Here is a 138648-nt window from a genome sequence, read left to right on the forward strand (position 1 = left end):
ATCAACATTTGCTGAAGGGTTCCAAGTTTTTGTATTTTTGTTTTAACACTCATTTTGCAAACATGAGCGAGTCACTTTAAAAGCCTAGTTTAATCCATCTATAAGTGACCCCCCCCCTCTAAAGCCGTGTATTTTACACAACCCCTGTGTATTGATCTTAACCTAATTGTCTTATTAAATCTCCGATCTGAATATCCTGCTGTGCAGTTTTGGAGGTTTTATTATAGAAATGGACCCTAAATGGCCCTGAGCCAATAAACAGGAAATTGGCACCTACTGTGACATCAGTGCAATTAGCAGGAGATGCATAGGAGGGGATTGTCATGCCATATATTCCTTAACTTAGGCCTTTAAGGAAAAGTTCAGGTCATGAACAACTAGTGTGCATCATTTGTTAAAGACAGCGAACCAATGATGGAAAATGTCACAGCCGAAATATATGCATTTGGTAAAATATAATGAATGTAAAAAATGACAATAATTATAAAACTGTTCAAAAGGTTTGGTTTATATTCCAAAAAGGTAGATAAAACCTTATAAAAGAGATGTACGGGACAGATATTTCAACTATTTAACTGACAAAAATGCATATTAACCTCAATATGATGACTTATATCAGAATCGTAAATATCTATTATATGAGTTATGTTATTTATTGAGATAAATATTTTTGGTAATATGATATCTTCACTAGATCACCTTAGATGAGTATGATGCTTAAGGAACCATTCAGGCGATTCGCGAAAACATTACACAATCCACATACAATATCTTATTTTAAGTAATAGATGACATGCATTGAAATCTTAATGATTACGAATGGGCGGAGTGCGCGTAGCGAATGTATCATAGTTACAAAAAAAGTAAAACTGAACACATTTTGGCGAAAATTGAAATCTCTTAACTTTGTGTCACTATTTCATTTATTATTATATTAGAAACACATTTCATTTTACCGTATATGACAACATTAATGAATACACACAATGCTTAGCACTGATGTAAGGATTCAAGCAGAAGAACCAGCTCTGCGACTGGTCGCACATAATTTACACACTTCGACCGAGCGAACCTTATCGTCATCTTCACTAGCGTAGATGTTGACAATCACGCATTTCGTCGCAATGGTTACAATTATGGCGTTCATTGGCCTCTTCACTAGCGCAATATCACCATCTGTCAGGTTCTCATTATCGCTTGAACACGTTTTACCGGATGGAAAGTCTGAAGGTATCAACTCTTCCACACCTTCTAGAAAGTGTCCAACATAATTTGATAAACAATTATATCCCCTTCATATTTATGGATGTGTTCAAGCCTGTTAAGGAGCGCACAAGGCACCTATTGTGTCAAATTCTGGGTGTGGGTCTTAAAGCAGCATTGCATATAAATCCTTCTTGCTAAACCAATTATCCTTTCCCACACACCAACCTGATGAGTTGCATTAAAAGGGGTTTAAATCTCAAAGCTATCAAGAGCTGCAATATAATTTGTCCCGCGCTTCGAACGAAATTAATCCAAATGACCGCGCATGGCAAAAAATCGCTTCAAAGCATAACTTCGATGACCAAAATGGGGGCTGCTCGGGTAACAAGACCCTTGAAAATATGGCGCATATTTTGCCCACTGCAATCCGTCTCTCGTCTAAAGAGCCAAATCATTCCGAGATCTGAACTCGTCAAGACCTACTAATGTGAAGGGAGCCCCCGGGGTAACTCTGTCCGAATGAAGGTCAGCAATTTCCGGCTCCAAGTTTTCTGCATACGATACAGCGTCACATATATTAGCATTTCAATTGACATACGTCTCTAATCTCCGACGAACCAGAAACCGCTGTTGCATGTCGAAGCTTCTGTAAGGAACCTTGCTTTGGTGTTCAACTTTATCATTGGGAAATCTGAAGGCTACATGGGACATCTTGGGGAGAATTGCTGGATGTTCCGTGTTGTTTGAAACCTGAGCTTTACTCGTGCGCCAACCAACTTGAAGAATACCATGTTTATATATGAAGGAGTTCAGTTTCATGATACTGAGACTCATTTGTCATTTCTACCGCATAACTGCACAATTCCGATCACAAAATTATCCCTGCCTTTGGAGTGTGTACCATCATTCATGGAATATTTGTCTACATTTTTCCGAGATATACACGATCCCTTTAAGATTGGAGGAGTTCTAAACAATAACTGCAAATTGAAAAAAAACTAGTTCAGATACTGTTTGTTTCAACAGTAATCTTCACTAGATTTCTGGGCGAATCTCGCTGTCTTCATCTCGGTTAAGAAGATCTATGATATCGGAGAACCTCTGAATATCAGGGACCATGTTTACGAGAGTCTAAATCTGAATCTGGACAAGCATTTTTATGAAGGAACAAGACATCTCTTTATACCAGTAATTTTACCGTCCAAATATATATAAATAATAGTAAAACATTCAAATAGTAATATAATTCAGCAAGTACACCATCATTGCATTGCTAGAAGTGAAGTTACAATGAAATGAAGTGAGACTGTTCGTAAACATGGCCTCTGATCATGCCGTCCGTGATGATAGAGCTCTGATGCATACACTGTTACTGATGTACAGAAAAAAAAACTGTGCACACCTGGAATACGATGTCAGCAGGAAGTCTTTTATGAGGTGTGTATCGCCATTACTTTAGTTCATAAAAAAGGCTTTTTTTCGGGTGATATCCGCCAAAGAGCGGTAAGTACCAAGACTGGCCGCGATCTCCTATTGATAAGGAACCTCTATATGACCCTGCTTTGGAAGGTAACAATGTATTGTCATTTCATATCATCTGTTTTCGAGCAAGAAAATTTTGTTTGAAAGTTTTTATCTCTTCCGAATTAAAAGCAGTGGCGCGTCAAAAAGCCTCACTGACCCAATTACATCGTCGCATCCATAAGTCGCACAGATTGGAGGTGACATGTCAGCATTGACTTAAAGATTCAGAATCGTTACGCGTACACCATGCCTTGTACGTATAAGCCGTGTTATGTTCACTGAAACTATGTCTGGTGTATCCATACGGCGTTTAACCACTAATATTCAATTGGTTCAACAATTCGCTGGCTGTTAATGTTCTTTTGCTTTAGCATACGCTTATATGGCTTGTCCATTTGACCTTAGGGGTAGACGTCAGTTGGCACAATCTTGATTCACGGCTTGCCTATGAATTGCACACTTTTATTTCATTTGCTGTTTGGTAACTGACATCTCTCTTGAATTCCATATGACCATGTCCTCCTTGTTAACACAGTATAGAGAGTCAAACTATGAACGCAACGTGGTATATCAGGGATCAGATTTGATATAAAAGGTCTAAAAGTGTATAAAGCTTTGTGACATGTTTGTTGCTTATATGTGGAAAATTGTCCTGTTTCTTTTTCAAAGCTGCTTTAACCATTTCAGTCCGGCTATGCTATTTGCAGGATTGTGTTTATTTGCTGCCCTGATACTATTAACACAGGTAATTAATTCTGACGAAAGGTACTTAACAAGCAAGTATGTTTCCTCTTTCGGTGCCATATTCAGTTTTGATGTTTAATTCCCATGCAGCAAAACATCGACCTGCGACAATCCAGAACTGTGTGTCTCCCAACATATTGTTTGATAAAGTCTTATCGATCTAAACACAATACATTTCAAACTCATTGCTTCATCCAGATCAACCATCTCTTCTTGTATGGTTTCTTTCCTAATTTAGATACGTCAAAGGCGGTATCTAGCGTTGTCTCTTTTCATTCACTTTTCGCATTTATTTTGTTCATTTCTTTCTTCATCATTGCCATCTGCTGTAATTGATAGGCTTCCTTGCTTTTCAATACTACGGTTGCTCTTTGAATTCTCACTTTCATGGAGCCCTTTTCGGAACAAGCTGATCTATTTACATATTCGAGTGCTTTTTACCTGATGTCGCATACGTTTTTATTTTTCATTCCCGTGTCCACAAGCTGTTTCGGCGAGAACATTATTGCGCAATGTATGATTATTCTTCGAGGAAATTCGCGGTGTGCGTTTGTTTTCGGCATTCAATATGACTGCCATTTCTTTCATATGAAACTTGAACACTCTGCTTAAGATTATGTTACAATAAGTTGAACGTGTCAACATTTACTTGCTCTCCGACACATGTTTTAATGTCTGCTATAACTGTTTTAGTTTCACGCAAGATTTCTCTGTCTTTTCGGTTTATTTTCACTCCGTATATTACTGTACCCCGCTTGGTTACCCAATAAAACCTGCTTGGGGAACTTTGTAAAATAGAACTTGGAATTGTTGTTCCGGAACACATATAAACAAACAATTTTAGACGTTTGGACGTAAATTGTTTGGGTCGGTCGTGTGAGGGGAACACTTGTATAAGTGTTAACAGGATTTCTCCGTTTGACCTAGTTTTTCACTTCAGATAACCCAGTTTCAAATGACCTTGATTTTTGGAGACAAGCTTTCTGACCAAGTTTCATTGAATCCGGGCCTAAACTATTGTGTGTATAGTGTGGCTATGATTTTCATTGATTTGACCTAGTATTTTATTTTGGCTTTTTGTGTTAATTAGGGTTTCTTTTATATGGCCTTGACAGCTAAGGGTTCGGTCAATTCAGGGAAACTGGTAGGTATGTCAAGGAAACTCGATTTTTTTATTGAATTCAGAACATATATTCAAGTGGGTATATATCACTCAAAGCTGCAGTTCATGTGAATAAAAAGAATTATCCACCGAGAAAAAAGATTGATTTTATTGATCAAAACGGACTGATTTATACATTACTAAAATTATGTTAATCGTTGTTAAAAACAAAAATCAGTGCAAATTGTGTTGATAGTTCAATGCAAAAGAACAATTGATTAAATAAAAAGAATGAAAGGTGCAGAACACTCCATTCGCAAAATAAATGGTACAATCGCAGTGAAATAATGATAATCATACACACGGAAACAATATGTTGTTTCAAATCATTTCCAGTTGAGATCATTATGAATCCCGTTTTCACACAAGTTCGCGACAATTAACCATTCTAATGAAGAGAACGTTTGGGCAGTTGAACTTTCGCGCCAAAATATCACCTTAATTACTGCCAATCTTAGAGTCGGTAGTTAGTGTTTAATTTTGGCGATCTTCATTCATTCCCCCATTTTCTGTAGATTGCCAAAATTGAACACTAAGTATAGGTTTAATAGGTTTTATTAATTTTTCTTCGTGAATAAGTAAACACGAAGGGCAAATACTACATAATTTATACATTTCTGCCAACCCGGATAATTAGGTCCAGATTTTTGTCATACTGGAATCCTTATCTTACCCACGGGCAAAGATAAAAAAGCAATGAAGGTAAAATGTATAAATAAAATTTTACTCTACTTCGTTTTACGGAGGTGGGAGAAACAGCATCTACCATGGTTGCTCGTGTAAGATAGGTCGATCCCAATCCTCGTGCACCTTACGCTCGGATGGGAATGAACCGATCTTAGACTCTCGGCTATGGAATATACTTATACATTTGTAATATCTCATGTTCCTATAAAGCATTGTAAAACATGTATATCCCGCTATATTTTCTCGGTATAGTTGATTATTGCATGTTCTGTCTTTAAAATAGCCTGTTTCTCTTATTATGTATTCCGTTGTCTCATGTAATCACGCTGTCACCATGAATAGAACTGAGTACATTGCATAAACTGGATAAAAGTACAGCGAAAATCCATGTCCCAGAATAGTTCAAATTATTTCATAATAGTTTATCTCGAAGAAGTACGCTGACATGTAATATAGTACGACCACTCTGGTGTTTACTCTAAATTATAAAGAGTTTCAGTCCGCTACAAACGTTTATGGTCCTCAATCCGCCACACCTTAAATATTCGGCTTGACGCATTGATGCCAGTTAAAGAGAGAGAAAAAACACGATTACGTATTATCGCATGACGTTTGAATCTATAAAAAGACAGTAAAACGGGCAATAACGGCGCAAATATTTCAAAGTTTAATGCAGTTTAGGACATTCTTGCACTGATATTGTTTTCGTTAATTACGAAGGGGCTCCTTATCTTGTGCACTTGATTATGTCGCTGCTATAAATGGAAGTCAAAGACTGAATTCTGTAACAAAGTTTCAACTACTGAACAAAATTTAATAGCGAAAGGATGATGCGATTTTCAGTATTTCTCAGTGTTACCTTGTTTCTCAACATTCATGGAATCGCGACAGCCGACATAAATTCCAGTAAGTGCACTAGTTATAAGAGTTCACTGGTGTTTAAGATGTTTGAATTTAAAAAAGTATTTTATAACATGATATGGTCAAACAGTGAGAAGCATGTATAGGTAAATAGTCTTTATGTATTTCAAAACGATTGTGATATTTTTTTTATTAACATATGCTAAGTTACTGTCATTGGCACAAGCATGCGTGAGAGCGTGGACTTATGTTATGGTCGAAACAGGAGTGCACGAAAAAAAATACATTTTTTCCGGTTTGATTACGACTAACTAACTCATATGCAAACACGAGTTTAGCTGTACTGATTTTTACGTTGTCAACACTAACGTCTAGCAAGTTATGCAAGTTCTAGACGATCAGATATTAAATTTTATTCAGAACTTTTACATTTAGAACAACTCATGGCCATTCCTATGTGGAACTAAATTCTCATTTTTTTAAAATTTACTCGTATAAACCTCTAAAAATGAAAAATAAGAAACCATACTCACTGTTTACATCCATATTCCACTCATTGGCACTATAACGGAAGACGCGTTGGAGCATTTTCAACACATAACAAGATGTTATGGCTCCAATGATTACTCGCCGTGCTGTAAGGCCATTTTTGGATTCTTAGAATGATGTTGTTAATGCGTATTTTTTAAGAAGAAAGAAGAAGGGGACCGTTACATTGAGAGTTGTAACGGCGATCTTATATTTAGGACACAGTCTCAAGAGCACAGAACTTCTGTTGAAAATCTTCGATTCTTGGTATTGCTTCTCCAATGCTTAGACCCATTCAACTTTCAGATGAGAGCTATATTGTAAATAATATTTGAAATAACTGAATCATGGCTGTGAGGTCTGGGGAACACTAACTCGAGGCAGCTTGAAATAATACAACTTAGATTCTGTAAAAGACTAATTGGTAGTACGCCAACCCGGTTTTACCCACCTGGATAGACTACGGTATTTTTGTTTCGTACATGTATATACTTTAAGAACGGTAAATGAACCAATATAAATGTATGTATTTGTATATTAATATCATCGTCAATTACACATATGAATATCCTTTTTCGAAAAATACCCCTGAACATAATACAGAAAATAACCGTGAGAATGTTAAGTTAACTTAAGCATCTATAGGTGCTAAACCATTTCTATATTTTCGAGTAAAACAGAGTAAGTAGACAATTAACTGCCTCATACAAATGTAAAAATGAACGTGTCTCAATGGTAGCCAGCCTATCTGTAGAACTTTTAATATTTCCAGTGCAAAATTAATTTAAAGGTTCTGGTTGTATGACAATCTATGGTGGCATATTTCTGCCACCAGATAACCATATAACTAACTAGTTAATTAAGTGGTTAACTAGTTACGTAACTAGTTAATTTTTTCAATAAATGAAAGATCATAACGGGAAATAAATGCATGTTAGTGCCTACAACTGCTATTCTTGTATTATTTAAGCAGCTTAACTCACATACAATAATTAGATGTAATGAACGACAGCCATACGTTAGCGAGTCAACCAGTTCGTACCGCAAGTACAATATCATGGTACGTCGAAGAAAAAGTACATCAAGCAGATTCAGCAAGTTTTTTTTTAAACCACAAGCCATTCAGCTGCAAACCCTTCCAATATGGAAAGTAGCCAATATAGTCGATCGTGCGTTGATTCACTGTCAAGTGTTAATAAAAAGAAAGTAAAAACATAAAAAAAAACAATACAACACTGAGTAGTCACTTCCGAGTTGGTGTACTTCGCCGTATAGTACAGATGGTAAACGATTTGCCCCACAGCTGTAGTTGGTGACGCTTGGCTTATTTCGACCTGTTTACCTGTTTGATTTTTACAACATCACTGTGTAGGAAAAGGACTGGCTAACACAAAGTTTCAGGTAAACATTTTTTATTATTATAAGATTAGCTCATACGTTTCGAGTAATCCCCGCCGAAAAGAAAACGGTGAAGTGATATAGATTTGGCGTTGTCCGTCCGTTCGTCCATCTATCCGGGGACATGGCTTTATGTACCTACTGTGCAGAAATCAATGAAACTGATATATTGTGCATTGAGTCATGCATGTACATGGTACACGCGTACGATTCGTCTGATCCGGGTCGGCAACACAAAAGGTGTTGCCTTTCCATAAAAGTTAAAAAAAATATTACATTTGTCCACCCGCAGTCATTACTACATGTATGCAACTACTCGACAGAAAATAATGAATCTTAGGCAATACCAAATCGTTTCTATGATTAGCAATATCGCGGATGGATAAGTTTTGGGCTTCCCGATCGAAAAAAAAACTCACATTTTATATGATCATCGATCCTGCCGAACATGTTTAATATCCCTTGACTACAGAACACAACAGTAAACAACATGCTTCATACGCTGTATTGGTATCCTTTGGCTTCGATATCAGAAGATGGTGCATTCTGTGTGGTTCCAATGATCAACACACTTTCAAACAAGTTTTATTTGACCCCATTTTTCTTGGAAATATATCTAAAAATTAATAACTGTCTAAAATGGACTAAGGAGTCTCTCGTGTCTATATTCTACATATAATGTTACTCATTTAGTAATCGTTTTTTTTTTTCGGGGATTCGTTGTTTCGTACTGAGGGTTGATGCTGAACATAAACACATATTGGTATGGCTTAAAGTCAGTTGTGTATATATATATATATATATACATAGTGCGCTGGTTGGTGCTGAACATAAACCCATATTGGTATGGTTTAAAGTCAGTTGTGTATATATACATAGTGCGCTGGTTGGTGCTGAACATAAACACATATTGGTATGGCTTACGCTCTAACAGTCGGCTCATTCTACATCCACTTGGCCATCAGATCTCCAGTAACACGAACGTTGCGATTGCCTTGGGATGGATTTATTTTGTGAAACAGTATTCGAAATATGCAAATATATTGTTTTGGGACATATAAGAGTGGTTACGGTACCCGTCTTGTAAAGGTACGTGTGGACTACTTTTTGTGAAGAACGTCATTCATGTATGTGTACATTGTACAAGCATAAGGACAAGCACGTTAACACGAGGAATGTGGTAACTGCGAGTATAGGCGAGCCTACAACTTCATTTTAAAAGTGAAAACTCGCAAACGACTTTTAAACTCAACAGAAACTTTTACACACATCATGTAACCTTTCCATCGTTAAAAATAACAAAATTTGGAAAACTAGCAGTTGAATATTTGAACATACAATATAAACATTCACATGCTTATAATGAACTGAAATATATCAAATATTCGGAACTCATGCATTTCCGATGTTCCCTGCCACTTTCCCTCGGTAAATTGTATATTAAAGTAATAACAGTACACAGTCGTTTTTGAAAGTATCTTCAAACAGCTTCCATACAGTTATTGTCTTGATGTTGTAGAAATGTCCGGTGAAGTAGTCACGACACAGCCGGCGTCCGTGGCCGATATTGACCTCCAGGATGTCGATGATGATAACGGCGGTAGCAACTGCATATCGTGTGACATCTGCTCGTGTTCGTGTTGCCAATGTGATGACGGCGGCGGCGACTGTAGCTGTGACTGCATAGGTCATTGCATAGGCGACTGTTTATGCGGGTTCTTAAACTGTTTTGACTGTGACATTTGACACTAGTTAACTAGTAACTACACGTGTATCTTCTGCAGCCAAAGGAAACTCGGTGCAAGCATATTGTTTATGAACATCAAGTTGAATGTTTGTTTCAACTATATAACCTTAAAACTGAACTATAGTAGCTACACGTGTATCGTCATGAATATTCAGAATTTCAGGGATGTAATTCGTCTGCGGATTTGCTCAGGGACAAAAAATGGAGATAAAACAGAAACATATAGATACACTTAACGTTATTTTAGATTGTATTCGTATTTGTTTTAGATGGTATTGATTATACGTACGAATGCCCACATTTCACGAACAATCTTAAGCCGCTATTTACAATATAACCATTTTAGTGTGTGTTTTTGTATTAATTGCGTAATATTTTCCTTGATAATTGCCAAGATAACCACGATATTTGTTAGATAAAGTTTATATGTTAATGAGGTTTATGATAATGTTAAAATATTTTAAGAAAATGGGATTGACCATCAACACTAAACACAATCTGTAAACAAAGTCACATTTTACATGCATACATTTGACATACTCACTTTTGAACACAAAAAATATTTTTTCGATGTATTTTTTATGAATTTTTGTATGCTTACATTTATTGTTTATGTACATATAAATAAATTAGAATACCTTCTTGTTTTTCATGCAGTGTTCTTTCTTTCTTGCCTGAACACCATTTCATCAATATTCATTTAATAAACTACACTATTTTGAGCTAAATAAACATCTCTCAACGTCCTTTAAAGGAGTTGTATTTTATCATGTTAATTATGTACCGAGACTTATTAGCTATGTACAGTGGTATAAACTGGTTCCACGCGATCAAGTTCGAAGACAACAGCTATGTATAGTGGTATAAACTGGTTCCACGCGATCAAGTTCGAAGACAACAGCTATGTATAGTGGTATAAACTGGTTCCACGCGATCAAGTTCGAAGACAACAGCTATGTATAGTGGTATAAACTGGTTCCACGCGATCAAGTTCGAAGACAACAGCTATGTATAGTGGTATAAACTGGTTCCACGCGATCAAGTTCGAAGACAACAGCTATGTATAGTGGTATAAACTGGTTCCATGCTATCAAGTTCGAAGACAACAGCTATGTATAGTGGTATAAACTGGTTCCACGCGATCAAGTTCGAAGACAACAGCTATGTATAGTGGTATAAACTGGTTCCACGCTATCAAGTTCGAAGACAACAGCTATGTATAGTGGTATAAACTGGTTCCATGCGATCAAGTTCGAAGACAACAGCTATGTACAGTGGTATAAACTGGTTCCACGCGATCAAGTTCGAAGACAACAGCTATGTATAGTGGTATAAACTGGTTCCACGCGATCAAGTTCGAAGACAACAGCTATGTATAGTGGTATAAACTGGTTCCACGCGATCAAGTTCGAAGACAACAGCTATGTATAGTGGTATAAACTGGTTCCACGCGATCAAGTTCGAAGACAACAGCTATGTATAGTGGTATAAACTGGTTCCACGCGATCAAGTTCGAAGACAACAGCTATGTATAGTGGTATAAACTGGTTCCACGCGATCAAGTTCGAAGACAACAGCTATGTATAGTGGTATAAACTGGTTCCACGCGATCAAGTTCGAAGACAACAGCTATGTATAGTGGTATAAACTGGTTCCACGCGATCAAGTTCGAAGACAACAGCTATGTATAGTGGTATAAACTGGTTCCATGCTATCAAGTTCGAAGACAACAGCTATGTACAGTGGTATAAACTGGTTCCACGCGATCAAGTTCGAAGACAACAGCTATGTATAGTGGTATAAACTGGTTCCACGCGATCAAGTTCGAAGACAACAGCTATGTATAGTGGTATAAACTGGTTCCACGCGATCAAGTTCGAAGACAACAGCTATGTATAGTGGTATAAACTGGTTCCACGCGATCAAGTTCGAAGACAACAGCTATGTATAGTGGTATAAACTGGTTCCACGCGATCAAGTTCGAAGACAACAGCTATGTATAGTGGTATAAACTGGTTCCACGCGATCAAGTTCGAAGACAACAGCTATGTATAGTGGTTTAAACTGGTTCCACGCGATCAAGTTCGAAGACAACAGCTATGTATAGTGGTATAAACTGGTTCCACGCGATCAAGTTCGAAGACAACAGCTATGTATAGTGGTATAAACTGGTTCCACGCGATCAAGTTCGAAGACAACAGCTATGTATAGTGGTATAAACTGGTTCCACGCGATCAAGTTCGAAGACAACAGCTATGTATAGTGGTATAAACTGGTTCCATGCGATCAAGTTCGAAGACAACAGCTATGTATAGTGGTATAAACTGGTTCCATGCTATCAAGTTCGAAGACAACAGCTATGTACAGTGGTATAAACTGGTTCCACGCGATCAAGTTCGAAGACAACAGCTATGTATAGTGGTATAAACTGGTTCCACGCGATCAAGTTCGAAGACAACAGCTATGTATAGTGGTATAAACTGGTTCCACGCGATCAAGTTCGAAGACAACAGCTATGTACAGTGGCGCGCTGGAATCTTGAATCACTAATTTCCAATGTCGTGCTGGAATCTTGAATCACTAATTTCCAATGTCGTGCTGGAATCTTGAATCACTAATTTCCAATGTCGTGCTGGAATCTTGAATCACTAATTTCCAATGTCGTGCTGGAATCTTGAATCACTAATTTCCAATGTCGTGCTGGAATCTTGAATCACTAATTTCCAATATTTTCTAATAGCTGCCTCCTTACCCTACAAGGCTGCATACAACTACACCAAAGGGGTAATATATGTTACTGGCCGTCAAACTTACAAACATTGTTCAAAATGACATAGTATTTTGAATAATTTCGCTATTCCAAAATTGTCAGATTTAGTTTCTTAATATTGAATCGACATTGCCAAAAATGGAACTTGGATATTACGTTAGGTATTGGAGGGTCGGAGAACATGGAACATGTCAGTTCCTATAAGCCCTCAAGTTTTATGTCTAAAACTGCGGGATCGGGGACAACATCGACAATATTCCTGTATTTCTGTTTTTGTCACATTAATAATGTTTATATTTTAAAACTACATATATTGTCATGTGTTTATTCCCGCAGGAGCCATCTTGTACACGACTTTGGACGGCTACTGCCAACAGACCTTCGCCTCCAATGGATCTTACTTTTGCAGGGTAAACGATTTTATTTACCGGGTTGTTCTATATCTATATCTATATAGAAGAAGACGTGACATTTAAGACGTAACTATAAATGATATTTTAATGTGTTTGCTTATGTCCACACTGATCTCTTATGTCGTCACTAGAATGCCACGACCTGGGACTGAACATGCTAATTCGTACTCCTAGAGTTGTGTAATAGATGACATCTTTAGATTGTAATGTATGTGGGTAAGGCCGCCTAGCTAAGTCAACAGAGCCTGTTCTAAAGTTCCGGCGCTTTTTGGTTCTAGACCCACACTGGGCGGATCTTTCCTCTCAGGTCCGTGCTGCAATACATTTCCATGATTGTTATGCAAGTAATGTGTACTACATTTGATAAAAGTATGTTCAAATTCCATCTATGGTTCATTCGCTTCGTATAAGTCGTCGTTCTGCATGTGTACTGGTAAGATAAGATACGCACTTAGTAATTGAGCAGACTGGCCCGACATTTGGCTCATGTAGATATTTTCAAAGCTAGAAAAGAGGTGTGACGGAAGCATTCTGTGTTATCACTTCATCCTATATAACATATTTCCATTTCAAATGAAATGTTTTCTTTACTTATAGTGATGTACTGACACTTGTTCAGAATGGGTTATTCAACATTCATTTCACAATTCCTTGTAAACGTGGCTTTTCCAATTATTATATTGCCGGGGATAGAAGCAAAACGCGTCTAAACGGAAATCAAACGATAGCCGATGTAACAAAACTGTCCCTTTAAAAACATTGTTCGTTTATTAGGGTTGATTAAATGATAGAATCCAATAATCATTGATACAATAGGGCTTTCACCAACATGTGCAATATGTGTGTATATCTCACTTCCTAGGACCAGTATACGACCGGTTACGATTACGCATGCTCCTCCCTGTATTGCTATGACGCCACATTCCTACGTCAGTGCACATTCAGCATCCCACCGCCAGACGCCACTATTTGCGGAAACGGAAAGTGGTGCGATGCCTCACAATGCACGAGGAACTCCAACGCCAAAAATACCTCAGGTAATAAATGGGACAAATAATGAGAAAAATGAAAATGTATATAGTGTATATTTACATACTATGAGCTTTATATCACGTGCAAATATATTTGCTTGTCGTTCATTTCTTGCCATAAGAAACAAAAACCACATGAGATAAGAAGGTTGGAAGGCCCTGTCTGTGTTTAATTAATATTTTTTTATTGACTGAAATGATGGGAGGGCCGGGGTAAGCGGGCTAAAAACGCAAGAGTTAACTGACTATGGAAAGGCTTACATATGTATCGGAGACGGTTAATACATTTTTTTTAATAAACACGAATTATTGATGAGATATAGACTGATTGGTACACTATAGGGGCTTTTTGTTATAACATTAGTTCGATGTCCAATACATACTCTTATACTAATTTCACAGCGAATATGCAAATATTACAGTTCATATGAAACGTTTGATTTCAGATACCTGTCCCCTAGGCGACTCCACAAAGCCGGATGTGATTATGGGAATGGGTTGCAAGGAGATAGTTGCTAAGCGACCGAGTCTGTGTCTTGACAAGCGCGTAGGCCTGTGGTGCTGTGAAAGCTGTGCAGCCGTTACCAAGGCGACGCCAGGTAGGCCGAGTAGGATAGATTAAAATTGTAAATTTGTTTTCATTATATTTTTACAACGGGTGCGACAAAATGGTTATTTTAACATTCTATTCAACATGCTTGATGGCACGAAGAAACGCGAGTGTGGTCGTTCATTATTAAGGGACCCGAGTACCCAGAGGAAACCTTTTTGCACCAACAAACAAATGTTCCTAGGCCGGGACTCTTACCAGCGTAGCGAGTGATCTAACCACTTTGCTACCCGGGCAAGATGCTCTTTGTACACCACTTTCTTACCTAATACTCCTAGCATTCCGGTTAGCGCAGTGGTTGGCACACACTCGCTCATCACCAACGTTCTGATTCTCCGATTGGGCGTATGGTTTGTGACGATTGGGTTTTCTCCTGGAACTCTGGTTTCCAACCAAATACAAGACCACACTCTCCCGTTATATCTTGCCAACACGATTGATTGTTGTAAAATATTTTTTAAACTAAATATTCCCCATGACATGGACATCTTTTTTAACTTTTCGAATATTCAATGTACGTGTATATCGTATAGTACAAATGCATACATGTATATTCCCCAGGCACATTTGCCGGTCCACAATTAAGTGCCCAAAAGGACTGTAAGAGCGTACACGGATCCAATTCTTACTTCTGCCAGGTAAACATGGATATGGTATAAGATATCATGTATTATTTTTGGTCGAAATGTTGTACTTGTATTTTGTGATAGAGATATTGTGGCCTTTCATGAATATGCCAATATTTACTGTGTAGACACGATTGCCGTTTGGTCATCAGTTAGAAGACATGAACACGAAATCTTAATTATTGGAATGGGCGGAGTGAGCACAGCGAAATGTAGGTTGAATTCTTAGGGCACTTCCGGTGAATAATATTCCTCTTCCGGTCTTGTTTCAGACTGAGGCCCATTACAACGGAGATTTCTCAAGCGTCTGTGGCGCCATGTTCTGCCACAACCCTGCCAGTGGCGGATGTGATTCGGTCCCCGCAGCCGACGGTGTGGCGTGTGGCGACGGAAAGGTCAGGGACCGTGACCGTTTGTGTCTAAATGTGGATTAATATCATTCTCGGAACATATATGTGTTTTATATATGAAAGGCATGACATACCTTCAGATGTGTTGTTAATCTCATAATATGTACCCAAAATGATATATATCCACATTGAAGACACAAATTATGAGCCAAAATCCCGTGCATTATACGGATAAATTTTCTATGTAATAGAAATAACATATAAGGTAAAGAAGGGCGGGGCGAGCGAGCCTTTATTATAGTCATTAAGATTAAACCTTATATTCTAAATGTCTTGTAACCTGGTTTCAGCGGGGGTGGGGTGGGATGCATTCGGAACTCGGCCATTTTTCATCGAAAGCAACCTCGGATGTATAAGTATACGGCTTACAGAGTCAGAATTGTTTTAAATATATTTTTAAAACTGCACTGCATGAAGATCGCGTTGTAATTTCAATTTAGTATATAAAGCTGCACTCTCACAGTGTCAGAGTATTGACTTCTTACATTTTTGACTTGGAACGAGCAAATTTTGCGTAAATGTCTGGAAACCAATGATATAACACTGGTAACAAAAGATCAGATCGCAGTTTTTCATATTTACGTTCGAAATGTCATGTTTTATGACTGAAAGCGTTGCTAACGCTTTTAGAAAAAAGAGTTTATCTGCAGTTTTCCAAAAAAAAAATGAGATCTGTTCTTTAGTGAATTATCTCATATGACTGAGTTGAAGGCATTAATGCCAAAATCAGCTGATTCTGAGACAATAAATAAATAAAATTAAAGTCAATACCGTCAATTATGTGAGAGTCCAACTTCAAACTTTATAACTTTACTCTTGTGAGTCTTAATTATTTATGCAATAAAACACTTCACTGGTAATCAAATTAAACATATATATTCAACATACAAGCTAACACTACAATAAATTATTACTATTATTTAAAATTTTACAAACTACTCCTGTTGATGTATGGTTATTTTCGATGGAAAATGGCCGAGGAGTTCCAAATGAAAATGTTGAAGATCAATGCTGTACTTATCGAAAGGCAATTGCATTGGCTGGGAATATAAGTATCTATCATGTGTTTCCGGTACGGATAGAAAAATCCGACCCAAGGGCCAAGCCGGTAACGAGCCTTGCGAGCCCGAGGGTCGGATTTTTCGATCCGGACCGGCAAAAACATGATTGATATTTTTTCTTGCATATCTTAATTTATCAATTTGTGGAAAAAATGACGTTGAAAACAAACTTTTGTACAATTACACAAAAAAGCGCGTGCGACGTTGTTTACCGACGTCATAGAGCGCAGTAATTTTGTATAACTAAAAATAGCGTTTTTTAACGATTATTTGTGTTCAATTTTAATTAAAGGTCTTGCAAACATATATATTTGATTGCGCTTTATTGAAATGGCATAATATATGGTTCATAAACCATACAATAAATGAAATAAAAAGTGGCGCGTTGTTGCGCTTGACTCATCTTACATGGGGTATGTAAGATGGGTTTTTCCAGCACTGGTCACATGACCGGAAACACACGTCCGGTATGCAAGAACGTAGGTTATATCTAAGGTGTTGTGCATAAATAAAAACGTTTTCCTAATTAGAAAGATTTTATGCGCGCATATTTCATTTTCTACTTAACAAACTGTCCATACACACAGTGGGAAGGATTGGGTAACGACCTGTTTAAAAGCTTGATGCGTCTTCAAAATAACTTTTTTCTTCCAAGTTTATAATGTGGAATAGTCCTACAACACTGGTGATACATACGGCACTCGTACATTTGTCACACGACATAATACGACATTATATCAGTGGATTTCATTTAAATTTAAATTATATTGATACTTGAAAGGATAACAGTTACTGAGGTATTTGTTTTATGTTTTAGTGGTGTGTTTCCGGGCAATGCGTGACATCTAGCCGGGCCTCCGCAAACCCAAAAGCAGGTTCGACAACACTTACTTAGTTAAACACACAACAAAAGTCCCTACAATCTTTATTTCATTTTAGCAACAATATACTTTTGAATCGTAAAATTATAAGTCAAATGATGGACTTAACCTTTACTTGTTTTTGTTTGTTTTTTTAACTATGAAAACAAATATTGATGTAGGTCGGTATTGGTTGGGCATAAAATGCATACTCACTCAATCCATTCTTATTTAACGGCTGGGACCAATAACAAACCCTACTCCCAGATAATGGTCAACTGATAAAGCTTGTCCGCTATAAATGCTGAACTCTTACTTAAGAGGCTAAAACAAGTGAGATATGTCTCTTGGTAAATGCGTCCGACTTTCACCCAAGAGATCGTGGGTTCGAGTCGTACAAGGGGAGCATTCACTTGACCTCCTAAAAGATACACTAGTGCTGGCTTTATCCCAGAAAACAGACTCGAAAATAATTCACATCAGATTATAACTGGGTTTACATTCGAACGTATAACCTAATCTGAAAGACTGGTATTCACTTTACAATGTCGACCATTTTTTCCTCTCATTTCAGACTGTCTGTTCGGGAACCAGTACGAGATATTCTGCAGTGGGAAAATCTTGTATCCGAATATTGCACAGTACTGCGCTCAGTATGAGGCTGGATGCTGCGACGCCTGTCTGCCGCACAAGAACGCCTCCAACACAGGTTGACAACTGATGTGGCTTCCGTAAATGGTCATAAATAATTGAGTCTAAACATCCACGGCATTTCCGATGGCAATTGTAACCACAATTTAGTTCCTCATTAGGACACTCTTTACACCATTTTTATATTTTAAAAACTATATCAAGTATACAAATAACACTTACACACAAATAAGTGATAATAGTTCGTCCCTCGTTCTGTCTTTGGTCTAACAAAGGTTGTTTGAACATCTCCTTGGTCGGCCAATACGGACTATTTTCTAATGACCCGTATTACATGTATTTCTGAGGTTAATTCCTGTTGGATACTGGCCGAGGTGTTCCGATTGACACTCATTTGATTAAAAAAATAACCGTAATGACATGGCTAAACATGCATCTACGGGGTGGGCGAATTATTGGTACTGGATGGGGGGAAGGGGTGTGGTCCCTAACTAGTATATTAACGTATGTGTACCAGACACTGGTTAAAATAACAATCGAGTCGTTATTATCAATTTAGTTTTGAGTGTTTGCACGTCCAAACGTTGCGTTTGGGATCCTCAATTCCAATATCATTACATAGATGTATAGAAATTCAGTAATTTACAGTGTTAATTTAACTGACCGTCATATCCCTATTTCACGTGCACCGATCCTTGTCACCACTCTACCTCTATTTCTCGTGCAGGTTGCGAGTACGGGGACCATTCGCCGGTGGTGTGTCAACAGCACGTGACAGACGGTACCATACACGGCTATTGTGGACAAAACGAGGCGGACTGTTGTCAAACCTGCAAACAGTACAAGAAGGGCGGCAGTGCAGGTAACCGTCTCATAGTTCAGATGAGAATTGCATGTTGGAAAAATAATAGTACAACAATCATACCGCGGGGTTAAGGCCTGAAGTTAGCAACGCCTTCTAAAGGTAAATGTCGTTTGGTAGCTTCTGGCATTAGCCCCATTATTCTTGTATTCTGTTATGTATTTCAGCTATGAGTTTGGCGTCTGGGATATAATGTTTTTTTCTATGAAACAGGAAACAAGAAATAATAAAGCAAAGATCCCCCTCCCGAGTACGTTAGCTATTTAGATATAGTTTAACCCTTAATTTTTCCTTTGATAAAACTTCGTTATTTACCCGTGTAAACCATTTAAAAGTCAAGCAAAGTTTGATTTGAAGTTCTATTGCTAAGGCGGAAAAAATGAAACTGTTTTTTACATATTTGCATTCGAAATTCTTAAAATAATTTAGCTTTTAAAGAACTGAAATTGGGAAGAATGTCACCAAAACATTTTACTGTTACTCATTCAATAAAGAACTTTAGTTCATTATGACCCCCATGCCATTCCATAGTTTTTACCGAAAATCTCAAAATCCACTAATTTGCATATTTAAATGCTGGAAATGGTTTTCAATGTCACAATTCTACTGGTGGGAGTCAATGGCGAAACAACATATATTTTGGTAATTTTGGTAAACCATGAGTTTACCTTATAGGTCAGAGAGCCCTAAATAAATTCCCTATATATTCACTTGACCAATTTGCACGCCGAATTACACTCACGGTTTTAAATGATTCACAACCACCAGCATCATATATAGGAAGAAAGTTCCACTTATTTACTTTACATTAAACGTATGTGTGCGTTAGAAAAAAAGTTACGTTTCTTATAAGAAAAATGAAATTGGTCAAACGTAACCCCTGTGTTTTCTATAAAGTGAACAGGTGTAGGAGCACAAACGATCCGGCGAAAATGTAAACAAAAAAATAGATCAGGTAGATCCAGCATGTTAAGGCAGATTTTGAAATCACAAACCATTCAGCTTCTTAGTCTACACAGATGTAAAACAGCCAATGGTCTGAGATGGTATAAACACTCTTTGATTCATTGTCATGTGCTAGTAAAAGAAAACGGACATGAACACTAAGTTGCGCCTTCCGAATTGGTGTATTTTGCCCTATATATCAGATGACCGTCCCGATAGCTCAGTGGAAGAGCGTTCGCTTCGGGTGCGAAATTTTGGAATTTCAAACCCCGGCTGCGTCAAACCGAGAAACGTTAAACTATGGTACGTGTAGTTTCCTTGCCTAGTCATTGAAAAGGCAGAACTGGGAAAGTGGAGTACTCAAGCCAAAACAACGTTGTATCCCGTGTAACGGTACTCTACATCGAGCACGTTAATAAACCAAAACAACGTTGTATCCCGTGTAACGGTACTTTACACCGAGCACGTTAATAAACCAAAACAACGTTGTATCCCGTGTAACGGTACTCTACATCGAGCACGTTAATAAACCAAAACAACGTTGTATCCCGTGTAACGGTACTCTACATCGAGCACGTTAATAAACCAAAACAACGTTGTATCCCGTGTAACGGTACTTTACATCGAGCACGTTAATAAACCAAAACAACGCTGTATCCCGTGTAACGGTACTTTACACCGAGCACGTTAATAAACCAAAACAACGTTGTATCCCGTGTAACGGTACTCTACATCGAGCACGTTAATAAACCAAAACAACGTTGTATCCCGTGTAACGGTACTCTACATCGAGCACGTTAATAAACCAAAACAACGTTGTATCCCGTGTAACGGTACTCTACATCGAGCACGTTAATAAACCAAAACAACGCTGTATCCCGTGTAACGGTACTTTACACCGAGCACGTTAATAAACCAAAACAACGTTGTATCCCGTGTAACGGTACTCTACATCGAGCACGTTAATAAACCAAAACAACGTTGTATCCCGTGTAACGGTACTCTACATCGAGCACGTTAATAAACCAAAACAACGCTGTATCCCGTGTAACGGTACTTTACATCGAGCACGTTAATAAACCAAAACAACGCTGTATCCCGTGTAACGGTACTTTACACCGAGCACGTTAATAAACCAAAACAACGCTGTATCCCGTGTAACGGTACTTTACACCGAGCACGTTAATAAACCAAAACAACGCTGTATCCCGTGTAACGGTACTCTACACCGAGCACGTTAATAAACCAAAACAACGCTGTATCCCGTGTAACGGTACTCTACACCGAGCACGTTAATAAACCAAAACAACGCTGTATCCCGTGTAACGGTACTCTACACCGAGCACGTTAATAAACCAAAACAACGCTGTATCCCGTGTAACGGTACTCTACACCGAGCACGTTAATAAACCAAAACAACGCTGTATCCCGTGTAACGGTACTCTACACCGAGCACGTTAATAAACCCAAACAACGCTGTATCCCGTGTAACGGTACTCTACACCGAGCACGTTAATAAACCAAAACAACGCTGTATCCCGTGTAACGGTACTCTACACCGAGCACGTTAATAAACCAAAACAACGCTGTATCCCGTGTAACGGTACTCTACACCGAGCACGTTAATAAACCAAAACAACGCTGTATCCCGTGTAACGGTACTTTACACCGAGCACGTTAATAAACCAAAACAACGCTGTATCCCGTGTAACGGTACTCTACACCGAGCACGTTAATAAACCAAAACAACGCTGTATCCCGTGTAACGGTACTTTACACCGAGCACGTTAATAAACCAAAACAACGCTGTATCCCGTGTAACGGTACTTTACACCGAGCACGTTAATAAACCAAAACAACGCTGTATCCCGTGTAACGGTACTTTACACCGAGCACGTTAATAAACCAAAACAACGTTGTATCCCGTGTAACGGTACTTTACACCGAGCACGTTAATAAACCAAAACAACGTTGTATCCCGTGTAACGGTACTTTACACCGAGCACGTTAATAAACCAAAACAACGTTGTATCCCGTGTAACGGTACTTTACACCGAGCACGTTAATAAACCAAGAGGTTTATCCGGAAAGAGCTAGGATATTGCACGCGGATCTCTTGTATCTCACTCTGCTTCTTCAAGTCTGCAAATTGCAGTCACTTCTATCCAATGTCACTTATGACACAATGCACATCGTGATGGCGTCACGACGGGTTCACTACACTATGTAGCAATTAGGCGCGGGCAGACCTTGATAAACTCAAGAAACAAACAACTAGTCGCATAGGAAACAATGCAACGTCATAACTTCGTAGCAACTTTTTGCAGTCAATACCGAAACCCGTTACTACAAACTACATGTGACGTTACAGTTACGCATGTTTTCTTCAGATTGCCCTTACGGTGACGTTGACGCGGCGCAATGTGCTACATTCATGAACGACACTATCGGACCGGGCAACTGCTACAGTCAGGACAAGCGGGACCGTTGCTGTGACACATGCAAACAGTACTACAATGCGTCATATTCAGGTATGACCGGGCGTAAAAAGTATTTGAAATATTGTACTGTACGTTTAAATATATATTTACAAAACGGAAGATATCCCATTCAATGTAGTCTTGTCAAAGACAAACGTTTTTGGACGCGGACGAAAGGACCGTGACATCTCAATATCAAAAATGGCTACCTACAAAGGCTTCAAATCTATCTGGTAGAAATAACGAGAACATATTGTTTTTCGCGCAGGTTGTGAGTACGGCGATCACTGGAAGGATTACTGTGCGACCAGCGTGGTTCCCCCGAATGTGGCCTCCCAGTGCAGCAAATATTCCACACAGTGTTGCCAGACTTGCGCTGATTACAGGGCTCAAGGTTTCCCAGGTAGACTTTATCTGATTGTTTTTATAAATAGCTTGTCCATACATCAGTGGTGAACAAATAATAACTTAATTATTTTGCCGAACTAACGCGATCGGATAAAAAAGCGATCTAGTAGTTTTTACCGTGATACAATTTTAAGAAAACTCACAATAACAAAAAGAGACAAACACTAATGATGAAACACCCTAAACTCGTATTTCAATGCTATGTATCCCTCTCTGTTTTGAAACAATTATACATATAAATCTGCTTCTAGGTTGTACGTACGGAGATAGGGACCCTAATGTGTGTGGGGGCATCCGCAACGACACGACAGGGATGAACAACTGTTACAACACGGCCGTCCGTTACCAGTGCTGCCTCACATGTCATAACCTGAAAAACGACGCCACTCCTGGTAAACTAGGAGAGCACATAAAACATTATTACCATAATGTGTCTATAAACATGTGAAAGAACATCTGGTGTAAGCAGTCAGTTCCATTCATGTAGGTCCGACCCAATCCCAGAATTCATGAAAGTGATTCGTTTGTAACCGATTTTATTGTTGCATGAAACTATATACAATGTATAACCCATTAAGGGCCAACAAAAAGGCTTACCAGTCTTCTGTTTTGAACATCGACATTTTTGTCTACCTGTGGACACTATTTTCCTTACATTTTATATCTGGAATGCCAAATCAACATATAAATACTGACATATTTAGGACGTCTTCAAATTACATGGTACACCATCAAATCAATTGAAGAGATCTTTAAATCAATGAGGCGTTCATTTAAATTGGACAGGTCACCGAGGCTCTTCAATTCAATTAAATATCTCTAATTCATTTGATAATAATTTCGGGCTTAATTGGAGTCAGTCGAATACAAATTGAATTGAACAATTAATTAATGGAATTTTAGATGTATCCAAATCAATTACGGATAAGTACGAATTTGTTGGAGGTTAACAGAGCAGATAATTTGTAGCTATTTTCAAATCAGCTACAGAAATAATGTAGTCATAGCAACAAGTTATTCGGAGACCTCTCAAATTTAATTGAAAAACTGTTTGAAACGTCTTTAATCATTTGGGGAGGTCTAATATTATTTGAGTTTATGTATATTTGGCGTTGCATATTTACAGGTACATAGAAAAAAGGGAACATACATTTTTCAAACCTATATAAGCTTCATCCCTAATATCTCCTCTTTACCTTTCCCCAGGGTGTCTGTACGGGGATAAGAACCCCAACAAGTGTGAGCAGATGTTCAACTCCTCCCGCGGGCTGGGCTCCTGTTACAGCCTGCAGGCCCAGATTGACTGCTGTCGCTCATGTGAACAGGCTAAGGACGCCACTAATATAGGTAATACTCAGTAAGGACATAGACAGGGTTGAGGAAGTAAAGGTTTCTTGAAATGGCTGGGCCCCAGTAACCGTTTGAAAGCCCAGATTGACTGCTGCCTCTCTAGCGGCCAGGCTAGGAACGCCACTAACATAGGTAGTACTCAGTAAGGGCATAGTCCGGGCTAGGGAAGTAAGGAGGTCTTGAAATGGCTCGGCCCCTGTTACAGTTTGAAGACCGGGCTATACACAAAGGACACACTACTCATAAGGAAATAAAGGGGCAGGTTCCTTCAGGGGGGAGGGGCTCCTATGACAATCGTTTTGCCCAGATCAACTTTAGCCGCTCTTGTGACCAGGCAACGAGTTTAACATTTAGTTACAGCAGTACGAAACACCATTTAGGTAACGAGTACGCAACAACATTTAGGTAATGAGGACGCAACAACATTTAGGTAACGAGTACGAAACACCATTTAGGTAACGAGGACGAAACACCATTTAGGTAACGAGTACGAAACACCATTTAGGTAACGAGTACGCAACAACATTTAGGTAACGAGTACGCAACAATATTTAGGTAACGAGGACGAAACACCATTTAGGTAACGAGTACGCAACAACATTTAGGTAACGAGGACGCAACAACATTTAGGTAACGAGTACGCAACAACATTTAGGTAACGAGTACGAAACACCATTTAGGTAACGAGTACGCAACAACATTTAGGTAACGAGGACGCAACAACATTTAGGTAACGAGGACGAAACACCATTTAGGTAACGAGGACGAAACACCATTTAGGTAACGAGTACGAAACACCATTTAGGTAACGAGTACGCAACAACATTTAGGTAACAATTAAGTAACGAGTACGCAACAACATTTAGGTAACGAGGACGAAACACCATTTAGGTAACGAGGACGAAACACCATTTAGGTAACGAGGACGAAACACCATTTAGGTAACGAGAACGCAACAACATTAAGGTAACGAGGACGAAACACCATTTAGGTAACAAGGACGAAACACCATTTAGGTAACGAGTACGCAACAACATTTAGGTAACGAGTACGCAACAACATTTAGGTAACGAGGACGAAACACCATTTAGGTAACGAGTACGCAACAACATTTAGGTAATGAGTACGCAACAACATTAAGGTAACGAGGACGAAACACCATTTAGGTAACGAGTACGCAACACCATTTAGGTAACAGCAATACGAAACACCATTTAGGTAACAGTAGTTCGAAATAACATTTAGGTAACAGCAATACGAAACACCATTTAGGTAACAGCAGTACGAAACAACATTTAGGTAATGAGTACGCAACAACATTAAGGTAACGAGGACGAAACACCATTTAGGTAACGAGGACGAAACACCATTTAGGTAACGAGTACGAAACACCATTTAGGTAACAGTAGTACGAAACAACATTTACGTAACAGTAGTACGAAACACCATTAAGGTAACAGCAATACGAAACACCATTAAGGTAACAGTAGTACGAAACACCATTTAGGTAACAGTAGTACGAAACACCATTTAGGTAACAGCAATACGAAACACCATTTAGGTAACAGTAGTACGAAACACCATTTAGGTAACAGCAATACGAAACACCATTTAGGTTACGGTAGTACGAAACAACATTTAGGTAACAGTAGTACGAAACACCATTTAGGTAACAGTAGTACGAAACACCATTTAGGTAACAGTAGTACGAAACACCATTTAGGTAACAGTAGTACGAAACACCATTTAGGTAACAGTAGTACGAAACACCATTTAGGTAACAGTAGTACGAAACAACATTTAGGTAACAGCAGTACGAAACAACATTTAGGTAACAGTAGTACGAAACAACATTTAGGTAACAGTAGTACGAAACACCATTTAGGTAACAGTAGTACGAAACAACATTTAGGTAACAGTAGTACGAAACACCATTTAGGTAACAGTAGTTCGAAATAACATTTAGGTAACAGTAGTACGAAATAACATTTAGGTAACAGCAATACGAAACACCATTTAGGTAACAGCAATACGAAACACCATTTAGGTAACAGCAATACGAAACACCATTTAGGTAACAGTAGTACGAAACACCATTTAGGTAACAGTAGTACGAAACAACATTTAGGTAACAGTAGTACGAAACAACATTTAGGTAACAGTAGTACGAAACACCATTTAGGTAACAGCAATACGAAACACCATTTAGGTAACAGCAATACGAAACACCATTAAGGTAACAGTAGTACGAAACAACATTTAGGTAACAGTAGTACGAAACACCATTTAGGTAACAGCAATACGAAACACCATTTAGGTAACAGCAATACGAAACACCATTTAGGTAACAGTAGTACGAAACACCATTTAGGTAACAGCAATACGAAACACCATTTAGGTAACAGCAATACGAAACACCATTTAGGTAACAGTAGTTCGAAATAACATTTAGGTAACAGCAATACGAAACACCATTTAGGTAACAGTAGTACGAAACACCATTTAGGTAACAGCAATACGAAACACCATTAAGGTAACAGTAGTACGAAATAACATTTAGGTAACAGTAGTACGAAACACCATTTAGGTAACAGCAATACGAAACACCATTTAGGTAACAGTAGTACGAAACAACATTTAGGTAACAGTAGTACGAAACACCATTTAGGTAACAGTAGTACGAAACACCATTTAGGTAACAGCAATACGAAACACCATTTAGGTAACAGTAGTACGAAACAACATTTAGGTAACAGTAATACGAAACACCATTTAGGTAACAGTAGTACGAAACACCATTTAGGTAACAGTAGTACGAAATAACATTTAGGTAACAGTAGTACGAAATAACATTTAGGTAACAGTAGTACGAAATAACATTTAGGTAACAGTAGTACGAAACACCATTTAGGTAACAGCAATACGAAACACCATCAAGGTAACAGTAGTACGAAACAACATTTAGGTAACAGTAGTACGAAACACCATTTAGGTAACAGCAGTACGAAACACCATTTAGGTAACAGCAGTACGAAACACCATTTAGGTAACAGCAGTACGAAACACCATTTAGGTAACAGCAGTACGAAACACCATTTAGGTAACAGCAGTACGAAACACCATTTAGGTAACAGTAGTACGAAACAACATTTAGGTAACAGCAGTACGAAACACCATTAAGGTAACAGTAGTACGAAACACCATTTAGGTAACAGTAGTACGAAACACCATTTAGGTAACAGCAATACGAAACACCATTTAGGTAACAGTAGTACGAAACAACATTTAGGTAACAGTAGTACGAAACAACATTTAGGTAACAGTAGTACGAAACACCATTAAGGTAACAGCAGTACGAAACACCATTAAGGTAACAGCAGTACGAAACACCATTTAGGTAACAGTAGTACGAAACACCATTAAGGTAACAGTAGTACGAAACACCATTTAGGTAACAGCAGTACGAAACACCATTAAGGTAACAGCAGTACGAAACACCATTTAGGTAACAGCAGTACGAAACACCATTTAGGTAACAGCAGTACGAAACAACATTTAGGTAACAGCAGTACGAAACACCATTAAGGTAACAGCAGTACGAAACACCATTAAGGTAACAGCAGTACGAAACACCATTTAGGTAACAGCAGTACGAAACACCATTTAGGTAACAGCAGTACGAAACACCATTTAGGTAACAGTAGTACGAAACAACATTTAGGTAACAGTAGTACGAAACACCATTAAGGTAACAGTAGTACGAAACACCATTTAGGTAACAGCAATACGAAACACCATTTAGGTAACAGTAGTACGAAACAACATTTAGGTAACAGTAGTACGAAACACCATTAAGGTAACAGTAGTACGAAACACCATTAAGGTAACAGTAGTACGAAACAACATTTAGGTAACAGTAGTACGAAACAACATTTAGGTAACAGCAATACGAAACACCATTTAGGTTACGGTAGTACGAAACAACATTTAGGTAACAGCAATACGAAACACCATTAAGGTAACAGTAGTTCGAAACAACATTTAGGTAACAGTAGTACGAAACAACATTTAGGTAACAGTAGTACGAAACAACATTTAGGTAACAGCAATACGAAACACCATTTAGGTAACAGTAGTACGAAACACCATTTAGGTAACGAGTACGAAACACCATTTAGGTAACAGTAGTACGAAACAACATTTAGGTAACAGGTAGTACGAAACAACATTTAGGTAACAGTAGTACGAAACACCATTTAGGTAACAGCAGTACGAAACACCATTAAGGTAACAGTAGTACGAAACACCATTTAGGTAACGAGTACGAAACACCATTTAGGTAACAGTAGTACGAAACAACATTTAGGTAACAGTAGTACGAAACAACATTTAGGTAACAGTAGTTCGAAACACCATTTAGGTAACAGTAGTACGAAACACCATTAAGGTAACAGTAGTACGAAACAACATTTAGGTAACAGTAGTACGAAACACCATTAAGGTAACAGTAGTACGAAACAACATTTAGGTAACAGTAGTACGAAACACCATTTAGGTAACAGTAGTACGAAACAACATTTAGGTAACAGTAGTACGAAACACCATTTAGGTAACAGTAGTACGAAACAACATTTAGGTAACAGTAGTACGAAACACCATTTAGGTAACAGCAATACGAAACACCATTTAGGTAACAGTAGTACGAAACAACATTTAGGTAACAGTAGTACGAAACACCATTTAGGTAACAGTAGTACGAAACAACATTTAGGTAACAGTAGTACGAAACACCATTTAGGTAACAGTAGTACGAAACAACATTTAGGTAACAGGTAGTACGAAACACCATTTAGGTAACAGTAGTACGAAACAACATTTAGGTAACAGTAGTACGAAACACCATTTAGGTAACAGTAGTACGAAACAACATTTAGGTAACAGTAGTACGAAACACCATTTAGGTAACAGCAGTACGAAACACCATTTAGGTAACAGTAGTACGAAACAACATTTAGGTAACAGTAGTACGAAACAACATTTAGGTAACAGGTAGTACGAAACACCATTTAGGTAACAGTAGTACGAAACAACATTTAGGTAAAGGTAGTACGAAACACCATTTAGGTAACAGTAGTACGAAACAACATTTAGGTAAAGGTAGTACGAAACACCATTTAGGTAACAGCAATACGAAACACCATTTAGGTAACAGTAGTACGAAACAACATTTAGGTAACAGCAATACGAAACAACATTTAGGTAACAGTAGTACGAAACAACATTTAGGTAACAGCAGTACGAAACAACATTTAGGTAACAGTAGTACGAAACACCATTTAGGTAACAGGTAGTACGAAACAACATTTAGGTAACAGTAGTACGAAACACCATTTAGGTAACAGTAGTACGAAACAACATTTAGGTAACAGCAATACGAAACACCATTTAGGTAACAGTAGTACGAAACACCATTTAGGTAACAGCAATACGAAACACCATTTAGGTAACAGTAGTACGAAACACCATTTAGGTAACAGTAGTACGAAACAACATTTAGGTAACAGCAATACGAAACAACATTTAGGTAACAGTAGTACGAAACAACATTTAGGTAACAGTAGTACGAAACAACATTTAGGTAACAGTAGTACGAAACAACATTTAGGTAACAGTAGTACGAAACAACATTTAGGTAACAGTAGTACGAAACACCATTAAGGTAACAGTAGTACGAAACACCATTTAGGTAACAGTAGTACGAAACAACATTTAGGTAACAGTAGTACGAAACACCATTTAGGTAACAGTAGTACGAAACAACATTTAGGTAACAGTAGTACGAAACAACATTTAGGTAACAGTAGTACGAAACACCATTTAGGTAACAGCAATACGAAACAACATTTAGGTAACAGTAGTACGAAACAACATTTAGGTAACAGCAATACGAAACACCATTTAGGTAACAGCAGTACGAAACACCATTTAGGTAACAGTAGTTCGAAACAACATTTAGGTAACAGTAGTTCGAAACAACATTTAGGTAACAGTAGTACGAAACACCATTTAGGTAACAGTAGTACGAAACAACATTTAGGTAACAGTAGTACGAAACAACATTTAGGTAACAGTAGTACGAAACAACATTTAGGTAACAGGTAGTTCGAAACAACATTTAGGTAACAGTAGTACGAAACACCATTTAGGTAACAGTAGTACGAAACACCATTTAGGTAACAGTAGTACGAAACACCATTTAGGTAACAGTAGTACGAAACACCATTTAGGTAACAGTAGTACGAAACACCATTTAGGTAACAGCAATACGAAACACCATTTAGGTAACAGTAGTACGAAACAACATTTAGGTAACAGTAGTACGAAACAACATTTAGGTAACAGCAATACGAAACACCATTTAGGTAACAGTAGTACGAAACAACATTTAGGTAACAGTAGTACGAAACAGCATTTAGGTAACAGCAATACGAAACACCATTAAGGTAACAGTAGTACGAAACAACATTTAGGTAACAGTAGTACGAAACAGCATTTAGGTAACAGCAATACGAAACACCATTTAGGTAACAGTAGTACGAAACAACATTTAGGTAACAGTAGTACGAAACAGCATTTAGGTAACAGCAATACGAAACACCATTTAGGTAACAGTAGTACGAAACAACATTTAGGTAACAGTAGTACGAAACAACATTTAGGTAACAGCAATAAGAAACACCATTTAGGTAACAGTAGTTCGAAACAACATTTAGGTAACAGCAATACGAAACACCATTTAGGTAACAGTAGTACGAAACAACATTTAGGTAACAGCAATACGAAACAACATTTAGGTAACAGTAGTACGAAACACCATTTAGGTAACAGTAGTACGAAACAACATTTAGGTAACAGCAATACGAAACACCATTTAGGTAACAGTAGTACGAAACAACATTTAGGTAACAGTAGTACGAAACAACATTTAGGTAACAGTAGTACGAAACAACATTTAGGTAACAGTAGTACGAAACACCATTTAGGTAACAGTAGTACGAAACACCATTTAGGTAACAGTAGTACGAAACAACATTTAGGTAACAGTAGTACGAAACAACATTTAGGTAACAGTAGTACGAAACACCATTAAGGTAACAGTAGTACGAAACAACATTTAGGTAACAGTAGTACGAAACACCATTTAGGTAACAGTAGTACGAAACAACATTTAGGTAACAGTAGTACGAAACAACATTTAGGTAACAGTAGTACGAAACACCATTAAGGTAACAGCAGTACGAAACAACATTTAGGTAACAGTAGTACGAAACAACATTTAGGTAACAGTAGTTCGAAACAACATTTAGGTAACAGCAATACGAAACACCATTTAGGTAACGGTAGTACGAAACAACATTTAGGTAACAGTAGTTCGAAACACCATTTAGGTAACAGCAGTACGAAACAACATTTAGGTAACAGTAGTTCGAAACAACATTAAGGTAACAGTAGTACGAAACACCATTTAGGTAACAGTAGTACGAAACAACATTAAGGTAACAGTAGTTCGAAACAACATTTAGGTAACAGTAGTACGAAACACCATTAAGGTAACAGCAATACGAAACACCATTTAGGTAACAGTAGTACGAAACAACATTTAGGTAACAGTAGTACGAAACAACATTTAGGTAACAGTAGTACGAAACACCATTAAGGTAACAGTAGTACGAAACAACATTAAGGTAACAGTAGTTCGAAACAACATTTAGGTAACGGTAGTACGAAACAACATTTAGGTAACAGTAGTACGAAACAACATTTAGGTAACAGTAGTACGAAACACCATTAAGGTAACAGTAGTACGAAACACCATTTAGGTAACGGTAGTACGAAACAACATTTAGGTAACAGTAGTACGAAACAACATTAAGGTAACAGTAGTTCGAAACAACATTAAGGTAACAGTAGTACGAAACACCATTAAGGTAACAGTAGTACGAAACAACATTTAGGTAACAGTAGTACGAAACACCATTTAGGTAACGGTAGTACGAAACAACATTTAGGTAACAGTAGTACGAAACACCATTTAGGTAACAGTAGTACGAAACAACATTAAGGTAACAGTAGTACGAAACACCATTTAGGTAACGGTAGTACGAAACAACATTTAGGTAACGGTAGTTCGAAACACCATTTAGGTAACAGTAGTACGAAACACCATTTAGGTAACAGTAGTACGAAACAACATTAAGGTAACAGTAGTACGAAACAACATTAAGGTAACAGTAGTTCGAAACACCATTTAGGTAACAGTAGTACGAAACAACATTAAGGTAACAGCAGTACGAAACACCATTAAGGTAACAGCAGTACGAAACAACATTTAGGTAACAGCAGTACGAAACACCATTAAGGTAACAGCAGTACGAAACACCATTTAGGTAACAGTAGTACGAAACAACATTTAGGTAACAGTAGTACGAAACAACGTTAAGGTAACAGCAATACGAAACACCATTAAGGTAACAGCAGTACGAAACAACATTTAGGTAACAGCAGTACGAAACACCATTAAGGTAACAGCAGTACGAAACACCATTAAGGTAACAGCAGTACGAAACAACATTTAGGTAACAGTAGTACGAAACACCATTTAGGTAACAGTAGTACGAAACAACATTTAGGTAACAGTAGTACGAAACAACATTTAGGTAACAGTAGTACGAAACACCATTAAGGTAACAGCAGTACGGAACACCATTTAGGTAACAGCAATACGAAACAACATTTAGGTAACAGCAATACGAAACACCATTTAGGTAACAGCAATACGAAACAACATTTAGGTAACAGCAGTACGAAACAGCATTTAGGTAAAGGTAGTACGAAACAACATTGAGGTAACAGTAGTTCGAAACAACATTTAGGTAACAGCAGTACGAAACACCATTTAGGTAACAGCAATACGAAACAACATTTAGGTAACAGTAGTACGAAACAACATTTAGGTAACAGCAATACGAAACAACATTTAGGTAACAGCAATACGAAACACCATTTAGGTAACAGTAGTACGAAACAACATTTAGGTAACAGTAGTACGAAACACCATTTAGGTAACAGCAGTACGAAACACCATTTAGGTAACAGCAGTACGAAACAACATTTAGGTAACAGCAGTACGAAACAACATTTAGGTAACAGCAGTACGAAACACCATTTAGGTAACAGCAGTACGAAACACCATTTAGGTAACAGCAATACGAAACAACATTTAGGTAACAGTAGTACGAAACAACATTTAGGTAACAGCAATACGAAACAACATTTAGGTAACAGCAATACGAAACACCATTTAGGTAACAGTAGTACGAAACAACATTTAGGTAACAGTAGTACGAAACACCATTTAGGTAACAGCAGTACGAAACACCATTTAGGTAACAGCAATACGAAACAACATTTAGGTAACAGTAGTACGAAACAACATTTAGGTAACAGCAATACGAAACAACATTTAGGTAACAGCAGTACGAAACACCATTTAGGTAACAGCAATACGAAACAACATTTAGGTAACAGTAGTACGAAACAACATTTAGGTAACAGCAATACGAAACACCATTTAGGTAACAGCAGTACGAAACAACATTTAGGTAACAGTAGTACGAAACAACATTGAGGTAACAGTAGTACGAAACAACATTTAGGTAACAGCAGTACGAATTCCTTGAAGGGGCTGGTTTCACTTTCCACTTGCAGACAAATATTGGCTGCTGCAGGTCATGCAACCAGTGAAGAATAACGCTAACACATTCGGAACTCCTCGGCCATTTTCTATCGAAAAAACCTAGGATGTATATGGAAGGTTTACAATGTCAAAAATCTATACAGTTTAACTACGCTGCAAGTAGTTCGCGTAGTAATTTCAATTCAGCAGATAAACATTATGACTTTTCCTGTGAGCATCTTAATTATTCATACAATTATACACTTCACTGGCAATCAATTTAAACTTAGTAATTCAAAATACACGATTAATCAATACTAGTATTTAACATTTTCGTACTACTTCAACTAATGTACCGGCATAGATCCGAGGTTGTTTTCGATAGGACATGGAACGAAGAGTTCCGAATGACACTAACAAATGTGACAACACTCAAATCTGAAAGGCTGGGGGAATGTAGTTTTGTGTTGTTAAAGGGGCTGGTCTCCTCATATTGACGACTGCCAATCCTGCGACAATAAATAACTCATATAAGGCTAATGATACGTAAAGTACTGGAGCTTGAACATTGTTTTTATTTCCATAAGCATTTGCCTTGGTTCTGCAATGTTTATATGCACAAGAAGACGTAAATATTTGAAGAAAAAAAACTGAAAGTTATATATTGGAACTTTGGGTTATGCTTTTTCCAATAAAAATGAATCAGAAATCCAAAAGCTATTATGGAAGAGTACTACCCGACAACAAAGAATTGTATTGCCAACGTCATTTTGTTTAAATGTTTGTACTAACATTGCTGTACATGTAACAGTGCTTGATTCCCGTCACAGGTTGCGAGTATGGTGACCGGGAGGCAGACTATTGCCAGACGAACATCATATCCAATGAGACGGCCTTCCTCTGCTTCCAGTACGAGACTCAATGTTGTGAGAGTTGTGCCCCTTATAAAGTATCGGACATTGCAGGTAAGACCGCGACATTTAAAGGAGCGTCTATTTTACAAGCATTCAATTTTATTTATGACTTATTCAATTGATTCTTATTTATTAATATTAGGTACAACCATGAAAAAAAGATGTAATAGATCACGTATGTCGTATAACGAACAGTGACAAATATACTACTCTATCAAATACCAAAAAATAAAATATTGTGAATTTGAAATATAATCCTGTCGAATGTATGACTGGAAGTCGGGGCCGGGGGCATCAAATGATGCGCATTCTAGTCTTTTTAACAATCGGAGATTGTATATCTGATATCGAGGTATTATGGGTGAAGAAAAGCTGAGTACACGACTTAAGTTGAACCAATGATGTTATTTCAGACTGCAAGTATGGTGACAAGAATCCAACCAACTGTAGGTTCCAGATTCCGGATGAGCCGTCGGCACAGCGCCTCTGCCCCACCCTGGGTACGGTCATGGAGTTTGTTATTTCCGACTTTATAACATTGCGGAATACATATTTCACGGTCATTCTACTAATTTCAAAGTAACATCGCCTTTGATTTATGTCATAGAGAACTCTTTCGGGAACTTCAAAGTTGTAAATGACATTGAAAATGTGCTGATAGAACACTTCCGATCGGATTGAACATTCAAATACATTCAACAATAGTTCCTCAATGTTACAACTATGATATACATGCAATACTATTCCTTCTCACTCACAGGACTGGACTGTTGCGAGACGTGCAGTAGACTGGGTCACCCTGGTCCGGCCGGTGCGATCAGTTTAGCTGTCCTTGGCTAAATAGTCTCCACCTCCACACGCGCGCGCACGCTGTGACGTCACACACGACATCTTACACTATAACATGACCCTATTCCCAGATCGCTAATAAAATTACCAACCTTAATTCATTTTCATTCATGACCATATTGCTTTTTAATTAGAATTTCGCGAGCCGCCGTTACCAACTGTCGAATACCTCCACGCGCCGATACAGGAATGGTAAACTATCTTTTTGAAAAGGGGCCATAACTCCGTCAAACATTTGTGGATTGAACTTCACTTGTATTTAATGCTGTTAAATATGCGTGCCAAATATTATTAAAACCCGTCAAATGTCCAATGAGTTATCGTCCAGACACGGTATCTTTAGCGCATTCTGAGTTGAACAAGTGCCAACTGTCGCAAAATACGCCCGTCCTATTTAAAGGACACGAAGTTTGGCAATAATCGGTTGAACGTTGGCAAAATGAAGAGAGCGAACACTTGCCCATTTGAGGGTCATAACTATTGAGTGACTTTTACAACGCGGCTGATTTTTCAACCCGGGCAAGTTATTCTGCCCATAAACATTTTGTTTAAATTTGGTGATCATCGGATAAAAGTATCTTAAATCATTGATCACATGCGACACAACATGGGTGATTCTATAATTTATTGGCGATAACTTTCGAGTGACTCTTAATCTTGATTGTAGTACGGAGTCACGTCTCTTCGCCACGTTAGCATCTTAGTGTGACTCGTTAATGTATTTGTCAAAGACATAATGCCCATACACATACTGACCCAAATTGGTGATGACTGGACAAAGGGTTCTAGGTTATGTGATTGGACACGACCGAGTTTAGGTATTGTCTATACTTAAAGGGCGATAACTTTCGAATGATTCTTAATCTTGATTTTAGTGCGGCTTTCTTCACCACGCTAGATTCAACGTGTTTATGACTATTTATCTGATTTCTTATATGGACAATGAATCTCCGAGATAATGCAGCCAGTGTAGGCCTGGATTAGGCTGCGGGGTCGCGAATCCCTTATTACATTTGGAATCAAATTTAAACACCGCAGTCCGAGCATATATTTTAAGGTTGGAATGTTCTTCGTGGATGTTTTAGTGACAAGAGCTGGTCTAACAAGATGGTTAACACTGGAACTGATGCGGTGCCGTTGAGTCCTTGGCAGAAAAGGATAAGACGACGCTCTGTTAGTCTGTCCGTGTGGATCTCTAATTCTAGTCGTTGTTTTAATTTCTATCATACTTCTTCGGTCATAGTTGTTGTTTGATGTTATATATCTAGCTGACCTTTTTGCACATATTCGAGTTTATCTTTGAGGTATAGCTGGTTTTAAACTCAAACTGTACTTGCGTTTCTAGGACGGGTCTAATTAAGCATTTTTATGCTTGTAGTTAAACAAATGTCGGCATGCGTGTATATTTTATTTGAGTTATCAAAGGCTTCTGTATATAGATCCTTCGCTATGTGTATTTCGAGATATTCAATTCATTTTAACAGTTATAACGTTACGCAGTTGATTGTACAGTTGAGTGTATAGTTGTATTGCGTATTGATTTTCTGTATATATTTATGTTACACTTGACGTCCCAACTGTATGGCCACCTCGCCTCGTCATCGTCCGCGAACAGTCTTATATTTGATGCAATCGCTTCTGATATGTCAGTTATTTTATGGACAAAACATAAAATCGGACCGAGAACTCATGCGATATGTATAGGATAGATCACGAGTAGCCGTTTGATATGGAATTTATCAGCGAGCGTAGCGAGTTGATAAAGTCGTGATCTATCCGACTTAGACTTAGACAACAGAAAGTGTATTGCTTGTTTCTCAGTCCGATACTATACGTTTGTATGAGAAAAATGTCAGGAAAGCACAGGAAACAAACATTTCTGTAGTATTAAGAACGTCCTTGTAACATAAGTAGGTGCACGATTTGCACAAGATTTACCAGTTGAAATATCCGACAGAAAAACAGTTGTGTGTGAGATTTATCAAACACTTTTGCAGGCCTATGATTGGCCGGCTGGAGGTAGCTGTTGTCTAAGGCTGGTTATCAACTTGTTCGAGGTATTAAGCTGAATCACAACCAGGCTAAATTTGATGATTGCTAAAATGCTTCTAGTTATATATCGGACAACATACTGAACGCGCCCACTCGTACACGTACCATACTATAAATAGGCGTATAAAAGGGCCTTAACTCCCTTCAAAAATAAGAGTATTGTGACCAAAGTCAAACTTGATTTGTATTTTATGGCGTTAAAAATGTCTTATAAAATCAACTCTTTTATGAGTTATTGCCCAGACATATTTTTTAACAAATTTCTAAGTCGAAAAGGCGCAATAACTTCGTCAAAATTATTTATTGAAACGAATGTCGTACTCGGCCTTTATTTTCATGGTGCTCCAAATATTATTTAAACTCATCGGCCTTTTCAGGAGTAGCCGACTGGACAAAACCGCACGTCCGACTGGCCGACAAGCTCGCTCTTATAATATGATCCCCCTCCCCCAACACTTGTGAGAGAATGACAAGATCACTTGAGATTTTGAATAAAAAGACAAAAGAAAATGACATTTGTATCTTCAATTTTATTGTTATAGTATAAGTACAGAATATAATTTGAAGCAATAACATATTGGTTTTGAACGATTTCATTTGCAAGCAAAGTTAAAAACAACATATAATTTCATTTGCAAATTTCAGAAACATAGTTACAAAATATGAATAATACCCCTTTTTCCAGATCTGTGAATGGGTGTAAATACATTAATTGAAACATTAAATAATGCACATTTTAAACGTATTATATCAGATTTATGGCATTTTACATAAATAATGTGAAGAAGTTAATAAATAGATACAGAAACATAACTCAACAAGAACAATGGTGATGTTAGCATGGAAGTCTGCACCCAGTTGTATACAATTGGTTATTTCTTTGGTTTGACAAAACATAGCCAAAATATGTATTGGTTGGTCAATATGTATCCAATAGTTACTGTGGACCAATCAATTTGCTTTGTGCAAGCTAGCCAAAAGATAACCAGTGGATAAATTATCCAGTTTTATACAATTGACTGCAGGCTATTAATGTTCAGAATATTGTATAGACACTTCTTTGGCCTAGTTTAGGGGTGCTACCATGATCTAGCAGGTCTATTTTCACAGAATACATATTTCTGAATTGCTTTCTTCTAATGAAGTACATGTATCTTGATTACATTTTACATTGTTTCACAATTTGGATGAAGAAAAAAGACAATTAGCTAGTTCAGCAACACAATTCTGTTTAAAAAGTGGTAAAGTTTGTACTGATAAAACTGCAACACAATTCTGTTTAAAAAGAGGTAATAGCACAAAACATGTTGGAATAATGACAACAACAATTTCAACAATGTGAAAAGCAATGTTTAAATTGTGTTTTAGGGAAAGTGCAAATGAATTTGAATCAGTAAAAATTGGTTTTCTGTTTTCTGAAATTAAATAGAATACCATTTTTTTAATAGATACCAAACATTTATAGTATACCAATTATTTACATAATATACCAGTTATTTATAAAGTATACCAGTTATTTTAAGTATACCAGATATTTGTACAGTATACCAGTTATTTATATAGTATACCACTTACTTATATAGTATACCTGTTATTTATAGTATACCAGTTATCTATATAGTATACCAGTTATTTATATAATATACCATTTATTTACAGTGCACCAGTTTTTAAGGTATACAAGTAATTATGGTAAGGGACGCATTGATCTAATCTAAATATTCTATATTTGAAAACTTTTCATTCAAAATACATTCACACTAATTTTTAAACATATTCAAGTAGAGAGTAAAACACTTCTAGAATAAAACAATACACAAAACAAAACAAAAATAAGCAACAACTTAAAAACAAGCGTAAATTTCTGACCTCTGCAGATTGGTAATCCTCTATCACAATGTCATGTATATAGCAGCGAGACAAGCAGGTAAAGACAAGAGCACCACACTCCGGTGCCAACACTCATCTGTTTTTGTTTATTAAACTATTCAATCCAGAGTTACGGACCCTGACACATGTGTACATTTTCTCACTGGTAACAATGTCGAGCTTTCATGTTTTTGAGGTATGGGCAAGGTTGAAGTTTTTGCAGACCGACCACTTTGCAGATTGTATGAAACCAAGGCTGTGACAATACCTCGACATGTTTTCTTTGAAAAACAGTCAAGTTAACAATGAAATAACAAATACCGGAATCAAAACTTCATCATTTTAAGTCAATATTTCTTGATATACGGACAACTATCATAGACAAAATGTTACACTTTTAAGTCATATAGCCAAAAGCTGACACAATCAATACAGTTATATCTGTAACACTCATAAGCTTGAGTCCTCAAATGTACCAACATAATAATTCATATAATAATTATATTATGATTATACTGTATGTGATTTGAGTGCAAAATTAGACTGTCGGAATACAATATACTATTTCTATACATCAATACATTTACCTGTGTAATGACTAAATTGTATGTTCAAATGAGAAATGATGCAGACTCAGGACAAATAAATAGACACTCATCACAGAATATAACCATACTAAGGCCATCCTTAAACAATTGTTAGTTTGCATGGCCTGACTCACACAAAAAATGCTCATATTAAAACAAAAACCGCGGAGTGAATGTTAAAAATCGTCTGTTGTTTTTCAGTTGATAAAGGGGCATAACTAAAAAAACTGCTGCAGCTAGAGTTATGTGCCTTGTTGTATATGTGCATATTGTCTCTGGCAACATATGTTCTATTTCAATATCTTAAACATTTTCTAGTTATGGTCAAAGACAATGTTAAAGCACGTCTCAATTCTATGAGAATACCTTAACTTTTTCTTTGAAAAACAGACGAGCTAAAAAACATTGAGGCAAAATCATTGTTACAGCATGTTTTTCTTGTTCCCTTTTAAGTTCTTACTCTGGTTTTGTTTCTCACAAAGTAAAAAAATTAAATCCCAACCATAAGAATCACTGATCAAAAGTTTGGCCACTGCAGACGAACTATTTTTAAGCTTGGCCTAGTATAATAATGGAGATATCGAATTGCCGGAGAATGGATGTGGCTGATGGCTATAATAAGACTGTGGGGGATGATGTCTGAACACAATAAAGGTGTTGTAGTTACGTCTTGAGGAGGATTTTTGAAGAACTGCATTGCTAACAAGAGAAATTGTCCTTTAGAATGAAAAGTGTGCAAGTATGGGTCACACATGATTTATTAAATATATCCAAACATTAGTGTTCAAAATTATATTTTGTCCAATCCAATAATTTTAAAATCGGCTGAACATTTATATAGGTAAAATGAGCAGTCAGTTATTCAAAATATAATGTCAAACACTAAGCTTGATAAAGGATTATTAGTATGCCTTTTATCAAATAATTGAGCTGAGGGACTGGGTTACACCGGACCCATTTACAGCAATTTGGTATGCGCATACTAATAACGTTCTGCCATTTTAACAACTATGCTTGATTCGACCATGGTTCCAGGGTTTACAATATTGAACAGTTATTAATAAAAAATGAAAAGAAAATGTACACATTATGGTCATTTAACTGTGGACAAAGTTGTTCAATAAATTTCATCCCATTTCAAGGGATTTCCCTAAAAAGTTATACTTATATTGTTGAATGTGTATCAGTCAGGTACCAAAAATATATCAAATTCCTACATAGCGTTCATTTTACATGAATTTGTGCCAAATTATAGGTATTAATTTCAAAAGAAATATATACATCAGCAGCTTTTATAATAAAACATATCTGTTTTAATTGAAATGATGGCTTAGATCTCACCAATGGATAAATGTTTTCTATTTAAAAGTGAATACATTTATTATATTTCTTCTCTTAATTCTTGGCAAGTATTGAACATGAAAACTAAAATGATATTACTGATAGCTGATGAATACAACACACTGTAAAAAAACAAAATTTTGCAACTTAAATTTCAATAATTTCTTGACATCAGTCTGTCAGCTGTTATCACATTTGGCCATAAAACATACTTAGATATCATTGCTATAAGTCTCTAATCCGCACTGTGATGTGTGTGGTTGTCATGGTAACTGTTGAAGGTCAAAATCCTCTTGTGAAGGTCACAAGTCCTTATGAAGAACATGATGCTCTGATAAATTTCATGACCTTTTGTAAAGGAAATATCACTCTGTGGAAGGTCAGGACCCCTTGTGAAAGGTCACATCATCTTGTTAGTCCCCGACCTTGGCAATTAACTCATCACAAATGGCTGTCAACTCAGCATTCTCTTGAATCTGTGGGATAAACAAGACAGATTGTAAATGATTGTTAAATATTTAATAGCTTGTGTCCAAATACTTGATTTTGTACATCTTTAAGATTATTTTGTACTTTAAGGGTCATAACAACAACAACAACATTATTTTGTAGTATAAGACATGTGTATAACACAAACATGATACATGTACATTTATGTGAGAATGCTGACAAGAATCTAACAGAGCCAACAAAACAATCATTATTTTCATCACAACTTAATGATCTAAGCATTTAAGTATTAATATTTACACCTCAACTTCCATTCCTTAAATGAACTGCCTTTTGTGTTTATCGATCGATGAACGCAACATCTTCGGACATGTTCGGATCGCAATTAATCGCATAACATTATACATGAAAACTATTGATCTTGTTATTGTTTGAATTGTGTCAGCAGGTCCCATAAAATATAAATCAACATGTTAGAAAGTGTTAATTTATTATATTTTAAATGTATTGTTGTCATAAGTGTTTCAATTTTACGTTTAATAGTGATTTCAAGTAGTTCATCTTTTCCCGCGTTATTGTGACATCATTTGAAAAAATGTTTCCGGTTACAGTCGGGTTGTTCTATTTACAGAATGGGTAAGAAAGGATTACTGAAAGGTTTTCTTAAATGAAATTAAGTATTTATTTAACAATTCGTGAATAAAATAATAAACTATTGGTGTAAATATAAGTAATGAATTGCAGGGTTGATGTCATTATTGGGGATATAAACGCAATCGGGCAGGTCAAAGTACGCATGGAGTCCTACACTTTGACCAGCCCAATTGCGTTCATACCCCGATAATGACATCAACCTCGCAATTCCTTCCTTAACACACATCATCATAAAGTAGTCTGCCTTTAGGTACTTTACCTGCATAACCTATATTATCCTTATCAAAATGAACTGTCCCCCCACCAGCCCAACTCTATGCCAAAATCTGAAGCTTGGCCTTCATGTATGCAGCCTTTACTTTGACCCCCTCCCCCTGCACCACCCACCTTCTGTTCAAGACTCTTCTGTAGTCCAGCAATCTTGAGCTCAGCTTTCTTGTGACCAGCCTCTAGCCGCGCCACCTCTGTAGTGGTAGACCTGCGCAACTTCTCCATATCATCACTTGCTCTGCAAATATTTAGATAAATGAACAATAGAGAGACACAATAGAGCAATGCACATCTGAAATATGCCCTATAGAAGCTTAAACACGGCATTTTGTATGTAAATGTTTATTTTATGAAACCATTAATAAGCTCTCTTTAAAAGTCAACACAGTAACCCACTTGTTCTTACCTAGCGAGTTTATCCTCGGCCTGTTGTATAACGGCTTCTGTTTTCTCCTCTGCGGTTTTTAACTTGCTCTGGTAGTCCTGTACACACTTCTTAAGGATATCTTCATTCTACAAAGCAGTTTCAATTTACTCGTTTTACAATGATAATGAAGCAAGTTATTACAATAATTGTTAATCATGATGTTACACAAGAGTGTATACGGTCTTGTTTTGAGGCAAAGATGGAATGACCGGAGGAACCTACTTGTCCAGCTTGGCGACCATAAACAAAACTCAAAGACTCACTGACAGTGGAACCCTGATCATCTAGGTGAGGAGCAATTATTCTAACAACTGCCCTAACCAGACTACCTTTTTTAACATGGGATATTTTAAAACACAAATTACACTATAGCCTTAGTAAATGTATCAGATTGAACATAGTCAATGCTTGTAGAATGTTCACAGTAAATCAAACGGCTTGATTTCAACACTTTAATATTAAAATCAGTCAGAATCAAACATCGGAATTAATCGGTCAAGCCATTTGGATAAATTTTCAATTATGTAATCAAAATCAAAAGTTCGCCATTTTTTTTAAACATTTTAAACTTAAGTGTCATAAAAGAATAAAAAGCTGCATTTAAAGCTGCACTCTCACAGATTAACCATTTTAACAACTTTTTTATTTTTTGTCTTGGAAAGTACAAATTTTTGTGTTAATATCTGCAAACCAATGATAAAAGGTTACTAACAGTTTAAGAAAAATGCATAAAACATCATTTTTTGTACTTAAATATAAAAATCTGCGATCTGATTCTTTGTCAGCTGTCTTTTATAACTGGTTTCAATGGATTTTCGCAAAAATTAGCTCGTTCCAAGACAAAAAATAAAAAAGTTGTCAAAACGTTCAATCTGTGAGAGTGCAGCTTTAAATGTGAATAGGTGTAATAACAAAGCAAATTAGTTTGCTGTATGATTGCTATTTGGAAGCAAATTTTAAAGATAAGCTTGATGGTTTTAGATGAACAGACTTTAATAAAATAATATATATCGTTGTTCTACAATTGTTTTTCTACTGTTGTATTAACAGTCACAAAGCAATAATAAAATCAAATAATGGGAACCTAATCGTTAACTATCGATTTCTGACAATACTGGATCATCATTTTACCCTAATAGTCAGAGCAATGGGACGGGCAACATTAAAGGGGCTAGACACCAGATAGTCCCAAAATTGGCAAATATATTATTCCGACAAAACAAGCCTAGAATCGTCAATATGAGCTGGTGTGAGGCCAATAATACATCACTTTACATGATTAAAAAAACAACATCGTTGTCACAGCTGAGTTAAAAATAGCACATAATGATATCACAGTTTATAGTGTGTATATTTATTATTTAGCATGTGAAAATCACGTTATCAGTACAGATACATACACCAATGCTCTTTCAAAATTTACTGAGATGTACGTGGTAGACAAACCCAGTAAATTTTGAATTGGAAAAATACGCGAAACACAATTTTATTCAAACAAAAATTATTGTAAATGTATCATCTAGTCCCTTAAACATGCATATACTAATTAGTTGTTATTTCAAAATGTGCATGATTTTAATGACATTTTCTTAAACAGTTTCAGAGTTACAATCAACAGAATTGTTTATTTACAAATTTGCAAAAAGAGCACAACATTTACATAGAGGATGACATCCACCCATGATAAACACACAACACAAAATTAAGCTTAGTCAAATGATAATAATAGTAAGTTATTTGCATTGATACAGATGTGTGAATTGAAACTGGTAGCATGTGTACCAAGTTTCAGTTGAATATTTTAAACCATTTTTGAGTTCTGGCGGAAGTTAAAGTTTTTACTACAACAGAAACAACGCCGGCGACAACAAGTCCACAACAAGACCTCATCCCCTCTTCTTTGAAAAAGGACAAGCATAAAATAAAAGAATAAACAACATGATCAATATTTTGATTGGCAGCAAGATGTACCTTTTTAAACCCCTCAACAACGCCCTTCGTTCTCTCATATCGCTGATGGAGCTCAGAGAAAGCTGTCTCCACTGACTGCAGGTCATCCAGAGCCTGTAAAATGGAACTGTTTTATAAAGGGGGTTTCAAGAATATGTTATACTAAAATAATAAAGTATATTGCTCAGGTAGGAAGACCATTCACAATGATGAAAAGGCTTAATAAAACAACCAAGTCACATTGGCCATAGATGAAATAGAGGACGTGTTACAGGGTTGACTTGCTTGATAGCAAGTACTGAACAGTAAAACATTTCTAAATATCTTAAATACCATGGAAGCAGTGTGTATTATTATTATTATTAAACCTCATGAAGTTAAGAGAATATATGAAGTTCAGAGTTGTTTAAACCGTTCATTAAACCACAATTGATAGTTTGTTTGGCTTTTCCTGATAAGACTCCAAAAACTAACCTCAACCCTAAAAACCCCTCAAGTTAAAGTATTTTTTTTATTTATTTTTTTCATTTTTGAGTTGGGACCTGTCAGGGTGTCTACGTTCATAGTAGGCTTATCAGCCTTCACTACTACGTAAAACAGTAAAGAGGTCAAAATACTTCACTCTTTATAATGCTTAAATACACATGAAAACTAAAAGTTTCTCCATAACTTTAACTGATGTATTGCACTATTTTTATTATGGAGTTCAGGGGTTTAAGGAAATAAAAAATGTACCTACCTTACTTCTAGAAATGAGGGTAGGGAATGCCAAACAAATTATTAATTGTGGACTTACACTTAAATCTTTTTCAGTAATAATTTTTACAAAAACAAAATTATCATTTAATAAATCAACATGAACAACTACACCAATTACTGTAGTTGGATTTATTTGTTTTACGACCTTTTTTAAGTTTAGGCCAATTTTGGGATGTTTAAATTTACAAGGCGATTAATATAATTCACTTAAACTGACCTGGTCTCTCTCTTTCACCACTTCTTCAAATGTCTGCTGAGATTCTGTGGTCTTCTTCAACTTGTCAGCTGAAAAAAGTTTATGTACATAATTATTAGGGATTAAAAGATCATTAAGTATGGTCAAAAGTTGATTATGTCCGAGGTTAAAAATCAATCATACAAATCCTTACTCAATGGTTCCTTTGTACAGCAAAGGGAGGTAACAGCTGTATAATGTTCAGACATGTTCAGACAATTCTATAAAACAGTAAGCAGAACGGACAAATACTTTTGATTTTGATAAAACTGTTTTTTGGTAAAAAGTTTTGAACATTTAAAGCTGCACTCTCACAGATTGACTGTTTTGACAACTTTTTTTATATTTTTGTTATAGAATGAGCCAATCTTTGTAGAAATATTAGGAAACCAGTGATATAAGACTAGAAACAAAATATCTTACCACAGTTTTTCAAATTTACCTTAGAAAATCAATGTTTAATGCTGAAAAACTAATTTTTCTGAAAGTGTTAGTTTTAGTAAAAAAACTTCAATTTCAGAACAGCAATATTAACAAGAGGCCCATGACGGCCTATGCTCTACTGGCATGGCTCTTGTGGTCATTTTCAATCCAGAGCATATATGTATGGGTAAAAGGCCACAATCATATAGTTCACTTGAAACGTTTTGTGTTTGTATTAGCTGAAAACGTTGCATGATGTAAGCAGATTCGATTTTATCATTATTTTACTCAATGATACCAAAATTGCAGAAAAAAATATGACTGAAGTATAAAAAATATTTTGTTTTAGTGGGTTGCGAACCCACACTGGTTAAGTCAAGGAAATATTTTGAAAGTTTTTCTTATACTAGTCTCTAGGAAACTTGTGACCCCCATGGCAGGGCCAGTTTTAACCACACAGGCCGAATTTCAACTCTCTTGATGGAGGACTACTAAATGATGCCTTATTCAAAATAGCAAGGGTCAAACATTCCCCAATACAAGTATACCAAACCCGTGATATGATATTCTGCCATTTTGTATATCATAAAGAACTATTTTGACTACCTTGAAGTTGAGCTATAGTCTTTTCAAATTCTGTCACAACACATCTGAAACAGGAATACAGCATTGTAACGTCAGTGTTAATATTAAAGACAAAACTACACTCCATCATGATCGTCAATTCCTAAAGGTAATTCTTTTTTAAGGTTTTTAATATCAGGGATGTGATTGACCGGGCAGCTGGGGGGCTGAAACCATTTCGCCCATGGGTTCTTAGGGTGCTCTTGGGGTCAAAAGCACACTGCCATATAAGAAAAACTGGCCTTTTAGAAGCTCTTGTGAGGGTTCTCCTGACTTCAAACTGGAACATCACTTAAAAAAAAAAAAATTATCAGCTAAAAGATCCGCAGAATTCCGCAAATCTGCGGACAAATCACATCCCTGAATATAATTTGTTTTATTATTATATTTCCTTTAAAAATACTGTCATCTTTGATCTTTTTATGGAAAATACAGTGTTTTATTTTTTATTCTAACATGTAAAACCTACTAGCCGGAAGAAGCGTTACATTCGATTCAGAATAGCCTAAGGTTAAGTCAGAAATGGTGAAGAAAAATGCAGTGAAGTGAGCAATTTTACAACTGGCTCCACACCACACACTTACTTCATATCTTCATTTGCAGACCTCAATAGGAGAACCTGCTCATCAAGGTAGGCGATCTTCTTGTCACGATCTGCAAGTTTCTTGCTCCACTCGCGCTCTTTGTTAAGCAGGCGTGTGTTGAACTCCAGCTCCAAGTCCTGCCTCATCTTGTTCCAGTCGGACTGGGAGTACTTCAATACCTGGGGCAGGTGATTTACAGGCGTGAACATAATTGTGAACGCAGCTTACACAGGTGATTTATAGGTGTTAATGTAAATGTGAATGCAGGTGATTCAAACAAGTGAGTTAAAAAAATTGGGGCTTTGAAACATATGACAACATACATGTATGTTAGGCAAATACAAACAGCCGTTCAAAGTTTACAAGACCTTTAAAATAAAAGTAGAATACAATTCCTTAATCATTGCCACTTACTTTGAATAATAAAAATATACTCTGTCTCTTCAAAGGCATGAAAGTTTTGTGTTTTTAATAGTTCGTCTATAGTGTGTACTCCCTGTAATAAGTCATACCTGGCAACATCAATTATCAAACCGGCAATTATTTCATCTTATTTGGCAACATCAATTAACAAACTGGTAATTCTTTCAGCCTACATGGCAACATCACTTTCAAACAAGAGCCGTCGTAAGACAGCGCACTCGACTACGCCACTTTGACTTAGAATACAATAACGATGTAATAATACCAAGTTTGGTCTCTTTATGTCAAACCTAACTAAAATTATTCGATACATAAGGTGACTTTGATGCGGCCCTCCCACCAGCCCGCCCGAACAATGACGCAAGTCATTCAAATAACTTGATTTCCCATTATGAAAATGTGGTTAAGAATATACAAATATGCCTTTCAAAGGAAAAAAAAAAATAAAAAAAAATTCTAGGGCCATAATTTGTATTTAGGCTTAAAACAGAGTTATGTTTCTTGTTGTAAGATGGTCGTAAATAATTTTGAATTTTATTAAGTGCATTTAAAGAACGGTATAGAAGTTTTTTATTAAAATCCCAACTTGCCCTTAACTTTTACTTGCCTAAAACTTAAACCTAAGTCAATCAGGGGCCATGACTTGTATTAAGGATATGGAGTTATGTAACCTCATTAGGTGATGGTCCTGAACAATTATGTGAAGTTTTAAGTCAATTGAATGGAGGGTATAGAAGTTATTAAAAAATATCCAAACCTGCCCTTAAACTTTAACCTAAGTTCCATCGTCAATCAGGGGCCATAATTTGTATAAAAGATAATATTGAGTTATCTAACCTAATTATGTGATGGCTCTGAATATCTGTGTGAAGTATTAAGTCAATTGAATGAATGGTATTGGAGTTTTAAGTGAAAATCCCAACTTGCCCTAAAACTTTAACCTGCTCTAAAACTTTAACCTAAGTCAATCAGGGGCCATAACTTGTATATAGGATAATATGGAGTTATGCAACCTCATTGTGTGATGGTCCTGAACAACTGTGTGAAGTATTAAATCAATTGAATGAATGGTATTGGAGTTTTAAGTGAAAATCCCAACTTGCCCTAAAACTTTAACCTGCTCTCAAACTTTAACCTAAGTCAATCAGGGGCCATAACTTGTATATAGAATAATATGGAGTTATGCAACCTCATTGTGTGATGGTCCTGAACAACTGTGTGAAGTATTAAGTCAATTGAACAAAGGATATAGAAGTTATTAATAAATATTCCAGCTTGCCCTAAAACTTTTACCTAAGTTCCATAGTCAAGCAGGGGCCATAATCTGTGTAAAGAATAATATGGAGTTATCTAACCTCATCATGTGATGGCCCTGAACAACTGCGTGAAGTATTAAGTCAATTGAATGTAGGGTATTGGACTTATAAGTGAAAATCGCAACTTGCCCTAAAACTTTAACCGGACTCCGAAGCTGACGCTGGGGTGAGTAGTATAGCCCACCTATTCTTCGAATAGTCGAGCTAAATAGGGCAATGTCTATTTATCTAGCATGTGGAAAAGCATATTTAAAAAGTTTGCAGCTAAGCAATCGCCAATGCTAGCATAGTATTGTCAGTTAAACAAGGGGAATAACTAGGCACTTATTAAAGCCATAACGGGCCTTGCTGCGTATGTTCATATTCAATTTATTGGTCACAAGTGAACAAAGATAAGTTAAAATGTCTTAAGACAGTTTACTACGCCGACTACGCCAAGGCTATGGCAATACTTGAACATTTTTGTTCTAAAAATAGACAAGATAAAAAATTCTTCGTGTGATTTATGGAACACAGAACAAAAACATCTAACATATAAGAGTCACAAAATCAAATAAGAACCTACCATTTATAAATCGTAGTCAACTAATTTAAAAGTGAATCTAAAACGGCTGAAGTAATTTTCATGGAAGTATATTTCTTCATTAGTTAGTGTTTAAACCTACAAGTACCGAACCCCTTCCACCATCTTGTTCTGCAACTATTTAAGCCTATTTCTATCCAATTACAGTTAGGCCACAACAAATTGATCATTTGTTCGTCGGATTTGCCGCACCTAAAATTCGAAAAACGAAAAAAAAATAACAAAAACTTTTTTTTTGCGCCCGCACATACTATTTGGCCGCGCATATTTATATTTTTTGTTGACTTCTAAATTTCCTCTATTTTCTGAAATTCTTTTACTTAGAATTTAAACCTGCAACGTCGACCTCGCCTTTTTGAAGGTAATTCCATGCTTTACATTCTTCGTGAGCAAACTTTCCTCGTGTCAGGACAAAATAAGGTCCGGGTAACCGCAAAATAGCCGATATTTGTTGACAGTCTTTTTTGTCGGGAATATTTAGCAGGACGCACCGTTGTTATTCATTTCCGGTATTAAGTTTCAGGTTACTTTCAGTATTTGTAATGTAAAATACACGTTTTAAGTGAAAATCAGTGTCATAGTCAATGGATTATAGTCTTCAGTAAACAACAAGAGTTTCACAGCGTCGAAGGCAATAATTATTTATGTGTGTTTTAAGTAATTTATTGTTTTGTACTCAAAATTTAGTGTTAAATAATAACTAAATCGGATTTTGAGTGCAAAACTTATATTAAAATACACGAACACACGACTTACGGTACAACCATTGAACATGTTTTCGTGAGTTATTTTTTTAAATTCTTAAATGTCTCAGTTTTCATATAATCATAATTGTTTAAAACAGATAAAAATATTAGGACTTGTAAATGTTTTAGAAAAATTCTGTATTTATGCACCAGTCAATTGTAACCACGCCCCCCCCCCCCAACCCCCTTCCCTCAGGTTCGAGGATAGCCGGGTAAATGAACCGTGTTTTAACCTTCCAGGTGGCCCCGCAGTGCCGGGTGAATGCGGTGGATTTGCCCGGCGGGGTTGGCTGGACCGAAAGTCCCCGCTATTCCCCAGACCGGGAGGGGGGGGCTGGTGGTTACAATTGACTAGTGCATAACACATACAGTTTGAAAATAACATCAGTTAAATCAGAAAATAAAACCTTTTATAAGTAAAATGACTGTTTTAATTTTCTCAATTCTTTGTGCTTATCCAATTTTTTCGTTGACCGAGTTGTAGTAAAGTGGCCTGTTTCTTACGGTCATTGAAGCTATGGGGCCATCATGTTATTCTTTTTAAGGCACGGACCTATACAGCATAGGTTCTTGGTCAAGGCGAGGTCTTGAAAGGGAAACACCACCTGCTTTAAAATAATAACCGGTGCCACATTTGCAGAATTCTTTGATCCTGCTTCAAGTATGTTGTCCCGCAATTCAATCCACAGTGTTTCTTTTTTTTAGAAATGTTCTCTGTCTTATTTACTTTTTCAATCTTCTGCAATGTCAATGTCACTACAATTTTATCATGTGCTTCAAGAGGTTCAAATTTAGACCTGACCCAATATTTGGAAATGCTCAAATGATGAATTACTCTTACTAGTCTAAAATGTTTTTTTTGTGATAGTAAGTTACGGAATGAATACAATAGTTTTCTTTTTGGTCCTCGAATAATTGCACGTTACTATGAGAAATGTTGTCTTTACAATATACCCATGTTTAAATTTAAGTTAATAGTAAAGCACTGGATCTCATTGCCATTTGTTAATATTGAGACAGATTTTCATGTGATACAATCAAAACCTTTTCATTTATAACTGAGAACCTTTGTTTGTAATTGAAAAGCATTTCTTGACATAATTGTATAATAAATTTGGTAAGAAATAAACTTTTTTATTTTTTTTTTATTTTTCGCTCTTCGCTCGCCTCTGATTTGCCTTAAATTTAAAAAAAAGTATTTTTATTTTTTTTTTCGCTCGCTCGCTCCTACCTTTTTTTGGCAAAATCCGTAGAACAAATGTTCAATTTGTTGTGGCCTTACTGTTTCATTAGTATAATGTAAAGACTTCCTTCTAAAACTGTTTCTTCTTCATAAGCTAAGCTGATTTAGGGGAAATTTAGGGGGAAAACAATTCAGGAATCTCTCACCATTTATTGTATTTTTATGTATAATCATTATTATTACTATAAGGGTTCATTTACAACGGCTACTTTGGCATAGGTTTGCTTAGCGCAGGAAAAGTAATGGGTTTTGGCTGATTTCCTGTTTGCAATGCTACTGGAAATGCCCATATGAGATTACAAAATAGATTTAGGTATGTTTATTCATTCTTATACTTTGATATTAAATAGGGGCAGATTAATAAGTATAAACGTATAATCTTTTACATGCACAGTTTTTACAACTGTATCCAAACTGTTAAATTGCATTTCATATGTTTTTCATGCAAAAGTTTAAACGACACACAAGATAATTGTAAGATTATTACTGAACAGGCTTTTAATACCATATTTGTCCCAATAGACCACACAGTGAGAGTCATTTTTCACACTCTCTGGCATTAAAAATCTTCTCCAAATTTGTAAGTCAAACTTGGTTGTGTGTAACCTGAGAGTAGTATGCTTTGATAAAGGTTTAAAGTAATGGAGTAAGCAGGTGAACTTTGACAAAATGGTAAGTGATGGGTTGTTATTCAGGGAAACAAGCTCAATTTGATGGTTTTCAAACAGAATAGCTGTATTAAGGTCCTGGCATCTGTGAAAATGTCCAGAAAAAAGAACGCTGTGTATCTTGTATCGGATGCATGTCTACTAGGATAAATATGTGATGGTATGAAAATTGAAGTTATTTTAACAAGCCACAGTTTTATTTCCATTGATATATTCATTCTGTTCTGACCTCCATGTATCATAGCTACAATAACTTCCTACTATGACATCAATTACATTTTATTTCAACATTATTATAGAATTGAGCTTATGAATAACATAGAATTACATGTGCCATCTAACATCAACTGAAAAAGGGTTTCATTTTTGGTAAAAAAATTAGACAGTGCCATATGGAATAACCTTATCACAGCCACCATGCCCAAACATACAACAGAACACTAGGTACAAGTAAATGGATTGGATCTTGAAATAATGCATTAACGCTATATAAATGTTGCGTTTTTTATACTCTTTTAAATGCAATTTTGATAGAAAAAAAACATAATATTATGTGTGCAACATATATCAGGTTTTATCTGTAATTAAAGGGAGATAATTTACCAATAATTAAGCCAGTGTAAGAGTAAAGATTTCGCATGATACTGACAACAGCACCAAGGAAATGACAATAACTCCACTATTTTTTTTCAAAACACAGAAAAGATTACAATCATTGAATTAATTCAATCCAATCAATTTACTTTTATAAAGACTGATTGGCTGATAAGTTTTGCGAAAAGCCACATAACCAATTGTGATACCTATTTTTTTATTTTATTAATGCAAAAAAATATTTCCCATTTAATTTGTAAATTGCATTAAAGTTCATATTCCACCCTACTCAGTTCTCTTTCCAAAAAATATGCAAAGATTTACTACGCTATAACCAAATACCCAGTATTTCCTACACTAGCACCAGTTCTATATCAGCCAACCAATCAGAAGGAAGAACAGCAGTGTGTGCAGACTGCAAGGTCACATTCAACTATACAATACCTGGTCACTGGTATAATCATCACAGTTGACGTCCTACACATAACATAAGCCCACATGTATCATACAAGCAATACAAAAACATAAAACAAAAAGAAATATGATGAAATGGACACTATCTATATGGTATAATGTATGAAACAGTTTAAAAAGATGCAGCCAAAAGGCAAAAATGTGAACTTCATATCATGAACAAGAATCTGCATTAATGTTAGCTTATATAAAATAGATCATTAGCTAGATGAGCTGTAGGAAATTTCCCCTTAGCTTTGTGATATATATAAACCAATGTGGTCAAATTTACCTTGGACATTTAAAATGTCTAAAACATTACTGCCAGTGCATATCATGCCTTAAAAACACAAAGGAACTATGAAATAAGTATAATCAAATGTAACATCAATCATACTTAGAATGTAATAGCCTCAATAAAATAAAGAATCTTTGAAAATACTGCACCAGATGCATAGCAAAAGGACAGTTGTAATTCATAAAAGAAGAACAGAAACACTATAATTGTGCTATAATTTCAATGCATAGCTTAACTGAGGGTGCAATAAAACAGTGCATTCGAGTCAGCCATGCTCCTGTTTTATTTTATATTGATAGGAAGCAAATCAGGATCTTCCTAAAGCCATTTACATGTAATTCATATTTATTAGTCAAAATGTTTCATTAATTGTATGGAAATGGCATTCTTAAGACAGGGGTATTATAATTATTTACAGACATATTTAGTATGAATTTGATGTAATATTTATCGGCAATCAGGGACAAAATGTAGAGTCCTTTATGTTCAAACATGGTAATATGAAGATGCCTCAGCTTTTTAAACAAGAAATGAGAACAAGTAGACCCAATAATGGCACGCCCATTTAGAGCACATGGAGTTGAAAACAGCTTGATGGTTTTCTCCCACCAGAAAAGACATGTTAACCAGCATTAACTTATTAACCACAAAAGTAGTCCCGCAAGCCTGTTAACAGCTCAGTGGCCAGCCCTACCTGTACTAGCTGGACTATGTTGTCACTCTCTCCACCCACTTTCCTTGTCCCCGACATCCGCTCACCCGCCCCATCAGCCTGCAATGTACCAGAGAACAAGCTGTTTGATTGGTGAATTGGTGGAGGAAAACATAACAATAATACAATGAACACTGCAGGGCCAAGCCCAGAAGCTCAAACTAGCTTAGAGGCAAAGTCCTGTAATTGGACCATAATGGTAAAAAATGTTGTTTTTTTCTTATTTGTCTAGAATGATGCAAAATTAAATACTATCATTATGTTTATTAAAAGAGAATGCATCAAAACTCTTGTCATTAAACCTATGATTTGCTTATTGCAATTAAACATTGCAATTAAAAATCTATCTGGCTTTATCTTACAAGATATTTGTTAAATAAAATACAAAGATATATAGTGCAAATAAGACACAAAGAAGCAAACTTACTGCTTTGTTTTCAACAGGATGTAAATGTTTGCTCTTAAAAAGAAGTGCTTCTTTTTTAAACAAAGAGTTTTAAGTTGAAATATTATCCCAAATTACAATACAAATTAATAAACCCTGAAATCTAGCAGTGCAATCTCAAATTATTGCATTCATCTAAAAAATACAAAAGTATACTTATCTTAATAATCATATTTCTTAAATATTTTTTTCAATTCAAAAGGATAATACATGTCATACAGAACTTGTAACATATCACAGTATTTTTATTGAACTATTATAGAGAGCAAATAACTAATTTTCAAATAAGAAATGAACAACTATGGGCAAAAACATCCTGTGATGTGACACTCTGAATACATGATAACCATTATAACAACCCAGACTGAGTGAACCTCACTGTAGACCTTGTAGCAGTCCTGATATGGCAGCCATTGATTTCCAGAAGGAAAGGAAACCACTGGGACAAATATGGCTAAATGGGAATATTGAAATACAGGAAAGCTAAGCTGCATGCAAGAAAGCTTATACACCAGTGAGCTGCTACCGACAGTGTTGTGACGAGCAAAAATCTACAGCATAATCGTAAAGACAAGCTCTCTTTACTCTGACAAGCACTAATCTAAAGCATGCACATTTTTACAAATAGAAAACATTACAAAATATAAGGCAAAGAACAAGATATAGAACTCTGAAAAGGAAATAAGGTTTCATTCATCTAAAATGTTTATTTTGTTGAAGAAAGTAAACCCTCTGAGATCTGGGAGAAAGATGAATATTGTGCACACAACAAACATGGTACCTTATTGGAATCCATGGTATGTTTCCATGCTGTGTCTCAATACCATTAATGAATATTGCTTGCATTTTACATGAAGGTCATAATATCTATCAGGCACCAGGAAAGGTGATTACTATATGTGGCCTAGTTCGGAGATAAAAATGCTCCGAATATCAATTCCCCAACAGTCTAGAGAATAGAAAAATAACAACACTTTTTATGAAAAATTACTTGCAAATGGTTTGTGTAGATTCCTTAAAATCTGACATTAAGATTTCAGTATTTTAGTATTTGTGTGATAAAGAGGATCATAAGATTGGCACACAAATGTATCATCAATATCATCTTTAAAACACATTAAATTACTGCATTTAACTGTGTATTTTTAGATATACCAATATTCTTTCCAACCTCATAAGCACATACCAAGCAACTCAGTTTAAATTTAGCTTGATCATCTGCATTATTTTCACATGATAGTACTGATAAGTATAAGAGTAAATGTCAACTGCGCATGCGCCGCCTTCTATTTTTAGGCCAATCATTACAAACACAGTTCAATGACAGGTTTTTACATTAATATGCATTTTTTTGCATGTTGTAAGCTTTCAGAATTTAGATTTAGTATTACTTATTATGAAAAAAATACAATAAATGCATTTTGCCCGGGAAAACTTTTCAACAAAAAGTTTTTGCCAAGCTATGGAGACAGTCCATTTAGATAAAAAAATATTACTAATGCCCTATAATTACTTTATATAATTAAAATTTGGACATGAATACATATCACCATTTTCAGCCTTGTGCTCAAGAAAAGTGAAAAAAAGCAAACAAGACGGCCATAACAATAAACTAAGCCACAAGCAATCACCAACAATATCACATGATCAATGATCACATGACCAATGTTCACATCACATGACAACATCACATGACCATATCCCTTGATATTCATACTTTGCCCCTCATCCTGGCCTATAGAAAGCAAGTAAAATAGCAAAGAGAATTTACTTGAAAATGATGAATATAACAAAGACATGATTGTATAGCAAAAATATAAATAATTATATGTACTGCATGAAGATTTGTTTTTGTTTTTCTAAGGTGTAAGAGAAAAAACAGACAAGGTTGTGTTGTTTTTTTAAATTTCCCAATGATTTTTTTTAAGCCAGATCAAATATATTTGTATCATTTCATAGGAGACAGAATAAGACTTTAAAAAGTTATATCCATTGTCCTTTATTTAAAATGTAGATGCATGGCTATTTGTTATAATGTGCAGCTAGCAAACTGCTTTAATAGTGAACATATATAATTAATGCAAAAATAACTGCCAATTTTGTTAGTATTAAACCTACAACATTCTCATGAAATGAAAAAAAAAGATATTTCCCACAAATACAAAGTTTCAAGTTCAATTCATCTAAACATCTGTTACCATAGTAACTATGTACATTGGTCTTATTGTATCTGGTGTACAACTATGTGAATTTCGAACGCCAAGTTACCCCCTTATCATATAGGTAGCATTTGAAAGGGTTTTATGGGAAGAAAAAATATATGTAGAAATGATACCGAACAAGAGCTGTCACAGCATGTGACAAATGCCCCAGAATGTGACATTGACCTTAGAACAAGGGAGCATAAGATATATATATACTACGAACACCCTTTTTTGGCCTTGAAAGACAGTAAAATATGATATTCTATGTCCAGTTTTAGTTTAAATAAATAACAAAAATACAAATTGCAATAACTTTCTTTACAATGTCTTATTGCACTTTGAATTTACACACATGTTATCTGAGTAAGCAATACTCTTTGAAATGATACCAAAATAACATGGGGTCACCAGGCAGGCTTATTTTTGCATCAAATACCATAATAGCCATTGTTTGTAAAACAAGTTTTTTTACATTTAATAACCTTATAACTATGGGTAATAGCAAACTAATAAAAGAGCCAAACTTGAAACTTGGTACATAATATAATATATATGAACATTAGCCACAGTGAAAAAGGGAAAAGAAAGATGAAAAATTCTGATTATTTGTCATACACTCTTTTCTACAGCAAAGATTTTGAATTGACAACAATTCTCCTTTGTTTAGTAATGGAACAAAACATTGAACACACACCAATAACGATTAATTAACAACTTAAGACAAATATATATAACTGATTAAAATGACAGAAGGTGTTATTGTAAAAAATATATAACAAGAAACGTTAAATTTGTGTTCCTTTTTTATCAAATGTAATAAAATATATTGGGATAAAAATTAACGACATCCATTCTTAGAAGTTCACCATTAGAAAAACGGAATATAACAGTATTATTCAGGAGAACTGTTTAGAGGCAGCCATACGCACAAAATGCACGTGTTGTAAGTCCCGTTTACCTGTGCAGCTTTACGGCCCGCCTGCGGGAATTCGGGTGCGTCGAAGTACCGCTCCTCTCCGACGACATACGGCTACAAGTATTGCACACCGACACACGTTAATAGCTCAGTCAATCAAACCACAGCATTGTGATTTACGTACAAGCATCAGTATTCCACACGATATATTCAAAACAAAAAATGTTAGCCAAAAAGAATCTCTTCCTCTTAATAATCACTTGAAACCAATCTTAGTAAATTACCATTAAAACTTAAATTACCATTTTAACTCTGCATCATTTTTTCATGAGTAATGCAAAACAATATTAAGTTTAAGATAAGGCAAATATGGATAATCATATTCTTAAGCTTTAGTTATAAGTTATAAGTAAGAAGTTGGAACAGGCAGGAAGCAAGGAAATGCCTAGAATTATGACAAACACGCCAAATCTGCACAGAAACTAACTTAAAGAAAAGAAACAATCTACACAGGATGAAGAAAATTTGTTGCAAAATAAATTGTCTAGAAAAAGCTGTTTGAAAGCCATTGTCAGAGGGAACACAAATTATTTTTATATATATATATATATATATATATATATATATATAAAGGCGAAATGAAAAAACTAAAAAAACTATGAAACACAAACATTAGTCCACTGTTATTTCTGTAATTTTCTAGAAAAGAGTAACTCAAAATTAAACAGAGCATTGAGATCAGGGGTAAGCTAGCTGCTGAAGCTTTCTACAAAGCATGCATTGTTTGCGGGATCAGGGAGCATGGCTTATCAGGTTTAACCAAACACATGGCATAGTATGTTCATTCCAAAACAGTATCATTTTGAGGAATGAAAGAATAAGGAAGCATATTGTGATAATAGGATACTTTAGAAGAGCAGAAAGAATAATCGTAATTAAGTAGGAAAATATATTTTATCCTTTTTGATACATTTTGTGTAATTTTGTTAATTATAGTTATACATGACCTTGTAAAATAGTATTTAATTTACAAAAAAGTAATCATTAATGAACCATTCAATGTGACTCAACAAATAAAATGGTGCATTAGGGCATCTTTTAAAAATTATTTCTCACAAAACAAAAAAAGCTCAATTCACAAAGCCATACCTTTATAGTCTCCCCTTTGCCTGGCATGAAGAGTGGTTTTTCATTGAGAGTAGCCTCCCTTGTGCTCATTCCTTCCTCACTCAGCTGTTGCTGTAGGGCCCGGGATGCTGGGTGTCGGGCTACGCTACGACCTGCAGGCTTCTGAGGGGGTGGGGAAGTCATCGACGTTTCATCATCGTCCCCCTCACTGGAATAAAAAAGGAAAGTTTCTATAGATGTACAAGTACATGTGTTTAAATTAATTAAGGGTCAGGTTCACAAAGGCTCATTTTCATCACTTTAAAGTCGCAAACAATAATGATGAATGTTTAAAATCTATATGTGGTGCTGAAAATGGGCCTTTGTGAATCTACTCCTTTAGTCAAACTTATTTCAATAATTTATGAAGAAGTTTTTAAGTCTAAATGACTTATGTTTTATACATGGACTAGCAAAATATCTGCGTTCATCAAATAAAAAAAACTTTCAAAGGTTGTACAGTACACATTCATCAAAGTAATCAAAACTAGTGTTTGAAAATATGCTAACAGTAAATCGTCCCAAGGCATTTTGTTTAGGGATATCGGTTGGAGAGTAGATCTCACTTTTGAACTGCGTTCATACCTTCCTGTTCTGTTGAGATATCCAACAAGTTTTTTTTAAATAGTAAATATTAGGTCTTTTAATTATATTAGAAGTATACAAAATTAGCTGAATTTAAATAAAATATCTTTGTTTTCTATGGCTCTGAATTAGGTGTACATCTGGGGTCAATTTCTAGTTCGTCATTCTTGGTCTCAAGATATTTCTTAGAAAATGATATCATCGTTTTTGTTTCTTATTTTTCTGTTTATACCGGATGTTTCATAGTAAATTGTTCTTCAGAATATATGGTTTCTCATAACTGTGTCCTCATTTGTTGTTCAACGTTGTCCGAAGTACCTTGTTTGTTGCATATAAACAACAATGCTAGAAAAAAACACAACAAAGGTGTGATTTAAAAAATAAATAAATGAAAAACCAGCACTTAATATGCTTCTTTCAAAACAAAGACCAATTTGTGACTGTCTGACATAGCTTCTGTCAAAGATTTATGTACCAACTGTTATGACTTACAGATCATACTAGCAATTGAGGCTTCTGTTATCTCATGAGTTTCAGAATAATTGTGTTATGTTGACTCACTCTCACTACTGTTAACAACAACAAATAATGTCCAAATGGGTCCTAATCAAAATAGCACAACAAAGAGAGAACATCAATGAATATTAAAATAAATGACAAATTTTAGTCAGACTGTTACCTTTGACCTTGAATGGCTGCTTCCGAGACCCGTCTTGGTGTGACCTTGTCCGGAACTGAAAATATACCAAACAATCAGAATGAAGACTTGCAGAAGACTGACAACATCATTTGGGAAACAAGAAAATTCATTACATGTGTTGTTTTTTTTTATCAATTATCATAAATAGAGGTGCTTCCCAGTTTAATGGCACTAAATGCTATTGTTTTTTCCCCTGTATTGTTGTGACATGGAAGTCTAGAATTTCTTCCCACAGAGAATAGGGTTATGGGTTTGATCCCCACCAGATGTGCATAGCATTTTTTGCAGTCATGTACATAAACATTTGAAGGAAAAAAAATTGTTCTCATAGTGATAACAGCAGTTAGCTTTAATTATTACAATATTGAACTTGCCATTCAGATGTTATGAACATAATAATGTTTTATGCAAAATTGATCACAATGGAAATCTTACAGAGTAAATACCTCATTTCAAGGTACAATATTGATGTGCTACAGTCACTGGAAAGTGTTATTAATCTTTAATAACATACAGCATTCCTGTTGTCAGAATTTCAATATTTGTTCAGACCGATGGAGCAAACAACTGTTCAATATATTAGATGGCTTGCAGAATTATACCTTTAATACTCCAGGCTAATGATTTATTATTTGATCAGGAATTCCACAATATCTGTATTTTGCAACCATTTAATTAACAGCTTTCCTTGCATATGAATAATAATATGTAAGAAGTAAAATCACAACATCGATACCAATCCATTACAGTTGCATACACTTTCCCCAATAAGCTTCCTGTGAGTCAGATCTCAACTAAGCAAGCAGTTAGAAGCTTCAGATCAATACTAGAAATGCTTTACTGCAGCAGACCACTGACACATCTGTTTTATCCCAGAAAAAAACAAACTACAAATTTCTTGACACCTTGACATTAATATTTTCTTATAATCCTTTGAGTTCCATGTGCTCCTTTTTGGTATTATTTTATACCATACACATTGGTGATACATGTATACCTCAGAATCTTTGGATCATATTCTATGAAAAGCTTCAGCATCTTAATTTGTGTAGACTATTAAGTATTATACGAAAATTAAACCTGTTTATTTGCCTAATATTGGAAAGAAAAAAATGTGTTTTATTAATACACTTTACAGCTTTGTAATGTTATAAATGCTCTTTGAAATACATAAGACTATGATTATCACACTACCACAAGTAGAAACTCTTAAGTATAACTTACAAGTGTGTTGATTTTAAGTTCCTGCTGAATAGTGCAAATATAACAACCTTCAGTGTATAAATATTCCACATTCATGTACCTAATGCTCCGTTTTAAACGTTAAACCAAAATTTACATTTATAACTATTAATTTTCTCATAAGACAAAGCCAGAAATATGTTCAATTATTCATAATTAAACACTTTAAACACATAAAACAGATCCTATTCCATGTCAATTTGTAAACATTGAGACTTTAAACGCTTATTACAGTGAAACTTACACCAGATACATAGGATTTCCAATAGGCAAGAACAATACTGTACAGTAGATTGTGCTCCCGGTCAGTTAAGTATCTTCAAATATAGACGTATATATCGATATTGATTTTGAACGTGAGTCCAACAATCTGTTAACTCAACGTTTACACTTAAATTGCTATTAAATGATTGACATAATTTGTGAGATTTTCAGCGATAAAACATTGATTGTGGTTAAGGTAGAGTAACAACATTTAATAACTATGATCAAACATGATTAAACTGCCATTACACTTTCAAGACAATGGCTTAATCTGTAGAAACAACTAATATATGTATATCAAATTGCAAATTAATTCCATTAAATGACTAGGCAACACCAAATTAATGTTTTGTTCCTCAGATTTTTGCACAAAAAAAATGGAGCGAGCGAGCAAAACAAATAAATAGAAACAAAAGCACAGCAAAGGGCATTAACCTCAACAGTTATTTGATGTCAGAGTTGTGGGAAATGCTAACATGTTAACTTTAAGCTTCATTTTAATATTTTACCAGTGTTTTCACTATGACGACAACGACACTGACACCAATTCTTTGATCATACTTTGACTTGTACTTTTGGAAAAAAAGAGGTTTAAATCAAAGTTTTGGGTATCAAAACACAAGCAGTGACCTTAACTTTATAATGACCATATCAGCCATAAATGCATTCTTAAGGTATGAATCCACATGAGCTTGTTACATACCAAGTTTCATCACCTTAGGTCATACCAAGTTTGTGTTATTGAATGAAATACACCAGTTTGATGCCTACCCGTCTACCTTAGATAGTTTTTATTCGTTTTAATTTACAAAACAATTAAAATGGCAGCTGGGCACAATGCAATTAACATTCAAGATTCATTCTAGGTAGTTTAACCATGGCAATGCACCATGCTGCTGAGAATTAAAAAAAAAATAAAAAAAAATGGAGAAGTTGTTTGAGAATAGCTGAATTTTATTTTTGGTGAAATTTTAAGGTTATAGGTCACCCCCCCCCCCCCCCCCACAAGAATAAAAAACCCTGATAAAGGACACATTTTGAACCAATGCCAGTTGATCCTGGGAACGGTTGAGGGTAGAGTGGTGCACACCCTGCTCCAGGGTGCCCTTCAAGGATAGTGTTAACAGTGACATGTTACAGTTGTTTTTCTAGGAATTTTTTTTTGTCAATTGTGGAAGAAACATTAATACCTATTTTCAAAACTATTCCTTATCATTTAAATTGCAATTATGTAGTTTAACTGTAAGTAATAAGAACACCTGCATGATGAAATAAATAATAAGATTGCAACCACTGAATGGGCTGCTATCACACAGTGATTTTCTTCAATCTTAAAATTGTTTGTACTTCTCCTTTTTTCCCTTGGAAAACAACAACAACATCAACTTTTAATGCATTCAGGCAATTATGCCTATAGCATACAAATAGTTTACGAGCAAACAGGTAAAATTTGTGAAAAGTATAATAATATAATGTGAACAAAAGATGAATGATTGTATATAAGTTGAAGTGAAATATTTTGTAATTAAAGGTAAATCTAGAATGCTTATAACATTTTGTCATTAACAATTTGCTAGAACAAAATTTAAACAAGTAATTCATCAAAGACTGAACGTTTGTTTAATCGATGTAAGAAAACAGACAAGCAGACAAACAGCAAGGCATGGCGATTTTGGCTTAATAATGATTAATTCCTTGATAACAACGAAACAAAGTAATATATGTATCCCGACATCGTTGGAAATGAGAGAATATGAAATATCAAAAAGGAATACAGACTTGATCACTTTAAGCCATAATTTGGTTGAAACATCCATGTGGATGTTTTCAGTAGTCGAAGGGACATTACTCAACAAGTTTTAGCCGCCAGAGTAACTTCCCTTGCTATTCACTTGTGAATTGCAATAAGGAGCATGTATACTATTGTCTTTAACAATGTAGGAATTAAGTCGAACATATGTCTTTATTTTATTTTTTACTACCAACAAAAAAAACTTTCATGGCATTTTGTTATGCCTAGATATGAATAAAAAAAAATTAGGCTGGTAAATCTATTTGCTATCAATGTAAGAAGAGTATCTATCCATGGTTTCGACGATACCTTCTTATCTTTTTTTTGAGAAACAGACGAGCTTATGATACTTTCTACATACATAACAACACAAGCCGAGTATCTACGATCTTACCAGCACATCCACTCATGGTCCATGACAGTCTCCGCTGGACCTTACAGTAGTCACTCCAACCCCCGTAGTACGGACCTATAACTCCATTCATCATTCAAACTCTTGGTAGAGACAGATCAGGAAAACTTCCTAGTTAATTGTAGCAAATTCAGTTCCAGCTATCTTCCCACAATTGTATCTGATTCAGTTCCAGAAAACTATCAAATATAAGCTGATTCACTTATTTTTTTCTTGGGTATCAAAAACACAGTTTCAATACTGAATTGGGATGGTCAGCTCGAACAAGTTCTTGTACATTTATCTCAATGTCTATGTTTCTGGAGTTGCTATTGTTTCAATGCATTTATCTTATACAGCCACACAGAGAAAGCAAAAAAAATCACTGATTTTCAAAACTGTTGTCTGCAAACAGAGACACCTAAGAAGTAAAGCTTGGTTACGAGTGGCTTAAAATATAGCTGGTCCGCATATGACTGGATTTTAAAAATTAAATGTCCCTGTTCATTCATTGGACATTGAATTTGTAATCATGAGCTGTAAAAATCATTTTAATGGTTTTATAATAAAAGACAAATATTGTTAATGCAAAGTTTGCAAAATTTTCATTGTCAGACTGCACATATCAAAATCATCATATTAGCCATTGTGGAAGTTCTTTTCAAGTCAGTCACTTTGTAAACAAACAAACAAATAAATAATCATAAACAAATCCGAATTTCCGATTTAATTGGTTCCAATGGATGCTTTAAGTAAATAAGTAATTATTGACAAAATAATAATCCGTGGAAACTGAGCCCCTGTGTATTGAGGGGTGGCGACCATGTGCATCCAACGTGGGTGTCAGATATCAGCCGATAGCGGCAAGCAGTCTGATTAAAGAGGTGACCACTGGGACAGGTTCCACAAGGGCATCTACCATAATTATCGCAATAACTGAATGATGAAAAAGAATTTACACTTTGTAGGTTTAGGCATGTTTTTAGAAATACTGCTGTTATTCTTGCAGAAATCTCGAAAATGTTATGAGATATGATAAAATCGTTTTTTAAGCCCTCAAGAAAGCAAGAATACAAAATGATAATATTGGCTATTGTGAGCTTTTGAATGGAATATTACTGATGACAGATCTTTTTATTCATTTTTAAAAATATTTACTTCGCTTCAGTTTTTAACAATTGCATATTATTATTAGTTTTCTTTTCAAAACATGTTTGAATGCATACTTTTCATGGACAGTTGCTTCAGTTTTCAATAGGATGAAAGAAACATACCAGTCAGTTTAGAGGCTTGACATTATAACAAATATGGTAGTGGCAGATATGTAACCTGAATTAATAGAATTAACAAATAGCATTAAATGCTTAACCAGCACATAAAATATTCATGAAGAAAACACAATGTCTAGAGAGTTCATCCTTTACATAATAATTAAGTTCCCCAGATATGATGAACAGATCATTCTGTAGCAAGTTTTTACTATGGGTTATAGTTTGACCAATCAAAACACTGAAAATAGGTTGTTTCATGAGTAAAACATTATAAAGGATATATTTTCCAAAATACCGAAATATCAATACTGAAAACTTGCACCAATTTATTATATTATTCAAGAAATAGCTACATGTAATGTTGCTTCTTATTTTATTGTGCTCGATTTTGAATATATTTCATGATCATGTTGGAGATAATGTCATTTTTTATTAAATGGACATGTATAAAACAAATAAACAAAGAAACATACTTTGCTACCTGTATAGTTTACAATAACCATTGCCATTTTAATGATTTGAAAAAAAATTGTCACTGAAAACAAACAGGGTGGCTGCCGATTTTGACATTTATTCATTGCGTCCTATCTATGGAATTAGAGGTTTTATGGTTTTTTCCCCCAATTTTTCACTTATTTTTTTGCCTGGGTATTATCTATGATAGTGTCCTATACACAGTGATTTACGGTAGTCCATAATTAATATGGACTGGGTACTTGTACTAACAGGGTTATAAAAATGTACTGAAGTTCACTAAAGTAAAGAAACGATAGGAAAAAGATTTTCATGCTTGACCCTGTGAAAGTCAATCAAAGTCTGGTAAGCGCAGTGGTTAGTGCACTCGCTTTTCACCAAGGCGACCCGGGTTAAATTCCCGGTCTGGGCGCATGTGAGTTTGGTAAGTGTTCACCAAGCTGGACAAGTGGGTTTTCTCCGGGCACTCCGGTTTTCCCCACAACACAAGACCTCACTCTCACGCAACATTTGCCAACGAGAGTGACTTAGTACTGTTTTGTTAAAATTGCTAAAGCAGTTTACGTGGTGAAGTCACAACAACAACAACGATGGATGACAACAGCCATCTGGCCTATCTGACCATCACAATACAGTACACTCAACGAGTTAGACCCACTTTCCTCCCTCACTCCGAGGGATAAAGTCGATGATCGCGGGTTTCCTCCGAGGGTACAACTGTTCCCCTCGCTTAAATCCCCCCGAGTTACTCCGAGTGGCTGGCTTACCGCCGAGTTTAATATGAACGATAGCATTGAGAATCGTCCCATTTTATGACCCCTCGGGGGAACTCTGAGTCTAATCAGATATGCAAGAAATCATTCTTGTTTAGAACTTATTTATTTTTATGCTTATGCACATTCTTAAGCGTAAAAGATTCTTACATGTACCAACATTTAATTTGTATTTATGTCCGTAAATGTCAATTGAATATTGTCTTGAATAATGAACATTGAATCATTAAAGTATTGCCACTAATTTTATTACATCATAAAGCAGCCGACTATTTACACGATTCTGAACCATGACCTCTGACGTCAAGCGCATGATCAATACAATGTAAAATATACTAAATTATTATTGGTGGTTGAAAATAGCTATGACATTTAATGGAATTTTCAACAGAAAACGAGGCAAGAAGGCCTTCAAAACCATGCGCTGTGAACTTTGAACGTGTGTTTGGCCTCCTGATTTTCCGAAAATGTGTAACCTAGAATTTCTCGAATAAAATGTGTTTATCAGTCATTAGCAAAAACATGTTTATAAAATGCATGTGCAACTAGTGAAATACGACTGCAACCTTGTGATAAGCTAACTTCATGCAAAACGGGCCGAGGAAAAAGAATAATAGCAATTTACTGGAGCCGTCGTAATCGGTTGAAAATTTTAAGAAAATAAAATAACTTTAGCGTAGATTCTTATCAAGTGTCCGCAGAGTTTCACGGAGTTAACCCCTCCAAGAAACGCCGAGTTCGTTATTCTTCGATCGACTGATCACCCACCGAGGGCCTTAACTTCACACTCCGAAGAACGCGGACAGTCGATAAAATCATTGTGTTGGCCGCGATAGCAAAAATCCGCGAAGGGAAACGGAAAGTGGGTCTAACTCCTTGAGTGTACTGTACCTCACTATGAAAAAAGCCTACAACTATACTATTTTCTACAAACTCTTCTCTACAAATATGACACCTTTGCAATAGTATTCATTTTAAGTCCAAGAAAACTAGGTTTACCATTGCCATTTTCCAGATTATAAAAGCATCAATTATTTCCCCTACCTTCAAAACTGGGAAGGCAGAGCACTTTTCTGCAGAACCACAGAAGAGCTCTACTTACCAAAGTAATGGGCCACAAAAAGCTCTCTGTTAAAAACAGAAATAGATACCCAGTAGAAAGCAAATGAGGTTAAACCAACCCCCCAGAAAGTCAACATGGCTTTAAGACTAGTTTTTCGAAGCAATGCCATGCTACAAAAAAGCACCCACTGCAAAGCAGCAACATTTGCAAAGGGAAATTACAAAGTGCTTTCTTGTACCGATACCATAGCCTTATATACCACAAGAACTTAAGCAAACACACTATTATTACACTAAAGGTTTATTTCCATTCTATTATCTATGACACCATGAGTTATTTCCCCTACCTTCAGGCACGCTGTCTTTAAAGGAATTCTCTTCCAGTCGAGTCTGAAAGTACATATGATTTCAGAGAAACAAGCAATATCAAATTATTTATAAATTACTCATGATTTCATTTTGCTTTAAATGATTTTTGAAACATGGGCCATTTTAAACCCTGATAATTCCAATTCATTTGCCCGAAGAATAATCCGGTAAGTGAAGGCTCAATATAATTTTGTGCTGTACAATGTCAAATAAAGAGTCTACCTGGGTCGCTTACATCTTGAGCCTAAGTTTCATGCTCAGACTCAGAAAACTGATTTCTTAAATGTTTCAAAATATCTAAAATGTAACAAAAGCTGTGTGTTCTTTTGTAGAACAGATTAGTTTTGACAGATACAGCAATTTTTACCATCTTTGATCTTGAAATAACATATTTACAAAAGAATTTAAATCCTGCTTTTCTGAGTCTGTGTATCAAACTAAGACTCAGGACATTAGTGAATACCAGGAAAGAAGCACTGAAATTTCTGTAGGACCAGATAGAATAAGAAGATATTTTACCAGCCTCTTAACGTCACGGTAGTGTGTTTTGAGAAGTTAAAGCCTACTACCATACATGTATTTGATGGAAATTATTATCACATGTACGATATAAAACAGGCTTTTGGCATGTCTGTAGTTTATACATGATTGCATGAAATTGGTTATCAGTTTTGTTCTGTTTCCCTAGGCATGTACCCTGTAACCAGACCAACCAAAATGTGAAAAGAAAAGAATAGTATGTTATGTTCAAGGCAGATTGTCAGGTACAGTAATAATAACTCACATTTTCATGTGGCTCCATTGCGTCCCAGCCTTGCTCATCACTGAACACTGAAAAATATGAACATGCAACATTTTTAATTATACTTAATTTATGTATACATGTAATAAACTAATCATTATTAGTTGATTAAATCATTTGTTTGGTTAATACAGTCAAAACCTGCTATGTCGAAGTCGTTGGGACCTAGGGAAATACTTCGAGATGACAAACATTCGAAATAACCAAAATACAAATAGTGTGAAAATCGACATAACCAGAACATCGAGATTACAGAGTTCGACATAGCGAGTTTGGACTGTATCTTTCTTAGTGTTCGCATGCACGAACCACTAAATAGCCAACATATGAAACCATTTAATGACTTAACAGAACATCCATGGTTATTTTTATCAGAAGCTTTATAAATGATTAAATCGGAATCCGTCCAGCAATCCCATTAAAGGAAACATGAGCATTAACACTAAGGTAAATTACAGTGCAATTTTAGAAGGCTTTCATTGAAGATCAAGTTGAGAAATAAAAGTTTATCACTGGCAAACATGCAACATGAAGCAACATTGTGGTGTTGCCTGAAATGCTACTGCAGTATACTGGCATGTCTAGTAAGAACAACAAAATCAAGCTAATATAAAACAAAAACAATATCAAATCTCTACATGATATTGATAAAAAACCTTCTCACCCCGTTTTAAAAAACTCAACAGGCACATTTTACAGTACATCCTTCTATCTACATGTACATGTATTATTTAAAACACTGAATCAGTGTCACATCTGTCTATCTTTGTCAATTATAAATGCAAGCTTTTTTCAACATAATTATCCTTTGTTAAATGACTGACTCTTAGTGATCACAAAACACTACCAGATGTTTACTACACATAGAAACATATTTTCTTTTACTATTTAAGTTCTTTGTTTATAGCCATATTTTTACCAGACACAAATACAGTTTATAAATATCATAATAGGCTGGTGGTTCAGATGACATTTGAAAACTTGTGGTGATGTGAAAATGCTGTTGCAACTTTAAATATACAGTATAACAGATTTTTTTCATCCACTTAATAGCCTATATCTGTCTATGTTTCTAATGACAAAAAAAATCGGATTTATTCCCCAATTTGTTTTGTTAATATTACGAATGAATCTTTGAAAAGTTATTGGTTCATTTTTCACCAAAAAATGACAACATAATTTTGATACTTTTTCTCCAACAGGCATCGCACTAGTGGTAATTGATTTATTAATCAATATATCTGCTCTTTTTTATCATACTAGTGAAATTTTAACTTGCCTCCCAAAATTACCAATTTGAACGGTATGGGTCATCTACCAAAAATAGCAAAAAATAAGCCAGGACTTGTCATAGCTGATATTAAAGCCGTAAGCTGGCAACTTGAATAAAAATACCCAATTTCACTGGTGTAAGTCATATACCCAAAATAGCCAAATTTAGTCCTGACTTATTATAGCTCATATTAAAGCCATAAATCAGCAGCTTGCATGAAAATACCCAATTTGATGAGTATGGATCATCATACAAAAAAAGCAAAATAGCTGATAAGATTAGTAACTTGCATGACTCAATCTCTTCTGTGCCTAGATCTTTACTCACCATCAGAAGCAGGGGTAATAGCTTCATTACTCTCCTCGGGCATATCAGCAGCACCAAAATCATGAACACTGTCAATCATCCCTCCAGCCCGCCCCACTAGCTCCGATACTGTCATCTGATTGGCTGTCTCAGTGTCAACATCCTCAATCATTGGTTGATCTTCGTTACTGGCAATTTGCGTAGAATTCGGAGGGGGAGGGGCAAATATTACAACATCCCCAGTGTCCTGTAATTTGTAAAAGAAATAAGGTAAATAACGTGTCTATTAGAAAGAAATAACATTTTCCCTTTCACATAACAGAAATCTTTTTTTATTACTGAAAAGATGGTACATATATTATTAAAAGTTATAATAACTTTTTAAGAATTACCAATATGTTGCATTATTCTGCAGAGACTGCGATGACAATTATAATCGGTAATGTTATATACCGGTAAAATCTATGCTTTCTGAATTTGTTGCAAAACCAGTTATATTTCATAACATTGCACAATTTTAATTCAATACCAATGATACTGTCATATTCAATGGTAACACATAATTTATAACCTGAACATGACACATAACCTTGTATATTATCTAAATAAGCCTGGAATCAAAACCTTGTTTACTCACTTGTATTCCAAAATTTGTGGGAGGTTTGAACTTTGACCTGGCTTTTGGTTTTTTAATGCCAGATTTCTTTGGACTAGGAGTTTTCTTCCTGAAAAAATAGATATTAAATAACATACACGTATAAGACTGCAAAATATAGTAATAAGTGAACAGTTTAATTCAGAATTTATAAAGAAAACACTAATCAAACTGCCGAGCACTGTGTCTTGGGTAAAGTCTTACTCTGCTGTTTTTGTCTTCTCTTCACAACCTTGGCCATTTTCCAGATTTTCACCATTTTTTTCAGAAGCTTCCATGATTTTTGTCTTTGCTTTTGTTTTTAATCCTTTATTAGCATTGCTCTTCTTCTGAGATTCATTTGCTGGTTTGTCTATATCAGTATTTTCCACATTGTCACAAGCACCGTTATGAATTTCATCAATAACAGGTGCCTCATTCCCATCCGGGGGACTCCTACCCATTTTTGAATTGCTTTGAAATGGTTTCATATCTTTTGATATGTCATAACTTTTGGGAGACTCTGCAATTTTGCTTTTAGTCTGAAAAGGGTTTTCCTCATATAAGTTTGGCGGAGATTGGCCAAGCTTATTTTTACTTTGAAATGGATTCTCATTGCTTACAATTTCAATGGGATCAGACACTGAGGCTTCACTAGTAACAGTTTCAAGCACAACTTCGTCATCAACAATTTGCGAATTTCCACCGCCATTTACTTCTTCCTCCGGGGGTGGGGGAGGTGGAAAATCTTCTGGCTCATCCACAACACATATATCTTCTTCCACAGGCCCAGGTGTGACCGGCGCTGCATGCCTAGGCAATGGAGGGGACGACGCTATCTTCGACTTGGATTGAAAAGGATTGCTTGGCGCCTTTGTAGGCGACAATAATAGGCCGCCACGGGGTTTGAATGGGTCAATAGCATCTAAATCCAACTCATCAAAGTTGATGTTGTATGCACCTCGGGAGAGAGGTGGTGATGGGGGTGTTGCTTCGGCATCCCCCATTGTGCACCAATGACACAACCAGGATTAAAGTTCTGAAATAGGAAACAACAATTTCATTTGTAAACATTTAGTCATTAAATTCGTAAACAGATGTCTTCATTAAACAAATGAAGTTGATTAAAAGGATCATTAAAAAAATACATCATTTCAGTATTACAGTTGAACTGCCAAAAAAACAAATTTGCAGGTAGATGCTGTAATAATTAAACTGTCTGAATTTGATATAAAACATTTAACAAGCAGTTATGACTACTTGTTTAAAATTAGAATCAGTTCACTTTATTTGGCTTAAATAAACAATCTGTTACGCGAGTGTTATTCAAAAACAAATAAAAAATCTTTCAATTTATAATAATCTGTTAGCGTTATTGTATTGTGAGAAATGAAACCCAATAACTGGCATCACACATAATTTATTTAAACACCCCAAACAGCATATATAATCATAATCATATGAAACAACATTAAAACTCTAAGGTTAATTACGTTTTGCTTAACATTAGTCTACACTAGTCCAAATAATTGTACGTTGACAGATTTTTTTTAGATTTTTGATATGGCAAATCCTTCATGTACAAATTGTTTAGTATCAAAAGTGGGTAGTTGTTCCGATCAGGATTCCGGGTTAAAGCATATAGCGTCTATAAAATATCATAAAACCAAGAAATATAACCAGATAATGTTATTTTATATTAGTTCCATACACAAAAAAATATAATATTATATAAATCCAACTTATAATTATGAGTTTGATGACTTTTCTTCATTTCATTCTGTCAAAACATAACAATATATACATGAAGGGCACCTGCAAGGCTTTAGGGCACCGTTTTAAATCGCTCGGAACATTTCGGCCATGGCCGAGTTGTTACGATTGTATAACGAGGTCGAAGCTTTGTCAGAAGGGGCCCGAGCTATTACAATTGTATCGAGTTGTTCCCCTTCGCATAATTGTTGTCTGTGTCAGTCAACTTTCGTTTTATTGGAAAGGTAAACAACTTGTTTTAATGCATTAAATGCTTGTTTAGTGCAAAATAACATTTCACTTACATGGTAAAGTATGAATATAACTCTTTATGATCAATTTCAACCATAAAATACTTCACTTAAAACAATTTCAATATTTTTAAAACACCCCCGTTTTTTGCACATTCCCGTTTAGACGTTAGGGATTGGAAGAATCCTGTATAACACGTATATTATTTTAGACTATAGTCTACACCATTCGTCAACATAAAATAAGTTATTTATAAATAGCACTTCTTTAAAAAACATGTATAAAGGCTAATATTGTTCATGTGTTAACAGTCTGGGACCAATACTCTCACTCCCAGTCACAGTACACAAATCATTCATGTTTTTTTTATACTGTCAAATTTAATGCATTTATAAAATTAAGAAATAGATTTTCATAAACTTAGATATTCAGCAACTTATCTTATGAACAGCAAAAAAACTTTCATTGTAACTGTGAGAATGAATTTCTTTATAGAACATGTACTCGTAAATATAAAGGATATTTCTGCTTCAGACACAGAATGATGTCATTTCACTAATTAACCTGTTGACAGCAGTTGAAAACACACCCAGTTTTTTATTATGCGTCTATCTTGGTAATGAAAACATTAATCAGAAATTATCATTATACCTTTTGTAACACGTCTTTCAAAAATGGGCTTGATTTTCCAAACAGTGAATGCCAGGAAAGTGTTAAATTAAGTTTAAAAACTTTTTGTACTGCTTTGGACCTGTCAAAAAATGAAAAGTAGTCAAGGGAAATAACTGTTGTTGTAATGTTTTAATCAAAACGGCAGTGCGCTAATACGGTTCACCAAATTCAAGCACAACTCAGTAATCTCCCTTACAAAAATAGGCCCAATTGTCACAAAAATATTTAAGTCTAAGACTTAGCATGATTCATATTTTCTTTTATTTTAAAAGCACTCTTTTACATAGACTTTGCTCCTTATAATGGTGTGTCGATTCTGTAAAGCCAAAAAATAATGCTAGAGAGAAAAAATGTTATTAGATCTACTCAAAAATAAAGCTTTGCATTCAATGGTTTTATGCATATATACATAAAGATTCTTGTATCTCTTGTATTCTCGTACACCAGAGTGATGATGATATGCATACGACATATTTATCATTATCAAACCCCTGATGAATGAGAATGAGCAACACCATAAAGAAGAAGTTAGATATGGCATTAAATTTATTTATTTCGTGTAAAAGGTGAAAATAAAATGCAATACATAACTTAATAATTTCATTTTAGATGAACGCATATTATTTCAATTAACTTTTAAAGTGATGTAGAAATATTATGTTTCAATCATCCTAAGTACTAATCATGCATTTAAACTGATATAAAGCTTTTAACTAGATGTATCATGTTCAAGCCTCTGTGCCACTTAGGATTAAATAAAGCGAGAAAAAGAATAATAAAAGTGAGCATATAACTTTGATAGAGTCTCATATGATGTCTGATAAATTCCCCCGATGCTTTAGTAAAAAGAAATGCTTGGAAATACTGATCACTGGCTAATTATATGCAAATGAGGTAGATAAGTGGCAGGAGCATAGTGCTTTGCAGACAGTCCCTTAACAGTTGCCGAAAAAGTCTGGAGAAATGACTAGAGAAATACTGAAAAATTTCAAATAAAACCTCACTCGAAGAAACTGAGCTCCTGATTCTGAAATAAATTTGGTACAAGTATTTTCGAAATAAAAAATATCAATGTTGTTTAGTGAAAAATAGCAGGTTCGTACTGGCTCATGTTTCTGTAAAATGCACTTTATGTGTATGACAACATATAGTGTGGCAAATCATTAGGAGTGTTAAAACTAATACCAAAAGCTTGAACCCTTCAGCAAATGTTGATATTTGCTCAAATACCGTTTTTGAATACTACACTTTTTATATTAGGGTAAACAGCTTTGTAGTTGCGTAATTGGCCTTATCACGTGATTTTTATCAATGTATGGTTAACATGTCGAAATTTCACTTTTAGGTATGAAGGACCAGGGGTCCAGTTGTTCAGGTGTATATTTCAAAGAGTTATATGTTTTCTTGTCTCTACCGACGTCGGTTCGCACCCCACTAAAAACCAACATACTTTGTATGCTATAACTGTATTTTCTCTGTAGTTTTGAGATCATAGAGTAACATTCGGTTTTGTTGCATTTTGTAATTGCGATAAATACATTTTTTGTGGGGTTAAAAATGAAAAAAAAATAAGCTTCCATCACTAAAATAAAATGGGACTTTTTTAAGCTGATACATGGGCTGAAATGTAATGCTATTTTCTTCTATAAATGTGTCTGCATAGAATAGCATCTGTAAACCTGAATTATGTACACCAAAAACTTCTTATAATAGTACCGTTTCCTTGGTGATAATTCGTACAAATCAGCGAAGAAGCTCTTAGAAGTGACCGAATGCCAGACTCTTATCCAACGTCTGATACGCTAGTTACCGCTCAGATATCACCACATTTATTTATTTTATAACAATGTTTCTATTTAGCTATTTGCCTTATACAAGGCAATGAAGAGGTAGGTTTGAAATGCATTATGAGTATTTTTTTTTTATCTCGTATTCATTTACATCCCCTCTTAGAAAAATACGAAGTTATATAAGTTATCCCGTTTTTTACATTGACGTTTTGGACAGGTTCCCATAATTCCCGCCATATTTAAGTAAACAAACTCCTGTCAAAATTGCAGATTTCTAGTGTTTACATCAGTAAATTCTGGTTGGTCCCAGGTAAAATTGATGAATTAGTCTCTTGGGATCTGTATAGACTCTTTGTTTTGATGACTGAATTCAATGACTGTTGTATTGGCTGTGTTATTTTGTTATTCGCTGAGTTGATTTCTATTTTCTATTTTACACAAGCATTGCATTTATCTGTTAACACAATCTGACATTGTGTGTTGTAATAAAGGTGACTGGTAATAAACTGGTATGAGACTTCCGTCCAAAATGGCTTGATTAAGTCGGTCGTGATTTTAACAAAGTCTGTCCACACCTGTAGTCTAAAATAATAGACGTGTTATACAGGATTCTTGCAATCCCTAAAGTCTAAACGGGAATGTGCAAAAATCGTTGTTGTTTTTTAAAATATTGAAATTGTTTTAAGTGAAGTATTTTATGGTTGAAATTGATCATAAAGAGTTATATTCATATTTTACCATGTAAGTGAAATGTTATTTTGCACTAAACAAGCATTTAATGCATTAAAACAAGTTGTTTACCTTTCCAATAAAACGAAAGTTGACTGACACAGATAACAATTATGCGAATTAATCGTAATAACTCAGCCTCCTCCGACAAAGCTTCCAGATAGACCTCGTTAACGTACAATTATTTGGACTACACTGAAGCCTTGCAGGTGCCCTTCATGTATATATCGTTATGTTTTGACAGAATGAAATGAAGAAAAGCCGTCAAACTCATTATTATAAGTTGGATATTTATTTTTTGTGTACGGAACTAATATAAAATGACATTATCTGGTAATATTTCTTGTTTTTATGATATTTTATAGACGCTATATGCTTTAACATGGAATCCTGATCAGAACAACTACCCACTTTTGATACTAAACAATTTGTACGTGAAGGATTTGCCATATCAAAATCTAAAAAAAATCCGTCAACGTACAATTATTTGGACTACTGTTGACTTCAGCATGCTGAATTTTGATGCCAAAGGAGGAAATGTGTGAGGTCATTACACCAAAATTATCATTTTCAAGCCAGATGCCATGGAAAAGGGATGATTTATGTCTAGTCCACCTAAATGGCTGTCAATGAGTCTTTTGACGAATTTTTACTATGGCAGACTGGAGATGACCACCATCGAATGCACAAAGTAGCGAACGGTCCTAGCGCAGAGAATCCTTGCGGCCACAATTTTGAAATTATCTCATTACAAATTCAAATTTCTATGAAGTAATATTGCCTACAATTAAACACATATTTTTTTATGTCAATAAACCAAAAAAACATGTTTAAATATCAAAAAACAGTAACATTTGTCAATTGTTTATCAAGTATCCCGATATCTATAAATCTGGGATAAATATGACAGGTTGTGTACATTTATAAAACAGTATTCGTGACCAAGAATATATTTATGCGAAAATAACAACTCTATTGACAAATAAAATCCAGTTTAGATCACATTCGGGTATTTATTGAAACAATTTGTCATTGTTATTTAACATCGATGCATAATAATACCATATATTCCTTCGCCCAGTGTTCATTAGTAGAGAGTTGTAGCATTACAGGGATACATAAGAAATGTCAAAATAATTAAAAAGTATCCCTGATATCTCATTATTGTAGCTAGATTTACATCAGGCTAGTTGTAAAGAAGTAAGGGCTGCCCTCTTTAAGGCTACCAAGCTAGTCTTAGTCAAGGCTTCCATGGCTGTCAACTTGACTATTAAGTAATCTTTCCAAGGAGTTCCATGCCCTCTTTGTGACATGCATGCACCAACGTGTTGAAAAAGATGGCCTAATTAAGCTTATTACATCCGCAATGCATACAGTGTCTATCCCTTATGTTGCAGATTCAAAATTTCATGAATAATTCAAGTTGGCAAAGTCAGTGAGATGGATAAGAAGATTACAAGCTTGGCGGAGGAGAATAAGCTGGAGGAGCTACGGGCCTGTCTCCAAAATGCTAGCAATGATGAGGTGTGATTATAATGACTTGTTTTTCAGTTTGCGTCCATCTCACTGTCAGATGATAAGCACTGGTTTTCGCCCTAGAATGATTGAATGCTCTGTAATCACAATTTGTATATAATTTGTAATTATTTTTTGTTAACAGCTTTTCAGAGTTATGTGTTAAATGTTCTGAAAGTAATCAGATAATTACATGTATTTAAGTTACATGTTGAACATGCACAAACAGCATGACCGTGTGTTTCTATTTCAGTTATGCCAAATGATAGAGAGGAAAGTGCTGAAAGGAAGAAATGACACATTTACACTGGTCAGAGCTGTACTTCTGGGTAATATAACAATAAATCTGTAAAATATCAATAAGATTAATCCATTGAATAGAAATGCACTTTTTGAGGACTGTTAGTATATTTTTAAGTAATTACGTTTTGCATTTCTTCTGTAAATTGTCCCACACACATTATCGTAATTTGAAATTAATGTCCAATTAGCAAAGTAGTCAGCGCACTCCCTTCTCTCGAAGGCTTCCCAAGTTCGATTCCTGCCCTGGGGTCATATGAATTTGGTTTGTAGTCACAATATCAGGTAATATTCATAACTGTTTAACAAACAATAAATGCACCAAGCTTTAATCAAACATATTTAAAAAGGTTCAGATGTTGACTGGCTTTGAAGGTGGTAATAATCAAATGTTAACATCATGTTTTTTAACCAGGTTCACCCATAGAGAGTCCTGGCAGTGTAGATCGTCGATGTGCCGTGTACAGACAGTGTATATCAGCACTACAGAAGAACGAACTCAACAACAAGATGGCCTCTGAGCTGATCGGGCTTCTCATGTTGGAGGTAAAGATAAGATTGGTATAAAAGAAGGGAAGGCAAATACAATAAATATAATGTGGAAAAATACTTATAAGTAATGTAGTAGCTGAAATTATAATCTTATCATTTATAGTATTCAATACCGTTCATGCTTTTTCTGGAAAATCTGAATTTCATTGAATGAAGGAGATTAACCTAACATTTATTAATAGCAATATTTAAATGTTTATATAATCTCTGATCTTGTGGCGTATTTCCCTCGTTGTCTTTGTGTAAGGCCTTGATCTTCGTTGTTTTAAATTATAGGTCATAGCTAGCATTTTGGCTTTCCACTTGACCATGTAGTTTTCATTGTAGCATTGAAAGTGAAGCATTTGTGTAAATAAGCACAAGCCTGCAAATATCTAATTTTAATGGCTGCAGTGGGAAACACATTGATAAAGTTTGTTGTTTTTTTCAATATAATCATATTAAGATTTAATTTTGACAGACTTTTAAAAACAAGTTTGTCATCGTGTATCAAAGTTCACTCTTAATTTGAGGATGGTTAAAGTAGACATTTTAATCCAACTAGTAAAATTCAGATGTTTTTAACATGCAGTTGAAACCTGTTGGCTCTATATTGCTTGCCTCAATTTCCTCATTGGCTCAAGGTGGATGTTAAGGACCGATTTTGTTTTACTCTTTGTGAGCGTTCTCGCTTGGCTCGATATTCATGAGGTTCCTGAGATATCGAGCCAATGGTTTGGACTGTATGTTGTTACCAGTGAAAAAATCTCATATAATACAATGAAGATTCTTGTGTATTATTTTGCCAAGGAGTATAAATGTGGTAATAACTGGTTAAACAGCTGTAAACTGCATAGCTTTGTTAGTACTTTCATGCTAACGGATTAAGCAGTTCATTTATCCTGTTATGTGTTTTTCTAGGCAGACAGTTTACCCGGCCAAACCTTGGCTGAGCTGGCTGGGATCTACATCGACTGTATCAAGTCTGACACCCCACCCACATCCAAGTATGCATACATGTATATGTTGTTTTTCTTTTACACAAAGCAAACTAAGCAACAAGTTTTTGTTTTATCATATCAGCATTAGTATTGGGTACATGTATTTTTATTCTTAACACTCACATGTTTGCAGGAAATGTTCAAATTAAAAATATCTACTGTAGTTCCAGTATTTGAGCTTCATAAAATTATTAAAGTGTAACATTTCATTCAATGGTAACTCTCTGGTATTGCTGTTGAATCAGAACTTGTAATATCAAAGTGAAACCACTTGGTGTAGATGATTTGTTTTATTATGAAAATATTTTTATTCAAGCATCATATAATCTTTAACTATAATTATCTCCCTTATTTTAGATGTCTAGAATTGCTTCCAAAGATCCTGTCAGCGCTTGGTTCCCAGGATCGGGTGGTGTATGCCGGGAACCAAATGAAGGGCACAGAGTACAAGGGACACGTCCTTAACTCTATATGCTCTTGCAGGTGAATGTTTGGCTTGTTGGCTCATAAGTTTCTATTGTCCATTTCCTATTTGCTTCCCAATATATAATTTGCTCATTTGTATTGAAAAAGTTCCAGATATTGTCATAGCCTTGGTGTTGTTGTCATCAGTGGTTTTATTGTGCTAAAACTTGAACCTTGGCTATAGCCCAAAAATGGTTCAAGATATTCATATGAAACTTTATACAAATGTTGCCAGTGATAATTTAATGTTGAACAAGTTATATAGCTCTGATAATTGTCCAGTTTTGCCCCTTCATCAAGCATTTAAAGAATAAAACCCAGATTGGTGCTCTTGTTAATCTGTTGTCTTATTCAAGTTCTAAGCTTGCCAAAATAAACTTATCGTAAGGTTGTCTCACATTCTGCGTCTTCACAGATGGTCTGCAGGGAGCGTTGTTCACCTGGCCGCCATGTTTAAGGACGTGCCGCTGACGTCGGATGAGCTGAGATTCGTCTTAGAGAAGGTGTTACGCATGTTACCGGAGCTTGACATGGGCGATATTCCAGCTCTAACATACCAGCTGCTTCTACTCTCAACAAAGGTCAATAGAACTTAGGGAGGTCAAGGTTTTAAACCTTATTAATGCATTTACTAGATTTATGACAAATGTGGTAGTTTGTACTCGCATAGATGTTATGCATGTTACCCAAACAGGACATGATCGATATACCCTGCCTTACCAGCTACCTCTACTCTTAACTGAGATGCTATTGATAAATATGCACTTGTTATCTTTTGACATACAATTAGGTTTGCATTCAATTCTCTATGAACAAGCTTCTGGTACAGTAGAAATGATTTGCATTGAAACATTCTGTGTTACTGAATGAGATGCAAGTCTGACTTTCTTTTGTGAAAAATCTTGACTGAAACAATCAAAATTTATTACAAAATCATTAATATTTCTTCCATAAAAAAAGTCTGATGACACTGAAATTAAGTTAACCCTCCCAATGCACTGTCTGAAACAAACTGTAAATGAAGAGTTGTATATTGTAAAGTTATGTTTGCAGGGCCACAAAAAGCTGGTGTTAGAAGGAGTCATAAAGTTCTTCTCGGACCAAGACAGCAAGCACAGACACACAGATGAGCAGCAGGAATTCAGGTATTCACCCAAATGTATTACTGTACCTGAAAGGGGGCAAAATTAGGCCACACTCAGAATTTAAAAAGGACTTTTTTCACAAAAGTTTTAATTTAAAGATTAATCTGAAAATTACTGCATTTTGTACCTTTGACATTTTATTTCTCCATCATTTTAATGGACAGTTGTGAATTTCTCCATATATATGTGTAATTTGGCATAGAAGTCACAGTTGTAGCCCCACTTATAGCATTTTAAACAAAAACTGCTTCAAAACATTGAGCATCGGAGATTTTTCAAATTTGGTAAGGAAATTTGTTTTACAAAATTCCTAGCGCACGAGTTTTCTTGGTTGATACACCAAGGAAACTTACAGGCTATTTTTGAAACTATTGTCCTTTGTAAAGTTGGTTAGTTCCCTATCATACATACAAATTAAGTCTACAATTAACCTTTATCAGATTTCAAAAAGCAGACTGATAAAGCTTTCATGTGATCCTTGTTGAACTACATGTATTTTGCAAGAACCACACAATTACCCTCCAAAGTGAGGACTTGTTAGATGAGAAGTGTGCCAGTCCAGAGACACTGAGAATGATTGAGGCACAGCCATCTTACACACTAGCTTCACTAGAACCAAGACACATTTTATTTATTAACAGTGAGACTAATTACATGAACTATTTCATTGAAACTGATGCATTTTATTTTACAGTGAGGACTTGCTTGATGAAACAGGTGCCAGTCTGGAGACTCTGAGACTGACTGAGGGTACAGCCATTCTTCACATCAGCCTTACCGTGAAAGAACATCAGGATCTTGGACGAGAGTTCATCAAGTGTCTAAAGGTAAGTGCTGCTATTTAATTTTAATTTTGTGATGCCCCAATAAAAAAGACACTTAGATTGACTTAGGACACAGCCATTTTACACATCAGCCTTTAAATGAAGGAATACCTGGACAATTGACTTAAATTCATCAAGTATTTAAAGGTACTCTGCAGATGTCTAATGGAAGATTGGTTTAAGACGAAGCAGCTTTTCACTTTGGCTATTATAGCATCATTTACTGCTTACCGTAATTCACCTAAGAGTTTGGACACCTTAAAATAATTATTTTTTTCGCTGTCCGAATACATAGAAAATTACCATTTTTACATTTTATTTACATGTTTGATAAACCTGCTTTTTTTTCTTCATGTTTGCATTTTACCATTTATTAATTTATCCGTAGTAATCAATGGTCATAAAGTTATTTATTACGCCTATAAGTGTAAATCCTTCATCAAGTTAATTAAAACACCATTTTATACATGCATTGAACTGAATAAACACATTCTATCGGCTTTAGATCAAAGAGTCACACTGTGTGACGTCACATAACTTACAGTTATACCCACGAGGATCTCGTGGAGAGCATGGACATTGCTATGCAGGATTAATGTATAACTGTACGATTATTGATTCTTACAGTCTATAAGTGAGGTACAAGTTTGAAAGTTTATTGGCAGATCGTTTTACAAACATGTCATGTCTATGTTTTCTTAATCCCTTGATTGCCCTTGTTGTTTCTTTAATCCTCCAATAAATATATCACACTTCCTTTTCAACAGGCAATAAATCGTTAAGGATGGGTCGTAACTAATTAACTTGTCACAGTGGTGTATACGGTTAGGTAATCTAGCCAGGCATTGTAAAGATAAAAAGCAATAATCTTCGTCTGTGAAACTTGGTAACTGTGAAAGTTATGATTGAAGTCCTTTGGGTGTCCAAAAATTAGGTACGCAAAATAAATTATTTTGGAAAATAATTATGGGTGTCCGAATATTTAGAGTGTCCGAACTCTTAGGTGAATTACGGTAGTTCCCTTTACTAAGTATTTGATTATAGGAACTGAACAAAGCCATAGATTGGTAAACATGATCATTTTCAAATTGAACCTTGATCAGCATCACTATCCAACATTGACTTACTCTTAAGAATATGACCAACTGTGATTCCCTAACATTTCATTTCAGAGTAACCAGAACTGTGGAGCAGGGAAGACATTGTCACCATTCTCTTTTGCCATGGCCCTGTCCCTGGCTAGGATTAATAGGTTCAAAGATCAGGTCAGGTCCAAGAGGTTTAATTTTTAGCTCATCCATTTTTTAAATGTTGATAAGACAAGGAAGTGTGATAGGGTCATTGTCGGCATTGTCAGCATGTACAAACTTGAGCCTAAGCCAAAACTCAAAGTTGGCTTGAAATTTTTAAATAAAAAATAGTACTCATGTTCCAATACACTAATATACACAAGCATAGCAAGGCCCATAACTTTTACATTCATAATTGTTGAATTATGCTCCCTTTATTTCTTTAAGCAATTATCTGACAAGTGTTTGCCTTGGATCTGCAGTGATCTTTATTGTCAGTTATTTTCCAACATAAATATTATATTTATATTCATGCAGACAATTACAAAATGAACATGGATTAGAGAACTGTTTTCAAATACTTCCGATTTATTTTCTTGATGAATCATTTACTATTTGAAATCAGATTTTTAACTTTTGTAAAGCAAAAGATATTTGAAAATGCACTTAACTGATCATAGTTATTCTTCATTTTAGATATTCGACTTCCTGAAGTCTACTGTGTTAAAGAGTTACCGAGATGTAGAGAGACATGGCCAGTCCAGCTGGCTTCAAGACATTGTTCCAGACACCTCCGCAGTGGATGATTACATCATGCAAACTGTACAAAACAGGTACACACATCAGCAGGTTTATGTTAGAAATAGGGTTAAAGTAAGACATATGGGACATCTGCATGTCCTACAGATCTGCCTGATTAAGAAAAGTTGTTTTTGTGTCAACTCTGTTGCTTTCTGTTAATCTCAATGATTAAGCAGAAAACAGTATGGTTTAATTGCCTTAGCATATTATGGAGAAATATATTGTATAACTATGTTGAATACAGACTCCTATACAGCTTCGGACATGTTAAGACAGTTATATAGTGTGGTTGTTTTGACCAATACATATTAATATATAGGATATGTTTATGCCACATCCATGGTTGTCAAAGAAGAGTAAGCCATTTGAGGTGAATCAAAACAACGCTGATCTATGAGAGGTGAAAAAAATCCAATATTCATCTGTTTAAGCCATATTGTGTTGTTTCTGCAGCACATATGGCTGGGACCATGTAATCCAAGGTCTGGTGGAGCTTGGTTTCCTGCTCATGGATGCATTCGGACCTAAGGCCCCGTTCGGACGGATTGACCTGCAACCCAGCATGCCCTCTGGGCCCACACACCAGGCTTGCAAGCTGGGAACCAAGATACTCCTGAAAACATTCAAGGTGGGTGGGGCAAATGTATTTTAAAAAAAAACACCAAAATCTTAAAACATAAACAAATTGTGATGGCTGCAGCAATGATACTAGCTGTAAAGACCCTGGTAAGCGGACCAACAAATAGTTTCCATGTGATACAAAAACTACAAGTATTATCCCACTTCAAAATAGGTTATCAATGACAAATATTTATTTGCTATAAGGTAACTGGCCTAAAGCAAAAAGATGAATGCACAATATAAAGAAATAACATTGGAAGTGCAACATTAGAATTAATTGAGTTAATAACAAACTCTCAGTAATATGTCACATGTGTAAGATAGCATTGCCCAGTAAACCATGACTTGTGTTCACATGTCATGTCAACAGATCATGCACAGGTTGGCTGTTGAAGTGAAATAAAAATGAGTGTTAGTAACTGTAAAGAAAAAATGGTGTTGAATTTCAGTAGCTTACCAATTGCTTTTGAACTTAAACTCTCTGTATTTGAACTTGGTAAATGTTTATGATCTTGTTTGTACCCAGTCTCATGAGATGGTTCGTAGCGAGATTCTGGACCAGATATTTAACCGAATCATCACCAAGGCAACCACCCCTGTTTCTCACTTCCTTGGTATGTAGTGAAGAGTAGTGCAGAATGAACAAATTTTGTGAAGGTTTAGTATAAAATTTGCCAACCTATATATGCCAATTATTTAATATGCCATGCAATTTTAAACATTGCAAAATTGGACAAAACCTAGGACCTTGCGAAATTGAAGCAATTTATGTAAATTATTGTATTGTTTATATAGTTTAAAGTGGGATCAAATATAGACTTGTTTATAAGTGCAGTGTGGTTTATAATATTTAAAAGTTAAGTATCCCCTTTTAATATCTGGCTATTAGGGTTAAAATGAGGATGTCGTTGGGTGGACGGTCGGGAGGACAGGTGTCGGTCAAACATCGGTTTCCGCCCAAAAAATTATGTTAGCATTAAAGGAAAGTAATGAAACTTGATGTATATTGCTTATGTGAAGAGCTAGCTTGGGATTGCTTTTTAAAGGTCACTGTTACAAAAAAACAGAAAAATGGTTTCCCCCAAAAAACTGTATTCCTGCATTTTTAGTTTGCTTTATATCATATAATAAAAAAAAACTTAATACATGAATTATGTAAATAATTTTGTTCTAGTAACAAAAAACGGTTGTTTTGTGTTCCATGTTTCTTTCAATGTGAGTTGGAAAAAACATGCTCAACTGCATTTCAGAGTTGCTTGGTGACATAGTGATGGCTTCACCAGCTATGTTGTTAGACTCTGTTGCCAAGGTAATATGCCATTTTAGAACGGGATTTGGTTGAGGTAACTTTAAAGTTAAGATTCTTATTGTAATAATATAAATCATCATTATTATAGAAGATAAACACATGGTTAATGTTTCATGAAACATTTTATTAAATACTTACTCTGTAATATATACATAAGGGCAAAGTGGTTTTCTTTGTAGTTATTATGCCCCCGAAGGTGGGCATATTAAAATCGCACGTCCGTCCGTCCGTCCGTCCGGCTCTGTAACTTTCCCTTGTATGGACAGATTTTAAAATAACTTGCCACATGTGTTCCACATACCAAGACGACGTGTGGCGTGCAAGACTCGTGTCCCTACCTTAAATGTCAAGGTCACACTTAGTGTTTATTCACAATGGAGTGCTGCATATAAGAACATAAGAGTATAGGTTGTCGTGTCCGGGCTGTAACTTTCTCTTGTATGGACAGATTTTAAAATAACTTGCCACATGTGTACCACATACCAAGACGACGTGTCGCGTGCAAGACCCGTGTCCCTACCTCAAAGGTCAAGGTCACACTTAGTGTTTATTCACAATGGAGTGCTGCATATAAGGACATAGAGTATAGGTTGTCGTGTCCGGGCTGTAACTTTCCCTTGTATCGACAGATTTTAAAATAACTTGCTACATGTGTACCACAAACCAAGACGACGTGTCGCGTGCAAGACCCGTGTCCCTACCTCAAAGGTCAAGGTCACACTTATTCACAATGGAGTGCTGCATTTAAGGACATAGAGTATAGGTTGTCGTGTCCGGGCTGTAACTTTCCCTTGTATGGACAGATTTTAAAATAACTTGCCACATGTGTTCCACATACCAAGACGACGTGTCGCGTGCAAGACCCGTGTCCCTACCTCAAAGGTCAAGGTCACACTTAGTGTTTATTCACAATGGAGTGCTGCATATAAGGACATAGAGTATAGGTTGTCGAGTCCGGGCTGTAACTTTCTCTTGTATCGACAGATTTTAAAATAACTTGCTACATGTGTACCACAAACCAAGACGACGTGTCGCGTGCAAGACCCGTGTCCCTACCTCAAAGGTCAAGGTCACACTTAGTGTTTATTCACAATGGAGTGCTGCATATAAGGACAGAGTATAGGTTGTCGTGTCCGGGCTGTAACTTTCCCTTGTATGGACAGATTTTAAAATAACTTGCCACATGTGTTCCACATACCAAGACAACGTGTCGCGTGCAAGACCCGTGTCCCTACCTCAAAGGTCAAGGTCACACTTAGTGTTTATTCACAATGGAGTGCTGCATATAAGGACATAGAGTATAGGTTGTCGTGTCCGGGCTGTAACTTTCCCTTGTATGGACAGATTTTAAAATAACTTGCCACATGTGTTCCACATACCAAGACGACGTGTCGTGTGCAAGACCCGTGTCCCTACCTCAAAGGTCAAGGTCACACTTAGTGTTTATTCACAATGGAGTGCTGCATATAAGGACATAGAGTATAGGTTGTCGTGTCCGGGCTGTAACTTTCCCTTGTATCGACAGATTTTAAAATAACTTGCTACATGTGTACCACAAACCAAGACGACGTGTCTCGTGCAAGACCCGTGTCCCTACCTCAAAGGTCAAGGTCACACTTATTCACAATGGAGTGCTGCATATAAGGACATAGAGTATAGGTTGTCGTGTCCGGGCTGTAACTTTCCCTTGTATGGACAGATTTTAAAATAACTTGCCACATGTGTTCCACATACCAAGACGACGTGTCGCGTGCAAGACCCGTGTCCCTACCTCAAAGGTCAAGGTCACACTTAGTGTTTATCCACAATGGAGTGCTGCATATAAGGACATAGAGTATAGGTTGTCGAGTCCGGGCTGTAACTTTCTCTTGTATCGACAGATTTTAAAATAACTTGCTACATGTGTACCACAAACCAAGACGACGTGTCGCGTGCAAGACCCGTGTCCCTACCTCAAAGGTCAAGGTCACACTTAGTGTTTATTCACAATGGAGTGCTGCATATAAGGACATAGAGTATAGGTTGTCGTGTCCGGGCTGTAACTTTCCCTTGTATGGACAGATTTTAAAATAACTTGCCACATGTGTTCCACATACCAAGACGACGTGTCGCGTGCAAGACCCGTGTCCCTACCTCAAAGGTCAAGGTCACACTTAGTGTTTATTCACAATGGAGTGCTGCATATAAGGACATAGAGTATAGGTTGTCGTGTCCGGGCTGTAACTTTCTCTTGTATGGACAGATTTTAAAATAACTTACCACATGTGTTCCACATACCAAGACGATGTGTCGCGTGCAAGACCCATGTCCCTACCTCTAAGGTGAAAGATACACTCAGTGTTTATTCACAAGGGAATTCTGAATATAAGGACATAACAGTGTAGGTTTTCAAGTATGGGTGGTATTTTTTATGTTCAGAGGCAATTTAAAATAACTTGCCATATGTATTTGACACGTAAAGGCAAGATCAACTTTTCATGTACTGACCTTGTTCGTAGGTCAATGTCACATTCGGGGGCATTCGTCACATACTGTGACAGCTCTTGTTTTTTATTTTTTCTTGTATTGTACACATTATGAAATAACTATTATAAGTTGTTTATGTACCCCAGGTGCGTGAGATGTTTGACTATGTGTCGATGCTGTCCCCTGGCTCGGCAGAGGGTCTACTAAGGGCCATACAACCCCTTTTGAAACATTCAATGGCCCTCAAAGATGCACTGATGGTCACACTACGCAAGGCCATGTTCTCACGGTAGGTTAAGAAATATGATCCCCATATGTCCCCTGACTTGGCGGAGGGTCCACTAAAAGCCATATAGGCCTTAAAGATGACATCATTGTCACACCCGCCAGGCCATGTACTCAGAGTAGGTAGAGAAAAAAATCACAAAGTTGGTGGGGGGTTTTCAATGTGGGAGATGTTCAAAGACAATATAAAGTATAGTTTTAAAACATTCTAGAGACATTTTGCCTATCTTTAAACTATGTGGAAGAGGGATTTTGCAATTCCCCAATGTTTTACCAACCACACACATTAAGTTCATACTTCAGGGCTATTTATTTCGTGAATATTAACAGGAATGAGCCAGTAACTGTCAGACATAATAGTAACAGCTTGGGTAAACATTTATTAGGGACCTGGCCTTGTTTTATGACATCAAAATAAGTTATATGCTGAGAATTAAACACCTGTCATCTTTCATAATATCCACATGGTATTCAATGTTAGTAAATTAATAATTTCAGAAAACTTGCTATATTTCTTTTTTCACCTTATACCAAGTTGTATTTTTACAGGTGAAGGCTGATCAAGTCCAGCAGTCTCTTGAAATTTTCCAGGTGCTGGATAGGGTTTGGTCCAGCTAGGTTCAGATGAAGAATATATATTCACTTAACCCTCTACAATGTTTTATTTCAGACAACTGGAGTCTCGTAAGATCGGGGCGAGCGGGTTCCTGATGGTGCTGAAACATTTCAGGGTGCTTGGTGGGGTAAGGTCCAGCCAGGCTTCACAATCGTCTCTCTCAACTAGCCAGGTATGAAGGAGTGGGAAGGAGAGGAATTATATTTCAAATAATCTTGTATTTGAATAATACTTAAAAAAATCACACAAAATTTTACTTTTATATCTAAACGTTTCGGCATTACGACTCTTATCAGTAGATAAATACACTGGTGTTTGATAAAAATACAAATTTTTCCCCTTGATGTCACTGTCGAATTCATGGGATGCATTGGCCTTGTCAAAATACATGTAGCTTTGTAATTTAACGATGAAAATCTGTGGTAGTTATTACGGAGAATTGTTTAAAGTTTGATATTTCCAAAAAAAAAATTGCCTCTACTGCTTAAACTAAAAGAATGTGAATGATAACTATTTGGACTTTCTGCAACACTACTGTATTGTAGATTGAGGTGGACATCCACAGTGTAGTGAGCCCCTCCAGTCACGAGGGCCTGTGTCTGGAGATCCTTGGTAACCTGAGACGCTGCCTCTCCCAGCAGGCTGACGTCCGGCTCCTACTGTACCAGGTGGGTGGGTTGTATTGTACATTGAGGTGACATCTACAGTGTAATGAGCCCCTCCAGCCACGAGGCCCGGTGTCTGGAAATCCTTTGTAACCTGAGACGCTGCCTCGTCCAGCAGGCTGATGTGCGGCTCCTAGGGGCCATATTCGATAACCAACCGAGATCTAGCTTAACTTTCAGACTAGAATCTGAATATTTTGATTGGACTGTAAAAAATGCTGGCCAATAGACTGAATGGAATCACTGAAGCATATCTAATGATGAGGATAAGAATTATATTAAATACTGCTTTTGATAAGGATGGCATTCTTAACAACTTGACAAGGCATTCTAGTTGGTACTTCAAGGTGTTGTAGTGGGGTAAAGGGTTCTTCACTTACCCAGGAGGTATGTAGTTTAATTCAGACAATTGACTTTCCATATTTTTTAATAAACTGGTTTCTACCCAGGAAAACACTTGACTTTTACATCTAAGCCTTAAACCAAAGCTGTAAATTCATTTATGTTGGTATCATACAGGCCAAAACTCTTGACTTTCAATTTAAGGCTAAAGATTTTGTCTTTTTGTCGCTCCTCAAATACTGCTACCCCAACTTCAGGGTTTGATAGAAGTACTTGACCGTAACAGCCAGTTAGGGGAGGCAATCCTGTCCATGCTCCAGGCCCAGTTGAAGAGTTATTATGAGAGGAATACCGACATTAGCCCACCACTAAGACTTGACACCTGTATTATCGGCCAAGGGGAGCAGGTGTTTCTTGCGGAACCACTGGTGAGTTAGACTCGTAAATCTGTAGATTCTGTATGGCCTTTTTTGGCTGTCTGTTTTTTGAAGAAAAAAGCAGAGGTATTTTCTAAGGATTGGTGTTTGACTCATTGTTGTGCTAAAATTTACCATAACCTTTGCTCTAACTGAAAAAACTATATAGGGAAGATATTCAACTGAAACTTGGTACAAATGTTGCCATTGAAAATACATATATGTCAAGCAAGGCCTATAACTCTGGCTTTCATAATTGTTGGTTGATGTCTCATGGTCCGAATTCCCTTTTTTGACTAAATAGATGAGGGTTGGTAATTGCTTGGCTTCGCTTTTGATTCAGCCATTTTGGGGGACCAACAAACAAAAATATAATTTGGCTTTGTTTTCTTAGGTAAAGGCTCAGATTATTTATTTTGTTTGTGAGGTGTGGTTGTTTGGAAAACAGCCCTCTTATCTTGCAGTATTATAAAATTATTAAGATCTGGTAAAATTTCAAAAGCATCAAAGATATATTTTATAAAACCTAACATTTACCAAGAAAATACTTAAAAGTTGTTGGCTTATTTTTAGAGGACTGATCAATTATTTACACCGTAAAGAAATATGACACAATTGTAATAACTTTACAGGCACATCTGATTTGCTGTATACAGCAGTGCCTTGTGAAGTGTCGTGAACAGTCTGGGCAGGGAGAGAGTGAGGGGGGAGGGGATGAAGATGATGGGGATGGGGCATCAGAGCTGGAGGGGGTAATGTCCAACCTCACTGACCGCATGATCACTGCTGAGATGGAGGACTTTGAACTGGTAGGTGCCTCAGGTGGAGTTAATAAATACGTTTAGGGTGGGTCTCAGATAAGCGGGTGGGGACAAAGATGATGGGAATGGGCTGTTGGAGCTGGATGGGATATTGTCCAATCTCACTGACCACAAGATCACTGCCGTGATGGAGGACATTGTACTGGTAGGTGCCTCAAGTGGAGTTTAAGAATAAGTTACGGGCACAGCCCGGATAAGGAGGCAGGGACACAGATGATTAGGGTGGTCATACCTGGAAGAACCTACCAGATCACATGATTTCTGCAGCAATAAAGGACTTAAAACTGTTGAGTGCCTAAGATAAAGTTCAGGAAAGATGTTGACAGGCTTTGGACCAGAGCTAGAGGGAGTCATGTCAAGCCTCACTGACTGCATGATTCTGGCAGAGATTGAGGAATTTGGTGGCAGTAACCAGGATTACTTCTGTTTCTAAAAAGTCATCAAATTCATAGAAGCATGTAACCAATGATACGAAAAGTGTTTATTCTTTTGCCCTGCACTTTTAGGAAGTTGATGAAACATTTATAAACTACTCTAGATTCTTATTCTTATTTGTGCTTGTTTATTTCGCAGAAATTGCAATTCCAAGGAAAATTAAATCTAAGTTAAATTATATTTATGTGGAACAAGGACAAAAGTTGTGTAATTACAGATGTAACTTTGAAAGTGATGTTTTAAATGAGTATGTTCAGGTTAACTTAATGGTTAAGTATTATATTTATTTAATTGTCCATAATTCAGGACAAGTCTGCAGACTACTCGCTTGCTAACTGTGTTGGTGTTAGAAATAACATCTTCGCCATCCTGATCCTGGGGACATATGAGGCCCTCATGGAGTATGCATTTCTGGCTGGAAAACTGAGGTAAGTAAAAATATTGTTGACAATAATCTTGTCATAAAAGTATTTTAAATTGTTTACTTGAATTAACAAAATGTTCGCCATTTTTAGCTCGTCTGTTTTTCGAAGAAAAAAAGTCGAGTTATTGTGATAGCCTTGGCGTCGTCGGCGTCGTCTGCGTCTGCGTCGTTGTCGTCGTCCAAAAACTTTAACCTTACCTCATAACTCAGACGAGCGTTGGCACCCACTCCGCGGTGCTCTTGTTATCTTTGGCATAAGAAGATATGCTTGATTAAAGGGAAAAGCAAGGGTAGAAATGACTACAATAATAATATTTCAGATAATTTCTACATTTCAGTGAGACGAGAGTACGGCATATTCTACAATTGTATGAAAACTACCGCAAATTGAGCGAGGTGGTTCGCGAGAAAGCCGGAGGTGCAGGTGGCAAAAAAACCAAGTCGGTTGCCAAGGCTCCACAGAGTCTCCTATCACTGAAGATGGTCACACAGATACTGCATGTCACGATTGGGTAGGTTGGTCAATTAATGCTTCTAAAGGTATGTATAGGAATAAATTATGCTTCTTGAACTAAATTGTTTACTTTGTTCCTTGAACTATGTTTAGCTTTAATAATTTCTTTTCATGTCATGGACAATTACTGTACTTTTTTTCTCTATATACTGATTCTGTTAACCTGTCATAAGCGATTTTAATCAATTTGCATGTTAGCTCTAAAATTTTTGAGTTGATGGAGAAAAAAAAATGTGGTGAACAGTTGTCATCTCAAAATAACGATTACCAATCTTGCACCTTCTGTTTGTCATCAGGTATACAACTTATTGTTATGATTCTTACTTATACAGGGACAGTGAGAAAGATTCTGATCTCCGTGAAAGCCTGGTAATGACGTCTGACTTCCTCAAGTACATACTCGGTGTGGCCCTGCAGAAACTGGTTCATCTCCAGGACAATGGTTACTGTGAGGGAATAGAGGGAAGGTGTAAACCCAGGATTTTTCTGTACACATCACAGCTAGCAGGGTAGGCTTAACATCTTGATTGATGGTGTTCGATTGTTACTTGTAATATTTTGCTAGGATACATTGCTTTTTCTTTAAAGCCAGTATTTGCAATACCTGTATCCCAATGATATCAGATTTTCAATTGATATGTTACTACATTGTCACCATGTTGCAGGTTATTGCTGGGATACTACATACGTAGCCAGGGTGATGACAGGAATCCCGGTGTGAGGGAGAGGCAGATTGTAACCTTGACCTTGGAGGGCCTAGGGTCAGCAATTGCCATAGCAACACAGCAGTACTCTTCCCAACTGGACAAGTTCCTTGACAGTCTAGGTGAGACACATTTGCTTAGGCCATACTTAGTTTAGGCCATACTTGGTAAAGGCCATACTTAGTTTAGGCCATACTTAGTTAAGGCCATACTTAGTTTAGGCCATACTTGGTTTAGGCCATACTTGGTTTAGGCCATACTTAGTTAAGGCCATATGTTGACTTAGTTAAGGCCATACTTAGTTTAGGCCATACTTGGTTTAGGCCATACTTGGTTTAGGCCATACTTAGTTTAGGCCATATGTTGACTTAGTTAAGGCCATACTTAGTTTAGGCCATACTTGGTTTAGGCCATACTTGGTTTAGGCCATTCTTGGTTTAGGCCATACTTGGTTTAGGCCATACTTAGTTTAGGCCATATGTTGACTTAGTTAAGGCCATACTTAGTTTAGGCCATATTTTGACTTAGTTAAGGCCAGACTTAGTTTAGGCCATACTTAGTTTAGGCCATACTTGGTTTAGGCCATACTTAGTTTAGGCCATACTTGGTTTAGGCCATACTTAGTTTAGGCCATACTTGGTTTAGGCCATACTTAGTTTAGGCCATACTTGGTTTAGGCCATACTTAGTTTAGGCCATACTTGGTTTAGGCCATACTTGGTTTAGGCCATACTTGGTTTAGGCCATACTTGGTTTAGGCCATACTTGGTTTAGGCCATACTTGGTTTAGGCCATACTTGGTTTAGGCCATACTTGGTGAAGGCCATACTTGGTGAAGGCCATACTTGGTGAAGGCCATACTTAGTTTAGGCCATATTTGGTTTAGGCCATACTTGGTTTAGGCCATTCTTGGTTTAGGCCATACTTTTTGGTTTATACCATTCTAAGTTTAGGCCATACTTGGTTTAGGCCATACTTGGTTTAGGCCATACTTGGTGAAGGCCATACTTGGTTTAGACCATATTGTTTGCAGTGGCCTGATCAACTCGAAAAAAAATATGCTTAAAAATATGTTTGTAGCATCATGTTTTTTCGTTTGAAGATAAGTCATCAATAAGTTAGAAAAGAAATCCTACATTCTATAGAAAGAGTCAAGATAACCTCTTTAGACATATACTTTAGACAAATAAAACAAATTGGTCATTATCATTGTGGATGTGTGTGCGTGAGAATCATGCCAAACATTCATATTGCCTGTATGTAAAGTTTTATTGTATTATTACCTTTCTTCAGAAAAACGATGCATAAGCATGATGATTTGAAATTCAGGTGGCCATTTCTATCCAGAATCCTAGGTGTGATTCTGTATTGTTGTGAGGTTTTCAGCAGTAATAGTGCATGGTTAACAAGGTTTCCTAGGATTTATGAATAAGACCCATGTACACAAATGCTCTCCTTTCCTTCATTTCTTCAATGCAGTGTGATCAATGTTTTCCCTGTAGATCTTGAAGGCAGTGACAGACAGCAATTTGAAAGCTTGGATGACAAGATCTACTTCAACATTAAATACCTACAGGTAACATTTTACAAGATTCCTTATCAAACTACAGTAAATCATTAACATCTACTTCTATATTTGTGTTTGGAAATATGTTTCTGACATGTAGGAAGAGAATTCAGCTAAAACATAGTTTGATTAGTTTTAAGCTCTACTGGCCAAAGGGCAGAAGTGCTTATGACATGGCTTGATGTTTGCTGTCGGTGCATGTGTCCGTAAGCAATTGCTTGTGACAAGATACAGTATTAAGGTCTGATTGTATCTCAATCGATATTGTACCGTAGTTAGAAATCCATGAGTGCTCATTCTCTTTCTAAGACTAGCCAGGTCCACCCATGCATAACTGGATTATAGCCCCTGAAATGCTGAGGCCCTACCAAAAGTATTCTCTAAGGGTGACAACTTGTGCAGTGTTGTGTACTATTTTAGTGATTGTCTCCTTTTGCACTTTGTAAAACATATGGTTCACTGATTGCTTCCCTTTGAATGTTGGTTCAGTATATTGATACAAAAAGTCATACAAATAGAGAATAGGCCCTTGTGGGTCTCTTGTTTACTAAAACCATTTATTGTACTTTTCTGGATTGTCTCATATGCTAGAGCTACAAAATCAACAACATCCAGTAGGAGCATGGTTAGTGAAAGGTAGGCTGGCTACTTTCGGGTTATACAGCATCTGTATGGGTTGGTCCCCGCACTAGGAATATTACAGAGACCGGCGGCCACAGTGCTGGTAAGAGTTCTTGTTGGAGTTCTGCTGACAGGTAGCCCTTCTACAGGGGGTTATAAAGGGACTATCCGTGCCTCTATCTAAACACTATCACCAGTATGAGACATGTGACCACAGTGCTGGTTGGAGTTCTGCTGACAGGTAGCCCTGCTACAGGGGGGTTATTGAAGGGACTATCTGTGCCTCTATCTGAACACTATCCCCAGTATGAGACAGGTGGCCTAGGTGGTGCTGGAGACAGATGGGCTTGTTACTGTGGGGCTATACAGTGCCTATATGCCCTGTCCCTCACTACCATTAGTCCGACAAGTGTTGTATGTATGAGACTGGTGGCCACATCCCCACACTACCCTCATTGGGACATTTTTTTATGTATGTTACAGAGACAGGTGGCCACATCCCCACACTACCCTCATTGGGACATTTTTTATGTATGTTACAGAGACAGTTGGCCACATCCCCACACTACCCTCATTGGGACATTTTTTTATGTATGTTACAGAGACAGGTGGCCACATCCCCACACTACCCTCATTGGGACATTTTTTTATGTATGTTACAGAGACAGTTGGCCACATTCCCATACTACCCTCATTGGGACATTTTTTTATGTATGTTACAGAGACAGTTGGCCACATCCCCACACTACCCTCATTGGGACATTTTTTATGTATGTCACAGAGACAGGTGGCCACATCCCCACACTACCCTCATTGGGACATTTTTTTATGTATGTTACAGAGACAGGTGGCCACATCCCCACACTACCCTCATTGGGACATTTTTTATGTATGTTACAGAGACAGGTGGCCACATCCCCACACTACCCTCATTGGGACATTTTTTTATGTATGTTACAGGGACAGGTGGCCACATCCCCACACTACCCTCATTGGGACATTTTTTTATGTATGTTACAGAGACAGGTGGCCACATCCCCACACTACCCTCATTGGGACATTTTTTATGTATGTTACAGAGACAGTTGGTCACATACCCACACTACCCTCATTGGGACATTTTTTTATGTATGTTACAGAGACAGTTGGTCACATCCCCACACTACCCTCATTGGGACATTTTTTTATGTATGTTACAGAGACAGTTGGCCACATCCCCACACTACCCTCATTGGGACATTTTTTTATGTATGTTACAGGGACAGGTGGCCACATCCCCACACTACCCTCATTGGGACATTTTTTTATGTATGTTACAGAGACAGTTGGCCACATCCCCACACTACCCTCATTGGGACATTTTTTATGTATGTTACAGAGACAGGTGGCCACATCCCCACACTACCCTCATTGGGACATTTTTTATGTATGTTACAGAGACAGGTGGCCACATCCCCACACTACCCTCATTGGGACATTTTTTTATGTATGTTACAGAGACAGTTGGCCACATCCCCACACTACCCTCATTGGGACATTTTTTATGTATGTTACAGAGACAGGTGGCCACATCCCCACACTACCCTCATTGGGACATTTTTTTATGTATGTTACAGAGACAGGTGGCCACATTCCCACACTACCCTCATTGGGACATTTTTTATGTATGTCACAGAGACAGTTGGCCACATCCCCACACTACCCTCATTGGGACATTTTTTATGTATGTCACAGAGACAGGTGGCCACATCCCCACACTACCCTCATTGGGACATTTTTTTATGTATGTCACAGAGACAGGTGGCCACATCCCCACACTACCCTCATTGAGACATTTTTTATGTATGTCACAGAGACAGGTGGCCACATCCCCACACTACCCTCATTGAGACATTTTTTATGTATGTCACAGAGACAGTTGGCCACATCCCCACACTACCCTCATTGGGACATTTTTTATGTATGTCACAGAGACAGGTGGCCACATCCCCACACTACCCTCATTGTGACATTTTTTATGTATGTCACAGAGACAGGTGGCCACATCCCCACACTACCCTCATTGGGACATTTTTTATGTATGTCACAGGGACAGGTGGCCACATCCCCACACTACCCTCATTGGGACATTTTTTATGTATGTCACAGGGACAGGTACTACATCCCCACACTACCCTCATTGGGACATTTTTTTATGTATGTTACAGAGACAGGTGGCCACATCCCCACACTACCCTCATTGGGACATTTTTTATGTATGTTACAGAGACAGTTGGCCACATCCCCACACTACCCTCATTGGGACATTTTTTTATGTATGTTACAGAGACAGTTGGCCACAGTGCTGGGTGGGGATGAAGACCAGCGGTGTTGGAGACAGGTGGGCCTGCTACTGGGGGTTATACAGCATCTATGTATGGCCCTGTCCCCTCGGTATATGCAGTGTGAACACATAGTTGCTTGGCTGGAGAAACACGCTCGGGAACAGGCTATTGGTAGGTGTGGATTGTTTTTTTCTGCAAGCAAACAGTTAAATGTTAATAGAGAATATTTATATGTTTTGGAATATTTATTATGCTTACACCTCTAGTTTTGTCATAGTTGTAAAAATGAACATTGACCCTCATTTTGATTATTACAAGTCAAAGTATGTTTGGTTTGACACCATCCTGGAATGTCATGGACTTTTGATAGTCATTTGAAAGTCAGGGAATGTAATTTAACCTTGAATGCCATGAACATTTGATAGTCAGTTCAGAGTATGGGAGTTTAATTTTACCCTCAATGTCATAAAAATTTGAAAGTCAGTGCAAAGTCAGGAAATTTAATTAGGTGTTGGAAGTGGATTCCCTTTTGACTGGTTCTAAAACAGAAAAATGTTTATGGATGAAATTATTTTCACAGTTTATTTGATGTCTTTAAAACTTGATCACACTATCCATTACCACCTTTAAGTGCCTGAGTTCCTCATTTCTTGTTTTGTTCTTATCAGATGACCTTTCCTTGGTGAAGTCATTGTTGACCATGCTTTTGACGTTGGGACGGAGATGGCGGGGAAATGTGGTTGCACTGAGAGACCTCGCCCAGGACATTCACTCTCAGATAGGAGATATTGATCCAGTGAGTCTTCTTAATATTCCTACATTATGTGATGCCAGTTAGCATGAATTCAGTCAATTTTGTTTATGTAGATTTCAGGAAAATACTCCTGATTAGTGCCCCGTCAAAAGAATTTCGGTGCCCTTAAGTTAGCACCCTGTCTGTCCGTCCGTCTGTCTGTCTGTTGGTATTTTGGAGGTTATTGCCCTTTTTTCATTTTGATACTTAATTTTTGTCCAGAGCTTCATTTTTAGCTCGACTATTCGAAGAATAGGTGGGCTATACTACTCGCCCCAGCGTCGGCGTACGGTTAAAGTTTTAGGGCAAGTTGGGATTTTCACTTATAAGTCCAATACCTTTCATTCAATTGAGTCAATACTTCACACAGTTGTTCAGGGCCATCACATGATGAGGTTAGATAACTCCATATTATTCTTTACACAGATTATGGTCCCTGATTGACTATGAATCTCAGGTTAAAGTTTTAGGGCAGGTTGGGATATTTATAAATAACTTCTATACCCTTTGTTCAATTGACTTAATACTTCACACCGTTGATCAGGACCATCACACAATGAGGTTACATAACTCCATATTATCTTTAATACAAGTTATGGCCCCTGATTGACTTAGGTTAAAGTTTTAGGGCAAGTTGTGATTTTCACTTAAAACTCCAATGCCATTCATTCAATTGAGTTAATACTTCACACAGTTGTTCAGAGCCATCACAGAATGAGGTTAGATAACTCCATATTATCTTTTTTACAAATTATGGCCCTTGATTGACTATTGGACTTAGGTTAAAGTTTTAGGGCAGGGTGGGATATTTATTAATAACTTCTATACCCTTCATTCAATTGACTTAATACTTCACACAATTGTTCAGGACCATCACCCAATGAGGTTACTTAACTCCATATCCTTAATACAAGTTATGGCCCCTGATTGACTTAGGTTAAAGTTTTAGGCAAGTAAAAGTTAAGGGCAAGTTGGGATTTTAATAAAAAAAACTTCTATACCTTTCATTCAATGCACTTAATGAAATTCAAAATTGTTTACGACCATCTTACAACAAGAAACATAACTCCATTTTAACCCTAAATACAAATTATGTCCCTTGAATATTTTTTATATTTTTTTATTTCTTTTGACTGGCACATTTTTACATTCTTAAAATAAGGAGGGCTATACTATATGGTCATTGATTTTTTTTTTATTATTATTATTATTTTTTTTTATTTTTTTTTATTTTCTTTTGAAAGGCATATTTGTTTATTCTTTACCACATTTTCTTAATGGGAAATCAAGTGACTTGCATCATTTTTCGGGTGGTGGGAGGGCAGCATCAAAGTCACCTTATGTATTGAATAATTTTAGTTAGGTTTGACATAAATAGACCAAACTTGGTAATATTACATTGTTATTGTATTCACTTCTAAGTCAAAGCGGCGAAGTCGAGCGCGCTGTCTTACGACGGCTCTTGTTAGGCCTTATGTTTGTCCATAGCTTAACTCCAGAAGTATTTGAGGTAAGGACTTTAAACCTCATACATATATATATATATATATATATATATATATATATATATATATATATATATATATATATATATATATATCCTCTCTAGGAAGAGTGCAGTGCAATTACCATATCTCTTTTGAGTATTTTAACATTAGTTGCCTTTTGTTTATTTGTATGCATATTAAAATCACACTGTCTATGCATCCATCCATCCAGGCTGTAACTTTTTCATGCAGGGAAGGATCATAAAATTACGTTGCACATGTGTTTGGTACATAAAAATATTCAAGGTCACATTTAAAGTTTAATCATTATGCAATGCTGCATATATGAACAAAGATAAACGTGGTCATATATGGGCTGTAACTTTGTCATGCACGGAGGAATTTTAAAATAAATTGGCACATAAGTTTGGTACATAAAGGCAATGTGTCACCAGCAAGACTCCTGACTCTACCTTTAAGTTCAAGTTCACAATTAGAGTTTTATCATTATGGTATGCTTTATATATGCACATAAATAAAGTGAAGTTGATTATGTCCAGGTTGTTACTTTGTCATGCATGGAGGAATTTTAAATACATTGACACATGTGTTAGGTACATACAAACAATGTGCCGCAAGTACCTTGACCCTACCTCAAAGTTCAAGGTCATGCTTAATGACTTTAATTCATTGCTGCATAAATGGAGATAGACAAATTAAAGTTGGTCAAGTCCCCGCTGTAACTTTGTCCTGCATGGAGGGATTAAAAAAAATCCTGGGGCATGTGTTCAGTACATTAAGACGACGTGCAGCATGCCAGACCCACGTCACTACCTCTCACTACATCACTCCCCTACACTTGAGGTCAACCATCATGGAGTTTTGCATATGCTTATAGTTTTGTTTGCCCTTCCTGAATGTAGACATGTTAGTGATTGCATAAGCATTGAACTGGATGGTATTTTGGGGGCATTCTTCAATTATTGTGACAGCTCTTGTTATACTTATTTTTTGTCAAGAGCTTGCTCCCAGTATTAGTAAGCACTATGGACAAGTAATGTAACTCAAATTTAAATATTGTTAGAATTTGACACTTTGAAAACACTGCTGGCCCCAGTTAGCTAAGCTGTTTTTCAGAGAAAACACTTGAGGTTATGTATTTCTCAGCAATGTGTGGAGCAAGTTTGAATTCTACATAAATATATTGAATATATGTACAGTTATCTTAAATTTGAAAAAGAAATGCACAGAAAAAAGCAAATGGATATGATTTTGCAGTTGTTTTTTTCAACTTATGTTTCTTAGTACCATGGAACATATCTTTCTTTCAAATTCAGGACATAGAGATGGATGGTTGTACCAACTTTGCTGTGGTCAGTGTGCGGTCAGCAGCCCCAACTGTTCTGCAACTAGTTGTCCAGCAGTCTGACCAAGAACTGGATGACATTGACTGGGTCATTTCTCGTACCAGGGCTGAACACCAGGTAGCAGTCACTGGCCAGACAGGTGAGTGGAGACAGGGTCATTATAAGACTGGCTCTAACCACAAGGTAGCTGTCAGTGGCCAGACAGGTGAGTGGCCAGACAGGGTCAAAACTCAGATTGACTCAAACCACAAGGAAGCTGTTAGTGGCCAGACAGGTGAGTGGCCAGACAGGGTCAAAATTCAGATTGACTCAAACCACAAGGAAGCTGTTAGTGGCCAGACAGGTGAGTGGCCAGACAGGGTCAAAATTCAGATTGACTCAAACCACAAGGAAGCTGTTAGTGGCCAGACAGGTGAGTGGCCAGACAGGGTCAAAATTCAGATTGACTCAAACCACAAGGTAGCTGTCAGTGGCCATACAGGTGAGTGGCCAGACAGGGTCATTATAAGACTGGCTCAAACCACAAGGTAGCTGTTAGTGGCCAGACAGGTGAGTGGCCAGACAGGGTCAAAATTCAGATTGACTCAAACCACAAGGTAGCTGTCAGTGGCCAGACAGGTGAGTGGAGACAGGGTCATCTCTCGGACCTGGGCTGACCACCAGGCAGCTGTCAGTGGCCATACATGTGAGTGGAGACTGGGTAATATCTCTGTTCCGGGCTGACCACCAGCTGGCAGTCCATGGCCAAACATAAGAGTGGAGACTGGGTCATTGCTCTGCCTCAGCTGACCACCAGCTTTATATATATAATAATTTAATGTAACCAAGAATTTACACATATTTTGAATGATATATAATTATATATATATATATATATATCTCTCTCAAGGAGGAGAATCGCCCCAGCTAACTCAGAGAGAAGGCCATGAGAAATCAATCTGCACCAGACTTGGGATGTTGGTGAACACTCTTCATGAGCTTGTGCAGACTTCCCTGCCTGTGGGCACCTGCACAGAACACCTGCTGAAACTTCTTGTGCGCATCTATACCACTCTCACCAGTCTTGTCAAATATGTGAGTATGTTGCTTATTGACCCCTGTAGGCAGTCTGGAAAGCCCTGTATATTCAACATGTTAATTGGTAAATCTTTTCAAAATTGAACTTCAAACGACACTGTGCTAATTGATTTTACTGATCAGACAGATCTATTTAGGGTTTTAACGCACAGTTTGAATACTCTGTTAAATGCCTTTAATTTACTGACAATTTAAGTTCAAGAAATGTGTTTCTTGCGTAATTAACCATAAAAATGCAAGTTTATACTGTATTAAACCACATTTTCCTCCCTGGAGTCTGATTATTATAATTCCTGTTTTCAGAACCTGTGGATGTACACCAGCGGGAGTGGTCACATGTCTGGCAGATTTGAAAAGCTGGTGAAACTTTCGGGATCCAATCTTACCCAGCACTGCTACGCTATAATAACTTACATACAGGTGAGCAAGTACCCATTCTGACAAAGCAAAATTACGCTCTCATCACTTACATACAGGGGAGCTAGGAACCAGTCTGGCCCAGCAATGCTACACTCTCATCACTTACATACAGGTGAGCTAGGAGCCAGTCTGAAGCAGCAATGCTACACTCTCATAACTTACATACAGGTGAGCTAGGAACCAGTCTGGCCCAGCAATGCTACACTCTCATAACTTAAAACAGGTGAGCTAGGAACTATTCTGGCCAAGCAATGCTACACTCTCATAACTTACATACAGGGGAGCTAGGAGCCAGTCTGAAGCAGCAATGCTACACTCTCATCACTTACATACAGGTGAGCTAGGAGCCAGTCTGGCCCAGCAATGCTACACTCTCATAACTTAAAACAGGTGAGCTAGGAACTATTCTGGCCAAGCAATGCTACACTCTCATAACTTACATACAGGGGAGCTAGGAGCCAGTCTGAAGCAGCAATGCTACACTCTCATCACTTACATACAGGTGAGCTAGGAGCCAGTCTGAAGCAGTAATGCTACACTCTCATCACTTACATACAGGTGAGCTAGGAGCCAGTCTGAAGCAGCAATGCTACACTCTCATAACTTACATACAGGTGAGCTAGGAACCAGTCTGGCCCAGCAATGCTACACTCTCATAACTTACATACAGGTGAGCTAGGAACCAGTCTGAAGCAGCAATGCTACACTCTCATCACTTACATACAGGGGAGCTAGGAACCAGTCTGGCCCAGCAATGCTACACTCTCATAACTTACAGGTGAGCTAGGAACCAGTCTGACCAGCAATCAGCAATTGGTTCTCGTCACATAAAGGGCAAACTGGTGAAACTGTCCGGAACCAGCATGACACTCATTACTTACATGTTAAACGTACAAGTAAGCTTTAAGTATGTGTAAGGTTATTAGAATTATAAGTAAAAGTTGAGACTTTGGTTAAAAAAACGGGAAAGGTTGAAATACCTTTCGAGAATTTTACATCACCTGAACTGAAAAATCTAATGTCTCATGCAGCTCTGAAAGTGTTGCATCTACACTCATAAAATTTCATAGGAATACAGGTCAGCATGGGCAGTTGGGGATTTGTTTGACATTTCACTTGGTCTAACAATAGTTATTTCCCTTGACATACAGTAGTTAAAATTGGTTCGAGAAATACTGTTTTGCATGTATGATCCAGTGTTGCACCTACACATGAAATATAACAGGTACTGGTCTCCTTTATTGTGGCCAAAAGAGCATAAAAACATGCAACCTCGTGGAATATTGCCATAAACAATAATGCTAGAATATTCTAACCTTTTTCTCACCCAATTTTTATTGGTATTTCCTACAGGCAACTGAGAGTGAGAAAGTCCAGCATGCAGCCCCTGACAAGGGGAAAAAGAAGAAAGATGGCAAGAAGGCAGCTCCGCCTGCGGGCAAGGTAGAACATAGCTCTTGCTCTAAGAGTTGGGCTTTATAATGTATATATAAAAGTCATAACAATTTTTAAGAAAACATGAGGGAATATTGCAGTGTGTTCCTGGAACTGTTTGTTAAGTTTTTAGCAGAATTTGTACCCTTGTCAGTAGAAACATTTAAGGCATTGTCATAAATTTCAAAAAGATAGGGAAAACTTTTCTATGTTGCTGATCCTGCTTGTCTTATCACTGGTGAAGCAATCAATGAAATTGAATGGCAAAATGTATCATCCATTAAGAAGTTATTGATCACACACACACAATTGTCATGCAATCTATGAGAACATAAAACCACACATTCAGAACTAATAGTTAGGGATGAAAGGATGATTGAGTACTGATGAAAATGTTAACAAGCCGCTTATAATTGATTCCATAATCTATGAGACTGCTATCATCATGTGGCTGTATTCCCTAAAAATAGAAACGTTAAGTAGATCATTGGAAGTAGTCACTAGTCTTCTTTCTAGAATTTACCTATAAACCTAATGCTTAACACTGAAAGTTGTTTCCAAATAAGGCAACACAATGTAAGACATAATCTACGTGTTGGTGTAATGTCATGTATTGTAGTTTCAGTTACATGTAAAAGCAGTTTGTTTAATTAATTCAATCATTTTAAAGCGTTGAAATGGATTTTCGACAGGCGGGCTTGGGGATGAACAAAACGGTTGTAACAATGCATTATAGGATTTTCAAAAAACTTGCCATGTCAGTTCACCAGGCACCTGCATTCTTCAACTGCATGTTATTCTGTGTTGCAATTGCCTGGAAGGTCATTTTATCTGTTTTTAAGGCTCTTTCAATGGGTTTGATATGTCACCATCTGGCTGCTAGTTAACTTTAATTTCATAATCAAGCGTCAGTCAAATTTGATTGTCCGACTATCTCCAGTGATCAATATGAATTTAGGCAGATTTTCAATTGCTGTATAAATAATTAAATATCTGTGTGCTGTTCTCAGGGCAGCATGTTGAAACAGACAAGGACCATACCTAACCTGGTATTTGCAATAGAACAGTATGAGCGCTTCCTTATACAGCTCTCCAAGAAGGCAAAGGTATGAGGCTCATCATTTGATTGCTTTAGTTTCATAATCAAAGAGTAAAGATAGACAAGACTTTGTAATGATTTTAAGCTGATCTGTTTTCCGTTAATGAATGCCAATAACTAAGAAAACGTTGAGTTATCCCTCTTTTTTGACTGTTAAAAAATACAGATGAGTAGAAGATTCTATTGTAAGCAATGATTTTTAGACATGTCTGATTTTGTTATCTGTAGTTAAAAGTGTGTAGTGTTGTCTGTCTACAGGTAAACTTGATGGAACACATGAAACACAGTACATCTAGGGATTTCCGTATCAACCCATCAGTGTTGGCCCGCGTCGCTGAGGAGCAACAGGAGAGTAGTGGTGACGAGAGCGATGGTAGCCTTGACAACAGTAGCCATGACGATACACACACACAGGGGGACGGACAGGTGGGTTATGTCTGAGGTTTTACTCACATAATACAAAGTTGGGTTTCCATATCAAACGAACCATATTTATCTGTGTCAAAGATGAAGGTGACGGCATTCATAACATTGGGATAGTTGAAGTTTGTGTTGATTAATTTTGTTTCATAAACAGTTGCTTCCCTTTCACTATTATATATATGGAGTGCTTGTGATATTGATATTAGACAGCTGGCTTTTCACAAGACTATTTAATCATTAAATGGCAATGAATTTGAATAAAATGCATTTCAACTAGCATGACATGTATTGAGTATGGGTTTTTACAGCAAAAAAAACTGTTAAAAACTATTTGAAACCTTTTCATTGAAATATAATAATTCATTCAAATTTAAAAAAAATGCCTGAAAAAGCAAAACCCCTTAAGAAAAAGGTCAGGCCAAAATTTATTTGCAGTAAAAGTGCCAAAATTTATTTAGCATAAACACGCCAAAATGTCACTTAGGAGTTTATTTTGGCGTTCCTCCAGTTTTTAAAGAGAATACTGCGCAAGATTATTTTTTTTACATGAATGCATATATGGTTTGTTATGTCTGCAAAGTATTGACTTTGTAACCTATTGCACATGCTACTGTTTACATTCATACAGCCAGCTGGCACCATGTGAGAATATACATAGGAAATGTAGAGCAGATAAAATATCCATTAATCATGTTTATATCTTAAAGTCCAATTATATGTTAAGTCAAGCATAGGACAATTGATATGAATAGTTGAATAATATAAACTGATAAGATCACAAATTGTGTTATGAATTGTATTATGCATACACCTGATTTATTTGTCTGTGCTCGTAATGGCTAATTTAGTAATTGATTAAAATAGGAATACTTAAAATATTTTGGCAAATTAAGAATGTAACAGGTATCAATAAATGAAGACCTTGGTGGTGAATTATGTCATGGTTCTATTAGCGTTTTTACTTACAGAGCTTGCCAGCAATGTAAGGCTGTCCTTACCAGATGTGTGTCTTGTTGGCTGACTGACTCACCTCAAATCCCCCTACTCCAAACATTTCATATGCTCCATCCCCAATTATGAAAAAAAAATAATCGTGATTGGGAAAAATGTAGACATAATTGCTTTGTACTATATATTTTTTCTAACAACATATATACTCAATACAGTGCTTTTCAGTTAAAAGAAAATATTTTTTTAAATGAAATGCTTTTAAAAAATAGTTCACACTGACCTGCGCCTGAGCAAAATCCCCTTGATTTCTGAGTACAAACCCTTGATTTCTTAGCAAAATCCCTTGATTTCCTAGCAAAATCCCTTGATTTCTAAGCACAAGCCCTTGATTTCTGAGCACAATCCCTTGATTTCTGAGCACAAACCCTTGATTTCTTAGCAAAATCCATTGATTTCTAAGCAAAAATACCCTTGATTTCTGAGCACAAACCCTTGATTTCTGAGCACAAACCCTTGATTTCTTAGCAAAATCCTTTGATTTCTAAGCACAAGCCCCTTGATTTTTGAGTTCAAACCCTTGATTTCTGAGCACAAGCACCTTGCTTTTTGTGGATAATCCCCTGGTTTTCTTAGCACAATTCCCTGGATTTCTGAGCACAATCCCTGGATTTCTGAGCACAAACCTTTGATTTCTCAGAAATTCGCTTGGTTTTCTTAGCACATGCTTTTCTTAGCACAAGCCCCTCGATTTCTAAGCACAATCCCCTGGTTTTCTTAGCACAATTCCCTGGTTTTCTAAGCAAAAGCCACTTGTTTTCTGAGCACAAGTTGTTGGTTTTCTGAGCACAGGCCCCTGGTTTTCTGAGCACAAGCCCCTTGTTTTTTTAGCACAAGCCCTTCATTTTCTGAGCACAAGCCCATTGTTTTTTTAGCACAAGCCCTTCATTTTCTGAGCACAAGCCCCTTGTTTTTTTAGCACAAGCCCTTCATTTTCTGAGCACAGGCCCCTTGTTTTTTTAGCACAAGCCCTTCATTTTCTGAGCACAAGCCCATTGTTTTTTTAGCACAAGCCCTTCATTTTCTGAGCACAAGCCCATTGTTTTTTTAGCACAAGCCCTTCATTTTCTGAGCACAAGCCCCTTGTTTTTTTAGCACAAGCCCTTGGCTTTCTGAGCACAATTCCCTTGTTTTGTTAGCACCAGTCCTTGGCCTTCTGAGCACAATTCCCTGACTGTGAGCATTCCAGAAATACGGCATGTACAGAACTCAATGAAAAACTTAAAGGGGAAGTTCTGTGGAATCTCTGAAATTGAGTTTCCTTCTACATTTAATATAACAGTGCATACATAGTTCTCAATGGTAGTTACAAAGGTTCCATGATCACTTCCTGAGGCCCTGATTATATATATTTGTAGATTAACTTGTTTGAACGTCATTGGCATTAATCTGTGACCATTGATTAATGAAAAAATATCTGAATAAATCAAATATGAGGGCCCCAAATATGTGAGTCAATGCTAATCCATGAGCCTGCCCTTATTCCTTGTGAAAACATCAGGGTTTGCTTTAAGCAAAAAAAAACCCTTAAAATTAACTTGAAGTTCTTTTGTTTACTGTCATGTCCTGTGTGTCCCCTGAAATAAAACCTAGATGGACCTACTCATTAAAAAAGACTAGGCTGGCCCGGGTCGCTGCAAACAAACTGTTATATATGAGGGATGGCCCTAGCTCTTTGATATGGTTGTTTTGCCTTAATTGACTTGCCTAAATACAAAATTAAAGTACTTTGAACTTCAAAGTAGGCACTTTAGTGCCAAACACTGAAATCATTATCTTGATCTAGATAAATGACATAAATTCAGAACTGTTAAACATGCCTTTTACGTGTATAATGAATTTGGAACTCGTGTCTCAAAGCCTTTCATTGATGTATGGATCTATAAGAGCCCAACTTCTAAATTGGAACCAATTAGCATATCCTCCTTGTTAACGTTTATCTATTAAGGCCATGATTGGTTTCTTATCACTAGTGAATTATAAAGTTATGCTTGAAAGGAAATACATTTTACAATTAACAGATAAGATCTAAATAGTGTTTCATTGCGTTTAAAAATATTTGAACTTTTCATACAGAAATCAGCTGTTGAAAGACAAGGATGAGTTTAACAACTTTGTGTATATGGTTCTTTTAAATCTTATTATCTTTGCACTGTCCTTATGTCATCCTCATTATTCTCAATGAAGTTATTTTTATTGTCATACAATGGGTTTTGGCCAGTTTTTAAAACAGCTGGGGTAATGCAGAAGAGGGATAGGGTGAAGGGGTAACATTGTATCAGTCTGTAAAGATCTTAATGAAGTTGACATAAAGTCTCAAGAATAGTTTAAGCCCGGAATTATAGTTATTAGGGTTTTCCCAGCTTAATCCTCCGGTACAAACAAAATTAAACCGTTGTTATATACACACGTTACTTCGGAGACAATAGAGTCATTGGACTGTTACATGAATTTCAATAGCTCGATATTCACCTTTTATTTGTACCGGCATGGGAAAACCCAGTTAAGTCAATTCCGGGCTATATATATTGTGTTTAGATAAAGTAAAATTAGGTCTCAGCTGCCAAATATGTAAAGTTTGTATGTATTTATAATCTTGTTATAAGTTTTAATCAAAACATAAATATTTGGTTATCTTGCCCATTTAATTCTATGAAGGCCAAAGAGTGTCCATGTTGGTCTCCATGACAGTAAAATGGTACTACCAAAAAAAGGATAGGGTGTACTACCCTTCCATACCTCTTTATCTTAAGCCCCTTTCCTTGGTGTCGTTGCTGTGTTCAAAACAGCAACCTTTCATACCTCTTTAGCTAAATCCAGCGCACCCTTGATGTCTTTTTTTGTGGTGATGTAAAAAATTACCCAGGACAACATATTGACATGAAACTTGGTACCCATGTTTATAGTGATAAAACACATTTATGTATGTAGTGAGGCCCATAAGCTATGCTTTATGACATGTAGTTAATCCCCATGACTGACAAGGAACAAACAGACAAGAATTGGGTTCCATATGCAGTACTCTTGTTAAAAACACATTTTACAGATTTTTTTTATAAAGCAAAGAAGAAATGTTACAATCAATATTTGAAAAGTTGTTTGTGATTCTTCTTACCGTAAATTCTTATTTTGATGCTGTCCTATGTCTTAGCCAATGTTGGCAATGCAGTTCCTGTTTCTGTAACCATTAATATAATAAATAAATCATCCTTTTAACTGTGCCAACTGTGGCCCTAAGTATTCATCAATAATATTCCCTTTTTTATTTTTAATTGTAATTAACAATAATAAAATCTTGCATCTGTCTTCTTCCCTCTGTGGTCAGAGAGTGGTCAATAGAGACTCGAGCAGTGATGGAAGTGACCAGGAAAATGACCACTCAGTCGTCAACCGGCCGCAGGTCAGCCAGGAACCGGCTAAGAAAAGACCAAGGCTCGGAACCAAACGCAAGGGGAAAGCAAGCAGCTGATTGGTTGAGAGGAGTTATAATGAATCGATGAATGTGATGGGGTTTTTTGGTGCTTTTTAGCTTGTCAGATTTTTTAAGAAAAAAATTGTGGCAGCCTTGGTAACGTTTTCACTGGCATGCAAAAGCTTGAACCTTGGACATAAATAAAAAACTGTTCAATATATTTAAATAAAACTTGGTACTCATGTTGCCAGAGATAATGCACAGCCCATAACTCTGGGTTCAATTATTATTGAGTTATGCCCATTTTGATTAAAAATCAATAGACAAGCGTTTGCTCTGTGGCGCTGTTCTTACAGTTATATTATGTCACTTGTTAAGAGCAAAAACAATAAATTATTGCTGTATTATTAAGATTCTTAAAAATTGTTATTTCTGATTTTATCACAATGAAAATGTTTCTATTCACGTTATTTAGATTTTTATGATTCGTTTATACTTGCTTAAGCATTATTCTGGGAACAAGGTTATTGGTATAATGATAATTTTAGCTTGTCTCTTAAACAATGTTTATTGAAGAAAAAAAATTGAGGTATGTTCATTGTCGGTGGCATTGGCATCATTGTTGTGCATCTTTTTCAACCTTGGTCATAACTCAAACCCCATTGAAATGAAACTTGGTACACATGTTGACAGAGGCAATATGCAAATAGATAGCAAGGGCCATAACTTTGGTTTAAATAACTACCGGTATTGAGTTAAGTCTCTTGTTTGACTGGAAAAACAAGAACAGAAGAATGTTGGCTTTTGCCTTGTGGCGTTCTTGCAAATTTTTCTTGAGTCAATGGTAAGGTATGTTCGTAGCAGACTATTGAATTTTATACAAGATCCACAATTTTAAAATACTGATACTGGAATATACAGTACACAATGTTTGCCCATGCAATGTTAGTTCCATTTGTTCTGTTATCTGTAAGTTAATTGCACTAAAGACCTTTTGCATAATAATAATTAATTTGTTATTGATTGAATTTGGTTATTGTTAAAAGACACTGTGGATATTGATTGAAACATTATTAACCAATACTCATAACGATTAAATTCTTAAACCTTGACCTTGATTTGTTACATTTTCAGTGCACATTGGACTGATAAACCTTTCAAGTGAGCCTCTGTTTAAGAGTACTAGAAGGTTATATTTAAAGATAATAAATTTAATGTTACAAAACGCATGCAGTTTAACATCAAGTAGGCTGGCAATACAAGATAAAATCGTACAAGCTTCAATGGCCTTGCTATATGTTGATGCATGTTGTGCTATGAATCAGGCAAGGGTTAATGGCATTTTCATTCCTGTAATTTTCGGTCTTTGATAACATTGTTGATGATTTACCTCCTCCAGAATATGGCAATCATATGAGGTATTTTATGTGTATGTACTTGTTTATATTTCAATGGTTGTCTTTGAGTCTGTACCCATTGACTGCATTATGGCTTGACCCCGTTATAATGCCATCACAACTTAGTGTGTTTCATTGCCATAATGGCCATAAGAGTGTTGTGACTGCATTTCCAGTCACACCTAGATATAAGCAAAGTTCAAGAAACTGAGTGAGACACGAGGAGATCTGGGTGCGATTCCTTAGCTCTTCTCATATCGATCTCTTGCATCTTGAACATGCTGGTATAAAGCACCGATACATTTCCTGGGTTATAGCGAGTACCGATTACTCCAAATTTCCCTCAAGGGCCAGGTTCTTCCCTCCAGGGCCTAGTCCTACCCTCCAGGGCCTGATACTACCCTCCAGGGCCGACAAGGGAGCTACATGTATAAATCTTTGATGCCCTGCATTATGACACGGTCTGTGATTGAATCTGCGACCTTCTGCACATTAAGCAGACACTATACCACTGAGCTATTCAGTTTGCTTGGGGCTGTATTCAATATAATCCTAATCCTTCAACACGCCTATTTGCCAACTTATTATACTGTCCAATAAAATAGCCTCAATATTCTCAAATCTGTATAAACATCAAGAATGTCAACAAGCTGACTTTGTTTTTACTAATAATATTGGCTCAAATTAAAATTCGCACAACACTCTGGTCATTACAATTAACAATTAAGATTTTCATTGTAACAGTCTGTTATATGCAGACTAGATACAGTTGTAAGATGAGACCTTCGTCAACTGTCATCATAAAGAAATGCACCAGTCAATTTATGTTTATTTTATTTCCTCAGTAACATATAACATGATTATATTATAATGGTTGAAGTCATGTAATTCAAACTCTTACCTCGTGCTACATAAAAATATATGTACAAATAAAACATGACTCTAATATTTACATATAATGTATAATAGTCAACAACATTTTTTAACAAGGCTAAGACAATATAAGTATATATCGTAACAATACTGATGATATTTTAATGCAAAATCCGGTATATATATAATATATAAACAGCAAGTCAACAGTATCTGTCCATTTACAAATGTTCCATAAGTGTGGCATTATAAACATAGTTTCATTTTATTGGCATTATCTGTAAGCCTAAACAAATACGCAGAGAGGGTGTCAGAAGTGAAAGTCCCAGTATATCAGTCAATAATTTGTATATATAGTTAGCCTGATATTATCAGCAGAGAGGGTGTCAGAAGTGAAAGTCCCAGTATATCAGTCAATAATTTGTATATATAGTTAGCCTGATATTATCTTGCAATGACGTATGGAATAAATTCACAAATAGCCTTTAATATTTGTCAATGTGGCAATTTCTAACATTAGAAAAGTTGCGAAATACCACGGTACATGGGTATGGTATGTCTTTCTGTGCGCCAAGACATCCATGTACATGTATGTTGTACAAGTATAAAATTACAAGTATGGCAAAGAGGAAAATTATTCAGCAATAACAGGGAGTTGACAAGTACAAGTTTTAAGAGAAATATTGCATATTCAGCAATAACAGGGAGTTGACAAGTACAAGTTTTAAGAGAAATATTGCAAACGACTTTCAACTCAACTTCAGCTAACCTGTATGTACGTATACACCTGTATGTGTTGGTATACGTACAAGTTTACTACATACAGCTGTACGTGTTGGTATACGTACAAGTTGACTACATACAGCTGTACGTGTTGGTATACGTACAAGTTGACTACATACAGCTGTACGTGTTGGTATACGCACAAGTTGACTACATACAGCTGTACGTGTTGGTATACGTACAAGTTGACTACATACAGCTGTACGTGTTGGTATACGTACAAGTTGACTACTTACAGCTGTACGTGTTGGTATACGTACAAGTTGACTACATACAGCTGTACGTGTTGGTATACGTACAAGTTGACTACATACAGCTGTACGTGTTGGTATACGTACAAGTTGACTACATACAGCTGTACGTGTTGGTATACGTACATGCTGGCTACATACAGCTGTACGTGTTGGTATACGTACAAGTTGACTACATACAGCTGTACGTGTTGGTATACGTACAAGTTGACTACATACAGCTGTACGTGTTGGTATACGTACAAGTTGACTACATACAGCTGTATGTGGTAGTACACATACAAGTTTATAACATACACGTGGTGTTTCACGACCTGTCCAATATCAGTTATTGTACTGCAATACAGGCAGTGGCTTGTATAACAAACATCACAACTCCGTACTAACTTCATAACAACATCATGGTTTTCTAGCTAATGGTTATGGATACAACACCTGCTTGTACAGAAGGTGTTCTCATATATGACGACTTCCACGGAAATTAGTTGTGTCGACTGAAAAGTGACCCACATTTTCTGAGGCTTTGTGCCCATAAGGCAGTCAGTTAGCTGTTTTAACAAAAAGGTTCTTTAACTTAACTTTACACATTGTTATATATCAGTTTTTCAAATTCTATGTCTTGGGTAAACTATTTTTTGTGGTTAACATGTACACCTCAAAAGGACTGATTTTGCAGACGACGTCACATTATTATATTATAAATCACACTTAATGAAAAACTCTTACAGTTTATACATCAATACTCAATGCATTTAATACATTCGGCAATCTGAGTTCTTGTTACACACAAACATCTGATACATGGTTTGAGATTCATCAACATTTGAACAGCAGGTGTTACTAATTGTATCAATAAATCTCAGAGGAATTCCATTATTGAGTATTCCGAAGTATTACATAGAATCATCCACATTTTTAAAACATATCTACAACACATAAGAACATCTGCTGAAGTCCATTGCATCGAACTGGTTAAATAATTGGATTGGTCAAAGTTAGCCAAGGAGTTTGTTGATTGGTCAATATTTATCCAAGGAGTTTATTGATTGGTCAATATTTAATCAAGGAGTTGATTGATTGGTCAATATTTATCCAAGGAGTTTATTGATTGGTCAATATTTATCCAATAATTTCTGTTAACCAATCGAATCATTTAGATGTAAAAACTAGCCTAAAAATTACCTGTGGACAACTTCTCAAACTTTTATACAACTGGCTGAAGGTCAGTTTTTAAATTTGAGATTTTCTTTCGTATTGCAAATTCATTTCTTGCCATAAAACATTAAAATAATGTACCAGTGGAAGCTTAATGCACCATAAAAGGCTTAATTTCATTACTATTAATTCAAATGCAAATTAACTTGAGCAAATAAAAACATTTCTAATAATGACCACAGTCACGTCATGTAACAAGCAGTTTGTGAACAAGTAATAAAATCTATCCATTATAAATAAGCTTACATATACATAAAACAATAATGCAATGACTATAAAACTACATTTTTAGTGAGAAATACAGGGTTTTTTTAATACAGAGGTTTTTTTTTAATATATAATTTAATACATTTTATAATGATTATTATTATTATTAAAGTTCCTGTGAACTACAACATCAAAATTAAGGCATGTTCATTGCAGTTTATTCCTGTACTTTGTCCAAGACGAGGAAGAAAAACCATACAAAATTAATGTTATATGATGTTACATTCACTTCCAGTTACTGATCTTAGATGAATGAATAAACCTTAACAAAGGTTGAAGGTTCACAGGAGAAGAAAAAAAAACACATACACACAAACAAGGCAATGAACAGTTTTGAAACAAAGAAAGCCTAAGTATTTTTTAAAAAAAAAGAGGATAACTTGAGGTAATTTTTGGCTTTAGAAAGTATAGTTATTCGTAATTCTTTTTTTTCTAACCATGATTAAATCATATTTTATTAAAATTAGAAAGCTTAAAAAGAAAGGTAAATAACATAAAATATCAGGAAATAATTATTTATCATAACACGCAAAAAATAAAATACAAACAAAATGCCCTCAAAACGTCGCTGAAAGAAACCTAAAAAGGATCCAAGCATTCAAACGTGTTCTACACAAGTATTCATGCAGGCCACAATATCACAAAATTACTTTAAGTTCAAATCTGAGTCACCATTTCAATTCATTGTACCCCATAAAAGCATAGCATTATTCAAAGTCTTATGTTTTAACTCTTTTTAAAAATATACTTCTCATAGAATGCGTTGATAATAACTGTTTGTCAATACTTAAAAAAAATCTAAAGCAAAAAATGTACTTGTTAATAAACAACAATGAGTTGAACACAAGTGGGGTTTTTTTAACGTAGGTTTTTGTTTTCTGTGGAATCTAAACCAAAGTTTTATGTCAACATAATATATGAGAAAATGCGCTTATAAAAAGGGTAAAAGTATGAATGATTTTGAATAATGATGTTATGTAGTAAAAAAGAGATGATATTGAGATTTGATTTAAGTATTTTCGTGATATTGTGGCCTATCGCTAAAAGGTTAAATAAGTATGGGTGATATTGAATGTCCATGAAATGCACTTGAATCAGGGCATCAAAATATAAGAGTACATATTCTAAAAATACCTAAAACTGAGCTGTTCGTGCTTTAATATATCCAGATTCAGCTGGTGATTACAGTTTACAGGGAGTCAATACTTTTGGTTACGTTTATTTTATCAGAAGTATCACTGACTTTACACTTAGAAATACTTCCCAGATTTACGATTTAAGGCTAATAAAAGACAGAAATCACGTTTCCACAAGTAACGAAATACATATGGTATATATTCATCACTGAAAATAGCCACTTTATGCTGAAGATTGATGAAAATATATTTAAACATGTCAGCCCGCAGATGCGTCACGATTTCATGTTTTCATCACTTCATAATGTGATGAAATTCCAGCCAGTTTTTGCAACGACGATTCCTCTAATCAGTAGTTAAAACCATTGTTCTACAATGTATTGAAAGGATGTTCCTGGCCAAATTTACTTTTAAAGGAAAACAATTGTATGTTCTACTTTTAAACATATGTGGACAATGCCCGTGTCACTTGATGCACGTGTTATGAAGTTCACAAGCTGCTCGGGTGAAGGCTGAAATGCTGTACGGTGTCGCGAGGTGCCAGTCACGTGATTCATGACGGACACCTGCCTTGTTTACTATCTCGTAGTCGTATAGCAACCGCTGCCACGAGCGCGGCCCCCTTTCCGCTTCCGTCGTGCGACAACTGCAGCTTGAACTGCGGGTAAAAATACAAGAAGTCTAGTGAAAGAGTACCTCGAAGAGGAGCATAGCTACACAAGTAGATGATTACACAAATAAAAGCTGCATTTGCAACTTTTCAAAACTTTTTGATCACTGAACTATGTGTCCGCTCGGACCAATAACAATCCTTCTCCAAGGTGTCAGTGATGACAGTACCGAGTGTAATTTAATCATTCGGAAATCCTCGGGCCATTTTCTAACGAAAACACAATCGAAACACCTCGGCCAGTATCAACCAGAATCTCGAAGAATTGCCGGAGATGGCCGAGTTGTTACGATTGTCCAAAACAACTTCGGATGTATGCAGGTATATCTGTAGAAGTCGTTCGTAAAATTTTGAATATCATTAATGAAATGTAGTATTTTAACGTGTATTTGTATATCAAACTTTAAATCGATTGCCAGTGAAGTATATTATTGCAAACATAATTAAGATTCCCAAGAGTTAAGTCATAAAGTTTAACTGCTAAATTGAAAATACTACGCGATCTACTTGCAGCCTAGTTAACATGTAAAGTGTAAAGATTTCTGACGTTGTAAACCGTCCATATACATCAGAGGTTGTTTTCGATAAAAATGGCCGAGGAGTTACGAATGCAATTTAATTTTGGCAACATTGTTGTAAATGACGACGTTTGTTTCAACATGCATACAACCGCTGTTAGGTATGTGCTGTGGGACAGGGGTGATTGACTTTTTTATCATATTGTATTTTCTTGTTTTATTGTATTTTTCATATCTATTTTCTTGTCAAAATATAAAAAGAAATATTGGCTTGCTTTCTCTGACTGATCTCACCTTGAGCCCCGGCTTGACGAGCTCCTGTATTTTGAGCACCATGAGGTTGTGAAAGCGAGGATGGAACCGGTACAGGGAACCATCGACCGCTATCGTTATTTCCGGTTTCTCCAACTTGTTGATAATCGTCGCCAGACCAGCTGAAGAGAGGAAAGCTGCGCGCGCAGACACGAGAGTACAGATGTACTTCACTATTTTACAGTCCTCCGATGTATAGTTGGTGACGCCAATCTCCTCCAGAACTTGTTTGACGTTCCGGAAAAAATCGTCGTGATCACTGAAAGATCATAAACATTACCAGATATAATCAATTATTTAATTGTGCATGCTATTGACATTCTGCAGTCATTAAGAAAGCTGTGTCCATATTTACGGCTAATTCAGTCGTTATATTATTACGGAGCAGCAATTACGTCATTTGCATTCATTATAATGCCATCAACTGAGACGCAGCAACTAAAACGTATTTGTTTTCAAAGTGTCATAGCTCTCCCATTTACATCCATTAGGGATTGTCTGGAACGATGATTCTCTGAAAGAGGCAACAAGACAAGTGCCAATATGTTAAAAGGCTCTCTAAATCAACGCTCTTAAATGTAAATGTCTACGTGAGAATTGAAACATGTTAACGGAATAAAGATTTTGCCCATTTAAGACCAGCGGTCGCATAAAGAATTATCTTAAATTATTCATGGTAGTGTGGCTCTACTGACTGGTACAATCCCGGCACGTCTTTGTTTACGAGCTGGTTTCAAAATGACAAATACTTATATACATAAAAGACTGAAAATTTGTCTTTGGTAACTCAAGGAATGCAGTCTCGGTCGGGGCCCAATCTTCTGTAAATAACAGAAACATGCCCCTCCTCCTCTCCGCCCCTTGTCCCATCAACCCCCATATCACACTTAATATTGGAGACGTATTTGGTGAAGAACTTCCCAATGAGGAATAGCCCGCAGTCTCGGTCGGCGTGCCAACACAGAATTCCCCCATTGTAGATTGCCACCTACCCCGATCCCACACATGTCTTCCTTCGTATCTTGTGAATAATTTCCTCAGTGGAAGAGTTTGCAGACTTGGTCTGCGCTCTTGGAAAGCAGGCCCTCCCATTCCGTCATTCAATTGTATATCCTATCAAACCCCTCACACCCCACCCCGGGCCTCACCTCTCAATTTCAGAGACATATTTGGTGAAGAACCTTCCTTTGTGGAAGAGCTCACAGTCTCGGTCGGCGCTCTCAAAAAGAAGGCCTTCCATGGAGAGCCGCTCCAACGCAAGGCGCACTATCTCGCCCATGTACATGCCGGATATCATCTTCTCGTAGCTGAAACCGGAAGCAGAGGTATGCATGGGTCGAAATAAGCAATGTTATGAACTGGGAGCATCCTTTAAAAATATTGCAGTGGCCCAACCGACTTACCAAAAAATGCCCCGAGTCGTTTTATTTTATGCACCAAGAAGCCAAAAATGAGGTTTATGTTATTTTCTTAGTACTTCCCACTCAAAAATTCTTGATCGGGCCCTCCATAACGAAGTCTTTTATGGAATAATAAGAGCGGGAAGACTCCGATACCATGCTAGTGCCAAACACATACAATTTGACATTAAAATATGTTGAATAAACATTTAAAATTCTATTTTGACGTTTCAATGGCATTTTCTATCAGAAGAACAAAAGCAAATATGATGAATGGTGTAAAACTGGATGATTTTTATAAAAGATTTGGCGTCGAATATCTTCTCTTGGCGACATACTATATATTAAACAAATTTCACTCAATTGTTAAATATCGTGTTATGGCATTTCAATGAAAATTCATCTATGTAGTATGATGATGTTTTCCGTTCACCAATACGAGTATGTTACCACCTTTACCTTGGACAATACACATACCTATTATATTTATATAATTATATTTGCCAATTACAGTTCATTCATAAAAAATGGATGGTTAATGAAGAACATCATCAGTATTTACAATATACAGCTGCTTTCAACATGTTATTTGCTTTATGCCATCACAACGTTTCGTGTCAAACATAGGCAGTTCGTATATTCTCGATTTATACTATCAAACTATCTACATTGAACGTTAACACATGAGTGTCTTATATAAAAAAAGTTTTTAAAAAAAATCATCATTATTTCCTACAATCGATTGTAGGGCAGCAATGTCTATATTGTTTCTACATTTTTTCAATTTATTTGTTTGGTATCAACGTCAATATACTTTCAGCCTGATATTGGAACCAGCTTAAAAATCGAAAACCAAAAAGACACCATCATGAAAAGGCTGCCGTGTCTCCCAGTGGAAACCCAGCGTTCTCAGGCAATATCCTGGTGGTTCCGGCTAAAAATGACATGGATGCCATAGTTACAGACTTCTTTCCGGTATAACCAGTTTTATGGGATTTTGTTTTAAAATGAAACTGAATTGAGACGCTATCTAATAGGAGGAAAACACGTAAAACAATCCTTCAGCAGAATTGATGAGACATTTTTCGGAAAATAGTTGGATCAAAACGACTGAAAATTGACAACGCCACATTGACATGGCAGGGAGTGGGATGGGATCATGAAACAAATATCCCAGACATTGTATTACGGGGAAACATAACGTTACACTTGTTGACTTATTCTTGTTGACTTCGATTTGATTGCATGCCATTTTGAATAAATGCCCATTATCAATCAACGTAGTGTGTTTTCTTGTTGTTTTTTCCCGACAAACATTACTAGTTCATGCGGCTTATGGCCGCCTTTATAACCATATAAGTGTACAATACCTAGCGATAACTTCGAATAAACGGTGTTCGGAATAGCGGTGTTTAAATGAACAGAAATAAGATATCTTCTTGCAATTGCGTTCGATAGATTTTTTGCTGATGATAATTCTGTAACAACAACAACTCAACTCACATTTGTTTTCCCGGGTTTATTGAGTACGTGTCCAGTTCCCGATCATACTCAGTCCGGATGAAGTCCAGGCACCCATTGTCCCCGAACGCTCCCCATTCTGTGTTTATCAGCACCTGCAAAAACATAGTATGCGTTAAAACTTCAAACTACGGTAATCTACAAAGATCCGTTGTAGGTGATGAACTACACAGAAATAAAATACAATGTATCTGGTGGGAATGGGGTCCTTTTTTCAATCTGGATAGCTGGTTATCACAACTTGCTGGGCAACACCCAACCCACCCCATTTCAAACTTCACAGTCTTTGAAAGGTTGTAATGTAGGAAGAAGACATCCCTTTAACTCAATAGGACGATGTCGATCCACCGCTTTCACCGATACCCTACATGGTTGACCCCCTCGCCCAACAGCAAGACCCACGCTTGGGAAAGATTCCTAGCGTAATGCAAGTCGAACTAAATGCTTTCATATTCTTAATTATACTTTCAATTGAAAAAACATTAGTTATTTTGTAATTTGAAATCATTTCCTAAACTTCAAAAATCAATGAACTCCTGTCGATTTCACGAGGACCACGTCTGGTGGATAGATAACAGCCCTTCAGTCACCTGACTATCACGCCATTGACTGGGCTTTTGTTTACGGGTAACATCCACATGGCAGTCTGATGATTAATGTTTATATTTGATATCACGAAAAACATTCGCCGTGGGAAGACATCTTCCAGACGTCATGATACTTCGTAACCTCGTATTATTCCCATAATCAGGGTTATTCACCTTCGGACTTTGTACTCGGGAATCAAAACAACACAATATTTTGTACACGTAAATCGTGGTTTTTCTATGGAGTAAACGGAACACAATAATGTCAGCCCGTCCCAGACATTATTTATAACACGATTAGATAGGGAACGTCTGTCATGACAGTAACACTTACATTAACACATACAGACAGGCATACATTGCTTCAGCAAGTAGTACACTTGCACTAGCACAGTAGGCTAGTTTTTGTTCTACAAAGTGTACCCCTAAACACGGAGAGACATCAATTCAGTTACAATATTAAATAGGAGATTGGACCACAGTGGCTTGATGACAAAGGCTTATTAAAGTCACAATAAATAATTTCAACTAGCCAAAATGATATTTTATACATACAAGCCACTGTGGATTGAGCAGATCACAATGTAATATCGAACTTGTCTGTTTAAACACAGCCCTAAACGACAGACGATGAAAACTCACTCCCATAATAAATTTATTTATGTTTGCATGAAGTCTTACGTAAACACTTGTATGTAACATTGACCTAATGCCGTCTCTATACGACGTTGGTGCAATGCCGTCTCTATACGACGTTGGTGCAATGCCGTCTGTGTACAATGTTGAGCTACTGACGTTTCTAATGACACTGACGTTCTAACGTCTGTATTCGGAGTTGGTGTATTGACGTAATACGACGTTGACCCACCGACGTTTCTAATGGCATTAGCGTACTGACGTCTGTACATTAATTTGCCATTCTAACAAATGTATTACAGTATAGGACGTTGACACATAATTACGTCTGTTTAAGACGTTGACAAACTGACATGTCTGTATTTGACTTTGACCTTCTGGTATCTTACGTAACATGACGTTAACGTACTGACCTGTGAAGGTTCCTCGAAGTCTCCCTCCCAGAGGCCCACGTTCTCCAGAGATTCCATGTAGCAAGCATTGCAACCCGTACCTGAAACACATTACAGTTGAGACATTTATAGGCTACACTCAAGCTTATACGACATGTACTTGTACTCGAGCTCGAATATAAAGACAACTTATCAGCTATTTTGAAACACACTCGATACAGCTTACGTAGCAATATACTTTTATGAGGCCATTAGACCGTCGACTCGATCCTACGACCTATTGGGCAAGAATTACTGAGTACCAAAATAACATCCTCACCCTGGTGGGCCGAGAATTGCAGAGGACCACAAGACAACTCTGGTGGGGCTCGATCTTACGACCTTTTGGACGAGGGGAGGACTACCCAACCTGTTCTACTAGACCAATATAACATGGATATAAAGACGGGATGTTCTTGTTAAAATGTAAAATGTCCCACCAGATATGTTAACTCGCATGGTTGTTTTGCAAACTCAGAGAAATCATAATTAAGGTACCAAACGTTGCATTCTGAAGAAAATTTAATATATTATATGCAGCTGCATGAGTGCACTATGCAGATGAACTGGAGGCTAAAAGTAGAACAACGACGCACACAAACTATCTAAATACAGTGCAGAAATAGCATATATTAATGCGTTATCATAAAGTGCAGGTCGTTCGTTCACATATTTTACTGTAAACAAAATATAAAAAACGACCCAAGGATGGACTGTTGTCATGGTCTATCAGAGTGACAAGACGAAATGCCACGGTGATTTATAGACATCAAAACTCTGGCCGTGCGTGGTCATTTATTACGGCAATTAACACCTTTCTGAGCGGCTTCTACCACTGAATTAAGTTAAGTTTTAGCTGGTGTTAGTTAAGTATTATAATTCAGTTACTACTGTAGTCTTGTATTCTCAAAGTTTTGATCTACTTTTCAAAACTTTTCGAGCAATAAGCTATCATATCAGTGTCAATATTACGTCAGTGAACATAATAAAAAAATCATGATCAAACGGTCGCAAGTATTCACAGATAATCTCATTTCATGACAATTTTGTTGACGTGCTCCCTATGCTAACAGTGTGACATTCTGACACTGATTCAACATGGCATGATCTGACGAAGGTCCACAAGTGGTCAAGGCCGGACCGTACCGATAAGATACCACTACACAACCACTGTCAACAGCCGACGGCCATCTGAGGTTAATCGTGATGGGATGTTTGTTTTGGAACGAATCTTACAAACACAAATGCTGTTTGATTCGTCAAGCAATCCGAAGTTTTTGTGAGAAATTATAAACGTTTTTTTTTTCAAAAAGCTCTGATATGTTAAATACAATGGACGAATGGTAACGTACTGGTCAACGGTCGGGAAAAACAATCCTGCATATGCATGGCATGGTTCATTCATCATATTATAAAACTGATTCAAACCCCCGGGGATTAAATCAGTAAATCAACTTCGCAACATGTTCGTCCTTCAAAAGTCCTTTACATAAAAAGAGCAAGTATATGCAATTACTATATAACATGTAATACAGAGTCAAGTGTTATCAAGATAAATGAATGATGGATGACTATGTCAGTAGGCCAGTGTGCACGAGGCCACATGAAAGGTAAACAATTGAAAGTACATGTGTACCGGTTTACATTATAAAGGTGCTGACATTATAATTTTTTATATTGTAGGTAATGTTAAAGTCCTTTTAACAATTTAATGTCGTAATCAGATAGATGTCACACATATCAAAATGTTCCATTTTACCAAAAGGCTTCAATAGCGTTATCGACAAGAAACACACGACAGAGAAAACAAGAGAGAGGGTCCCTTCAAGTACTTATGACGTGCGGTTTAGCATGTACGGTAGAGCTGTATTTTGATCAACATGCATATCTGTGTTTGAACATCTATCAATATTTATTGCGAAATGCAAATGTAATTGATCTTTTAAAATCGTTTAAATATTGAATCAATGGTGGGCTATCCAATACATAATATGAGCAAAATACGCATTATTTACACGCACCACACTTGTATCAACGGTTTAATGCCATAAAAAAGGGGTACATCACATTTGTTTTTTGTTGGGGTGGTGCGGGGGTATCGATACCCCTATATATATACATCACATACATTTGCATAAAACATAAAGTTCTAGACATCTTGTAGCGAAGAATATCAGCTCAATATTTAATATAACTCATTATTTTAGTAATTACAGATCATTATATAATTCCATTTATCGTTCATCATTTCAAATTGCGGGGTTAGCTCAAGTTCTCACCGGGACGTCCTTACTAGTATTAAATGACAGCCCCTTCCATCCGATACTTAATGTTTTAACGGTGCATATTTGAACACCGGTCATGTTTGCCTATTTCAAATATGTAATGTTTTATTGTGTTGTTGTTTTGTATTCATTTAATAAAATTTCTTCTTTTTCTTTTACTTATCGATAAATCATTCATTATGTTTCAAAATATAAATAGTTGGCTTCAATGTCAGACTGCCTTAACCTCAAATTAATTACATATGTTGTTGCCAGATTAACCAAAAACAATACCGTATTGGTCATATTTCTACGCATATGAAATAACATATTAATGAACCTAACGCTTGAATCCAGACAGACAGCACTTGTCTGTCACTGGCATATAATCAAAATATCGTCATAATTTGGCATTCATTGCAAGCTTAAAAATGAAATTACTATAAATCCCTGACCCAATTAGCCAGCCAGGAACGTGCAGGACAATGATTGCGCGATTCCAAATGGCCAATAACAAATTGACAGTAGGGATAACAATTCAAGCTTTTTTAAATAAAATCTACAGAAAGGTCTAGGGATTTAAAATGCAAAAAGTGGTAATAGTATGCAGCTATGAGGGTTCTTAATTTCCTGCATTCTGAGGTCATATAAGCACACGTCAGGGGCGGATCCAGAAATTGACATTAAAGGGGGCGTAACTTAGGGGCGCAACCCTTTGGCGTGCGCCCCTCTCTCAGAACCGGAAGTATATGGCATAAACTGTTTGCAAGTGGAGCTGGGGCTACTATATCAAGAAAAAAATACAATTTGTAGTCGGAAATGATGCATTATGAGCGTATTTTATTCTTTTTTCTCCGATAATGACATAAAAGTAAACTTGGACGATTTAAGAGGGGCGCGCGCCGGGTCGCCCCCTTCTAATGACGCTAGTACACAAGATTATGTCTCGAACTTTTTTACATAATGTTAGGATAGAAGGGCTTCGTCAAAAAACGGTAGGAAAATGTATGATCCTTACAAAATATGGGCTCGCTTGGAAGCCCGTAATATTATCAAATGACAGTGTTCGACGACAAACAACTTCAGGTTTTTAAACTATAAAGCATGTTATATAAAACATATTCCATAAACATCATTTCAGCCAAAACAACAAAACAGTAAGTTTACGTGATTTTTTACACAATGAGAGAGAAAGAGAGAAAAATTATCTCCGAGTATTATAAATAATGACATAATAATTGTAATGAGCTCTCGCACATTCCAAAGAAACACTGTGACGTATCTCTTGAAACATCTTTATGTGTTGTTTTCTAGAACCGTGTGCTTTTCCAGGTAAATAGACTGGCGACTTGACGTTCATTTGAGTACAAAGTACAGATACAATAGTTACGGTACGTTTTCGTTTTCCAGGGGCATTGCTCAATATCATAAACAGCAATATTTACGTGCTAAATAATTCACATTCGCCCCATAACAGCATAGCTTTATTTGAATGGTACCCCTTCCAACAATAATTTAAACGGTTAAAATGTCGCAGAATTAATTCCGCTAAAGGTCAACTTATTTCAGGTGTACCGTATTGTATTATTTACTAGTATATAAAATCGCTGGCTTGTTAACTGTTGACATTTACAATCGAGATGTTTTCTAAAGCGTATGCTATTTTTGAATACATCATATTCCAGGAAGAGCTTTTTAAGTAGCGATTACGTCTGGATCTGCCTGTAACCTCCAACAAATTACAGTGAATATCCAGGTTAAATACGCTAGTCCGGAATCTGGGGACTCCAGAAATGCGCAGTTAAACATCTTGGACGTATTCCAACGTTATATCACTGTCAAATGCATGTGGAAATAATATATTTTATAGAAAAAAAATATTGCTGTCTATAATGTGTTACAAGTATACAAGTTTATATGAAAACTGCTCAAGGCATTCGAAGTATGTTAACGGATTAGATTTTATGAAAATGGGAAAACGCTATTCTAGCCACTAATTTTCAAAACAATATGCCATTTTTATATTAAACTTTTTATGTACAGTCTTAAGTGAAATATTTATGCAGCGAAAATGAATTTAATTAATGTGTCTCTTGTATGATACAGATACAGAATAAAATAGAACACGAGCGTAGCGAAATGAACGCCAATACTCCAATGTTGTTTAGTAGAAAAAGGGGCATAACTCAACTTTAATTAACCAGAGTTGTCGGTCTTCTTGTGCATTTGCATGTATCTATGGCAACATGGCATGCACCAAGTTTCATTTGAATATATACAACGGTTCAAGACTTATAGCCATGGTTAAAGTATCATGGCATGTAGCCAGTTTTATTTGAATATTTTGAACGGTTTAAGATTTATGTCCAATGTTGAAGTATTTGCACGCCACAGTCGACAGCACCCTAAAAGACGACTAAAACATCGACTGTTGGCTTTCAAAAACAAACGAGCTAAATAGACATGCATTTGTCAGCTATATGGACTAGTTAAAGAATAGCTATTGACATGTAATCTAATACATAGACATATGTACGCAATGTTGGAAATCGATATTCTCTTAAACGTTTTTGAGAAAAAACATATTATCCACGGTGAAAAAATGGCAGGCATATTTGAATACATGTAGTCAGATTTTCTTTAAAGAAATACAGCCATGCTATGCTATTAAGCCGTTCAAATGAACACGCAGAATTGATTGTGGCCACAAAACATCAAAACTAAGCATTGTAATGAATTAAACTTAAAGAAAAATAACCAGCTAATGTGTTGGTCAAAAGAAAATGTGCTACCATCACAACAGTCACTGTTGCCTTACCGAGAATAAGCCCAACTTCACAGTTCCTGTCCGTATGTGCCGCCGACATCAGGGTACCGACAGCGTCGTTCACAACGGCCATCACCTCGACGTCTACTGACGTCGTCTGAAATAAGAAAATGACGTTAAAGTTACAGTGTGATATTTACGTCAAATATGACGTGTAAAGCACTACCTGCGGCTATGATTCCCCGTCAGGTTTAAAACTAAGTCCAGTGATTTTTTTGGAATTATTTCTACCACCTGTTCCTTGCAATTGGGAAAAAATCGACTTCGAGTAAATACAAAATCAGGCCAAAATGGCAAATATAATGGCAAATATACATGTTTTCAATTTTGTATGCATACATTGTGCTGTGAATGAGTAAGTCTTGTCAAGATGCTGTTTACTTCATTGCTTTTTTATTTATTTACGTAGTTTGCATTTAGCAAATTGGGAAATAAATATAATTTTTCTGGGGAAAAAATGACATTTTTCCGCAAGTGGAAACAACATTTAGAAGGCAGTAAATTACACCAAAAAATCACTGAAGTCATTTGTATAACGGCGGTCCATCTATGATCGATGCCTTAATTATGCTATTTGGGTTTATGAATTGTAACGTAACTTACGGCTTCTCATGTTCATTATCAACGTTCACGGTGTTAACTATTGCGTTTATTTAAATGATTAACCGTACAAAACGTTTAATTGCCTGCGCAGTGATATATTGAGGCGGGTTTATTACATTGACTAGACCTGAATAAAAAACATACATGTACAACTAGAGCGAAATACGTATCAGTATCGGAGACGTTTTACAGACGACGTACATTCAAGCACGTGTCTTCGGCGTTTCCTGTAAAGGTCCGGCAGTGCTATTGCAGGTTAAACACGTTATGAGTTGGTGTGATCTTCCATGAGTATACCTCGTGCTTGCAGAAAAAAAAACATTGAAGCAAAAGTTCCCCTAAAAGACTAGAGCAGGAGCACTTGTCATTAACAAACCATGTCAGTGTTTTATAACAGTGAAGGTCACTTACAATTTTTGCTAGCTAAATACGACCTTGGACCAGCTTTTGGCCCCAAAAAATATGCGTAGGTATATGTTAAAAGAAAAAAAAAACGTTCCCTCATTTCAGTCCATTTTTCATTGCCGCGGGTTTTTTTTCATCACTTATCAGACACGCATATTTCTGTAATAATAAATGATAGCGTTGTGCCGCTTCTACTTCATGATAGACATACTTTCACTGACATGGAGCAAAACAAAAACTGCTCTATAAAAACAAAGACCATGCAAAACACGCCATTACATTTATCAACATAAACGCGAAAAAAACTTGCAAAAAAAACCGTTGTACAAAACACAGAATTAACAACAGGAACGCGAGCATGTAAGTGCAGATGAATGCGAGCATGTAAGTGCAGATGAACGCGGGCATGTAAATGCAGATGCATTACGAAAATGCATGCTTTTCGAAATAACGTACGAAAAATCCTAGAAAATAACGTGACAAATTTGAATAAGGGTCGAAAAGTATCTGCATCAAATCCTTATTACATCCACTTTAACAGCGTTGATGACAGCGTATAATATTCCAAGGAACACAAAATATATGCTTAACACGTCGTAATGGATTCAAATTTCATCAGCTTCAATATAAAATAATGACAATTAGATCCGGCCTTGTGCCGCCACCTTTGGGTATCTACTAGTGCGAAAGTGCTCCTGTTATTCACAGTTGTTGTGTTATTGTTTTTATGGTGAGTGTTGTGTTGTTGTTGTTGTTGTTGTTGGTGGTGGTGGTGGTGGTGGTGGTGTTATTGCTGCTGCTGCTTCCACAACAGGCCACACAAAATGACATGGGCGTGAATTGCGAATTTGTTTGAATATGACTACAATGTTTGAAACGATGTGGTTGTCTCGTGTGGCAAATATTTCATTTATACATGTAAATATAACGTAACACCAGGCAGCACCTACATTTTTCCGTTTCATGGCCTCATGCAGGAGAACGCATATGTCCTCGTTGACTACACCCTCGCACCGGAAGCCCTTCGTCCACTTGGAGAGGCGTGCCTTTGCCAGGCCCTCTTGTTTGCATGGAAACGAGAAGGTAAACCCCAGGGGGAGTGTCTCGTTCTTCAGGTCGTGATCCCGGATGAACCGACATATACAGTCCGCGATGTGGTCGAACAACTGAAATAAGAATGGTATCAACAGATATTTATGCCCTGTACAGTAGGTTCGTGTACATAACGCCCCGTAAATAGGCCGCATACATGCTAGTAGGTACATTATGGCACAATACATGACGAGTGTGTCCTTATACGCCAAATCAGTATATAGGCCGGTAAATCGGAAACACTTGCCAGAAAAATACCCCTGTCAAGAGTGAACGCTAGACAGTTTATACGCCGGTAAATGGTTCAGTGGCAATTGACAATATATACGCCGGTAAATGGTACACAGTTGACAGTATATACGCCGGTAAATGTTACACAGTTGACAATGTACACGCCGGTAAATGGTCAAGTGACTTACCGTCGTATATACTGTCAATTTGACAGTATATACGACGGTAAATGGTACACAATTGTCAAAATGTACTCTGTTTTATGAAACGTTTGTCGGTATATACGCCGGGACATGGTGGGAATTTGCCAGTACATGTAAATGAGTAACACTCATATAAACCCCGCACATCGGAACACTCAATGATGGTTGAGTGAGGAAAACTTCATATTATTTACAAAAGTAAGTTAAGCCAGAAATATATTTAGATTCTTCCCAGATAAGCAAATGATAGGGTAGTGGGCGTTTTTTCATTTTTGAAATAAAAAAGAATTTGCTATCGTGAAAACTCGGCATCGTTCCCAGATTGTCTAACACTTCTCGCCGATGCTGAATTTTCTGTCAAAAGCCGAGAAATTTGAACAGGCGTAACAAAAACCTTCTTTTCTTTGTCCTCAATGGCAACTAAGGTGATGGCAAAGCCAGAGAATAATTAACACGTACCTGTATGCCTGTACCAAGCATTATTCGCTGGGGAATGAGGTAGGTTTGGCTCTGAATGTCCACGTCCCGTTCATTGATCATCACCATTAGAACTCGGAAATTCGTTCCGCCCAAATCTAACGCCAAAAACTTTCCCTTCTCTGAAAAGGTTTATGTCATGAGTGAAAAAGAAGAAAAAAGAGAGAAAACAACAAAATAACATCAATATATTCTATAAATATAAGTATAACGGCTTATACCTCATAAAACAAAAATATTAAAATTATAATTGCTAATCGAGTGTCTTCTTGTTGAATTCTTAAACGATTTAAGTGCCCGCGTGTACTTTTCTCTATATACACATGATACCGAAAACCTTAGTATAAACATTCAACCATCAAATATTTGGTCTGCATTCATAGCCTGTATATAAATAGAATGAGGTCAAAATTGTTGTCAGCTAAGTAATTCTTATTGTGGCTTTAGAACTGATTTTGTTAATGAGTATCGCCTATTTTCGTTGAGGCTTACTTCGATGGGAACGGACCATTGTGCATGTTATATCAAGATTATAATTAAATGTTTTTATATATTCTAAAAAACAACAAGAGCACCAACTGTCGCCGAATAAGCTCATCTTATCATCAGGACACCAACTGGTATGCATTACTGTAAATACATGTATTGCCAATCCAATGGTCATAACTCTAAAGTGACTGGTTATCGACGTCGGGATATTCTGACTATCCATATATTTAATCATGATGAGACGAACGCCCCTGAGTTACAACGCGGATAACGTAATTGGCGCCGCCAAGCCGCCCACTTAAAGCCGGCTCGAGTTACAGCGCGGACAACGTTATTGACGCCATCCAGCCGCCGACCCAAAGCCGGCTCGAGTTACAGCGCGGACAACGTAACTGACGCCGCCCAGCCGCCGACCCATAGCCGGCTCGAGTTACGGCGCGGACAACGTAATTCGGGCGATATTCAGCCGCCCACCCAAAGCCCGCTGTCCGCCTCATGTGAATCCATAATACGTTCCGGGGGTTTTAACGGGCGTATAAAAACGATTGCATAAATAAATGTAACGTTTTAAAATCATTTGAAAAGGATAAAATGGTAGAAAGAAAAAAAATATACTGAAAAACGTAAATTCCAGCCAAACTCTTACATGACACGTCCAAAAACCAGGTAACGATCAAGGCTGTGACATTATATTCATATTTACTGGGGTATTATATTGGCAGCCTGGCTCTTTAATACTGAATCAGCACGCTCGGAGGCTGAGGTTGCACATTTTCAGTATAACGCACTAAGGATTTATATTAAGAATGTTTGAACGGAGTTTAACATAGTTAGGGCAGTCAAACACTGACAGCCGAATATCCAAACTAAAGAAGATAGTATAGACACTATATCATGTTTCAAATACTGTTCATCACGATTAGCGTTTGTATTTGGTATATTGACGGAATCCGAGTCTAGGTTGTACTTCATGTACATTAATATTGACTGTAGTTTATGGCTTGTAAATAAAGACATTGGCGAACACAATTTATAAACATGCATTTCAAACTTCCTCTTACTGCTAGGGTTATAAAATGTAACACAATATGAAGTCAAACTACATGAGCGAATAAGTTGACAAAAACAGGTTGACTAGAATAATCATATACACAAACTACTCCTGATAACCCGCATGAAAAAATATTGATATGTATAATGCATGGCAATGTTATGAGTTATCCCGGAGGACTGTAGGGAACATTTAACCTATTTCCGCTCCCTTAGTCCTACCCCTCCCCCACCGCAAATCACAGCCCCGACCCTACCGTCCTGGTGCCTATATCTGGAAGCCTATACCTGGATGCCTATACCTAAGGCTTAAATCTGGAGACCTATACCTGTGTCGCCATAGAGAGAGAAGGGTGACCTTGTGCGAAACATCGACACATGCATCTAACTCTTTTTGACCAAATACCCATACCCCCACCAGCCACAAGCCCTTCCTACCACTAGCGGAATACCTCGGTGTCGGCCTTGAAGTTGTAGTTGGCGGACAGACCGCTGTTCATCTCCTGGCATTACGAGACGGGCGGGCATTGGTTTTATTCAATTAACTTCCCTTTACATTACTCCTATACCACCAGTCCATTCCCACGTGCATGCCTGTGCACATAAGATAAGGGAACACATTAATGTCAGTCTTAAAAGACTGAACACACGCCATACCGTATCATAACGTTACACCACCAGCCTAAACCCTTTCCCAACAATATCAACCTCACCAAAATACCCCGTCCTGACCCCTTTCCCCATCAATACCAACCTTACCCAAATTCTCCATCCTGACCCCTTCCCCACAAATACCAAACTTCTCCATAAACCCCATCATCACCCTTTCCCCTCCAATACCAACCCTACCCAAACACCCCATCCTGACTCCCTCCCCTCCTACCTTAATCTGACTGCAGTGTACGATCGCGCGTGTGGTGATGGCAGAGCGCGAATATGGTTTTAATTAGATTGGTGCGTACCTGTACCGTCGGGGAGAGCCCTAACAAAGGTGGGGAACATCTTGATGTCGGCCTTTAAGTTGTAGTTGGCGGACAGGCCGTTGTTCATTTCCTCATGCAGGAGGTGCATAACGCGCCGGTACGTCAGCGACGACAGCTTAAACCCTTTCACGAACTGCTCAATCTGCGAACATAATGGACATCAATTTTAAGATGAAGTTCAGTAAGTACGGGGTGCATTTTATTTGCTATAAACATGTCTGATATGTTTAATGCAATAAAATGTTGAATTAAATGTTAAGCGCCTACGGAACGGGAGGTCGTTGGTTCGATTCATGGCCGCGTCATACCAAAAGACGTTAAAAGTTGGTACAAGTAGCTCCCTTGCCTGGCGCTTGGCATTTAAATGGTAGTGCTTGGAAAAGTGGTGTACTCAGTACTGGTTTAACCCAGGAAAGTTGTACCCCGTGTATCGGTGCTTTACACTGAGCACGTAAAAGAACCAAGGGGTCTCTTTGAAAAAGAGCTAGGGTATCGCACCCGGACTTCCTTGTATCCCACCACTGTCTCTTCAGCGTGCTGTCCCTTCAGCAAAAACAAAAGGACCCCGTTGGAAATAAGTGCTTGCACTTTCACGGGTTATCCTTGACCGCAAGGTCTAAAGAAATACATACATACATACAAAGTTTTTTTATCTGTACCAAAATCATAGTTTTTGTTTTTTTGTTTTTATCATTTAAGTCAAACGAGTTCAACATGATAATGCATTACAATTTAAAAAAAAAATGAATCAGCCTACATTGTGCGCCTTAAAAGAAAACAATATATCATATGATTTAAAATATAGAAAACTTGAATCTGAATAACAAGATGGGTTTTTTAATACAGAAACATAACAATTCAAAATTTTAAGATTTAGTTAAAGTCTGTTAAAATGTTCTTATAATACTTTGTAGCGTGGCGTTCAGCCAGCTTTGAATTAAAGCGTATCAGTTCAGTTCAGCAATTTCTTTGGATTAAGATTGTACAGGCAAGCGATAGAGTGGAACGACCTAAGACACAAGCCTACCTTATTAAACTTGTACGTGGCATCCATTGCAAGACGTTCAGGTATTTCCAAGAATTTTACTCTTATCTTTCAAATGTGTGTTATTTTGCTGATAAAACTTTTATGATTTAAGTTTGCTAAGATTTCTAAATCCGCGACAGTCGCTGAGAGCGTTTATTGGTTGGCTATTGCAGCTGGTTTAACGATGTGCATTACATTAATATACACCAACACGCTTAACAGACTGTGCGGTAATAGCTCAATCTCATTACTCATGTATCTGCCGTCCCAGGTATAAGTATTTGTTTGCTAATGTTTTGCAGTAGCTTGTATGTTTTGCCTCCTGGTATAATAAGTAGGTCAAGTCACAGTCAGACAGACGCTTAAACTGTCTCTGTCTGTGACCTTGACCTATTCCACCACAGTCAATCGGTTTAAACTGAAGCTATAAAATGTCGCTTGTAAAACCTTAAGTGTTTATATATGAATGTGTTAATGTAAATCTACTTCAAATTATCCACACAATTTTCCACACTTCTAATGATCGAAGATAACTTCAGTCACCGCTAGTTCAATATCTTTTGGCTGTAACCTGATATATGTATTCATCTGTCATCTTTATGTAAAATACACATGATTGTGGAAAATATCCGTATTCTTAATATTATTTACATATCAATGTTTCACTGAATGTCAGCCCAAAAGGGGGTTTATGCCATCGAACAATCGGATCACACTCGCTGCCAGTTCCGCAAAAATATTTAAAAAAATAATTCCGGAGATGGTTTAGTACGATTTACAGGCATATGGTTCACGGCCGGCAGAATTGTGACAGACACGAGCCGAGGAATAATTGGTCGGGTTTTAACCCTACTAAATTAAATGCCTGTAGCACCAAATACACCACGGATTTTAAAAGCAATTCCATCCATAGGTGTTTGATTTTAAGAGAACGAAATTTCTGATAAGTCTTAATCCCCAGCTGAAAGTTGTGTTCCCGCCGAACCGGCGACAGACATTGCCCTTTACTATACCCGAGCAAAGAAAGGGGTGCGATTTGAGGACACATTCACACATCGACCCGTCATCTAGCAGAAGCAGCAACAGCAGCAGTAGCAACTCCAACACCCTACCATCGCCACCAACCCCTATCAACAACTACAATAATAACAACAACAACAACAACAACAGCAACAACAAAATCATCAAAACTACTGAAACCGCAGAGTTTGCGACGCTACTGATTTTACCAGTCGTGAAGGTTATACTAGAAATAGGACATGCTATAAGGGTCCCATCATATCAATGACATTCGATCAATTATTAGAGTTTTGGTCACTTTGAACGTCGAGACGCACTACTTTGCATCGTACTTGACCTTTCCTCAAGGACATGGCGGCAACTGGAGGTGTGTGCAGCAACACACCCCAAGAATCCAGGGATTTTGAAAATAATTCCTGTCATAGGGGCTGGATTTTAAGACAATGAATTTTCAGATGAGTCTAAATCACCAGCTGAAAGTTGTGCTTCCCCCGAACCGGCGACAGACATTGCCTTATAATATACCCGAGCAAAGAAAAGGGGTGCCATTTTAAGACACATTCACACATCGCCCTGTCATCTAGCAGAAACAGCAGCAGCAGTAGCAACTCCAACACCCTACCACCGCCACCAACCCCGATCAATATTTACAATTACAACAACAACAACAAATACAACAAAATCATAAAAACTACTGAAACCGCCGAGTTTGCGACGCTACTGATTTTACCAGTCGTGAAGGTTATACTAGAAATAGGACATGCTATAAGGGTCCCATCATATTGATTAATGACATTCAATTATTAGAGTTTTGGTCGTTTGAACGTCGATACGCACTACCTTTATAGCGTACTTGACCTTTCCTCAAGGACATTGCGGCAACTGGAGGTGTGTGCAGCAACACACCCCCTTGATAACCAATCAAAATGGCCGTTACATCCAGTATTTCGGCTAAAACAACAACATCGGTCGGAATTCGGTCAACATCAATATCTTCTGAGTAACGACGCTTAAAATCTAAAATTCCGTCGGTCAAACTTTTGTAAACATAGTCAGTAGGTTCTAAAGGCACTGGCAACCTACCAAGATAAAGTTCACATTCAGTTAACTTATTGTTTTACGTCTTAAGTCAAATATGTAAATCAGTTAACCCTATGAGTACATCAAAAATGGTTCCGATTACCGAAGATTGGTTTTAAACTGTTTTCATAGTTACAGAATATAAACTCGCATTCATTCATTCATTTAGTAAAGATAGTGGCGATATCTAAATAACTTTTAATAAGTAGGTCAAAACCGTTTTTAGGTCAGGCCTTTCATTGAAGCCACATACCTTTTCATATTTTGATAATTTTTCCGGAGTCGTCGGCATTGTCACGTCACAGCGATTATTCCAAAGTAATCCAACAAATCAGTTCACTTTATACGACAACAATCACTTAAATATATCTTTAAATAACAACAATGCTACCATAAATGCTTAACCAGCGATCGGACTTGCTTCCAGTTAGTTATTGAAATGAATATTCATGAACGGCAGCCTCGGTATGAAACATTGACGTTTGTATTGCATCATCGTAGCAAAAACGTAAACAACTCGATCTAGTCTGCTATGTTGTAATGCAGCATTTATCGTTTTTCTCATTTATTTAGAACTGGTATCGAAATAGCAATTCGTAGGCCGAGGATGTGTTCATTAACATGTCACGTACGCTTATTTTCTCTTTTTATAAAAAATAGAATCAAACAGATTTTCGTTAGTTTGGATGTTATCTGTCAACATGTCATAAATACATAGGTAACTATTAAAGTTACTGCCAAAAAAATGAAATCCCTATACCTACATTGTAGTCTTAATACCTATTATACATGTTATGTGTTATGTTTGGTTATTTTATTGAATATGAAATCGATGATAACACCAAAGGGAGGTAACCTAAATTCGTAATGTAACATACATTTATAGTGTATCTAGAGTTACTGTCGTTGAACAATATAGCTGCCAATTCTTTCTGTTATTATGTTATAAAATAATTTTTAATTTAAATTTAACCTCACGTAAATTACCATAATTCACAACTGTGAATGTGTTCATATACTATATTTAATGACATAACGGACCTTTAATGACTTCATTTTGAAGTGCAGTTGGTCCCGACTGACGCCAAACTGTGTTACATCCTGCTTTAAAAATAAGTTTTGTTCCCGATTTCATGACACACATTTGACATCCGCTGCATCAAGGTTTCTACCTAGATTCCAGTACAGTGTTCGTCCCATGCAGAACCCTATGAGATATTCATGTTGCACCGATGACAGATTTTAACAGTGCTGTGCTCCTCTAGCTCCAGATTCGTGATCGCTCCTTCGATTATTGGTGCATTTCGTGAGTGTATATATATGCCTTCATATTAGTTTATATTAGGGATGCAATCGCCTATTCAAACTTTATATACAACAAGACCAATATCACCCTGGTGGAAATCAATCCCACAACCTCTTGGATGAGAGGCGGACACCTGTACCACAAGGCCACTATCACCCTGGTGGTGATCGATCCTACAACCTCTTGGATGAGAGGCGGACACCTGTACCACAAGACCACTATCACCCTGGTGGAGATCGATCCTACAACCTCTTGGATGAGAGGCGGACACCTGTACCACAAGGCCACTATCACCCTGGTGGTGATCGATCCTACAACCTCTTGGATGAGAGGC

The 138648-nt window shown here is 36.6% G+C and overlaps 4 protein-coding genes and 1 long non-coding RNA gene across 11 annotated transcripts; 3 read left to right on the forward strand and 2 right to left on the reverse strand.

Moving 5' to 3' along the window:
- Positions 1–6080: 6080 nt before the first annotated feature.
- Positions 6081–35930, forward strand: LOC128211081 (uncharacterized). The gene is made up of 16 exons (XM_052915497.1): positions 6081–6229; positions 12964–13037; positions 13903–14077; positions 14518–14670; positions 15243–15319; positions 15580–15702; positions 17596–17653; positions 18213–18347; positions 19017–19151; positions 22487–22627; positions 22845–22979; positions 23236–23376; positions 24191–24331; positions 34901–35035; positions 35398–35484; positions 35745–35930. The coding sequence occupies exons 1-16, from the start codon at positions 6151–6153 to the stop codon at positions 35822–35824; spliced, it is 1869 nt and encodes a 622-aa protein (XP_052771457.1). The 5' UTR covers positions 6081–6150; the 3' UTR covers positions 35825–35930.
- Positions 7979–10507, forward strand: LOC128211082 (uncharacterized). Its single transcript, XR_008257202.1, has 2 exons — positions 7979–8113; positions 9630–10507. It is a non-coding gene; the product is annotated as an uncharacterized LOC128211082 (long non-coding RNA).
- Positions 35931–38401: 2471 nt separating the features above from the next.
- On the reverse strand, positions 38402–74545 carry LOC128211193 (transforming acidic coiled-coil-containing protein 1-like). Of its 6 annotated transcripts, XM_052915661.1 has the most exons (19): positions 74420–74545; positions 71990–72803; positions 71768–71855; positions 71152–71377; positions 69534–69580; positions 68728–68770; positions 61091–61145; positions 59809–59995; positions 58702–58773; positions 57257–57274; positions 55077–55154; positions 54076–54108; positions 48059–48237; positions 47457–47500; positions 46410–46477; positions 45455–45547; positions 43463–43569; positions 43174–43294; positions 38402–42158 (listed from the first exon to the last, which is right to left on the reverse strand). In XM_052915661.1, exons 2-19 carry the CDS (start codon positions 72769–72771, stop codon positions 42096–42098), a joined length of 2304 nt encoding a protein of 767 aa, XP_052771621.1. In that variant the 5' UTR covers positions 72772–72803; positions 74420–74545; the 3' UTR covers positions 38402–42095. The 6 variants fall into 6 exon arrangements, with proteins under 6 accessions (XP_052771621.1, XP_052771622.1, XP_052771623.1 ...); XM_052915662.1 differs by lacking the exon at positions 57257–57274; XM_052915663.1 differs by lacking the exon at positions 54076–54108.
- A 1902-nt stretch (positions 74546–76447) lies between these two features.
- Positions 76448–112372, forward strand: LOC128212475 (Fanconi anemia group I protein-like). The gene is made up of 33 exons (XM_052917956.1): positions 76448–76540; positions 78357–78483; positions 78728–78803; positions 79190–79320; positions 80227–80312; positions 80664–80789; positions 81187–81352; positions 81825–81916; positions 82611–82743; positions 83913–84005; positions 84507–84643; positions 85065–85239; positions 85759–85846; positions 86483–86541; positions 89154–89296; positions 89963–90080; positions 90454–90576; positions 91173–91343; positions 91964–92140; positions 92894–93015; positions 93350–93523; positions 93858–94034; positions 94191–94351; positions 95731–95804; positions 98743–98911; positions 99409–99536; positions 102358–102526; positions 103277–103461; positions 103768–103884; positions 105238–105327; positions 106329–106424; positions 106676–106843; positions 111174–112372. The coding sequence occupies exons 2-33, from the start codon at positions 78400–78402 to the stop codon at positions 111315–111317; spliced, it is 4152 nt and encodes a 1383-aa protein (XP_052773916.1). The 5' UTR covers positions 76448–76540; positions 78357–78399; the 3' UTR covers positions 111318–112372.
- A 1102-nt stretch (positions 112373–113474) lies between these two features.
- Positions 113475–137457, reverse strand: LOC128211358 (hexokinase-2-like). Of its 2 annotated transcripts, none has more exons than XM_052916059.1 (10): positions 137262–137457; positions 133861–134023; positions 131342–131481; positions 130307–130522; positions 128340–128445; positions 123240–123319; positions 121586–121698; positions 119831–119989; positions 118665–118941; positions 113475–117840 (listed from the first exon to the last, which is right to left on the reverse strand). In XM_052916059.1, the coding sequence occupies exons 1-10, from the start codon at positions 137298–137300 to the stop codon at positions 117736–117738; spliced, it is 1398 nt and encodes a 465-aa protein (XP_052772019.1). In that variant the 5' UTR covers positions 137301–137457; the 3' UTR covers positions 113475–117735. The 2 variants fall into 2 exon arrangements, with proteins under 2 accessions (XP_052772019.1, XP_052772020.1); XM_052916060.1 differs by lacking the exon at positions 137262–137457 and adding an exon at positions 134909–135074.
- Positions 137458–138648: the final 1191 nt, after the last annotated feature.

Source organism: Mya arenaria, chromosome 12 (assembly GCF_026914265.1).
Source record: "Mya arenaria isolate MELC-2E11 chromosome 12, ASM2691426v1".
NCBI lineage: Eukaryota > Metazoa > Mollusca > Bivalvia > Myida > Myidae > Mya > Mya arenaria.

Bases quoted from the DNA above. Each gene is read 5' to 3' on its own strand.
- LOC128211081 (XM_052915497.1), top strand. From the start codon at position 6,151: ATGATGCGATTTTCAGTATTTCTCAGTGTTACCTTGTTTCTCAACATT. The intron at 22,628-22,844 runs GTATGACCGGGC...TTTTTCGCGCAG, and splicing joins CTACAATGCGTCATATTCAG to GTTGTGAGTACGGCGATCAC. The intron at 35,036-35,397 runs GTAAGACCGCGA...ATGTTATTTCAG, and splicing joins TAAAGTATCGGACATTGCAG to ACTGCAAGTATGGTGACAAG.
- LOC128211193 (XM_052915661.1), bottom strand. From the start codon at position 72,771: ATGGGGGATGCCGAAGCAACACCCCCATCACCACCTCTCTCCCGAGGT. The intron at 68,771-69,533 runs GTGAGTTATTAT...ATGTACTTTCAG, and splicing joins CAATGGAGCCACATGAAAAT to ACTCGACTGGAAGAGAATTC. The intron at 48,238-54,075 runs GTATTGTATAGT...CACCTGCCCCAG, and splicing joins ATGATTATACCAGTGACCAG to GTATTGAAGTACTCCCAGTC.
- LOC128212475 (XM_052917956.1), top strand. From the start codon at position 78,400: ATGGATAAGAAGATTACAAGCTTGGCGGAGGAGAATAAGCTGGAGGAG. The intron at 78,484-78,727 runs GTGTGATTATAA...TTTCTATTTCAG, and splicing joins AAAATGCTAGCAATGATGAG to TTATGCCAAATGATAGAGAG. The intron at 84,644-85,064 runs GTACACACATCA...TTGTTTCTGCAG, and splicing joins ATGCAAACTGTACAAAACAG to CACATATGGCTGGGACCATG.
- LOC128211358 (XM_052916059.1), bottom strand. From the start codon at position 137,300: ATGCCGACGACTCCGGAAAAATTATCAAAATATGAAAAG. The intron at 123,320-128,339 runs GTAAGGCAACAG...AATGTGTTTCAG, and splicing joins TGAAGTTGGGCTTATTCTCG to GTACGGGTTGCAATGCTTGC. The intron at 121,699-123,239 runs GTCAGTACGTTA...ATGTTTTTGCAG, and splicing joins ACTTCGAGGAACCTTCACAG to GTGCTGATAAACACAGAATG.